We start from the raw sequence: 144,179 nt of genomic DNA, 5'->3' as shown, positions 1-144,179 counted from the left end.
ATAGTAGGAGATGTGCTCCAGGAAAGAGAGAAATGTTCACACAGCTGAAGTATTACTAGGACAAGAAGTAATGCAAGAAGCGCTGTGACTATGTAGTGCAGTAAAATTATGCAGAAGATCCTGTACATGTGAACGTACGCTTACAGTTAAAGGGGTACTCCACCGAAAAACATTGTATCCCCCGCGATCTCTGGCGCGAACGCCGCTCCGTGCCGGATAACTGTCAGCTACAGCCGCCACGCCCCCTCCATTCATGTCTATGGGAGGAGGCATGACGGCTACGTAGTAGCCGTCACGCCCCCTCCCATAGACATGAATGGAGGGGGCGTGATGTCATGAACACAGAAGCTCCAAGCTTCAGTGTTCTGGACGCCGCTGTTGCTGGCCCAGAGATTGCGCGGGCCCCCCCCACCAATCAGACATCTTATCCCCTATGCTTCAGATAGGGGATAAGATGTATTTTGGCAGAGTACCCCTTTAATTGCACAAAGCTGTCAATGGATCTCAGACATACAAATCTGTGCTAAACAGTTTATACATATTTATATTATGTTATACCTTTTTAACTACGTTATCTAGGTCTACGATCATGTGATGCAAGTTTTCCTCAGCCGACATGATATGAGGTTTGGCGCCATTGATGGCTTGCTTCTTGGTGTTATCGATAACGCCCTGCATCCGCTCCAGCTCCTCCCTGAAGCCAAACGGAGAAAGTCATTGACATGCTGCAGGGGGCGCGTTTTGTTTGTCATTTGGACAATTGTTCTTAAAATGGAAATGTACATGCGAAACCCATCATTATATTTACAAACAGTAACCGATAAGGCTGGGTTCACACCACGTTTTTGCCTAGTACGCTGCATAGACGACGATACGCCGTGACGTCAGGTGCGTCGCTGCGCACGGGCGACACTGCGCAGCGGCGTCTATGCTCCGTTACTAGGCCAGAGCCTGCCCGGAGTGGAGAAGATGACCCCCGGAGAAGAAGGACAGCCCGGACCGGTTCACCCTCCACCCGGAATGCCGCCAGACACTACAGGAAGGATGGCCCGGACCACCCTGACAGGTAGAGGGAGAGAAGCGGGTGGTGGCGGCGGCGGCCTATGGCCCCGCATAAGCCACTGCAGTGCATTGATTTAAAGCGCCCGCTTTAAATCAATGATCTGCAGCGGTGTCGCGGGGGGGATAAATAGCCGATAACTTATACCGGAATATCGGTATAAGTTATCTGCTATCGGCCCTAACCTCCACCGATTATTAGTATCGGCCCTAAAAAAACGATATCGGTCGATCCCTAGTTTCAATACGGTTTTTCACCCGGACCAAAAACCGTGGTAGGCTACGGTTTTGGATACGGGAAGAAAACTGACAAAACTGTACAGGTTGCAAAACGGACACAACCTGATGTATCTTTTGGCATACGGTTTTCAAAGGAGAATCAATGCATACGGTTTTCAATACGGTTCCATACGGTTTTCAAATTGAAAGGGTATACGGGGAACTGTAGTGCAAAAACGTGGTGTGAACCCAGCCTAACATAAGCGTGTGGATTTATTTACAAGTTCACGTGTGGAGTAGATCTTATAATTACTGTGTAAGATTTATCTTTCCTTTATAAAAAAAAAAAAAAAAAGACAATTTATCAGGGTACGTTCATAGGTACAGGTTCTGCAGAATATTTTCTGCTGCTAATTGTGCTACCCATTGATCTTAATAGGTAGCAAAATCAACTGCAGAAAATATAGAGCAGTGCTGTACCTGTAAACGTACCCAAAGTCTATTTAGTGTCAAGCTGGAAATGTGTTCACAATATTCTACTGTACAGTGACCCCCCGACCTACGATGGCCCCGACATACCATAATTTCAACATGCGATGGCCTCTCAGAGACCATCGCATGTTGAAGGCAGCATCAACATATGATGCTTTTGTATGTCGGGGCCATCGCATAAACGGCTATCCGGCAGCGCAGACTGCTTCAGCTACCACCGGATAGCCGTTTACGGTGCCCCATGTGGTCCACTGACGATCACTTACCTGTCCTCGGGGCTCCGGCGCGTCCCCTTTGGGATCCCCTGCACTGTCGGCCCTCTCCATCGACGTCATCACGTTGCTGCGCACGCTGTCCCGACATCCAATAGGAGCGGCGTGCGTAGCGACGTGATGGCGGCGACGGAGAGCGAGGATGCCGGGGAAGCAGAGGCCTTGCTGGAGCGTCGGGGACACCTCGGGGACGCGGCGACAGCGATGGAAGGCAACATCCCGGGTAGCGGTGACGGTCCGGAGCGGCGGGGACAGGTGAGTATAACTTCCTCTAACAGTGGTCTTCAACCTGCGGACCTCCAGATGTTGCAAAACTACAACTCCGGGCGTGCTGGGTGTTGTAGTTTTGCAACATCTGGAGGTCCGCAGGTTGCAGACCACTATCCTATACTTTACATTGCACGGATCCCTCAACATGCGATGGTTTCAACAAACGATGGTCCGTTTGGAACGGATTACCATCGTATGTTGAGGGACCACTGTATTTTAAGATAAAAGCAGCAGCCAGGGTGGCCCAAAGCAATAAGGATTACACTGAACAGACGGATACGAACTTTGCTTTGAGTAGAGCATCAGCTGCCTCATCCACAGCTTTGCTGCGCACCTTCAAGGCATCCTCCAAATCCCGCCACTGCAAGGACTTCTGTTCAGCGGCGATCTAGGGAGGTAGAAGAAAGCTGTGATCACCAGTATGGAACAAACCAACAGCTCAAAACCCATAGAGCTTTATATGATTTGGGGGGGGGGGGGGGGGTTCTTATTTTGGGGCCCCAACAAGCTTTGCTGACAATCTACTCACCTGGCTGTCATCCATGGCTTCACGCAGCTTCTGGGCATGAAAGTTGACAGCTTGTACAGCAGACTCCTGCGAGGTGATGGCCTGGAGTGTGACGCGGGCAGTGCTGCTTAGTGCCTCCTCTAGTAAAGCGGATATAGCTGAGGAAAGAAGACGACGGCTTATAGCTATAATATAAACTGAGCCGATATAGCTAGTAAATAATATGTACATTACAGATACAATGAAAAGCAATGCCCCACATCTACAGCCATATGAGGCAGTGCTGTACAGCTTATGACAGGACGAGTTATATATGACAGCATCTATGGACCAAGCTGCCTAGGGTGGAGGGGCATTTAGTGCCACTAGTGTAGTATTTCTGTCAAACTAATATATTCTCATTTCTAGGAGAAATAATAATATTACAGAATTATATCCTGTTTTTTAAATGAATCCCGAAATGAATAGGAATTAAACTGTCTGCAACTCAATAAAAAAATAAAAATCATGTCTATGGCTAAGTTCACATTGCTATTGCTCCATCCAGTTCTAGGTCTGTTTTTTTTTTTGTTTTTTTTTTTTGCACCGAACGGCCCCAAAATGGGTCAGAGCACAACTGACATCTGGGTACCCCCGGATCCCACTGACTTGAATTGTCAAGGATCCGGTAGTTCACCAAAGGGGAAAAAAAAAACAAAAAACTCCCATTGTTTTGACAGACTTGTCGACGGAGCTCCATATAGGACGGCCCGATTGCAATGTGTGAACTAGCCCAAAGGTGTTACCAAAGTTGCAGCGCAGGTCCAGCCCAAAAACTAAAAAAAATAAATAAATAAATAAAAAAAATAAAAAACAGAACAAACAATGTATAAATTTGCAGCAACTAATTGTGACCTACATTCAATCTTTTGCTGCTCTTCTTTGTCCTGTTGTTTGAGACGCGCGGCCACCTCCTCGGGAGGACGCTCCTTAAGGTGGTGAGGTTCCTCGTGCTGACACTCCTTACAGTGTTCAGCTTCTATAAAGGGAGACACAAGAAGGCACGGTTAGATACGTTTATACCATAATTAATGGACTGAAGCAAATATCAGCGTGAAGCGAGCGCTTCTATTCCGGGAGCACAGTCTACAGCTTGGCATTCCTCATCCAATTCATATCTCTCTATTGTCCTATGGTTACATTTACATCTCACAGTTTTAAGATTGGGAGCCCTGTGAAAAGTGCACAAGTAAGTAAATAAGACTATATCAAACTGGGGCTCACCCTTTTCATGTGCCTTATAGGCATCTTACAAGTTGTCTCCATAGTACAGATTTGGCTTAGGTGCCGGAGATAGCCGAACTGCTCTCCTATGGAGGCACTTTGTGCGGTTGTCGGGAAGCACAGCACCCGAGGAGAGCCGGGGTTCTGTACAGGAGATCTTAAACTTATCCCCTATGCTTTGGATGGGGATCAGTTTATTCCCCCATCTCCTTTAATACTGTACAAAGCCAGTATCTTGAAGAAACAATTCTTTCACCAGTTGGGTTATGTCTGGGACTACAACTCATCCCCATTAAAGCTAAGTGGGATGGAGCTGCAATACCGCTCAGAACCAGTGCACAGGGGTGGTGCTGTTTTTGGCTGAAAAATTTTCCCACTTCTGATCAAGCCATTTAAAAGGGTTACTCCACTGGAAAACATTTTCTTTTAAATCAACTGGTGTTAGAAAGTTAAACAGATTTGCAAATTACATTTATTAAAAAATCCAAATCCTTCCAGTACTTATCAGCTGCTGTATAATACACATGAAGTTTTTTTTTCCTTTCTGGCTGACCACAATTGCTCTCAGCTGACACCTCTGTCCGTGTCAGGAACTGTCCAGAGCAGGAGCAAATCCCCATAGCAAACCTCTCCTGCTCTGGACAGTTCCTGACGTGGACAGAGGTGTCAGCAGAGAGCACTGTGGTCAGCCAGAAAGGAAATTCAAAAAGAAAAGAACTTCCTGAGTATTATACAGCAGCTGATAAGTACAGGTAGGATTGGGATTTTTTAATAGAACTAATTTGCAAATCTGTTAACTTTCTGGCACCAGTTGATTTAAAAGAAAATGTTTTCCAGTGGAGTACCCCTTTAACCTACGGAGATACTGTTCATAGAACTAACTGTGGAGGAACAAAACAGGGTAAAGCGGGATGACAAAACTGCTGCAATCATTACAATGCCGCAAAACCCAAGTTTCAGATTTTGTGATGTTCCTACATGGATTACTGTGTAGATATTATATATTTACCTGAACTTGCTGGGTGTTTCGGCTTCTGCTCCCCTGTCTCGGATATCTTGGGAACAACTTCTTCATGCACCACTGATGCTGGAACTGAAAGTGCATCCCCGGTGGCAGAAATGATTTGCGCTACATGTGTTGAAGCTACAAAAAAAAAAAAATAAATAAATAAATAAATACAATAGTTTATAAAAATAAAATAGTTTATGATAAAAAAAATGGAATAAAAAAATCATATTAATTATTGTAACAATAAAAAAGTATATATTTTATTCATTATTATTTTTTAATAATAATAAATTAAATGTAAATATATATAATCAGAAGAAAGAAATGTCCGGCACTCAGGTGTTCGCAGGTAAAAACTTGGTATGGCTTTATTCACATCGACCAACACAGGACAGGATCTGATGCGTTTCGCACTGAAGAGTGCTTAATCGTAGATCTACTAATCTAATCGTGATCTACGATTAAGCACTCTTCAGTGCGAAATGCGTCAGATCCAGTCCTGTGTTGGTCGTTGTGAATAAAGCCATACCAAGTTTTTACCAGCAAACACCGGAGTGCCGGACATTTCTTTCTTCTGATCTTGGTTGAACCGGGAGTGGTACCGATGTCCGTGGCACAAGGAGCGCAGTGGTGAGCAGCTCTACCTTGCTCGCATATATTATATATAAATTTAAAAAAATTATAATATATATATATATATATTATATATTATATATATTATATATATATATATATTATATATAAATTAAATATTGTATATATATATATATATATATATATATATATATATATATATATATATATATATATATATATATATATATATATATATATATATACCGTATATACTCGAGTATAAGCCGAGACCCCTAATTTCAACCCAAAATCCCAGGAAAAGTTATTGACTCGAGTATAAGCCTAGGGTGGGAAATACCTCATCCCCCCCCTGTCATCATCCAGACCCGTCATTAACATCCTCATCATCATCCCCTTGTCATCATCCCACACATCCCCCCTTCATCATCCCCTTATCATCCCACACATCCCCCCTTCATCATCCCCTTGTCATCATCCCACACATCCCCCCTTCATCATCCCCTTGTCATCATCCCACACATCCCCCCTTCATCATCCCCTTATCATCCCGCACATCCCCCCTTCATCATCCCCTTATCATCCCACACATCCCCCCTTCATCATCCCCTTGTAATCATCCCACAACCCCCCCCCCTTCATCATCCCCACCCCCCTTCATCATCCCCACACCCCCCCCTTCATCATCCTCTTCTCATCATTCGCCCTCAGTGGTCTTCAACCTGCGGACCTCCAGAGGTTTCAAAACTACAACTCCCAGCAAGCCCGGGCAGCCATCGGCTGTCCGGGCTTGCTGGGAGTTGTAGTTTTGAAACCTCCGGAGGTCCGCAGGTTGAAGACCACTGCGGCCTTCAACATCATCCAGCCCCCCTCTCACCCCCTTTAGTTCTGAGTACTCACCTCCGCTCGGCGCTGGTCCGGTCCTGCAGGGCTGTCCGGTGAGGAGGTGGTCCGGTGAGGAGGTGGTCCGGGCTGCTATCTTCACCGGGGGCGCCTCTTCTCCGCGCTTCCGGCCCGGAATAGAGGCGTTGCCTTGACAATGACGCAAAAGTACGTTGGCAATGAACGCACCTCTGCGTCGTTGTCACGGCAACGTGACTATTCTGAGGCCGGGCCCGAAGCGCTTAGAAGAGGCCTCCCCGGTGAAGATAGAAGCCCGGACCACCTCCTCACCGGACCACCTCCTCTCCGGACAGTCCTGCAGGACCGGACCAGCGCCGAGCGGAGGTGAGTATTCAGAACTAAAGGGGGTGAGAGGGGGCTGGATGATGTTGAAGGCCGCAGTGGTCTTCAACCTGCGGACCTCCGGAGGTTTCAAAACTACAACTCCCAGCAAGCCCGGACAGCCGATGGCTGCCCGGGCTTGCTGGGAGATGTAGTTTTGAAACCTCTGGAAGTCCGCAGGTTGAAGACCACTGCGGGTGGGGGAGTTCACTCGAGTATAAGCCGAGGGGGGTGTTTTCAGCACGAAAAATCGTGCTGAAAAACTCGGCTTATACTCGAGTATATATACGGTACACCGTATTTATCGGCGTATAACACGCACTTTTTAGGCTAAAATTTTTAGCCTAAAGTCTGTGTGCGTGTTATATGCCGATACACCCCCAGGAAAGGCAGGGGGAGAGAGGCCGTCGCTGCCCACTTCTCTCCCCCTGCCTTTCCTGGGGTCTAGAGCGCTGCTGTCGGCCCTTCTCACCCCCTGGCTATCGGCGCCGCTGCCCGTTCTGTCCCCCTGACTATCGGTGCCGGCGCCAATAGCCAGGGGGAGAGAAGGGGCAGCGGCACCCATTGCCGGAACCGCTGCCCCGTTGCCTCCCCCCATCCCCGGTGGCATAATTACCTGAGTCGGGTCCGCGCTGCTCCAGGCCTCCGGCGTGCGTCCCCGGCGTCGTTGCTATGCGCTGAACGGCGCGGCGCATGACGTCAGTGCGCCGCGCCGTGCATAGCAACGACGCCGGGGACGCACGAGGGAGGCCTGGAGCAGCGCGGACCCGACTCAGGTAATTATGCCACGGGGATGGGGGGAGGCAACGGGGCAGCGGTTCCGGCAATGGGTGCTGCTGCCCCTTCTCTCCCCCTGGCTGTCGGCGCCGCTTCTCTCCCCCTGGCTATAACCAGGGGGTGAGAAGGGCCGACAGCAGCGCTCTAGACCCCAGGAAAGGCAGGGGGAGAGAAGCGGGCAGCGACGGCCTCTCTCCCCCTGCCTTTCCTGGGCGTGTATCGGGGTATACATGCGCACACACGCACCCTCATTTTACCATGGATATTTGGGTAAAAAACATTTTTTACCCAAATATCCTTGGTAAAATGAGGGTGCATGTTATAGGCCGGTGCGTGGTATACCCCGACAAATACGGTGTATATATATATATATATATATATATATATATATAAATAAAAATAAATAAATAAATTATATATAAATATATAAATAAATTATATATAAATATATTAATAAATTATAAAATTATATATAAATATATAAATAAATTATATATAAATATAATCCTGCACACAAACCCCAAACTCACCTTCTACGTTTTCACCAGCTTTAGGTGGCGCTTCACTACTCTCTTTCTTAGGTTGCTTGGACTCCTTCATCACTTCCGATACCGAGGAAATCTTTAAAGGACCGGAGGAAGCCTTCACCTGAGGCATAAATCAGAGCCAATTCAATGACTTGTTTAATTGATCTTATGCAGTGTAGTTCCAGCTAAAATTAACTGGACCACAACAAACTGAATTGACAAGTTGGAATTGTGGCCGGATATGAACTTTGACAGCCTATCCTTAGAACAGACCAGGCTTTCCCAACTAGGGTGTCTCCAGCCGTTGCAAAACTACAACTTCTAGCAGGCCCGGACAGCCGAAGGTTGTCCGGGCCTGCTGGAAGTTGTAGTTTTGCAACAGCTGGAGACACCCTGATTGGAAAAGCCTGGAATAGAGAATCCATGTGCGATTGGTGATGGTTCACAAGCAGAAAGGAGATGTGGATCATTCCCTTCAATCCGAGCACAGCGTCTACATGCTCCGATGCAGAAATTGCTGCTACTGTGTAAAATGGGTGTTGCAAAAATCCAATTTAAATCCTGTTTAAAATGTATTTCTGCAAAAGTTCTGCTGTGTTAACCCATCTATATAGGGCGGCATTATCACATAAATATAGAGGCCAATGGTCGGCACTATCAACTGCAGTGAAGGGGCAGCGATGCTCCAGCGTAGGGCACATAAGTTGGTGTAAGGGTTTCAGATATATTGATGGCTTAACCCTAAAAGAATTTCCTTCCAAGCCAGAGACACTAAGACGCAACCCAACTTACCGGTATCTTTGGCACTGGTAGGTTATATGGTGCAGGTCCTAAGGCTAGCTCGAAAAGTTTATCAGAATAAGGGACAGACTTCTCCACATTTTCGCGGAACTTTGGATTCCAGTTGGCGTAAAGTACGGTGCCCCCGACACCCCCGCCTGCAAAAAGGAGTCCTCCAGCCACGACCTTCCCAGCCGAGGGCCTGAAAGGAAACAAACACACACTTATTGTATATAGGAGCAGCAGGGGCGGACATACGCCTGTGCAGCCGGCTCAGCTGCATATGTGCCCAACGTGTGAGGGGGCCCGCTGCATTCAGTATGGAGCCAAACTTCATGCCTGCCACATCAGCCAAAACAGGTAAGCACAATACATACACAAGAACCTCTATTATTCTGAATTGCTTCTTTTAATTCCTAATAAGAATAGAAAATTAAATAGATAACACAATATTGCAAAGACTTTTTTTTTTTTTTAATTATCCATACATAACGAAAAAGTTTGCGCCGGGAGTATAATCTGTATACACCGTAGAGGTACTGTAGACTATATCCTCCAGTTACTTCAACTCAGAAGGGTGCAGTGAGACAAGTATTTAGCAATGTAATAGAAATGCCACAGGGTTCATGTTACACATAAGGTGAGTGGCTGTCAAGGGCACAGCGGCTCCAGACCGGCACAGTGCTACAGAATAATGGAATCTGTGACTAGATAGAGAGTATATATATATATATATATATATATATATATATATATATATATATATATAGGAAAAACAAATAGGCAGAGCATCATAAAGCACACAACAACATATATCTCAATTAACTGAAGATTTATTAGCTACTCCAGTGAATTGGATTAGAGCAGCAATAGTCTCCAAACTGTGCACCCACAGCTTTTGCAAAACTACAACTCCCAGCATGCCCGGACAGCCGTTGGCTGTCCGGGCATGCTGGGTGTTGTAGTTTTGCAAAAGCTGGAGGTGCCCTGATTGGAATAAACTGCTATAGAGTGTTGATCTATTATAGCATTACATTGACCTGTATGAGCAATCGTGTGACTGCTCATACAAGTCTCATTGGGGGAGGGGCTTTTTTTTATTTATTTATTTATTTTTTTTTTAAAAGGCCTTTCCACGGTTTTATTATTAGCATTACACCTTCCATCGTGAGTCACCCATACATAATCAATGGGGCGATCTTGTTAGTGGGTTTGGTGATTTTAATTTATGTCAGGATAGAGAGGGTTGCGCATTAAAACTTGGATCTTAACAAGTCAGACTTCATGTTCCCATAGGATCAAGATGGGTCCTACGTGTTGCATCTGTTGCAAGTTTTGTCGAATTTTATGGGTGCATAGGTGGCCAATCTTTAGAATAGCAACATAAGTATTATGATCCAAGTACATGTGGAGGGGGAGGGGTACAAGAGGTAATTAGCCTTTATTCTTTATCAGTACTGCCAGAGAAATATTGCCGACACACACAAAAAAATAATAAAAAAATAAAAGAACAGCAATGGTTCTGTATACCACACTAATGGTTATGGCTTTTACAAACCCCTCCCAACACGTTTCCCCACTCTAAGTGGCGTACTCATAGGGAGTGGAGCAGTGCCAGTTCGCTGCAAATACTGATGCAAAATACTGACCAGTTGTAGGAGGAAACCTTAGTACTTGGAGGAAGTCCACACAAACCCATACGAACTCCATGCAAATGTTGTCCAGCAACGCCGTCTATGTGCAAAGTTGGACAGAGCTATAGTATAAAACTTGGCCAGAGACAAGGGGCGGTGCTGTCGGGCATTTCATTCTGTTTCAGAGAGTGGATGACCATGAATAGCGTTTCCCCAATCAGTGTACCTCCAGCTGTTGCAAAACTACAACTTCCAGCATACCCGGACATCCAAAAGCATGCTGGGAGTTGTAGTTTTGCAACAGCTGGAGGCACGCTGTTTGGGAAACACTGACCTAGAATAAGTCAGTGATTAATAATTCCTGTTAAAGGGGTACTCCAGTGGAAATTTTTATTTAAAAATTAAAAAATATATATATATTTAAATCAACTGGTGCCAGAAAGTTAAACAGATTTGTAAATTACTTCTATTAAAAAATCATAATCCTTCTAGTAATTTTTAGCAGCTGTATGCTACAGAGGAAATTCTTTTCTTTTTGAATTTCTTTTTTGTCTTGTCCACAGTGCTCTCTGCTGACACCTGATGCCCGTGTCAGGAACTGTCTAGAGCAGGAGAAAATCCCCATAGCAAACCTATGCTGCTCTGGACAGTTCCTGACACGGACAGAGGTGTCAGCAGAGAGCACTGTGGTCAGACAGAAAATAAATCCAAAAAGAAAAGAAATTTCTAATTTTTTTAATAGAAGTAATTTACAAATCTGTTTAACTTTCTGGCACCAGTTGCTTTAAGAGAAAAAAAGGTTTCCACCGGAGTACCCCTTTAAGTTTAATAATGGCTTCATATGCCATAGACCTAGGACATTGCTAAAGATTGGTCCATGCTGCAAAGTGCCCATATTGCCTTGCAATACATGTATAAATCAGTAACCACCATACCCAGATGATTCTGTGGCGTACGCTCTTGTTGCCCGGATGGGGTTAAGTGACCTCTTCACACACAGGCATTCCTATAAAAGAAAGGATAATGTGTCACAAAACAACCAACCCTGGCTATGTAACAATTATCTATCATTACCTTCTTTTTAGCAGCAGTTTTAGTATAGGATTTGCCTTTGAAGCATCAGTAAATTTTAGAAAAAAGTTACATCTTCTCAGACTACAGAAGCATCCGACACGATTGCTTCCATGTCATCCAAGACGCTGTATGTTTTTAAGTTTTTACTTGGATCACTGCTTTTTGTGAACCACAACTTTTAAATTTTAATTTCTTTATTTATCTATTATAAAGTCTTTTTATACATACACCCTGTTCCACATGATTATGCAAATTCTATTTAAAAGGGTACTCAGCTGCTCAGCGTTTGTCAGCTGTCACGCCCCCTCCCATAGACATGCATTGAGGGGGCGGGGTGTTACGTCATAAGAGGGGTGGGGCTATGGCGTCACAAGCTCCCGTCTCCAGCACTAGGAACAGTTTGTTCCAAACGCTGAGCAGCGGAGTACCCCTTTAAGTGTCGCAAAGATTAAATATTTTGTTTTTCAGTTTAACTCATGGATGGCATTGTGTCTCAGGGCTCTTTTGATCACTGAAAACAATCGCACAGACGGGTTCATGCAGATAAAGGCACATTGAGGAAGATTTCTGCAAGATCCATGCATCGGATCAAGAGGGCAGCTGCTAAAATACCATTACAAAGCAGCAAACAGATATTTGAAGCTGCTGGTGCCTCTGGAGTCCCACGGACATCAAGGTGTAGAGTCCTCCAGAGACTTGCAACTGTGCATGGCCACCACTAACCAATGCTCACAAGCAGAAGCGGCTGCATTGGGCAGAAAAATACATGAAGACTAATTTTCTAAAAGTCCTGTTCACTGATTAGTACTGCACAACACTGGATGGTCTAGATGGATGGAGTAGAGGATGGTTGGTGGACGGTCACCCTGTTCCAACAAGGCTGCGATGTCATCAAGGCAGTGGTGGAGTCATGTTTTGGGCCAGCATCATGGGTAGAGAGCTGGTCGGCCCCTTTAGGGTCCCCGAAGGTGTAAAGATTAATACAAAGAGATACAAGGCAACAAGAGGTGCGCCCCTAGTGAGGGCCGTCTAGGTAGGTAAAACAGGGTGAAGAGAAAGATGGGTCCTTACCCTTAGGTGTTGCGCTTAGAACACAACACCTACAGTAGCGTCTGGAATGAATGGAAGGCCGGACAGCTGCCACGAGGAACTTCCCGGAGTGACGTTAGTCTCACCGGTAACGAAGCATAGGTAGGAATGTGGAAAAGGTGTTCCCCTCAATAATGGCGCTGGTCCATGGATAGATGTATTTGCATTTATTGAAACATAAAAAGCAACGCTTTCAACCCAGGAAAGGGGTCTTCATCAGGCATAAAGGTGTAAAGATGACCTCTGCAAAGTATGTGGAGTTTCTGACTGACCACTTTCTTCCCTGGTGCAGAAGGAAGAACTATGCTTTCCGTAATAAAATCATCTTCATGCAAGACAATGCACCATCTCATGCTGCAAAGAATACCTGTGTATCAATGGCTGCTATGGGGATAAAAGGAGAGAAAGTCACAGTGTGGCCTCCATCCTCCCCTGACCTCAATCCTATTGAGAACCTTTGGAGTAGGGTTGGGCGGTATGACCAAATATGTGTATCACAGTATTTTTTTTTAACTTACGGCGGTTCCACGGTATATAACGGTATTTTCACCCCCCCCCCCCCAATCATGTGACTGGCCAGTGCTGTTCTGCCCCCCCCCCAATTAATGATCAGCCCAGTGGGATACTACTCACAGATGTCACCTTCAAGCACTGCCCTCCTCCTCTTTGTTGGGGGCCGCTGGCGCTGGAACTCACTGTACGCCAGTGGTCTCCAACCTGCGGAGAGTTGCTGGGAGTTGTAGGTTTGCAACAGCTGGAGGTCCGCAGGTTGGAGACCACTGCTGTATGCTGTATCCCTATGCCCGGGCTGCAAAAGATACAGAAAATAAACTTTAAACTCACCTACGTCGGCCACACGCTGGGGACTGGAACGTCGGCCAGCCGGCCAGAGCTCCTTACATTTACAGTGGGCTCAGCCTATCACTGGCCGGGGCAGGACATCGCTCCGGCCGGTGATAGGCTGACGGCTGTCCGGCGTTCCAGTCCCCAGCGTGTGGCCGACGTAGGTGAGTAGGCTCAGTAGTGTGTGTGGCCTCCACGTGCCCGTATGGCCTCCCTACAATGCCTGGGCATGCTCCTGATGAGGTGGAGGATGGTCTCCTGAGGGATGTCCTCCCAGACCTGGACTAAAGCATCTGCCAACCCCTGGACAGTCTGTGGAGCAATGTGGCTTTGGTGGATGGAGAGAGACATGATGTCCCAGATGTGCTCTATCGGATTCAGGTCTGGGGAACAGACGGGCCAGTCCATAGCATCAATGCCTTCCTCTTGCAGGAACTGCTGACACACTCCAGTCAAATGAAGTAAAGCATTGTCTTGCATTAGGAGGAACCCAGGGCCAACGGCACCATCATATGGTCTCACAAGGGGTCTGAGGATCTCATCTCGGTACCTAATGGCAGTCAGGCTACCTCTGGCAAGCACATGGAGGGCTGTGCGGCCCCGCCAAAGAAATGCCACCCCACACCATTACTGACCCACCGCCAGACCGGTCATGCTGGAGGATATTGCAGGCAGCAGAACGTTCTCCATGGCGTCTCCAGACTCTGTTCACATGTGCTCAGTGTGAACCTGCTTTCATCTGTGAAGAGCACAGGGCTCCAGTGGCAAATTTGCCAATCTTGGTGTTCTCTGGCAAATGCCAAACGTCCTGCATGGTGTTGGGCTGTAAGCACAACCCTCACCTATGGACATCGGGCCCTCATACCACCCTCATGGAATCTGTTTCTGACCGTTTGAGAGGACACATGCACATTTGTGGCCTGCTGGAGGTCATTTTGCAGGGCTCTGGCAGTGCTCCTCTTTGCACAAAGGCGGAGGTAGCAGTCCTGCTGCTGGGTTGTTGCCCTCCTACGGCCTCCTCCATGTCTCTTGGTAGCGCCTCCATGCTCTGGACACTACGCTGACAGACACAGCAAACCTTCTTGCCACAGCTCACATTGATGTGCCATCCTGGATGAGCTGCACTACCTGAGCCACTTGTGTGGGTTGTAGACTCAGTCTCATGCTACCACTAAAGTGAAAGCACAGCCAGCATTCAAAAGTGACCAAAACATCAGCCAGGAAGCATAGGAACTGAGAAGTGGTCTGTGGTCACCACCTGCAGAACCACTCCTTTATTGGGGGTGTCTTGCTTATTCCCACCTGTTGTCTGTTCCATTTGCACAGCAGCATGTGAAATTGATTGTCAATCAGTGTTCTTCCTGAGTGGACAGTGTGATTTCACAGAAGTGTCATTGACTTGGAGGTACATTGTGGTGTTTAAGTGTTCCCTTTATTTTTTTGAGCAGTGTATAATGCTTGGCATGCATTATATTTGGTAAAATATTTTTTCTCACTATACACTAAAACTCCCCCCCCCCCCCCCCCCAAGTCTTTGCCACAGGGATGGTGAGGATATGAAGTTATTAAGTCCCCCCTGTCGCCCCATGAGCAGTTCCTTGTGCTATAATTACCAGGTCCTGTCACTCTGGCCTGTATTGACACCCTACTCTGGCGGCTGGGGGGGGCTTTATAACTTCATATCCTTACCATCCTTGGGGTAGGGGATGAGCAGCGGGGAATGAAGTGACATGTCCCCACTGTGCGCTGTGATTGTGCGAGAAGATGCGGAGTGGGGGTCGGGGGAATAAAATGTAAGATTATTCACAGTACCCGTTTAAAAACCCCGCCGGGAGCCCTGAATGGACACTCTGTATCGGCCATTCAGGGCTCCTGGCGGGGTATTTGAAAATAAAAATAAAATACACTATATACATCACTAGGGAGTGGAGCATGCCGCCCACTCCCCTGGTTAATAACTTATGATCGCATCGGGTCTCAGAAGTGAGACCAGGTGCGATCAATCCCTCAGCCCCTGTAGTACTACCTCCAACATGGAACAGACTGTTCCATGATGGGAGTAGTAGTACAATCACTAATGTAGCTTCCCCAGCCACCTGCAGACTCTCGCAGCCAGAGGAACTACTACTCCCATCATGGAAATGAGTTTGTTGCAGGATAGGAGTAGTAGTAGTCCCTCAGCACTGCAGGAGACCCTGATTTCACCTCTTCTGAACATGCTCAAAAGTAATAACGGTTTAAAAAAACGGATATTAAAAACTAGGGATGCACCGAAAGGGAAATTCTGATCCAAAACCGAAAATTTAGGTTGTGCTTGACCGAAAAAGACAATGCATTGCCCTGACCATTTTTTTTCAATATAGTTTTTGTAAAATTGTATCATCAGAATTTTTTAGTTACTGATGTGCTTGAAGATGACGTACGGGGTGGCTGTAGAAAGTACTGGCCGGGCTTGGAGCCACTGCCACTCACTATACATTGACTCCAGGACACACACCACCTGATTGGTTGCTATGGGCAACTACTCCATTTTTCCCTCAGAACGTTCCGATAAATCTCCCACTTATATCTTAAAAGAAAAAAAAAAAAAAAATGTCGACTGCCCGAGTTCCGTCCCACAGCACAGGGGGGGGAGGGGGGGGTTAGAGAGTGTAGTGCCGGTGTGAGGTTGTGCAGTTCTGCACCTCACACTGGACAGCGTATAAAGTGAAAGCCACGCCCCTATTTTGGCCACGCCCACTGAAATTATCCGCAGGAAATTCCCTTAGCCAAAAAGGGAAACGGATGACATTATAGGCTCATCCGTTTGCCATAGATTTCAATGTTAAAGGGGTACTCCGGTGAAAAAATTTTTTTTAAATCAACTGGTGCCAGAAAGTTATACACATTTGTAAATGACTTCTATTAAAAAATCTTTACCCTTCCAGTACTTATTAGCAGCTGTATGCTACAGAGGAAAATTCTTCTCTTTTTGAATTTCTTTTTTGTCGTGTCCAAAGTGCTCTCTGCTGACACCTCTGTCCGTGTCAGGAACTGTCCAGAGCAGCCTAGGTTTGCAATGGGGATTTTCTCCTGCTCTGGACAGTTCCTGATATGGGCATCAGGTGTCAGCAGAGAGCACTGGGGAGAAGACAAAAAATAAATTCAAAAAGGAAAAGAATTGCCTCTGTAGCATACACCTGCTAAAAAGTACTGGAAGGGTAAAGATTTTTTTTAATAGAAGTAATTTACATATCTGTTTAACTTTCTGGCACCAGTTCATTTAAAAAAATAAAAAAAATAAAAAAAAAATTATATTATAATATATATATATATATATATATATATATATATATATATATATACACATACACACACACACACGTTTTCCTCCGGAGAACCCCTTTAAATTTAGAATATCCATTTCTATTCCGTTATTTCTTACGGGGAATAAATACTGCATGAAATATCTTTTTTGCCGTCAGAAATAACAGATTAGGAACCCAATGGCTTGCAAAGGACTGTCAAAAAATCCTATAGACATCAGTGGGATTCATTTACAGCCATTTGCGAGTGGCTTGAATGGATTTGAGAATGGGCATGAATTGACGGTGACAGACCTTAATGTGAATGAGCCCTAACCTCCACCTCAGGCACCAGAGATAAGGAGAGGTTAATGATCTTTCCTGAACTTCAGTTGTCTATGACGTCTTGTTTTGTCCTTTGTATAGTCTGGACAGTGATCCTGACAGGTCAATACATGGAAAAATATTCAATACACTATAAAAAGAAATCCTAAAAGGACAAGTCGATGAAAGCAGCAAATGAATGAAGAGACAGAGGAGAAGCAGGGGGACCACAGGGGGAGCGGCTGAAATAGTCATCTCACTGAGACACTCTGCTTTCCTACAGTGACTAATGTCTTCCCTGCCTGCTGGAGGCATCATGCCTGGTATATCAATGCCAACTCCCCTCCTGTATGAGACACTCTGCTTTCCTACAGTGACTAATGTCTGCCCTGCCTGCTGGAGGCATCATGCCTGGTATATCAATGCCAACTCCCCTCCTGTATGTATCTAAGGACAGGGGAAAGTAACCAGGCAGGGCACATCTCTTCTATGGTGACACACATAACCCTCAGCTCTCAGTACACAACCCACAAATCATGGGCCCACCATGCAGACCAGGCTCATACAAATCATCTAGAGCAGTGTTTCCCAACCAGGGTGCCTCCAGCTGTTGCAAAACTACAACTCCCAGCCTGCCCGGACAGCCGAAGGCTAAGGATAAGTGTCAGATGGCCGGGGTCTGACCACTGTGACGCGACCCCCCGCAATCTCCTGTACAGTGCTCTGGCTATCCCCGTGCATGGATTGCGCCCCCCCTCCCCTTGCATCTTTATGGCAGAGACGGAGATACTCCAGTACAGCGATCCTGTATGTCTGGCGTCCCATAGAGACGCAAAGAGGGGACAACTAGTCCGTGCACATGGAGAGCAGTGCAGGATATTGTGGGGGGTCCCAGCAGCTGGACCCCTGCTATCAGAAACCTTTCCAGTATCCTGTGGATAGGTTTTCCTAAACCGAGTACCCCTTTAAAGTGAATGGGACAGAGCTGCAGCACTACACACAACCTGATTAAAAAATAAAATAAAATTCTAATCCTGGCCAGGCCTTTTAACCCCTTAAGGACCCAGCCAATTTTCACTGTAGGACCCGGACATTTTTTGCACATCTGACCACTGTCACTTTAAGCATTAATAACTCTGAGACGCTTTTACCTTTCATTCTGATTCTGGGAATGTTTTTTCGTGACATATTCTACTTTATCTTAGTGGTAAAATTTTGTCTATACTTGCATGATTTCTTGGTGAAAAATTCCAAAATTTGATGGAAAAAAGTTTAAAATTTCTTTTTTTTTTTTCTTTTCTTTTTTAACTTTCAAGCTCTCTGCTTATAAGAAAAATGAATATTCCAAATAAATTATATATTGATTCACATATAAACATTGGGGGAAATTTATCAAAGGATTTAGACTGGTTTTTCCTGTCTAAATTTGTCGCACAGAAAGTCTCAGTCTAAATATGTGCGACTTTTCTGCGACTTTTGCTGTAGAAGATTTTTAGAACATGATGCATGCAAGTCTATTTTAGACGGAAATGCATTGGAAAATGCATTGGTGCTGAATTTATCAAGTGCGACTTTTGTGCGACAAGTCGCATCTGCCCGAAATAGGCTGAAATGTCAGACCATGTTGGAGCAGGTCTAAATGCAGTTTAAGCTGTAGACCCTGAAGTCTGAGCACAGAATTTATCAAGGGCTGTGAGACCTTTGATAAATTAGGAGCACAATAGACAGGAGACGACCACATACGCTGGTCTATAAGCATACCCAGAATAGACTAGATTAGGAAATGTCCCCCAATATGTCTACTTTATGTTGGCATCAAAGTTGACATGTTTTTACTTTTGGAAGAGATCAGAGGGCTTCAAAATACAGCAGCAATTCTCCAATTTTTCGCAAAGTTTTCAAAATCGAAATTTTTCAGGGACCAGTTCTGTTTTGAAGTGGAATTGAAGGGCCTTCATATTAGAAATGCCCCACAAATGACCCCATTATAAAACTGCACCCCTCAACGTATTCAAAATGACATTCAAAAGGTTTGTTAACCCTTTAAGTATTTCACAGGAATAGCAGCAAATTGAAGGAGAAAATTCAAAATCTTCATTTTTTTTTTTTTTACACTCACATGTTCTTGTAGACCCAATTTTAGAATTTTTACAATGGGTAAAAGGAGACAAATCTTTCTGAAATGTGTAACCCAATTTCTCTAGAGTAAGGAAATACCTCATATGTGTATGTCAAGTGCACTGCGGGCGCACTACAATGCTCAGAAGAGAAAGAGCGGCATTGAGCTTTTGGAAAGAGAATTTGTTTGGAATGGAAGTCAGGGGCCATGTGAGTTTACAAAGCCTCCATAGTGCCAGAACAATGGACCCCCCCCCCCACATGTGACCCCATTTTGGAAACTACACTTCTCACAATTTAATAAGGAGTGCAGTGAGTATGTACACCCCACTGGCGTTTGACAGATCTTTGGAACAATAGGCTGTGCAAATAAAAAATTACATTTTTCATTTTCACGGACCACTGTTCCAAAATTCTGTCAGACCCCTGTGGGGCGTAAATGCTCACTGTACCCCTTATTACATTACGTGAGGGGTGTAGTTTCCACAATGGGGTCACATGTGGGGGGGGGGGGGTCCATTGTTCTGGCACTATGGAGGCTTTGTAAACACACATAGCCTTCAAGCAGGTCCGGGCGCCGGCCAGGTGAATTTGTCCGGTCCTTAGCCCGCCTTCGGGCAAGCAGGGCCGGACCTGACAAGTGTGGCGGCGCTCTGCAGTCTGTATGGAGCGGGCTGCCGACTTCTGCCCGCTCCATACGCTGCAGCCCCCGGCTGTAAAAACCTGTGTCCTCCGAAGCAGAGCAGGGCAGATGAGAAGCTGTGTACAGTATTTGTCTTCTCTCCCCTGCTCTGCAGACGTGCGGGGGGAGATGAGGGGGCGTGGCTTCCTGCTCCCCATGCAGACCTTCATCCTCTGCCTTCGCTCCCCCAGCTCTAGCTTTGGAGAGCTGAGGGGAGGAGGCACGTCTGCACGGGGAGATGCATGCGGCGCTCTGGGTGTATGGAGCGGGCTAGGGATTCCTGCCTGCTCCATACTCTGCAGCCCCCGGCTGTTCTCAGTAGCCGGGGGCCGCCGCTAATAGCCAGCATGCGGCGATCGCCGCGGCTGGCTATTAACCCTTTAGATCTCCGCTGTCAAAGCTGACAGTGGCATCTAAAGGGACATGTGAATGCTCCCTGGTGGGCTAGTGGGGTGGATCGCCCCGACCCCCCCTCCCCGCAGCGCGATCGCGGGGGGGGAGATCCACTATAGAGGTAGCCGGAGGACTTACCTCTGTTCCCTGCTGTCCCGCTCTGTCATTGATAGACTGGACCAGGCTCTATCAATGGATCACAGAGCTCACAGATTAATAGAGTTCAAGAGAATCTATTCATCTGTCTGAGGAATCTAATGATTCCTCATATAAATGTGATAAAGTGTTAAAAAAAAATTAAAAGTTTTAATAAAAGTTTGAAAGACACACATTAACCCAGTGGTCTTCAAACTGTGGCCCTCCAGATGTTACAAAACTACAATTCCCAGCATGCCAGGAGAGCCGTTGGCTGTCCGGGCATGCTGGGAGTTGTAGTTTTGCAACATCTGGAGGGCCACAGTTTGAAGACCGCTGCATTAACCCCTTCCATGTTAAAAGTTCAAATCATCCCCTTTTCCTATATAAAAACACGTAAACATAATAAAAAACATATTTGGTATCGCTTCGTGCGTAATTGTACAACCTATTAAAATATAACATTATGTATCCCGTACGGTAAATGTAAAAAAATACCAAACCACAGATTTGCAATTTTTATAATATCCCAGAAAAAAAAGTTAAAAAGCGATTAAAAAGTCAGATCAATACTGAAATGGTACCGATACAAAAAACTGATTATGGCACAAAAAATGAGCCCTCATACAGCCTGGTATGGGGAAAAAAAATAAAGCTACAGGGGTTAAAAATGGCAATTAAAAAAATTAGAAAAAGTCCAGAATTAGTAAAACATGACGTAAACGATACAAATCTGGTATCGCTGTAATCAGGCGCCTAAAGTATAAAACTAACATGTTACCTCAACCATAAGGTAAATGGCGCAGAAAAGAAAACCACCAAATCTGCTAAATTATCTTTTACTATTTCAATTTCACTTCCCTTAAAATATATATATATATATATATATATATATATATATATATATATATATATTTTTTTTTGTGTGTAAGGGGGTGTATAAGTAGAGTTTTTCCCTTTATAATGTGTTAGTGTAGTGTAGTGTTTTTAGGGTACATTCACACTGATGGGTTTACAGTGAGTTTCCGCTGCGGCGATAAAATTTGCCGCAGCTCAAACTTCAAGCAGGAAACTTACTGTAAACCCACCGTGTGAATGTACCCTGTACAAACCTCCAGCTGTTTCAAAACTACAACTCCCAGCATGTACTGACAGACCGTGCAGGCTGGGAGTTGTACTTTTGCAACAGCTGGAGGCACACTGGTTGGAAAACCTTCAGTTAAGTTCTGTTACCTAACTCAGTATTTTCCAACCAGTGTGCCTCCAGCTGTTGCAAAACTACAACTCCCAGCATGTACTGACAGACCGTGCATGCTGGGAGTTGTACTTTTGCAACAGCTGGAGGCACACTGGTTGGAAAACCTTCAGTTAAGTTCTGTTACCTAACTCAGTATTTTCCAACCAGTGTGCCTCCAGCTGTTGCAAAACTACAACTCCCAGCATGTACTGATCGCCAAAGGGCATGCTGTGAAATGTAGTTATGCAACAGCTGGAGGTACGCAACTACAACTCCCAGCATGGCGAGACAGCTGTTTGGGCATGCTGGGATTTGCAATTTTGCAACATCTGGAGGGCTTCACCACTGCACAGTGATCTCCAAACTGTGGCCCTCCAGATGTTGCAAAACTACAAATCCCAGCATGCCCAGACAGCAAACTGCATGATATAGTCCAGCGGTCTCCAAACTGTGGACCTCCAGATGTTACAAATCTCCCAACATGTCCTGGACAGCTATTGAGTTGGAGTTTCACAACATCTGGCGGATCCACAGTTTAGAGGGGAAAAAAATAAAATGGAGGCCGTCCATATATTAAATCAGAATCCTTAACCCCTCTTCAGCCTGATGACTTGTCATGTGATCATATCAGCCAATCACAGCCCGCCGTAGTAGACCATACAGCATGTCATGACTGAAGTACAGGATTGTAAATAGATGGGGTTGGGAACAATGAATATTTATAATGTGTAAAAAAAAAAATTTACGCAAAACTACAACTTCCAGCATGCCTGTGTGGGCATGCTGGAAGTTGTAGTTTTGCAATAGAAACTGGGAGTTGTAGTTTGACAACAGCTGGAGGCACGCTGGTTGGGAAACACTGCACTGCAGGGTGTCTGGAGTAGAGGACACAGCAGTCAGGGGCTGGCACAGGCCCACAGTCCGGAGGTGACACCCACTACAAGGTCACGTCCTCCCGGGGTGACTGGAGCCACACTATAACCCTCAGCAGCCGCTTACAGGACTGGACGGAGACTCAGGGGTGGGCACAACTGTAGAGAGCGCCCCCAGCAGTCACTGTGCGCACTGTCCTGACACTGACATGCTGCATCTGTCCTCAGGACTTACACAGAAGCCAGGGTCTGACCTACCAAAACCGAGCTCACCTATTGGCTAAGCCTCACGTCCATAACAACAAATCGACGTCTGATTGGACAGCGCAGCGCGTATGCCCGCCCTTCTACGTAATACAGTTGAAAGGTCAAAGAAACGTTCAGTGATTGGATGGACGGCGCGATGTGATTGGCTACTGTGAAAGCTGGAATGACAGCCGGTTGGCTAGCGGTAAAAGCATTACGCGGTGCAGTATCAGGCCGGAGCGCCCGGTATAACAACCGGAGGATGACTCAAACACACACGAGTGTCCCGCAGCCCCGAACCCCACCACCCAACGCTATAATCCGCCCCGAATCAATAGCACGCCATGTAAAAGTACTTACCTTCGCGAGCGCCGCCGCACGGGCCTTCCTGCACACCCGAAGCATGTTCCCTGTTGTACCGGGGAAGAATCAGTCCGGTGTCCGGCTCAACACAACATGTCCCGGTACGGGATGAATGAGAGGAGCGACCGCGCAGCCCGAACTGACACCGCCCACGCCTCCTTGTCTAACCACACCCCCTCTAGACTGAAACGTGCATCCTTTTTTTTTTCTCCCCTTTTCTCAACAACTTTATTAAACAGTACAGGGAGACAAACATCACAACCGTGGTTATCACTTTTTTTTTCTATAAATTAAATAACTTTATTAATACTCCATAGAAAATAACAGCATCATGTGGTTTTCCTGTATGTTGAGATAGATTTATCAAGCTGACTTAGGCCATTTTAGGTCCATACTGTGTTTTGCCTCTCGTTAGGGTGCGTTCACACTGAGTAATTCCTCTTGAATTCTCCGCTCCAAATTAATGCACGTCCCCTCTGCCCATTGACTTTAATGTTATTTCTGCTGTCCTGTTCACACTAGCAGAATTCTGACGCTGAATTCCTTTCCACTTGAAGAACATGTTCAGGGTATGCTCACACTACGGATAATACTTCGGCAGTAGGGCCGCGGGGCACTGCGCCATCACCATTGACGGCTATGCAGTGTTCGCGGACTTCCGCGCAAAGAATGAACATGTTCTTTCTTTGCGCGGAACAATTTCAGCGGCGGAATTGTACACCACTGAAATTCCACGGAAGACCCATTCACTCTGATGTTTATGTTCACAGCACGTAATTCCGTTCGTGGCATTCTGCTCACGGAATTCCGCGGGAATTATGTAGTGAGAACATACCCTCATTCTTCAAGCGGAATCCGTGAGCAGAATCCAATAGAAGTCAATGGTAAAAACAAATTCTGCCCGACATTGTTTTCAAGCGGAATTCGAGCGGAATTCAAGCGGAATTAAGAAAAGTAGATTAAATAGCCTCCTCCTTCATTCCTCCTCATTTCCGCATGGAAATTCCGCTTGATGGAGAAGACAACAATTTCCTGACCGAAATTATTCCATGTAAATTCCTCTTGAATTCCTTAGACATATCGGGGGAGATTTATCAAAACCAGTGCAGAGGAAAAGTTTCCCATAGCAACCAATCAGATCGCTTCTTTAATTTTTTAGAGGCCTTGTTAAAAATGAAAGAAGCGATCTGATTGGTTGCTATGTGCAACTTTTCCTCTGGACGGGTTTTGATAAATCTCCCCCATCTGACGGTATCCCGCCAAAAACAGGATGCTGATGTATACTGTTAATTATGGGCAGTGAATACCATTCATTTCAATAGCCCCAACAGAGTCACCTTTCTGGCCGTATGCATTTCTTTAGCGGGCTCAATAGCATGGTCTTCTGCTGAAGACCGTGATTCCGCTGAAAAAAGCGCATGCTGCCCAACATGATTGGGAAGGACACATTCCTACAGAATTTCTGGACAGATTTCGACACTGTGCTAGGACCGCGCTGATATTGTCTTCCCCATTGATGGCAATGTCTGCGGTGCAGAGATCCACCAGAATGTTGAATGAGTTCAATGTCCTGGTGGAATTATTGGAGGGGATTTTCCAGGCACTGGGCAGTGGAATCCTATTGCCAGTAATGGGACTCTGCTGTACAAGAATTTCAAAACGCTTTTCCGCTTTGAAATTCCTTAGTGTGAACCTGGCCTCACAGCTGACCAAAAGCCCACTGGTCACTCTTGCGTTGGACTGTTTTTTATAAGCCGCTCCCGATGAATTTCTGTGCGCTCAACCCCCGCCTGCTCTCCCAACATGTCTGTCCAATCTTGCCCGCATCACAAACATTTTGTCACAGCTTTTTAGAAATAGTACCCCCCATGTCATTTCATTACCCCCTTGTACCATTTCATTACCCTCTTGTGCTATTTCATCACCCCCCTCTTGTGCCATTTCATTGGAACCCTGTGGTATTTCAGAGGTTTGTGGGACTGCGCAGGATTTTGTGGGACCCGCTGTATATTCTGTGACCACCTGCAACAACCTCATTACCGCCTGTAGTTCTTTATTGGGTCCTGCGGAGTCCCAATCCCAATGCAGAGCTGTACTCTGAAGATCCTGTGTGCAGATGGGAAACTTCCAGAAGGTCAACCAACAATGCAGCCGTCACCAATCTTGGCTTTATGGCAGAATGGCCAAAAAATGCCCTCTACTCCCTATAAAAGATACTCGAAAGCCTGCCTGAAAAAAAAAAGTATCAAAGGAGAAACACATATCGCCGTTCTCTGATTAAACCAAGATCGCCGTTTTGGCCTCAATTCTAAGCCTCGTGTCTGGAGGAATCCAGGCACTGCTATCACCTGCCCAATACCATCCCTATAGTAAAGCATGGTGGGGGCAGCATCATGCTGTGTGGGTGTTTTTAAGTGATTGGGACAGGAAGACTGATTAGGGCTGAAGGAAAGCAAAGTATAGAGATATTGTTAATAAAAACCTGGTCTGCACCTCAGACTGTGCTGAAGTTTCACCTTTCAACAAAACAATATAGAGATGAGCGAATTTATAGTAAATTCGATTCGTCACAAACTTCTCGGCTCGGCAGTTGATGACTTATCGTGCATAAATGAGTTCAGCTTTCAGGTGCTCCGGTGGGTTGGAAAAGGTGGATACAGTCCAAGGAAAGAGTCTCCTAGGACTGTATCCACCTTTTCCATCCCACGGGAGCACCTGAAAGCTGAACTCATTTATGCAGGAAAAGTCATCAACTGCCGAGCCGAGAAGTTTGTGACGAATCGAATTTACTGTAAATTCACTCATCTCTAACCCTAAGCACATAGCCGAGACAACAAAGGAGTAGGGTGGCCACCCAGTCGGTATATTCCTGGCACATTTCAGACCCCTTCCTTTGATCCCCCTGTACTTTTTCAAGGCCTAAAGGGTCTGAATACCTATGTCAATGCAATATTTTAGTTTATTATTATTAATAAATTAGCAAGGATTTTTAACATTCTGCTTTCACTTTGTCATTTGGGGAGTTAAAGGAGTAGTCCAGTGGTGACTCAGTGGTGAGCAACTTATCCCCTATCCTAAGGATAGGGGATAAGTTGCAGATCGCGGGGGTCCGACCGCTGGGGCCCCCTGCGATCTCCTGTACGAAGCCCCAACAGCCCACGGGAAGGGGGCGTGTCGACCTCCGCACGAGGCGGCGGCCGACACGCCCCCTCAATACAAGTCTATGGCAGAGCCGAAGCGCTGCCTTCGGCAATCTCCGGCTCTGCCATTGAGATGTATTGAGGGGGCGTGTCGGCCGCCGCTTCGTGCGGGGGTCGACACCCGCTATCTGGGCCGAGAGCCTGGCCCCCGTACAGAGAGATCGCAGGGGGCCCCAGCGGTCGGACCCCCGCGATCTCAAACTTATCCCCTATCCTTAGGATAGGGGATACGTTTTTCACCACTGGACTACCCCTTTAAGGGCAGAATGATGGGAGAAACTTTAATGATTTTTAAACTTTTTTTTATTTTAGCACATGGCCGCAACATAACAAAATGTTAAAAAAGTCAAGGGGTCTGAAAACTTTTCGAGTGCACTGTACATCAGTCCTTGTCTCTAAAGAGACCCACAATCTTATTTACCTAACTTTTTATGTGAATTTTTGTGCCCACAATTTTCTTCTGTTATTTGCTTTATTTGTATCATTTTTGCTATTTCAGTTAAATATTTTAAGGGCTATTTACTCCACTGAAGTGCCCAGACCCTCATGCCCGAGGAGGTCCAAAGGCCCCTCTGCAAAATATGAAACCAAAGGAATTATAAATGCCATGTGGTAGATTGAGGGGACGGAGTTACAGATCGTACGTGACTCTTTACTATGAATTTCAGTGTAGTGCATGGTGTCCTTAAAGTCTTGGCCCACATTATGCTGCATCATCCAGAGATTACAATCACCCACCATTTTTGTCAACCAGTTATTGTCCTGAATACAGTGGTCCCTCAAGTTACAATATTAGTTGGTTCCAGGACGACCATTGTATGTTGAAACCATTGTATGTTGAGACCAGAACTCTATGGAAACCTGGTAATTGGTTCTGAAGCCCCAAAATGTCATCCAAAAATAGGAAAAAGTTAGGATTAAAAATAAATAAGTAGATAACTAATATAGAAAAAGCAAATCCTTACATATAAAAGTAAGAAAGATCTGCTGGGAGCTATAAATTTTAGTATTTCTCAACCAGGGTGCCTCCAGTTGTTGCAAAACTACAACTCCCAGCATGCCCGGACAGCCTTCGGCTGTCCGGGCATGCTGGGAGTTGTAGTTTTGCAACAGCTGGAGGCACTCTCTTTGGGAAACACTGGTCTATGTAGAGGACAGAAGCTTCTTCAGGGTCCTGTACAGAACACGCAATGTCCTAAAAAAAGGAAAATGGAGCCGCCCTCACTTGGTGTCCAAAGGAGCAGCTAACCCTGGTTCAGGTAAAGAGTACAGAACATGTAATACCTCCCTGTACTGTAGGGGGCGCTACCAGACACCAGTCAGTGCATACACTTCAGTAATACAGGTAAAGAGTACAGAACATGTAATACCTCCCTGTACTGTAGGGGGCGCTACCAGACACCAGTCAGTGCATACACTTCAGTAATACAGGTAAAGAGTACAGAACATGCAATACCTCCCTGTACTGTAGGGGGCGCTACCAGACACCAGTCAGTGCATGCACTTTAGGAATACACGGGTTTTACCAATGAAATATCCAATCTGATTGGTCGGTTCTTCCAGCCATTGACACGTTTCGCAGATTCCATAGCATTGTATGTTGAGTCTGGTTTCAAGTTACAATGGTCCAGAAAAGACGATTGTATGTTGAAACTATTGTATGTTGAGGCCATTGTAAGTTGAGGGATCACTGTACTAGGTTGGTGGCGGCTTGGGAGCCTAAATCCTCCTAAAAAGTTTCCCTCAAAGCTTAAAGGGGTAGTCCAGTGGTGAAAAACTTATCCCCTATCCTAAGGATAGGGGATAAGTTTGAGATCGGGGGGGTCCGACCGCTGGGGCCCCCTGCGATCTCTCTGTACGGGGCCCCGGCTCTCCGCCGAGATAGCGGGTGTCGACCCCCGCACGAGGCGGCGGCCGACACGCCCCCTCAATACATCTCTATGGCAGAGCCGGAGATTGCCGAAGGCAGCGCTTCGGCTCTGCCATAGACTTGTATTGAGGGGGCGTGTCGGCCGCCGCCTCGTGCGGAGGTCGACACGCCCCCTTCCCGCGGGCTGTCGGGGCTCCGTACAGGAGATCGCAGGGGGCCACAGCGGTCGGACCCCCCGCGATCTGCAACTTATCCCCTATCCTTAGGATAGGGGATAAGTTGCTCACCACTGAATCACCACTGGACTACTCCTTTAACTGTTGTATTAAGCTTTGCATGTCTTTTATATGTGTCTAGCTTGTATTTTACTCACAAATCTTTCTGTTCTGCTGCTCACTCATTCTGACATCCACTGCTCTGCAAGGGGCATGTCTGAGGAAAGCACAGAGCCCACCCTTCCTCCCTGAGTATGCTGTGCTATGTCTCTTCATCCAATCACTGCAGGCTGCCTCATAACTCCCTCCTCTCCGTTTCCAGACAGGAGTCTGATAGACAGGACAGGAGTGAGCACAGAGAAGTGCTAGTCCTGCCCTTCCTGCCTGTGTTTCAGCGTGGACAAAGTCGATGCTGCAGTCGGTCAGGATTATATTTGTTCTGGATGATATAGGGACCCTTAGCGGTCTTCTTTATAAGTTATGATTTCTATAAAAAAAGAAATACATTTTTTAATGAAGTATATTAGAAAAGTAATGTTTCGCCAAGATGTACAACACATAAAAAAGTTTCTGATTCTGACAGTGCCCATTTGTAATGGCCAGCATACACCCAGATGAGAATTGAATTTTTTTTCCAAAATCCTGTAGTGAATGTTTGAAGTCTTCTTCCCCCAAGACAAAAAGTAAGCAGTGCCTTCAATTTGCAGAAATGGTCCCCCCATAACATATACGCTAAGGCAGTGTTTTTCAACCAGCGTGCCTCCAGCTGTTGCATAACTTCAACTCCCAGCATGCTTGTAGTTTTAGTTTTGTAGTTTTGCAACAGCTGGAGACACCCTGGTTGAGAAACAATGCACTAAAGAGTTCAGGAAAAACTACTTCTATGTTAATGTCATTGAGGAGGGAAGTAATTTGATACAATACTGATAACACTTAGCTGAAGGTAACATTTCATGAGGATAAATCGCTGGATTGCTTGGTATGAATGACATTTGCTTTTATTTCTCTGACCAGTTATATATTATTCAGGTGTTTTTGTTTTTTTTTGCTGAAATTTACTATGTTTTACTACTACATATTTCAGAATATGAAACAGCCATCCATATATTTCCGCAGTGTGGACACATACATCACAACCTATTTACCATTTCTAAAGCTAGAGAATTACAAAAGAAAGAGAAGCGCTCCATAGTGCATTAACCGGGCAAGTGGAATTTCACAGTAGTTTACTGGAAGCGCTTACCCGGTAAGTTGTGCTAGTGTACCAGGCACAACACTGTTGAGAGTTTCCAAAATGCAGCCAGTCCCGCCACCACAAAGGTGTAAGGGTAACAGCAACCTCCAAATACTCCCAAGGGACTTCAATAGGCGCAGAAAGGATGAGGAGTTATAGATGTATAAGCGATATTATTTATTTGCAGAACAACGCGTTTCGACGCCAGGACGGGCATCTTTCTCAAGTTCAACTTGAACTTGAGAAAGACGCCCGTCCTGGCGTTGAAACGCGTTGTTCTGCAAATAAATGATATCGCTTATACATCTATAACTCCTCATCCTTTCTGCGCCTATTGAAGTCCCTTGGGAGTATTTGGAGGTTGCTGTTAAAGCTGGAGAATGAGGCTAAAGTATCATATTTATAAAGAAAAGGAAAGAGCACCACCTGGTGGCCAATCTTATGATTGTCCATAAAGCTGATAGAGATGTTTTTTGTTTGCTTTTTAGAATAGACATGGAATTAGGAATGTATAAGCCACCTATGTTTTCCTGTCCAGTTGCTTTGATGGCATCCAAGCAATACACTGTCAATCACTATAAGGCTATGTTCACACGGCAGAATGTCCGCCTGGAAAATTTTGGAGGCCGAAATCAGAATTTTTGCTAGTGCAGGGAGCAGCAGAATCCCATTGGAAACAACTGCAACACAATTTCCGAGCAGAATTTTTTTTTGTGCAGGATTCTGCTTGGAAATGACGCTGTGTGAATGAGGCCTTAGTATGAAATCCTTTTATAAGCCATTCCATGCATAAGGTACAGTCACCATTGTTTGTACTGCAAACATCCCCTTAATAAAAGAACATGTTATTACATTATGCAAGTTAGGATGAGATTTTATTATAGAAAATGAGAGTAAGATAGATAGATACAGAGATAGCCACAATCTCCATTTGGATTCTAGTGACCATTTTAATGTTCTCATTAAAGGAGTACTCCAGAATAGAAAAATTGTCCACCATACTGCCAGCAGTAAAAAAAATAAAGAGGTACATACCTTCCTTTGCTCCCCCGGGGCCTCCGGTAACCCACTCCGCTCTCCGCCGCGATCCTCTTCCTGGTTGCCAGTGGTCGGCGAGTCATACTGAATCACCGGCCGCAGCAGCTGCCGGGGCCCAAAACATCATACTGCCGCTCAGCCTATCGCCGGCCGAGTCGGGACTTTGCTGCGGCCGATGATTGGCTGACTCGCCGACCACTGGCAACCAGGAAGAGGATCACGGCGGAGGCCGGAGCGGGTTACCGGAGGCACCGGGTGAGCGAAGGAAGGTAGGTACCTCTTTATTTTTTTACTGCCAGCAGTATGGGGGACAATTTTTCTATTCTGGAGTTCTCCTTTAATACACGTGTATTTCCCCCCCACTGAGTAGAGAGAAAGGAATGTGCCTATTGTCACCTGTATATTTACAACATGATATGGAATAGACGGTGGGAACCATATGTGGTTTATTGCAGACAGAATTGGATACATCCCACCACAGTATATTTGGGATAAGACCGGAAGACGGTGAGAAGGTAACATGTTTATTCTAATATAAAGAACATTATTTCTTTAAAAATAAAATATCCCATAAAGACATTAGGGGAGAGTTATCAAAACCTGTGCAAAGGAAAAAGTTGCACAGTTGCCCATAGCAACCAATCACATTGCTTCTTTCATTTTTGAAAAGGCTTCTGGAAAATGAAAGCAGCGATCTGATTGGTTGCTAAGGGCAACTCAGCAACTTTTCCTCTGGGCAGGTTTTAATAAATCTCCCCCATTGTCTTGTGGACATTCAACTATTGTCAGTGACATCGCACATATATTATCTTATATTTATACAGTGACAGCCACTATACCCCCAAATAGAGACAGCCACTATACCCCCCCAAATAGTGACAGCCACTATACCCCCAAATAGAGACAAGCCTCCTCCCAATATTGGGGCAGCCTTATTGTTCCCTAATACTATGACAGCTACCGAGCCCCTGAATACAAGTGAAAGCCATAATGCCCAATGCAGAGACAGCAACACTGTCCAGATACAGACACAGCCATATTATCCTAAAATACATTGACATCCACAATGCCCTTCAGGTGCCTTGGTAGAAACCAACCTGGCTTTATTAAACATATATTTTTACAAGGTAGAGGCTCTTCTAGTGATATTGCTAGTACTGTCTGTACTAAAAGCAGTCCAAATCATTGGAAAGGCCACCAACCTGGCAACGCTGCAATGAGGAATTTATTATTACTGCAGCACCTCCACTGGACTAATTAGGTATTACACATTCTGGGTCTTCAGGAGAAAAAGGCGCATTTTGTAGGCACTCTTTACTTTGTCTAATAAATGAGGGTCCAGCACTAAGAGATTCCCCTTCCATTCATGTCTATGGGAGGGGGCGTGACAGCCGTCACGCCCCCTCCCATAGACATGAATGGAGGGGGCGTGGCGTGACGTCACGTCCCCAGTCGCAGAAACCTGGAGGGTTTGAAACTGGAGATTCAGCACCCGCATATAATGCGGGTGCTGCAGGGAGATCACGGGGGTCTCAGCCCCCCACGATCAGACATCTTATCCCCTATCCTTTGGATAGGGGATCAAATGTTTTTGCCTGGAATACCCCTTTAAAAAAGCTCAAGAGCATATTTTCCCCCATCTCATTCACAGACTTTGGACCGGAGCCCAAACACAGGAAGTGCAGCCTGGAGTGCTGAGCGGGGGGGGGGGGGGGGGTGTCCAACCAACAGCATATGGCAGTTAAGTGTGAGAGGAGCTATGATTGGATGAGGCTGGACACCCCCCCCCCCTCAGAACTCCAGGCTGCACTTTCAGTGTTTGGACTTCGGTCCAAAGTCTGTGTATAAGAGGGGGGGGGGGAATGTGCTCTTGAGTCTTTTTAAACACAGATAAAACATAGAAAACTTCATTTTTTTAAACCAAGTATATTAGAAATATTTTTTAATTACCATAAGGAGTGCAATAGCACATTTCTTTTTTTAATGAGATTGACCCTTTAAGATTTATTCTTTGAATAATAACTCCCACACATGTACGTCATGAGTTGAGCATTTTTATTTATTTTAAAGTACGGCTCTTTAAAAATAAAATAATAATAAAAAAATAAAAAAAGTAAAATAAAAATGAACATGCAGCACATACAATGCAATAATACACCCAAAATATACATTAACATATGGAAATGAAAGTTCCTCTGGCCTGCCAGATACATTACACTAATTACAAGATGCATTTAGATTTTTCCTTAAATGTGAAATTGACAGATGCCAGATAGATCTGGGCACTATAATCTGTGAAAAATCTAGATTTTTATTATATATATTGTGAGATCATAGCTAAATCTAAAATTGTGATACAAGGCGTTAAAGGGGTTGTACAGGGTTACAAAAACATTGGTGTAGGGTTTGTTTTTTGTTTTCTTCAAAAACAGTGCCATACCTGTCCACAGTTTGTGTGTGGTATTGCAGCTCCACCCTATTTACTTTAATAAAGCTGAGCCGCAATACCAGACACAGCCAACGGACAGGAGTGGTGCTGTTTCTGAAATAAAGTAGTCATGTGTTTCTAATTCTGAACAACCCTTTTCCTAATTTTACTCCAGTGAACTAACCTAAAGTGTTATCAGTGCAGCGTCATTGTCAGGAATCAAACACTTGGTGCGGATCTCAGCCAAAGTAACACGTGTATTTGGCTATTACAGTAGACAACACAGTGACACAGGATTACGCTACAGTAAAAGAACGAGGCACTCTGTGACGGGTGATAGAAATAGACACGTATGGGTACTCTGATTGACTTTATTAAAGGAGAACCCAGGTGAAAGTTAACTTATCCCCTATCCACAAGAGGCCCCCGGCTCTCTCAGTGAGGAGCGTGTGTTGCCTATCGGTAGACAGCATGTGCTCCATTCATTTCTATGAGAGCCCCGATAATACCCGAGTGCTGTAGTCTGGCCTTTTCCGGCGCTCCCATAGAAATGAATGCGGCGCTCTTCACTAAGTGCCGGGTCCTGTCCAGAGATTGCAGGGGTCCCAGCGGTGGGGCACCCCGCAAATCTCCTATGCCGTGGATAGGGGATAAGTTGATATTCACCGGAGATCTCTAGAAGCGCCAGCTGAGATGGTAAATGATGTGACTGCTGGGTCATCATAGTGCCAACCAGTGATGGACACATCGATTCCATCCATTGACAGTGCTAGAACATAGAAAAATGGATTACAAGTATTATTAGGTGTCTACTTTGAGGCTGTGTTCACATGTAGTGGCTAATTAGCAGTACCACAACTAAGCACCGAGTGCGTTTTTGCCGAGTTTTACCACAAATGACCGAAATTGCGGTAAGAATGACACTTTACTTGCTGAAAAAATGGTTCATTTGCAGCAAAAATGCAGGTGGTTATTAGTTGTGGTAATAAGTGTGAACACAGCCTGAGTGAAAACCCTGAATATGCTCCTGGGGCCAATCCAGATGAACAGGAGTGTGAAACATATTGCTCGCTATATAAGGGCAGGTTCACACGGGGCGCATCCGCAGCGTATTTTACACTGCGGATGCGCTGACGGCAGCGAGAAATCCGCAACTAAGAGCAAACATGCAAAGCTACCCAGCCGCAGGCGGGAGCTCATTCTGCGGTCTCTCTCTGACTGCCATCGCCACATCCGCGGCATGAAACACGTTCCGGATGGGGCTCATGTGACCTTGTGTTAACAGTTGTACATACAATATGAGCAAAACATGGAGGGGTAGTTTTTTTTTCTTTGTACCACATGTTGTGTGTTTTATTGCAGCCATGTTTTTCTAATCTTTTACAACCCCTTTACATAGGGTTGTTAGGCTGATTGTCCCAGATGTATCAAACTGTGTGAAAGAAAAAAAAGAGTGATTTTTCCACAGCAACCAATCACAGCTCAGCTAACGAGCTCTGGTAAAGTGAAAGCTGAGCTGTGATTGGTCGCTGAGGAAAAATCCCTCCACTTTTTCTCTCACAGTTTGATAAATCTCCCCAATTATCCCTAATAGAGATGAGCGAACTTACAGTAAATTCGATTCGTCACAAACTTCTCGGCTCGGAAGTTGATGACTTATCCTGCGTAAATTAGTTTAGCCTTCAGGGGCTCCGGTGGGCTGGAAAAGGTGGATACAGTCCTAGGAAAGAGTCTCCTAGGACTGTATCCACCTTTTCCAGCCCACCGGAGCACCTGAAAGCTGAACTAATTTATGCAGGAAAAGTCATCAACTGCCGAGCCGAGAAGTTTGTGACGAATCGAATTTACTGTAAATTCACTAATCTCTAATCCCTAACAACCAGTCAGTCTTCGATCACTCCAGCTTCATTTCAATTGTCACTGAACTCAAGGGCAGATAATTGTACTTTTCTCCGTCTCAGTAATTGGATTTTTTTTTAAACAAAATTCTGATGGAGGACCCCATTGTTTTTGTTTTTTCAAGCCAGTTGCCTCATGTCAAACACTGAGATTATGTATGCATTTTCTATATGATTATATTTTTGTATTATGACAATAAGACAGTGAGGCACAGTAGACCCCTATTTCAATCAGATTGCAGTTCTCATATAACCACAAGGCTAATAAAAATGAAGGCAGTGGTGACTAAATCAGCTGCTATGAGCCGCTCAGGCCTGGTTCTCACTACTGATTTCTAAGGCTATGTTCACACGGCGTAAATTTTGACATGTTAATTCTTTTTGTGGATGCTGGAATCCAAATTTCCGCAGCAGTTGTTTCCGCCGTGGAAATTCCACCACGTGCATAATGCAACAGAATCCCATTGAAAACAACTGATTCCGCACGGAAATTCAGCCGTCTAAACAAGGCCTAATGCTGAATCCCAGAGGAATGTCCACAAGGAACTCTGCACAGATTCCGTCTTGCAGCACACTCCCATTGACTACAATAAGTTTTCCTTGGCTGTGTGCAAGTTCCACGATGGAATTTACAACGAAGATTTGAGTTCCAGCAGAAGATTGAACATGTTCAATCTTCTTCCAGAATCTGTCATTAGTCAATGGGACTTCAGCAATTTTTTCCATGACAAGTTTTTTGGAAAATAAGCACAGATGCAATGGAACAGAAAAGGCCAACGACTGTCCGGGCATGCTGGGAATTGTAGTTTTGCAACCCCTGGAGGGCCACAGTTTGGAGACCACTGACGTAGAGGCGGCAAACAATATATCTCATAGCTCCCTGTACCCCGAGAAAACAATTGAGGCAAGAATTTGACCGGTTGCTATTGCTAGCCCAGGTGGACCGTCCCTACTAATCTGCTCTGCACAACACAAGAGGTTAACTCTGTACTGAACAGTCTGAAATGAATCTACTGTTTTCTGAATAAACAAGTCTATCGGAAAAGCCTGGTGAGTGTGCTTGTTTTACTATCTACTGTCCTAACAGCAGCACCTCCCGGCTCAGAGACCCCAACACACTCCGATCTATATGAGACACACATGGTCATAGCAAGCGGTGCCGAGATGGTCATCCTCTACTGTATTTGCTATGGCTAACCTGTAAACAAGCCTTGTCGTGAAATGGGTCCCCCATTTATTTTTAGATATTTTAAGATCAGTTTAATATACAACAGTCTTTGATTTCCCACCTCAGTAGAAACTACAACCCCCAGCATGCTCTGGCAACCATAGCTTGGGTTTTGCACTCCCACAAGAGGCTGCACACCTCTTTTCTAGTGCCTCCGCCTTAATGGACAGATTTGGGTAGTTTCTGATTTATTTATTTTTGGTGACAGTAAGAATAGATGGCTTCAGAATTTTTTTTAGATTTTTGAAAAATGAAGAATTTTTTTCTTTTTGTCTTTTTTTTCATAAATAATAATAAAATAAATATTATATACAACATGTATTTACACATAGTAAGGGGGCATTCACACTACGTTTTGATCTGGCTGGGAGATGGGAAAACCGTGAGCTCCCGTATCCCAGCAGGACCCGGCACCCATCTCATTCATTTGAATGAGCCTACCGGAGTCAGATTTTTGCCCCGTATCCGGTTTTCTACTGGACCTAAAATCATGGTATACTACGGTTTTAGGTCCGGTCACAAAACCAGATATGGGGCAAAGATGAGCCGACCGGAGTCACTATCTGACACGAGCTGGCTCATTAAAGTGAATGAGAAGCTGTGCAGGTCTGGCTGGGATACAGGGGCGCCCGGTTTTGAAAATTCCCAGTCGGACCCGGCAGCCATAGGGTGCAAATGTAGTGTGAGTGCAGCCTAATTAGAGATCCATTGTATTGCTGTCACAAGGGATATTATGGCCATTAGAATACTCAGTACAGTCTTGATCTTTGTGAGGAAAGGGGGTGTGGTCTTCTGTGTAATGGGTGTGGCATCATGTGAATTGGGTGTGTCTAAATAAGTATAGTTCAGGACCTAGGACTACGTTATAGAGAGGGCACATCGAGCATCTATCCAGGGTTTACATCACCCTAGGCACCTAGTCGGTCCCTGACGGTACCTTTGATCCCTACTTAGGGTCCCGTTACGCAGGTCATAAAGTCTCTCCCTGCAGGGTCCACAAGTGATCACCGGTAATCGGCAGGTTTGTGTAAGGACAGGACAAGTCCTGATGGTAACTACTCTTTTTCCCGATTAAGATCTTCAAGAGAGACACCCCCCCCCCCCATCTTGAATTTCAAAATCAGGTATTTCTTTACTATGGGTTTACTAAACTGCACAACCCCTTTAAGCCTAATGGAGACTAAGGCTCAGCTGTCTCCATGACTCCTCTAGACTTTAATGCTATATGTAATAGGTGATCAGGTTGAGTTAAGGGCGCACAGGTGGCACATGGGCTCAGTGCATGCTAGGAAAAATCTTCTAAGGGTAGGGTCACACGGGAGCGCATCTGCATCATATTTGATGCTGTGGATGCGCTGCCGGTAGTCACAGTGCTATGGCAGAGCGAGCTCCCTGATGCTGCCGTAGCTCTCTGTGTCTACTCGTGATTGCAGATTTCTCACTGCCAGTCACCAGCTGACTCAAAGAGCTATGGCACCAACAGGGAGCTCGTTCTGCCATAGCTCTGTGAGATCCGGATATGCTCTGTGTGATGCGGATGCGCTCCCGTGTAATCCTACCCTTAAAAAGGAAGGCTTGTTAGACAAAAGCCTATGCCAATGAACACTACGGAATTTATGAGATTTCGAGGGTGGCCGGCACCGACTGAATCAGTGGGCGCTAGGATGGCGCAGACATTACCGGTTCCTATAGCCAGCAATGCATTTTTCTCGGTATTCCGCTGAAAGTATGAACATGTGCATTCTTCTGGTGGATGAATTTCAGCAGCAGAATGCCACTTAAATTCCGTAGTGTGTACTGTGCAGCGGAATCCCATTGACAGCAATGATATTTCAAAGTGGAAGTCCGCTGGGAATTTCCAAAATGTGCATGGGTCCTAGGACTTTCAGAACCATCACTAAACGTTACTGGGACATATGAATTTATTACCCAGACACTCCAACTTAACTTCTTAATGGTCTGTTCACACGTACAGTATTCTGCGCAGATTTGATGCGCAGGATTTTCTGCTGCAGATTTCAATGTAAACTAAATCACTGGACACAGCTTCAAATCCTGCGCATCAAATCTGCACAGAATACTGTACATGTAAATAACCTAAGGGTTTTTTTCAGGGCAGAATTTATTGATGAACTATCCTCAGGATAAGTCATCAAAATCAGATCGGTGGGGTGCCAACACTACTGCCGATCAACTGTTTGCCAGAGCTGCGGCACCGCCATACACGGTAAAACACAGCAGGAAAAATACAGCTCCCAACATTGTGTAGTGGCCGTTCTGGGTTACTACAACTTTGCTCCCATTCACTTCAATGGGAGCTAAGGTGCAGTACCCCAGCTTGGCCACTACACTAGGTGCAGAGCTGTTTGCTTCCTGGTTTGTTTCGCTGTGTATGGTGACACCTCACCAATCTGCAATTGACAACCTATCGAGAAGATAGGACAGCAATGCATTTTGCCAAGAAAATTCCTTTAAAACAAATAGATGTGTTAGCACTTTGTCTGTTGCGTGGGAGATCCTTCAACACCATTTCTAAATCACTGTGTAATTGAAAGACATCTTTTAAATGTTATATATTTTACAAATCATTAACTTTTATATGACCACTTATATTAACTTTATATTCTCAACCCCTGCCCCTATTTGTCCCTCCAAACTATCCAGTAACTTCACTGGGTCAGAATGTTTAATATGCTATATGTGATAAACACTTGACTCTATAGGCCTTTTATATGGGCCAATTATTGGGCAAAGGAGCACCCCTAGTAACGCTCGTTCCCAATAACATACTCAGATAATCTTTGTGCGGCCATATTAATTATCGCTATTGTTCGCACATCACCCGGTGTAAACAGGTAATGTGCTGCCAAGAGTGATGAATTTAATAGACGGCACAATTGATCAATGCTTGTAAAGGCTCTGTAGACGAGCGCCGATCACAGAGATTAGCGATTGTTTTTGTGCGACCGCCGGCCTAGGTAAAAGGTTCAGAAAAGTGGACAGATCACTGATCCCTTTTCCTAAAAACAAAAACCACACCACTCTTGGGCTGTGACTGGTAGTGCTACTAATTCTTTAAAAGAAGTTATTCAGGAATATCATAAACAGAGCTTATTTCTTCAAAAAGCAGCACCACACTTTTCTCTAGGTTGTGTGTGGTATTGCATCTCTGTTCCATTAAAGTAAATAGAGCCAAGTTGTAATACCACACGCAACTTGAGGACAGGTGTGATGCTGTTTTGGAAAGAAATTACCTCTGTTTTTTTTATTTATTCTTGGATAATCCCTTTAATGTGGAAGAGCTGCAATACTAGTCACCGCCAGTGAACAAGAGTGGAGATGTTTCTGGGAACTAAAAGCAGATCTCCTTTTCCATACTTACACAGTAGGATAACTTACTACTATAAGGAATGCGTTGACAGCTGTTCATCCCATATGTGTATTCGTTTTGGCTAGTCCAGTAGGGTAAATATAGCCGGTATTGCCTAAAGATCACAGTTGAAGCAGAAACATAGAAAGACAATCATAATTTATACAAACAGAAAAGAAAAACATGTAGCAGGTACAGAGAGAAATTAAATTTCCAACACACATGGCTATTCAATGTCATTCGTGAACCAATACTTAAGATGGTCGTCAGGTGAGGATATGGAAGTGGATGGTCACTGTTACTACTCAGGACTATGGCGGCTTCCACAGGCTTAGGGGACTGCAAGCAGGACTCGCAGTCAATCGTAATGTCTTTATGTGTTCTTGGAGCAGATTCAAGGCAGCTGCGTACTGAAAGCTGAACACTGACAGATATATAATGAGGGAAGTGAAGAATTCTGGGAAAAGTCACAGCTGATTTTATTTTATTTTGTTTTTATTTGTTTTCGGGACTTTAGTGCCACCTTGTCACGTGGTATGAATTGCTCTTTTAAGGCAGTAAAGAGACATTCTGTGGTTCTTGATGTTGGCTGCATTCATGCAGTTTCCGTGTTAGAGGCAGAAGTACTTTTCTTCCTGAATCGAGGCTTATGGACTCTGGGCGGAGGCTGAAGAACAAGAAGAAGATAAGGGAGTTACTAATATAACAATAAATATTCAAAATGTATATAATATCTATCTACTATGCATCTATCTAGCTATCTATCCATTTCATATCTATCTATCTCATATCTATCTATCTATCTCATATCTACCTATCTATCTATCTATCTATCTCATATCTATCTATCTATCTATCTATCTTTCTCATATCTATCTTTCTCATATCTATCTATCTCATATCTATCTATCTCATATCTATCTATCTATCTATCTATCTATCTATCTCATATCTATCTATCTCATATCTATCTATCTATCTAATACATATCAATATCTAACTAGCTATCTGTCTAGTGTCTCTCTCTCTCTCTGACCCCCTGACCTACGATGGCCCCAACATATGATAATTTCAACATACGATGCTTTTGTATGTCAGGGCCATCGCATAAGCGGCTATCCGGCAGCGCAGACTGCTTCAGCTGCTGCCGGATAGCCGTTTACGGTGCCCCGTGTGGTCCGCTGACGATCACTCACCTGTCCTCGGGGCTCCGGCGCGTCCTCTTCGGGATCCCCTGCATCGACGGCGCTCTCCATCGTCGTCATCACGTCGCTGCGCACGCCGTCCCGTCATCCAATAGGAGCGGCGTGCGTAGCGACGTGATGGCGGCAACGGAGCGCGCAGATGCCGGGGAAGCAGAGGCCTTGCCGGAGCGTCGGGGACACCTTGAGGATGCGGCGACAGTGATGGACGGTGACAGCGGTGACGAGCGGTGATGGTCCGGAGCGGCGGGGACAGGTGAGTACAACTTCCTCTAACAGTGGTCTTCAACCTGCGGACCTCCAGATGTTGCAAAACTACAACACCCAGCATGCCCGGACAGCCGTTGGCTGTCCGGGCATGCTGGGTGTTGTAGTTTTGCAACATCTGGAGGTCCGCAGGTTGTAGACCACTGTCCTATACTTTACATTGCACGGATCCCTCAACATGCGATGGTTTCAACAAACGATGGTCCGTTTGGAACGGATTACCATCGTATGTTGAGGGACCACTGTATATATATATATATATATATATATATATATATATATATATGTATAAAATCATGACTGTATTCTTTTATATGGCATAAAGATGGGAACCATCCTCCTGGGACAACCATTATTTGTATGTTCAGTGGATACTGAGCTGAACAATAGGTTGTCTGAATCTACAAATACCAGAATTGAAATACAGATTAAAGGGGTATTCCATGGAAAAACTTTTTTTTATATATCAACTGGCTCCAGAAAGTTAAACAGATTTGTAAATTACTTCTATTAAAAAATCTTAATCCTTTCAATAATTAAAAGGATTAAGTTGAGTTGTTGTTTTCTGTCTGGCAACAGTGTGCAGTTCCCGAGACAAGCAGAGATGTCAGCAGAGAGCAGAGTAGAAGAGGTTTGCTATGGGGATTTGCATCTAAACTGGGAGGTTCCCGAGACACGTGTCATCAGAGAGCACTTAGACAGAAAAAAAACAGCTCAATTTCAGCAGCTCATAAGTACTGAAAGGATTAAGATTTTTTAATAGAAGTAATTTACAAATCTGTTTAACTTTCTGGAGCCAGTTGATATATATATAAAAAAAGTGTTTTCCTGGATAACCCCTTTAAGCAGTCAGGCTGCTTGCTGATGATTCCACTTTACAATTTTTATTGTACACAGTATATAGTAAAAACAAGTGAAAGCAGTAATAAAGAAAAATTACAAGGAGACTACATTTCATATTCGTTGTTTATAAGAACAATGTAAGAAAACCCCAAACTATACCTATAACTACCCCCTTCTCATGTATGCCTCTGCACACAATTTTTAGCACTCGTGCTCGGGTTCTCTCTGTATTTTGTTGGCATAATGTCATGTAAACATTTAGATTGGTCGGGGTGTTAGTGTTGAGACCCCCATCATATAGGAGAACAAAAGGTGCAGATGTAAATTCATATACATGCTTCCCACCTATAAATGACATTGTAAGCAGGGCCAACTCCAGGTGTATGTGGCCATTGGGCGAAAGAATCATAAATGGGCCCCCAGTGTAACCTACCTTTAGCTTGTCATGTACAGAGATTGTTTATTCATGTTGTCATAGGCTCTCCAAGCCTCGTGGGCCAAAACATCTGCTATTCTACTGGACCTGGAGTGTCCATACATTACATGGTTAGCCATTTGTGTTACGTTATACGCCGGCCGTGAGCGCGTGGTCCCGTTACCTGCTACTGCCGGCGGGGCTGGGACTCGCATTGCGTGACGTGTCCGCATGCGAGCCCCAGTCCGTCACTCACCTGGTGCTTCTCCTGCCCCCCGCCTCTCTGCTCCGGGGCGCGTGCCCTGTCCCCTAGGGTGCGCATGCGCCAGAGCTATAAGATTTAAAGGGCCAGTGCACTCATTAGTGTAATTCACCTGTGGCTTATTGATAAATTCCTCGACCCTACTCACTTCCCTGCCGGATCTTTGTTACCTTGAGCCTGAGAGAAAGCATAGCTGTTATTGCCTTGCCGTGTATCTTACCCTTACTCTGTGACCTTCTCCTTTGCCGTCTGCCTACTGACCTATTGCTACATACCTGACAACGCTTCTGTGCCGCCTGCCCTGACCTTCTGCTATCCTGACTACGAGCTGCCTTATCCCTTCTGTGCCCCCTTTGTGGTCGAGCCGTGCCAGGGGTAGCGACCTGGGTGCCGCCTGCCCGGGAAGTCCATCCCGCTTTGCGGCGGGCTCTGGTGAAAACCAGTGGCATCTTAGACTCCACTCCCTGGTACGGTCCGAGTCATCTGCCACACAGGTCCAGCAAATCCACATCCACCAGTGTTCCTATCTTCAGAAATGTGAGTGTTACAATTTGTTTATATTGCTTGACATAGATTAAATCTGTAGTGAGTAATCTTCTATAAAGGGCTTGTCTTTGTTAGACAATTGCTTTAAGAAGCAACATAAGGCATGACTATAAAAATAACATATGAAGGGGAAGAGTAAAGAAATAACAGGGGGCATATTTAAAAGCGCAACTCCGGACCAGCGGCAGGGTATGTGTTTAAATCCCTGATAACTTTGTGACTTGAGACTAAAGAGATCGGGCAAATACGTATCCTGATCACTTTAGTCTTGGGCTACAAAGTTGCTGGGAGACATGGAATTCTGCCAGCGGACCAACATCGGAGTTGCGCTTTAAATGCCTGAATCCATGTCTGGTGACCGGGTGACCAAAGACACGTGCCCATAGGTTCCAAAATGTCCGACAATGGTAGAAAATTCTTCTATTCAATTACAGTACAAAGAGCAGGTCTGGATACAAATTGTGCAGAATATTGAGACAGATTTGCCTTTTCTATTGGATGTATATACAGTGATCCCTCAACCTACAATGGCCTCAACATACAATAGTTTCAACATCCAATGGTCTTTTCTGGACCATTGTAACTTATAACCAGACTCAACATACAATGCTACAGACAGTCCAGATCTGTGAAATGTGTCAATGGCCGGAAGATCGGACCAATCAGAATGGACATATCACTGGTAAAACACCTGTATTACTGAAGTGTATGCACTGACTGGTGTCTGGTAGCGCCCCCTACAGTACAGAGAGGTATTACATGTTCTGTACTATTTACCTGTGCCAGGGTTACCTGCTCATTTTGGACACCAGGTGAGGGCGGCTCCATGTTACTTTTTTTTAGGACATTGCATGTACTGTACAGGACCCTGAAGAAGCTCCTGTCCTCTACATAGACCGTGATTACCGCTCCCAGCAGATCTTTATTACTTTTATATGTAAGGATTTGCTTTATCTGTATTAGTTATCTACTTACTTTTCTTTAATCCTCACTTTTTCCTATTTGTGGATGACATTTTGGTGGCTTCAGAACCAATTACCAGGTTTCCACAGAGTTATGGTCTCAGCATACAATGGTTTCAACATACAATGGTCGTCCTGGAACCGATTAATATTGTAACTTGAGGGACCACTGTACATTGTAGCCAAACCTTCCCCTTGTTGCCAGGGATAATATCATTGTTAGTGCTTATTTCCACTTGAATAAAAGCGAATTGATGTCCTCTAGACTTTGGAACATATCAAGTGGCTGGGAGAGGATTATGAATCTGCTGTGTTGCCGGGATGAAGGCTTTACAGTGTTACATGGCAACAGACTTCGCACACCAATTCCCAGGAAAAAATCTATGAATCCCTGAGAGGTTTGTGAAGAAGCAAGATATGTTTGTGAATATAAAATACCGCTACATCCTCAAATCCCAGTCCCCAAACAAAGCTGCTTCTATTTCAGTGTACAGCTTTTACAAATAATGTTTACAACCCAAATTGCTAAAGGGGTACTCCGCTGCTCAGTGTTTGGAACAAACTTCCGAACGCTGGAGCCGGGAGCTTGTGATGTCATAGCCCCGCCCCTCATGACATCACGTCCCACCCCCTCAATGCATAGACTTGCATTGAGGGGGGCGGGACGTGACGGCATGAGGGGGCTCCCGGCGCCGGCTCCAGCATTCGGAACAGTTTGTTCCAAACGCTGAGCAGCGGAGTACCCCTTTAAAGGGGTATTCCGCCCCTAGACATCTTATCCCCTATCCAAAGGATAGGGGATAAGATGTCAGATCGCTGGGGTCCCCGAGGATCACCACTGCGGCACCGCGCTCTCATTACTGCGCAGAGCGAGATCGCTCTGCACGTAATGACGGGCAATACAGGGGCCGGAGAATCGTTACGTCATGGCTCCGCCCCTCGTGATGTCACGGCCCGCCCCCGTCAATACAAGTCTATGGGAGGGGGCGTGGCGGTCGTCACGCCCCCTGCCATAGACTTGCATTAAGGGGACGGGCCGTAATGTCATGAGGGGCGGAGCCATGACGTTACGCTGCTCCGGCCCCTGTATCGCCCGTCATTACGCACAGAGCGAACTCGCTCTGTGCAGTAATGATAGCGCCTGGCCGCAGCGCGGATGCCAGGGGTCTCCAGCAGCGGGACCGCGGCGATCTGACATCTTATCCCCTATCCTTTGGATAGGGGATAAGATGCCAGGGGCGGAGTACCCCTTTAATGCAACCAAAAGTATGTGAACCCCTGCAATTAGCTTACTTCTGCCACACTATTTGATTAAAAAAAGCACTTGGCACCTTCCATATGTATCTATTTGCTCAGCATCTCATGCCCTACAACATGGCACTGGTAGATCCGACTGTTCAACGTGATAGGATCTCTTTAGTGTAAGGTCACACATGCCTTATTTTGCTGCATATTTGCTGCTGCGTATTTTCCAACTCATTGAAGTCAATAGGTAGCAAAATCAGCTGCGTATTTTGCTACCCATTGACTTCAGTGGGTAGAAAATATGTGGCAGCAAATATGCAGCAAAATACGGCACATGGGTCCCTACCCTTAAAATGTATTCTTTCAATATATTTGGTTGAGTTAGTTATTATTATTAGTGTGATGTTTATATTGCTAAGTGCATTAGGCAGTCTGATTGTTGACCATCCTATGATTATTCTATCAGCTGGGTGAATCCTTTTTGCCTCTTAGGCTAGGTTCAGACTACGGAATCTCTGGGCAGAAAATTTCCGCCCGGAGATTCCGAGTGCGGCCACTGCAGTCTCCAACAGACTGCAATGTGTTCCGCGCGGATTTCCACCTGAAGAAAGAGCAACCCCATTCTTCAGGCGGAAATTTCCAAGCGGATTTTCCATTCACAAATTCCGCTTCACAAATTCCGGAGTGTGAATTTGGGAACGGAAACCCATTTACTGCACTATACATTTTAGCAAGCAGAATTTCCGCCTGCAATTCCTCATGGAAATTCCGTAGTCTGAATCTAGCCTTAGGGTGCATTCACATGGCCGTCTGTCCCCGTTTTGTTATCCCCGTTTCGGTTCCGTTCTTGCAGGCTGTAAACTGATTAAAAACTGTTTAAAAAAAAAAAAACATTCATGTCAATGGGATTTTTTTACATTCCGTTTACATCCGTTTGTACCCGTCCGCACTCATTTTCGTTTTTTTTTTTTGACAGCAGAAAAAACGGCACATGCAGTATTTTTTCTTCCGTCAAAAAAACTGAAGAAAAAACGGATACAGTAAATTTAACATTGAAGTCTATGGAAAACGGATGAGCCTTTAATGTCATCCATTTGCATCCGTTTTTTCAATCCCTTTTTTGATCCGTTTTTACTTCTGAGCACGCTCAGAACAAAAAAAAAATTTTGGGGGATAATTAACTGAATAATATCGGATCGAAACATAGCATCCGTTTGCATCCGTTATTGTCCGTTTTTTTTTAAAGTCTGTTTTTATTTTTGATGGGAGAAGAACGAGATGGGTCTAGACGGCCGTGTGAACGCAGCCTAACAATAATGGATTGGTCATTGAAACATTCAGCTATTTTACACTAGATGTCACCTCCTCCCTGCCTTGTGATGGACTCATTTATTTTGGAAATTTCTACTCTTTCCCACTCTTTTTCCTTACTAAGTGTCCGTCAGACCACACAGAAACTACTGTTTTCTTATGAAGTTAATATAATCATTTAGAGATAAATTCTGGTGGAATAACTATTAAAAAAGAGTCTGTGCATCATTGTACAGGGTGGAAAAATAGCAATCAAATCAAGCAAATGGCCTGGAGCCTTCTCCACTTTGGGGGCCTAGTAGACTCAGGTCTGATACTATAATGGGCCCTATAGATCCACCAGAAGACCATCCCATTTGGGGCTATTTCTTATAGGATGTGCACTTGTTCAGTATAGATAGATGGTAAGCCTTCAGAATTTCCTTAGTATAATATATTAGCAACACCTAATACCTAGATGACTCAAGAGTTAAAGGGGTTATCCAGGAATTTTTTTTTTTGATATATCAACTGGCTCCAGAAAGTTAAACAGATTTGTAAATTACTTCTATTAAAGCAATCTTAATCCTTTCAGTACTTCTGAGCTTCTGAAGTTAAGGTTGTTCTTTTCTGTCTAAGTGCTCTCTGATGACACCTGTCTCGGGAACCGCCCAGTTTAGAAGAGGTTTGCTACGGGGATTTGCTTCTAAACTGGGCGGTTCCCGAGTGTCATCAGAGAGAACTTAGACAGAAAAGAACAACCTTAACTGCAGAAGCTCATAAGTACTGAAAGGATTAAGATTTTTTAATAGAAGTCATTTACAAATCTGTTTACCTTTCTGGAGCCAGTTGAGAGATATATATATATATATATATATATATATATATATATATATATATATATATATATATGTAGAATCAAGTAGAAGCGGCACACCAGTTTACCCGTGAAAGCGTGGGTTTATTCACACATCTGTGCAGAAAAGCTACGTTTCGGCTCGACAATAGAGCCTTTCTCAAGCATATCAAACATTATACAAGCATGTGTATATATAGGCCCTCCAATTAGATACACAAATGAGGGGGGTGTGCCCAAACCAAAATCAAAACAAACTAGAAAAGTACTCCAATAGACCATCATCGGTCTCATATACATGTGTTATAAATACAGCGGTATACAGTCATATATAGTGCTTACATATTGTTCATATAATACAGTGGTTCAATAGTGTACCGTGCATATAAATATTAATAAATTCATCTGAGGTCCGGTTCAAGAGGCGGCGTTCACCTGTTGACAGCAGCATAGATGTCCAATCAGGGTCAACTTCCGTTGAGAACAGTGTGTTTGTACACAAAGTCAGTGCGCAGGTGCCGTTTCGTTACTTCCGGTCGTCGCCGGAAGTCGTCACCAGTTGCCGGGTAAGATGTCCAAATCTCCACAGTGCATGTGTCAGTATTCTGTGCGCACGCGCACATCAACAATTATAGTACGGGCGCCATGTTGAGTATTGGCAAGTTTTAAGGGCAAGGTAAAGTACTGAAGATGACCATACTAACCTATAAATAAGGGCAAGAACCATTTTAAATAATTGTGTCATATATTCAGCTCATAAGGTATAACACCCTACATTGTATATGGTTTGCGGCCATGGCTCATTTTGAAGGGGTCTGTCCTATGGACAGAAACCAGTGGTGTCGGCAGCCTATTCTGACCGATTACATATCAGGTCCAAAGCCTGTTCTCAAGGAACTATCTTTGTGTTCTGGTCCCACAACTAGGACTCCTTCACTGTATGGTTCCATATATACTTCGGCAGAGCTGCTCACTGGGATATGCATAACCCCCATAATGCGCTCCCTAATACAATGCAATAAAATAAATATCTCAAGCCCTTTTTCTAAACTAGGTCATCCCCAATACTATGTCCAAGATCCCATAAAGCTGCAATCACACAATGATGTGGGATGTTTGACATCCTAAATTACCCTATATATTTCAGCAGAATCCTTGTGATGGTCACAGGTGTAACGCCAGCTCATCTCCGGACCCAGATGGTGAGTATCTAGAAACATAGAGAGGCATAGTGTAAGTGACAAATATAAAGAAATCGTAAAAAAAGTTACAGCACCATTACTACGGAGTAGCTAACAGAACCTATAAAAATAGGGGAACATCGCTGGCTCTGCAATTTCAAAGTTCCTAAAGAATCACGGAGACGTAGAAATTCCTAATTAAAGGCACGAACAGGAAAATCTATATTGAGGCCGTTTGGATGTAGTGAATTTAATTTGTCAATCCACATCACCTCTTTTTGCTTAAGAATTCTCTGTCTATTCCCTCCTCTTTTAGGCATGGGGACATGTTCAATAATAGTGAATCTAAGTTGATTCACATTGTGACCAACGTCTAGGAAGTGTCTTGGGATGGGTAATTCCGTTTTTTTAGTCCTGATGGAAGATTTGTGATTGTTGAGTCTAGTTTTGCACGAATTGCTGGTTTCCCCTACATAGATTAAATTGCAAGGGCAAATGATCACATAAATCACATAATCTGTCTTACATGTAACATGATGCCTAATGTTGTATTTATGTTTAGTTTGAGGATGGGTGAAACAATCACCCTTGATCATCAGACTACAGTTTTCACAACTGAGACAGGGATAACATCCAGGTCTCAGTTGTGTGGCCAAATCCTGTTTGACTGGAAAGATATCTGATTTCACAACCTTGTCTCTCAAACTGACTGATCGTCTATATGAGAGCAAAGGAGGAGTCTGAAGTTCTGGTACATTTGTGTACGAGTGTGATATCACTGACCAATGTTTATGGATAATCTGTGCCACCTCTTTGCTATATCCATTATAGGTGGAGATGAAGGGTATCCTATTTTGGTGTTTAATCCTGGGTGTTGTCTGTAGTAGTGTGGACCTATTTAATCCTCTAGCTTTCTCTTGTTGTTCCCTAATAAGTTTTTTAGGGTACCCTCTAGACATGAACTTATCTTCCATGTCACCTAATCTTTGTTCAAGCTGTGTTGGGTCATCCACTATTCTTTTGACTCTTAAAAACTGACTGTATGGCAAGGAGCGGACCATCCTTTTCGGATGTAGGCTACTATAATGTAGTAAGTTGTTTCTGTCCGTATCCTTCACATACAAGTCAGTTTTGAGTCTCCTTCCTGCTATGTAAACCCAGGTATCTAAGAACTGTATGCCTACCTTGGAATACACCATAGTAAATTTGATGTCCTGATCAATACAGTTAAGGAAATTGAAAAACTCACCCAACTGTGTTTCATTGCCACTCCAAATGGCAAAGATGTCATCTATGTATCTTCATTTTGGGACTCGTGGAAATCATTTTGACTTGTAATTACTTCTTATGTGACGACCGGTTCTATATCCAATTAAAAGGGACGGCCATGGGGTCTAACATGGCCCCCACCTATGCCAACATGGTTATGGCAGAGTTGGAGGAGATGTCGGTCTATGTATCCCACCACTTCAGCCTTGTGCTGAAGTGGTGGAGATACATAGATGACATCTTTGCCATTTGGAGTGGCAATGAAACACAGTTGGGTGAGTTTTTCAATTTCCTTAACTGTATTGATCAGGACATCAAATTTACTATGGTGTATTCCAAGGTAGGCATACAGTTCTTAGATACCTGGGTTTACATAGCAGGAAGGAGACTCAAAACTGACTTGTATGTGAAGGATACGGACAGAAACAACTTACTACATTATAGTAGCCTACATCCGAAAAGGATGGTCCGCTCCTTGCCATACAGTCAGTTTTTAAGAGTCAAAAGAATAGTGGATGACCCAACACAGCTTGAACAAAGATTAGGTGACATGGAAGATAAGTTCATGTCTAGAGGGTACCCTAAAAAACTTATTAGGGAACAACAAGAGAAAGCTAGAGGATTAAATAGGTCCACACTACTACAGACAACACCCAGGATTAAACACCAAAATAGGATACCCTTCATCTCCACCTATAATGGATATAGCAAAGAGGTGGCACAGATTATCCATAAACATTGGTCAGTGATATCACACTCGTACACAAATGTACCAGAACTTCAGACTCCTCCTTTGCTCTCATATAGACGATCAGTCAGTTTGAGAGACAAGGTTGTGAAATCAGATATCTTTCCAGTCAAACAGGATTTGGCCACACAACTGAGACCTGGATGTTATCCCTGTCTCAGTTGTGAAAACTGTAGTCTGATGATCAAGGGTGATTGTTTCACCCATCCTCAAACTAAACATAAATACAACATTAGGCATCATGTTACATGTAAGACAGATTATGTGATTTATGTGATCATTTGCCCTTGCAATTTAATCTATGTAGGGGAAACCAGCAATTCGTGCAAAACTAGACTCAACAATCACAAATCTTCCATCAGGACTAAAAAAACGGAATTACCCATCCCAAGACACTTCCTAGACGTTGGTCACAATGTGAATCAACTTAGATTCACTATTATTGAACATGTCCCCATGCCTAAAAGAGACAGAGAATTCTTAAGCAAAAAGAGGTGATGTGGATTGACAAATTAAATTCACTACATCCAAACGGCCTCAATATAGATTTTCCTGTTCGTGCCTTTAATTAGGAATTTCTACGTCTCCGTGATTCTTTAGGAACTTTGAAATTGCAGAGCCAGCGATGTTCCCCTATTTTTATAGGTTCTGTTAGCTACTCCGTAGTAATGGTGCTGTAACTTTTTTTACGATTTCTTTATATTTGTCACTTACACTATGCCTCTCTATGTTTCTAGATACTCACCATCTGGGTCCGGAGATGAGCTGGCGTTACACCTGTGACCATCACAAGGATTCTGCTGAAATATATAGGGTAATTTAGGATGTCAAACATCCCACATCATTGTGTGATTGCAGCTTTATGGGATCTTGGACATAGTATTGGGGATGACCTAGTTTAGAAAAAGGGCTTGAGATATTTATTTTATTGCATTGTATTAGGGAGCGCATTATGGGGGTTATGCATATCCCAGTGAGCAGCTCTGCCGAAGTATATATGGAACCATACAGTGAAGGAGTCCTAGTTGTGGGACCAGAACACAAAGATAGTTCCTTGAGAACAGGCTTTGGACCTGATATGTAATCGGTCAGAATAGGCTGCCGACACCACTGGTTTCTGTCCATAGGACAGACCCCTTCAAAATGAGCCATGGCCGCAAACCATATACAATGTAGGGTGTTATACCTTATGAGCTGAATATATGACACAATTATTTAAAATGGTTCTTGCCCTTATTTATAGGTTAGTATGGTCATCTTCAGTACTTTACCTTGCCCTTAAAACTTGCCAATACTCAACATGGCGCCCGTACTATAATTGTTGATGTGCGCGTGCGCACAGAATACTGACACATGCACTGTGGAGATTTGGACATCTTACCCGGCAACTGGTGACGACTTCCGGCGACGACCGGAAGTAACGAAACGGCACCTGCGCACTGACTTTGTGTACAAACACACTGTTCTCAACGGAAGTTGACCCTGATTGGACATCTATGCTGCTGTCAACAGGTGAACGCCGCCTCTTGAACCGGACCTCAGATGAATTTATTAATATTTATATGCACGGTACACTATTGAACCACTGTATTATATGAACAATATGTAAGCACTATATATGACTGTATACCGCTGTATTTATAACACATGTATATGAGACCGATGATGGTCTATTGGAGTACTTTTCTAGTTTGTTTTGATTTTGGTTTGGGCACACCCCCCTCATTTGTGTATCTAATTGGAGGGCCTATATATACACATGCTTGTATAATGTTTGATATGCTTGAGAAAGGCTCTATTGTCGAGCCGAAACGTAGCTTTTCTGCACAGATGTGTGAATAAACCCACGCTTTCACGGGTAAACTGGTGTGCCGCTTCTACTTGATTCTACATATCACTTGGGAATTGGTCGGTTCCTGAAGCTTGGCACCCGGGCGGATCTGGAATCCTGGTGCACGGTGCTCCCCTTGACCCATTATTTCTATATATATATATATATATAAGTTTTTTCCTGTAATACCCCTTTAAGCCAAGACAAGGAGACTCCAGCTCGATTACAGATCCAATAGCCGTCTTTATTCGCATAGAGCTACACGAATCACAGGTACAAGGCAGGATGTGACGCGTCACATCCTGCCTTGTACCTGTGATTCGTGTAGCTCTATGCGAATAAAGATGGCTATTGGATCTGTAATCGAGCTGGAGTCTCCTTGTTTTAGCTATTTTAAAAGGTACAGTCTGCACCCTCTCCGTGCTCGGAATCGTTGGCTTTGGGGGTGAGCTGATTCTTTCTTCTTTTGCTATAATGTTATTTTATTTGTCCAGATTTCTTACGGGTATCAGAGCTTTTTTTCTCTAAACCCTCTGCATCCATTCACACAGCAATTCAGTCGAAAATTCTCCATAGAGGAAGCTCACTACAAAGATATTTATGTAGCATCCATTGAAGTCGACAATAATCCAGTATGCAGTGAGTTCACCCTAGTGGTGACAGAATAGGGTCTCCTAAACGGCAAGGAGGGTCTGCGTGTTTTAGGACCACCCCACCTTTAAACATTCTTATGCAATCCAACTTTATTTAGATTAAAATCATACAATCCAATATAGACTTAGAGTAGCCTAAAGCTGCAGTAACCAACATTGATGACAGATGCATTGCAGTGCCTATAAATGTAGCAATGGCGGCATCCACATTCAATCACAACCTGCAGCAAGGCCGTAAGGAATATTTGCATTTGCAGCCATTTTCTCCAATTTTCTATGATCGCTGTATTTTATATTCACATGAACTATTAGTCAGGTGCCTCAGGTTAATTTTGTAATGGAATCCAGATTGTCACCGAAACCACAGATTCGGTATACAGGATCTTAATACACAAATGGAGCAAAATGAATAAGAGAACTTTATACGACCGATTGATAATGATGCACATTGGACATTGAGTTGACCGGCCTTTGACCAGAGTTGGGGCCCCTCTGCAGCCCCCTGATTTACTACAAGGCTGATGTCTCTGAGGACTTTGCTGAACTGCCACCTTGCCTGATAACTTGTACAGAAGAGTAGAAGTTGTCAGATAATGAGCCCTTTTCAAGATAGAACTAGAGGTTAATGTCTAGATGATTTACTAGCTAAGACAAAGCTTAAGTCTTAGAAATTGTGGCCTCAATGGGGTTTATTTACTAATGTGAATAAATATCACAAACATTCCCGTAATACCATAGAGATCCCACGCAAGTAAGCACTTGAATCCAGAAGAACAAAAACCGCGAATACAGATCAATTACTTTATTAAAGTATAATCAGTTAACAACTACAACAGTGAAGGCCAAAGGGCCTATGCAACAACATATACATCCAATGACACAGAATTAAAACTGGACGCACAAAGATAAGAGACTGCACAAAAAGGGCACTACCTCAAAGAAGAAACCCCCAAAAAATAGGGAACAAATGACCGGTATAGGGATCACTCAAATGAGTTAAAGCCAACCATAGATAAGGCATGAATTAAGCATGTTCATATTACCTAGTGGTATGAAAGTGCAAATGAGGATTGCCACTGCCCAACGATTGCCACCAGTAGGCTTCTTCACGCCCCAGAAGAAGCCTACTGGTGGCGAAACGTTGGGCAGTGACAATCCTCATTTGCACTTTCATACCACTAGGTAATATGAACATGCTTAATTCATGCCTTATCTATGGTTGGCTTTAACTCATTTGAGTGATCCCTATACCGGTCATTTGTTCCCTATTTTTTTGGGTTCCTTCTTTGAGGTAGTGCCCTTTTTGTGCAGTCTCTTATCTTTGTGCGTCCAGTTTTAATTCTGTGTCATTGGATGTATATGTTGTTGCATAGGCCCTTTGGCCTTCACTGTTGTAGTTTTTAACTGATTATACCTTAATAAAGTAATTGATCATTTACTAATGTGATCCTGACTCTTTTTTGTTGGGTTTTGCGGCCAAATTGTGTCGCACGTCCCTTGCGACACAATTTGCGAGCAAAAAAACCCAGAACCCTCCATTTTACAAGAAAAACCCGAAAAGGGGTCGTGGCCATGGGATAAAGTGGGCGTGGTCCCGACAAAAGGGGCATGGCCCCGACAGTTTTGAAAAATCCCAACATATTTACTAAGGTTTCCACAGAAAATGTGGTGGATTTGAGCTGAGGAAAACCCGACAGATCAGAACAGTTGTAAAAAAAAAAGCAAAACGTAGGGAAAAGTGCAAAATGTAGGGAAACCTTAGTAAATACCTTGGGAAAATACCTGTCGGAAATCAAAACCCACAAAGAAACTTACACTCTACTCTTAGTAGATAAACCCCAATGTGCGCAAAGTTTTAGAGGCAAAGAGAGTCTTAACACTGAGAAAAAGTGGAATTAATAATTTTGCCTAGAGTTACACTAGAAAAAGTATTGCCATATCCAGACACAAAAACAGCCCAGTAAGTAGGTCAATACATAATTGATGTATCCTGTAAACAGTACAGCTGGTATCAGTATGTCTTCATGCAGGAGCTGTACACTAAAGGCTATGGAGACGTTTCAATGCTTTTTTCTTATTCTTGCTTTTTACTTACGGTACAAAAACATTTTCTCCATAGGTCTTTATTAAAAACATATCGTAGTTTTTCTTTCTACAGCCTCCTGCCATATCGCGTTCTCTGTCAGGTTGCTTCTCAGGGACTCAATTTCTTTATCAGTCTTCTAAACTCCCTTTTTCATAAACTTCTTTTCTAAGCTGATTTATGACCAGATCAATGATCAAGTGTCATGTGGTCATGAATCAGCTTTAAAATGCCTTCAAGAGAGAAGGAAAGTCTGATAACAAATCCATCAGAGAATAGCTTCTCTGACGCACTATGCTTAGAATGGGACAACAGCAGGGGGCTGTAGTAGCAGAAGAGAGCACAATTTTTAGTAAAAACCTATAAAGAAATTTTTTTTTATTTTTTTACCATAATAAGTATAAAGCAAGAATAAAAAAAATAAAAAAATGATTTCAAAGGTGTTCCATGAATGGGAGTGAATCTAATCCTGTGAGATCAGGACAGCCTTACCTAAAGATAAGGAAGGCTTTATGACCTCACAGGATGGGATACAACTAGAGATGAGTGAATTTACAGTAAATTCGATTCGCCACCAACTTCTCGGCTCGGCAGTTGTTGACTTTTCCTGCGTAAATTAGTTCAGCTTTCCGGTGCTCCGGTGGGCTGGAAAAGGTGGATACATTCCTAGGAAAGAGTCTCCTAGGACTGTATCCACCTTTTCCAGCCCACCGGAGCACCGGAAAGCTGAACTAATTTATGCAGGAAAAGTCATCAACTGCCGAGCCGAGAAGTTCGTGATGAATCGAATTTACTGTAAGTTCGCTCATCTCTAGATACAACCCTTTCCTAGGCTCTAGATATAATACTCCTGCATAGAGCTGTAGATAGTGTTTTCCAACATAAACAATATATAAATCCATAGGTACAGTATATGATGACATGCATTTTTCCCCTTGTTTTCATATACAGATTGAGTTTTCTGAGGCAATGCTGCAGTTTTCTTTATATAACCAGGTCAGGAATGACGCTTTAACCAACACATGCTAAAAAAAAAAAACCTTCACCCCCTGGTAATTCCAGAGATAACAAATAGGAGACCCCCTTTAAATGTTCAGATAATATAGGCAGCATCACCTTGGGCATTGGTTTTCATGAATGTCTTAATGACATGGAGGTGACATAGATATTACAGCAATAATTCCTCAGACAAAGCCATGCAAGAAAAAAACACATTAGGGTTGGATTACTGCTGAAATATTTATTAACATTATTACTGTAATGGGTATATTTGATCTATTAAGCAACTAACAAACATCAATTTGTGATTTTAAGACTATAAACCCTCTGAATGTTTTTTGAGGGTTGTAATGTTGCACAGCCCAGATAATTTTAATATATATATATATATATATATATATATATATATATATACACACACACACACACACACACACACACACACACACACACACACACACCGTATATACTCGAGTATAAGCCGAGTTTTTTAGCACGATTTTTTGTGCTGAAAACGCCCCCCTCGGCTTATACTCGAGTGAACTCTCCACCTGTCAATCCCAGTGGTCTTCAACCTGCGGACCTCCAGATGTTGCAAAACTACAACTCCCAGCATGCCCGGACAGCCATCGGCTGTCCGGGCATGCTGGGAGTTGTAGTTTTGCAACATCTGGAGGTCTGCAGGTTTAAGACCACTGATGAAGGGATTGACAGGCAGTGATGATGTAGGGGGAGGGGATGATGACGGGGGTCTGGATGATGACATGGGGGGGGGATGATGTATTTCCCACCCTAGGCTTATAGTCGAGTCAATACATTTTCCTGTTTTTTTGGGGTGAAATTTGGGGCCTCGGCTTATATTCGGGTCGGCTTATACTCGAGTATATACGGTACATTGTTGCTCGTAATACCTATACCTCCGATAGTGTTAAAAGGGAACTCCGGTGGAAACAAGTAGAAAACAAATGTTTTTAAATCCACTGGTGCCTGAAAGTTAAACAGATTTGTAAATTACTTCTATTAAAAAAACTTAATCCTTCCAGTACTTATTAGCTGCTGTATAAAACAAAGAAATTTGCACATTTATTTTCTGTCTGACAACAGTGCTCTCTTGCTGACACCCCTGTCCGTGTCAGGAACTGTCCAGATTAGAATCATATCCCCATAGAAAACCTATCCTGCTCTGGACAGTTCCTGACATGGACAGAGGTGTCAGCAGAGAGCACTGTGGTCAGACAGAAAAGAACTTCACACATTTCTCTGTAGTATACAGCAGCTGATAAGTACTAGAAGGGTTAAGATTTTTAAATAGAAGTGATTTACAAATCTTTTTAACCTACTTGCATCAGTTGATTTTAAACATTTTTTTTAACCGGATTTCCCCTTTAAGGTAGCCATGCACTCAACTGTTTGTCCAAAGGCTTGTACGATCATAGCTATTCCTCCGGTCAACCCACTCCATGCTTGGTTTGGCCAAGGGTACATATCTTCTCAATGGGGAGAGGGGGGGGGGGGGGGGTAAGATGCTGCCAGGCACTAATAGCAACACTAATATCTTTCTTGAGAACAAAAGGATTGGGTGTTATGAATTTCAGTCGGCATACTCCCATATACATAAGACAACCAAAATCAGAGCATTCAGACAATTTTTCTCAAATTAAATTAATCTATGCCAGATTATTTTTGTAATTTTTATTGTCTGCAGGACTTTTATATCTTTTCAGATGTTTCTTTGTAGTGCTGTGTGTGTGTGTGTGTTTTTGGGGGGGGGGGGGGTTTGTCTTCTTTTTGGGTGGTTGCATATTCCTCTATAATAAAAAAAAAATCAACACATATATATGAACCGTTAAAGGCTACAAAAAGGTTGATAAAATTAAAGAAAACGGCAATCCTGGAAACCCTAAAGTCACATAAGTCATCTCATCTCCCCGGTCTGTCACTTCCGATAATTAGAAATAGCAGGTGTCATACTCACATTAACCAGCAGTGTTATGGTTAATGGAGTCTTACTGCGCCTTTTTTAAGCTTGTTCTGCTCCTGGTGTCTTCTGGTCTTTTCACAGCAGCAGGTTTCGATGGAGTTTGAGTGACCTTCTGTTCGGTCTCTCCTGTGTCTGAGAACATCAACCAAAGGAAAGAGAGGGAGAGAGGGGTGGAGAGGGTACAGGAGTTGATCTTTATCGCAATTCTAGGTCTTTACAACAAAGACACATACATGAAAATGGATGTAATGAGCTTGGACAAGCTTACAATTGGCACATACTGGTTGATCACAAGATTTCTGGAGGCAAAAGTGTCTCTTCTACTCAGTTTTATACAATATGTAGTAAGCGAAACAAAATCCAGGAACTGTTCATGCAGCCTCTTGACCGCTATGACGTCCTTATTTCTTAGGTGTATAGACAAGGGTTGTCATCAAAAGACAGAACCACCGCTGAACCAAAGTATATATTACTATGTTACTTGGCAGATTATAGAGGCAACAGAGGACAAGAGAAACGTACTTTACAACATATCAATACGAACACTAAACACTTGTTATTGGGACTCCCAAAATCAGTCCTTTTTGCTTGGCTTGAAAGGTTTTCCTACTGGAGTAACCATTACATGATGGTCATTGAAATCCGAGGGTATATTACATGTGGTTTTCAAGAACATGAGCTTCTCAGTCCAATGTTTCCATTCTGGCTGAAAAAGAGTTGCCCCCATCATGAAATGCCACTTTAATTGATATGACATTTTTGAACACTGTGGAAGGGGTTGACCAAAGACAACAAGCTCTTGAAAAACCAACTTTGTCATGCATGTTCCCATGCCTAAATACTAGGGATGTAAGAAAAAATCGATTATCGCGATTTTTTGTTCCGCGATACTGAATCGATTTTAAAATTCTGAGAATCGATTTTTTTTTATAAATTATTATAATTAACATTTACTGTATTTCACTCACTGAGTCACAGTCCTATTTGTCTGTCTTATTTTTTTTATAACACTTAAACTCCTGACCACTAGTTGGCAGTGTACCTGTTATCAGCTCTGTCCCACTCGCAGGCCGCTACCGCGAGACTACAGACTCAGAACAAACAGGAAGGAGAACGTACGCACTCACAGGACAACTCTCGCGGGATCTTGTTCTTTCTCAGCTAGAATAAGTTTTCCGAAGCTTTTAATAGGGAATATCGCGATATATCGTGATATATCGCCAACATGACATTATCGCAATATATTGCGATATATCGAATCGCCACCCTGGTATTGCGATTCGAATCAAATCGCCAAATTATTGGCGATTCACACCCCTACTAAATACTGAGATGAGCCGCCATGTCCTAAGGCTGTGCTGGTCCACATCTATCAATGAATGGGACTACCAACATACGGCTTCACCAGAAACAGAATGCATCCAAACAAGAGTCAATTGAAATAAGTCAAGTATAGAGATAGTAGGAATTAAGTAAAGAAATACCACAGCACTGGAGGTCCACTACATGGTGTCCACTAAAAAAACAAAAAACAAAAAAAACATGTTTTTGATAGTATTGAAGTTAATTCAAATTGCTCTTATCTTGTACGGACTATGTATGGACACGATAGAATGTTTTTATACAAGTTTTCTAATAGAGGAAGAAGTAAAAATTGTCCAATAATACAGCAACAATGTGGAAGTTCCTAATTTGCTGTGAAGCTAAATGTATCGTGGTATAGGATAATTCCTTTAGAGAATACCGTCCCCCACAGAGAGACCACATGACGGCAGATACAATGTGCCATGTGTATGAGGCCTAATTTATGGACTGAGGTACTTATGGAAGTTATAGGTTTAGTGTTTTCACATAAGTTTATTATATATAGTGTAAATGAGTTTCTTTAGCCTCGTGTGACACCCATAGGTTTCTATTCAAGGGCTTTCAGCTAAGATGCAAAACGCAACATAACAATTTAAACTCAGTGGTCTGTCTGGCCATCCATTAAACAAAGGAACGTATCATTAAATGGGCACTGTCATGAACTTTTTTTTTAAATATTTTGTAGTACTTATGTACTACAACATATTTCTAATATTCTTCAATACATTTTTTTTGTGGTCAAAATATTGTATTTTGAAATCCGGCCACTAGGGGTCTCCCTCCTAGTGGCCGGCTGCAGCCTGCTGTGACGTCACAGCTGAATTCGGACCAATCCATGCCGGGCGCACACCCCGGCATATACGCGCGGTAGTGCGCACTGAATCTCAGTGCTGCGCTGCTGCTGCCTCAGGATGCATGTGTCCTGTACTTTGTTGTTTCATCACTACAACTCCCAGAATGCCCTGATGTCACGACAAGCTGGGAGTTGTAGTGGTGAAACAGCTGGAGGTGCACTGTTTAGGAAAACAATCATGGCATGTATAGATAAAATAAGGGTGTATAGATGAGCTAAGGGCAGAAGTCGGCCCCAGCAGGCATCAGTGACATCGCACCTGCTGGGAAGTCTGCCTGGTAAATGAGCTCACTAACAGGTAGCCATTTCTAACATAGTAAAAAAAAAAAAAATAAAGGCAGGGAGGGGGTTAGGGATAGATGGGCAATAGGCAGGGACAGAAATAAAAAGGATGGGGGCAGCTACTCTTTAAGTAGTCCACTTGAACGGGCAAAGCAGGATGTACCTGCAGCCTTATCCATCATATGTAGAATTGCTGTTTTTCTGGTGAGGAACAGATATAAAGTTTTTATGTCACAGATCCGAAATATGGCACCAATAGAATTTTGTATGTCCATGGTGTATCTGCAGGCGCCTCCCATGTTCAGAGAGAGAAGAAAATGAAACTATGAAAGAAAACTATGGACATGTTCAATCACATGACGTATTATGGCGGTATTCTAGAGAGTACAGTGCCACATCAAGCAAAAAATCCTTATGTGCATGACCCCTAAGGTAAAGTATGCATAAGGTGGAAAATGTTATTGTGGATTTCATCGCAAATCCACACCAATTCTGCAATATAATATACAGCACATTTTGCAGTGGATTATGCTGCACATTTACCATATATTTCACTGTATACACCAAATGCATAAAATCTGAAAATGTGGAACTCCCCCGCATGTTCTTTTTAGGTAGAATTTCTCTTTTACCCTATACAAATATTGTTCTGTAAATTATAATTCTGTCACTTCTGAAAGGGCTTGTAAATGGTATCAGAGGAGATATCAGAACTAGGGTTGTGCTTACTGGATGTGTGAACCCAGATTTAAAACTTTTTGCAAGTCCCAAAATAGACCTGTAAGATTCCATAAATCTCAATTCTCCCACTTAAATTAAGGGGTATCTCTCATCAAATAAACTTTTGATATATTTTCGATTAATGAATGTTGAATAACTTTCCAATAGCATGTTAATGAAAAATATGCTTCTTTCTATTGTATTTTTCCCGATCAGTCCTGTCAGCAAGCATTTCTGACTCATGCTGGAGTCCTAAACACTCAGAGCTGCCAGCCTGCTTTGTTCACAGCCAAACAGGCTGTGAACAAAGCAGGCTGGCAGCTCTGAGTGTTCTCCTTTGTGAACAAAGCAGACTGGCAGCTCGTAGTGTTTAGGACTCCAGCATGAGTCTGAAATGCTTGCTGACAGGACTGGTAGGGAGACCCCTAGTGGTCATTTCTTCAAAGTGGAAAATTAAATAGAAAGAAGCATATTTTTTTAATAACATGCAATTTGTAAAGTTATTCTGCATACATTAATCTATAATATATCAAAAGTTTTTTTGATGAGAGGTACCCTTAAAAGAGAAATTCCTACATCATATAAAAAGAAAAAGATACTGCAGTAGCAAATGACATTGCTAACTTGTCTTCCCCAGTTCTGAAACCATAAAAAATGTGTTTTGTGGGTTTGTAATTTTCTTTCTACCATGTCAGATATCACTCCTTCCTGGTGGAGCAGTTGCTCAGTACTGTATATCCCAGAATGCATTGCTTTCCCTTAGCTCCTTATCACAGCCCACCTACTCTGCCTACTCCCCAACCATAGTTTCCTGCCCAGAGCTGCAGCAAAACAATCCATAACACAACACCTGCTGCATTCAATCCCTGCCTGCTCCTCTGTCTGAGGCATTTTCAGAGCAAGGCAGGACTTCATTCTCTTTAAATGTCAAAATAAAGATACATATGTATATCTATTTATGACAGTGAAATGGTGAATTTGACTGTTGGGGCTGGTCAGAGATGATGCCATCACTCAAGGGGAGTGGCTAGAGCTTAGAGACAAGATCCATGCCACGCCTCCTGAGACAGCAAAGGATGATGCGTTGTCTTGGGAGGAGCCTGGGAGCTGGAAACAACACCACACTGAAAATGAAAGGACTACACAACTTCCAGTGATGTGGTAGTCATAAAAAAAAAAAAAGTGAAAATACTATATTACAAAATTCTTGGAGTAATAGTTTTCATTAAATCAATTAATTGATACTGGAAAACCCCTTTTACCGGCAATAATGGACCATGGTGCCCAAGAAGAACAATACACTTAAGTAAAAATATTATAAATATAACATTGTAAAAGTAATTTGATCTAGTCCTCATGGGACTGCAGTTGTTTTCTCAGTATCCCTGATTCATATTTTGCTCCAGAGGTGCATTGGTATATCATGAGACAGCTGGCAAAAAATGACAGGGGGCAAATGTCTCTTGAATAGTGTTGCCACCATATTATCCTCCAATACGATAGCATCAGTATTGAAGGATAATATAGGCAGATACGGTTTAATTGATGCAGATGTTTGGATTGAAACCTATAGTCCCTAGTGCCAATGGATACCAGTAAAAATCACTTCTATAACATGATGAATATTGTAATTTTGCATCACTTGGAGAACCATGGGTTAAATATCGCTGCTACAGAACTTCAGCTGTCAACCCCTGTATTTAAGGTAAGTAAAAAGTAGTTGACCAATGGTTCATGTGAATATCTTCTTAGCTCCATGCATAATACTGCTGCAGTAAAACAGGACATAACCCTTGTAGGCACCATGCACTGCTCCTTAACTGTACATCACCTAGTCCTTCTGATAACACAGGGGCTCATGACATCAGTGGTCTCCTCTCTTTATCCCCTGATCAATTTAACAAAAAGCAAATGAAATAACGTTAAGATGGTCGTTCTCTCTACTGATGGACTTATAAGAGTCAATTTATAACACAGAAACACAAAAGTAGAGACATTGCACATTCTTCAGCAGCCACCAATCTGTGGACCATGCTTAGCCTTGCTATGTAAGTGACAACCCCATTCACAATCACACCTGTTCAGTCAAAAGAGCTGACAAAAATACCCAAGGAAGCAGAGCACACACTGTCAAAAGGAACCCTGGGTAAATGATGAAAGGGTGGGGTCGAAGACTAAGGACATATTCCAACCACATTGTGAAATATTACTCATATGTCCAATATCTATCTGTCTTGTACATGCACAACTGGCTGGTTGAGTTGCACTTTACATGTGTATCCTTAATATCCAGACCAAGAGAGTGTTAAAGGGGTACTCCAGCCCTAAGACATCTTATCCCCTATACAAAGGATAGGGGATAAGATGTCTGACCGCAGGGGTCCCGCCGCTGGGGACCCCCGCAACCTTGCATTTGGCACCAACCTCTTTGAGCTGCACGCCGCGCTGCCAGCTCACAAACTGCCGGGTGCTGACCACTGGGTCGGAGTATTGTGATGTCACCCTCCGCTATGCAAGTCTATGGGAGGGGGCGTGACGGCCGCCACGCCCCCTCCCATAGACTTGCATAGTCGTGATGTCACGATACTCCGGCCCCGTGGTCGTCACCCGGTGGGCGCCAAATGCAAGGTTGCGGGCGTCCCCAGCGGTGGGACCCCCGTGGTCAGACATCTTATCCCCTATCCTTAGGATAGGGGATAAGATGTCTTAGGGCTGCAGTACCCCTTTAAAAAATATAGGTGGGGTGTGTAAAGCCATGCTCTCTGCCTTATAAAAATTACTAGTTACAGTAATTATTATGGAAACATGATATTAAAAGGGGGACTCATCCTTTAGATCTCCCAGACTAAGATGATTTTTTAATAAGTCATTTGCTTGGTGCACTTAAAGGATAGCATTTTTCCTTGATTTCTTTAGGTATGTAAATAAGCTTTACCATGACCAACCTTATGATGGGAACACTTTTCCACTTATTCATATTAGAACGGGTGGTTAAGCAGCTATGGCCCCCACCCATTTACCACTTAAGCATCTTCTAGCTGTCTATGGCTTAGATTTCAAAGATACAGATAACACAGAGAAACCTGAAAACCCGAGCATCCACATCCCATACCTCAACAGGTCGGTTCTTCTTCCGTGGTGGTTTGTGTATAGGGGCTTGCTCCAGTATAACTATTCCACCATCATCTTCTTCATCTGAAATAATTTCCTGTATCTCATAGGATGTGTTACTGGTCGTCTCACACTGCTCCACCTCAACAACTATGTCCACATCAAACTACACATTAAATAAACATGAAGATTGTCAAAAGGCAACAAACTAGACAACAAGCGGGTTATCGATTATCTAATGTTAGTCAATGCACCATCAGGTCAACAAACCCCTCAAGAAAATTAGTAGAAGCCACAAGAAGGGGCAGTTACTTTGAAAGCAAGGGTTATAACATGGGGTCTTGTATCTCCGGCACTCCATAAGGATACATGGTGGGGCGTATTGGACACTGCTTCGTGCCTCGGTCGACAGTAATCTATGCACAGAGCGAAGGTCGCTCCATGTATAATGAAAGCCAGGGTGCCGGGCAGGAGATCGCTAGGGTCACAGCAGTCGGACCCCCCTCCTATCCGACACTTATCCCCTATCCTGTGGATAGGGGATAAGATGATCTGTACCAGAGTTCCCCTTTAAACGGGTACACCACCGAAAAACATCTTATCCCGTATCCAAAGGATAGGGGATAAGATGTCTAATCATGGGGATCCCGCCAAATATATATATATATATATATATATATATATATATATATCTATCTTAAACAAGGATAAGTTAGCCAGCACTACTGGGGTCAGTAGTGCTGGCTAACTTATCCTTGTTTGTGTTATACATACGGGGGAGTGGCTACTTCCATGTTGGCTCCTGCACCCCCACCTCTAGTAGGTGTATATAAGGTGCTTGGACATCTCAGACCTTGCAATGCCTGTTGAACTGATTACACAGAGGCATATTCACAGTGTAGGGTCTGTCCCAATGAGGTCACTTTACCATGGTGGGATGGTCCAAACTATTTGGCCGCCAAATTGTGAGCTAAGTACCTCACTTTTTTAATTATTTTCATTTTTTGCACTATAGCTGTATAGCAGTTCATGTTTTATCTGTATCTTTGTGCTAGCAGTGTGCTTCTGTATTCTTCTGTTGCTGTATATTTAGCCTAGCAGCGTGCACCTGTACGCCAGGTCCATATAGTAGTTTGGGGTCAGTAGTGCTGGCTAACTTATCCTTGTTTGTGTTATACATACGGGGGAGTGGCTACCTCCATGTTGGCTCCTGCACCCCACCCACCTCCAGTAGGCGTATATAAGGTGCTTGGACGTCTCAGACCTTGCAATGCCTGTTGAACTGATTGCACAGAGGCATATTCACAGTGTAGGGTCCGTTCCAATGAGGTCACCTTACCATGGTGGGATGGTCCAAACTATTTGGCCGCCAAATTGTGAGCTATGTACCTCCATTTTAATTTATTTTTTATTTTTTGCACTATAGCTGTATAGCAGTTCATGTTTTTTCTGTATCTTTGTGCTAGCAGTGTGCTGCTGTATTCTACTGTTGCTATATATATATATATATATATTTGTTAATATTTTTTAAAATGTAACAACAAGATTACACAATAAATGTATTTATATCTAAGGACTGGATAGAACTTAAGCACAGTCCAAGCCTTAATGATGTCAGATACTTAGTCACCATCATTGGTAGAGATGGGAATTGTCAAGTGAACCTTTTCCAAATATTAGTCTAACATTCCAGGCAGGAGATAATTATTCTTTTTTATAAGTAGATTGATGCCAGGGGAAGTAACAGCCAGTTAGTGGGAACCACACCAGAACACCATTAAAGGAATCCTACCATTATTCAAGCAATATTCAGGTAATTACTTCCTGTAACTAGTATGGAAATCAGAATACTACAAATCATATACAGTCATGGCCGTAAATGTTGGCACCCCTGAAATTTTTTCTAGCAAATGAAGTATTTCTCACAGAAAAGGATTGCTGTAACACATATTTAGCTATACACATGTTTATTCCCTTTGTGTGTATTGGAACTAAACCAAAAAAGGGAGGGAAAAAAGCAAATTGGACATAATGTCACCACAAACTCCAAAAAAGGGCTGGACAAAATTATTGGCATCCTTTCAAAATTGTGGAAAATTAAGATTGTTTCAAGCATGTGATGCTCCTTTAAACCCTCCTGGGGCAGGTAACTATCAAAAATCACAAGATTACAAGTCCATCTCCAGAGATCTAGATTTACCTTTGTCCACAGTGCCCAACATTATCAAGAAGTTTGCAACCCATGGCACTGTAACTCATCTCCCTGGCCATGGACGGATGAGAAAAATTTATGAAAAGTGTCAACGCAGGATAGTCCGGATGGTGGATAAGCAGCCCCAAACAAATTCCAAAGATAGTCAAGCTGTCCTGCAGGCTCAGAGAGCATCAATGTCAGTGCAAACTACCCGTCGACATTTAAATGAAATGAAATGCTATGGCAGGACACCCAGGAGGACCCCACTGCTGACACAGAGACATAAAAAAGGAAGACTACATTTTGATGAAACTTGAGTAAGCCAAAATCCTTCTGGGAAAACGGCTTGTGAGACCAAGATAGAGCTTTTTGGTAAAGTACATCATTCTACTGTTCACCGAAAATGGAATGAGTCCTACAAAGAAAAGAATACAGCACCTACAGTGAAATATGGAGGAGGTTCAATTATGTTTTGAGGTTGTTTTGCTACCTCTGGCACTGGGGGCCTTGAATGCGTGCAAGGCATCATGAAATCTGAGGATTACCAACGGATTTTGGGTCGCACATTACAGCCCAGTGTTAGAAAGCTGGGTTTGCGTCCGAGATCTTGGGTCTTCCAGCTGGACAATGACCCCAAACATATGTCAAAAAGCACCCAAAATTGGATGGCAACAAAGCGCTGGAGAGTTCTGAAGTGGCAGCAATGAGTCCAGATCTAAATCCCATTGAACACCTGTGGAGAGATCTTAAAATTGCTGTTGGGAAAAGGCGCCTTCCAATAAGAGACCTGGAGCAGTTTTCAAAGAGTGTTCCAACATTCCGGCTGAGAGGTGTAAGAAGCTTATTGATGGTTATAGGAAGCGACTGAGTTCAGTTATTTCTTCCAAAGAGTGTGCAACCAAATATTAAGTTAAGGGTGCCAATAATTTTGTCCAGCCCATTTTTGGAGTTTGGTAACATTATGTCCAATTTTCTTTTTTTCCTCCCTTTTTTGGTTTAGTTCCAATACACACAAAGGGAATAAACATGTGTAAAGCAAAACATGTGTTACTGCAATCCTTTTCTGTGAGAAATACTTCATTTTCTAGAAAAATTTCAGGGGTGGCAACATTTACGGCCATGACTGTATTCAAGCCATTTAGACATGCCCAATTAGGGTATATTAACATCATAAAGTGGGATTCCCAACTTGGGACCCCGCTGTATGCATCCCAGCACAGAGCCAATGGAAAGAGTGGCTACTAGTCTGGTGGCTCACCCTTACCCCTCATCTACATAGGTGGCTAATACTAAATATTTCCTGCAGAGGCCACTGCAGGGAAAATGATGGGTAAAAAGGAGATTTTCCCAATAACAGATCACCGGAGGTTAGAGAAGCAAGAACTATAGTGATCAGCTGATTGTTTGGAGATCTTTATTCTAAGAAGATTAACTCTTTAATTGATCTGCATTAAAAATTAAGTCACTTTGGAAACACTTTGCACTATTTATCTTACACTGATCCAGAATTACGGTCTGTATTATACTCCAGATTATTCTACAGGTTTCGCTGCATTCCTAGATGACTCACGTCACACAATCTGTGGGACCCACAAGTCATTGGGGTAGTCTATGTGGCCTCTCCACACTCTGTTGGCCTTATTTGACAGGTCTTTCCCTAATTCCGAACATGGAAAGATCAGTCAAGGTTTATGGGGAGAAAACGCTGGGGACCTCCCTGATAATTCATTGTTCAGACAGCATAAAAGTGATGACAGATTCCCTTTAAATGGGCACTGTCAAAAAAAAAAACATAATAATAAAAAAAAATGGTCAACAGTTTTGTTTGGTCCAGGTCCAGACCTCAATTACTAGAATGAGCAGGGAGAAGAGCTTGCTAAGTTCCTTCTCCCTAATTTGTCCTCATGGCAGGAGACAGACCTTCATTATATGTCTATATGCCCTTTTCCTGAAGCAAGAAAGGTAGACAGGTCACAGAAGTGTACAACAATATACTTCTTCCAAGTGGGGGTCTCAGCACCCAGACCCCAACTGATAAAAACTGTTGACATGTCTCTAGGACATGTCAGAAAGTTTTTTTTTGTTTAATGATAAAAATTTTAAGTTCTTAGTCTCCATCTGACTCCATCTATGCTGGGAAAAGTTGCTGTTAGATGTTCACCATCCTACAGAAGTGATGTATTTTACTGTATAGGCATCTATAGACATCTATAAAAAACACTGAGGGTCATATGACTCAAAACATGTCCATCGTTTTTACCAGTGGATTAAGTGTGCTACTGGACTGTCTGTACTGTATAATATATTCTACAGGCTCGCCGTGTTCTGTTAGGCTATGTTCACACTTCGGAATTTCAGTGTATAATTCCACTATGGAATTCTGCATTTAGCAGCAGAGTCCCATTGTATTCATGGGATTTTACTGCGCTGTGCACACAGTGGAATTTCCACTCCAGAGGTTTCTGCCACAGAAATTCCAACTTCCATGTCGGCAAAAAGAACGAACCTGTCCATTCTTTCTGCGGACTTTCTGCATAGCTGTCTACGAGATGGCGCAATACCGTGCGGTCAATAACATGCTGCGAAATGTTCGGACAGAGATTTTCCATGCGGACATTCCAAGGTGTGAACATAGCCTAATATGGAGCTTCTCGGCCAGACAATCAAAACGATGGGAGTTTAGCAGAGAAAACAAAAATAGTGCATGGTGATCTGATGGTGTCAGTTGTGCTCCGACGCGTTTTGCGTCCAGTCATCTCAGAAAAAAAAAAGCCGAACATAACCAGAATGGGACTGAGCAATAAGGCAATGTGGACTTAGCTTTAGTAGTACAATATATTTACAAATATATTCAACTTTTAAGGTTCTAACTATTTATATACTGCTAATGATGCCCAAATGTTGGTAGATTCCCTTTAATACACCACAAATAGGTTAAAAGGTTGTAAAGCTGTCATGCAGATCTGTAACACTTACATCAGAGGCCCAGAACATTGGTAGATAGGGGAAAAAAGAAAAATATAAAACACATTAAGTCTGTTCGCTGAATAAAGTCACATGAACAAAGGATGACAATTCTGGAATTTTCTTTTGGTGTATGCTTCCATGCAGATAACAGCACCACAGACACATCAAAAGAAGTGCGCAAAAACCACACTGTGTGAACAGAGCCTGGGTCTGCTCAGTTCATATGCATGCAACCATTCCATATTGCATATATCTACTAATAATTCTTAAATGACAGCATCCTCCCCCAAACGATAGGCAATATTGCAAAATGTCCATTTTAACCACTACATCATTATTCTACTAAGGCCATGTTCACACTACGGAATTCTCGCGGAATTCCACAAGCGGAATTCCGCGATGTGAACTTAACATTAGTGTGAATGGGTGTCCGCGAGACCCGTTCACACTGCAGAATTTCCACGGCGGACAATTCCGCCGCTGAAATTGTTCCGCGCAAGGAAAGAACATGTTCATTCTTTGCGCGGAATCCGCGAGCACTGCATAGCCGTCAATGGTGAGGGCTCAGTGCCCCGCGGCCCTAGCACCGAAGCACCTTCGGCGGCGGCCGTCAGGCGTAATCTCCGCTTGCGGAATTCAGCGAGCGGAGATACCGTAGTGGGAACGCACCCTAAGTCTATTTAAAAAGCTTATCTAATCTGTCCTGGCTCACATTGCGGAAAAGGCGGATGCTCCAACCTCTCCTGGCAGTCCTGCGTTCTCACCAAGTGCCTTACCGCTGGATCTTTCTGTTTGCCCTCCATGCCCGTAGAGATGGATGATCTGCAGTTTTACGTTCTTTTGCTGACCTCCCAGCCTTTTGCTCTACGCTGGATTTGCCTGCTCCACAGATGGTAGACTGGGACTTGACGTAGACGTCTCCTGCCCCTCCCCTCCCTCCTTTCTGGCAGCCTGTCCGGTCCCGTAGGTTCGGGCAGAATCGGAAGTCTCTGCCTTCTGATCCTAGGGGCTATCCACTGGCCCCCCCCCCCCCCCTTGACTTGTAGCGGTGTTTGTATAATGCAGTTTTTTCCTAGGTTGTGGATTTGGAGGCTTTTTTGGACTTTGGTTCTCTTCTGATTTCAGCTGCACTACTTTGTTTTATTGCAATTTTGTATGTTTTTTATGCTCATCATGTTTTGTGCATATTTGATCACCTGTTTTCTTTATGCTTCTGTCCTATTGGCACGGCCTCGAGATGGGATGTCCACTCTTTTGTTGGTTGTTTTCTGGTGACGTTCTCCCATTTCCCCCTCTGATGCTGTGACAATGGACTGGACCTTTTCTGGGTCCTTGTTTTCCTGGTTTTCTCCTATGGTCTTGGCCTCCACATTGGTCAATGGTCTATTTTTTATTAGCTATTTTTGGGCCTTGTATTTTGTTGTCTTTTCCTTTTGTTATGTGTCCTGTCTGTTTATTTGTCTCCCTCTTGTTTCTCTTCTTTTTCTCTAGGTCTCTTCGTCTCCCCTCTCTTTTGGCTGTCTTCCCTACTGTTCCCGAGTGGTGCTCCTGGGTTCCTGGGAGAGTACTAATTGCATTGCCTCTCTTTTCCCTTTCAGGATGGTTAATTGTGTCTCATTAAATGTTAAGGGCCTTAACTCCCCCCCTAAACAGCGCCTTTTGCAGCGGGAGTTGCTTACGCTGCGTGCCGATATTGTTTTCCTTCAGGAGACACATTTTAACCGCTCTGGCTCTTTCCAATTTCTCCATCATCTCTACCCACAGGTTTTTTTTCTGCTACTTCTGATAAGAAAGGGGCCAGTGTTGCTCTCCTAATTTCTAGATCTTGCCCGCTTCAAATCTCCTCTTCCTACATTGATCCCTGGAGCATTATGTGGTTGTGGAGGTGTGATAGGGGGTTCCCCGCTTCTGCTTTGTAATATTTATGCACCCAACTCTTCCCAGATCCAATTTCTACTTAAAGTTCTGGCCGGGCTTCATAAGTACCTCCTCCTGATCTGCCCTCGACTCCTTTTGTTAGGTCCCATGTCCTTCTCTAGGGTTATTGCTGTAGAAAATTTGTGGGGTTATTGCTGTAGAAAATTTTAATTGTTTTCTCCTTTATCACCTATGAGGTCTTTCCTATACCACCCAGGTTTTCCCTATGGTTTGTCTTCAGTATTGGTGAAGGAGTGGGGCTCTTGGGGTCTTTTTTGCTGGGCTAATGTGGTAGATCCCCTCTTTCGCTCTCTCCTGTCCTTTGATTTATTGGTCTTTCACAGGGAGCTCCCCCCTTCTGAATGGTTCCATTACTTGCAGCTTAGGCATTATGGGGGAGATTTATCAAATTCTGTCCAGAGGAAATGTTGCCCAGTTTCCCATAGCAACCAATCATATTGCTTCTTTCATTTTTAACAAGGCCTCTGCAAAATGAAAGAAGTGATTTGATTGGTTGCTAGTGGTGACTTTTCCTCTGCACTGGTTCTGATAAATCTCCCCCTATATCTCTTATATGTCTTCTTTGCTGAATTCTGTGATTGTATCTCAACCCACACGCTTTGAACGGTTATGCCGTAATTGACCTCAGGCGCAGGGACTTCTCTCCAATATCTATTATCTTCTTCTCCCTCCCCCCATCGCTATATGAGCTGGTGGGAGGATGTTTTGAACACTACCGTTTCTATCTCGCAATGGCGAGTTATTTGGGAGCGGGCATCTAGGGCTTCTATCTGCACTGCATATGAGGAGACTCAATATAAAATGCTTATGGGGTGGTACCACACCCCTGAGCTATTGAATAGACTGAATCCTACTATCCCCCCTTAGTGCTGGCGCTGCGATGTGGGACTGGGATGTTTTTCATATCTTCTGGTCCTGCCCTCTTATAGTGGACTATTGGCGTATGGTACAATGCTTGCTTACTGATGTTCTGGGTGTCTCGGTTCCCTTGGACCCCCTTCATTACCTTTTGCATATGTCTTATAGGGCCTTGTCTAAGAGACCGTTCAAGCTTTTCATACATATAGTGTTAGCTGCTAAGACCCTCCTGGCTAACTGCTGGAAGAGGACTATCCCTCCTTCTGAACTTGACTTACTGGCTTGTATATGTGAGATCCGCTCTTTAGAATCTCTTACGGCATCCTTGAACAACTCTATGCCCTTGTTTCTCGCCTTGTGGGAACCTTGGGACCGCTTTTCTGATCACCAACCTCCGTTAACTTCTTTGCTTTTCTCTTGTTCCCCTTCCTTCTTCTCTTTTCCTCTCCTTCCCATTCCTTCCTTGTGGGTTTAGTGGATTGTCTTTTGTGTCGGTCTTGTGGTTTTGTGTGGTTTCCCCCCCCCCTAATTGTATCACCCTACGGGGTGACTTGATTATTTGTGTGTGTTCCACGTTTATGGGCTGCTCTTGCTGAATAGGCTTTGCCTACATTGATATACTGTAGCTTTATTTATGCCCATTTTCCTTGTCTTGATAACCACCTTGGGGTCTTGTGACCCCATATGATGTTATTTGCTGTTCTTTTTTTTCCAGTTTTGTCTTAAATATGAAAATTTCAATAAAAATTACAGTTTAAAAAATAATTAAATAAAAAGCTTATCTATAGGTACTGCTGGTTTATTAGGGACAATATCAGATAAGTGTAATGCTTACTTCTAATTTACCATAACCTGAGAACTGAGATAATATCCTAGTGATGTCCCGTCTAATCATTAGCTTCTTAGGCACCAAGGAAATGGTGAGTGTTTTATTGATGGCTGCCAAGTAACAGCTGCAAGAAGCCATAAAATATGGCACATATGTCTGCAAGACTGAACTCCTACTTCTGGGATCCCCATCTATTGGAAGAGAAGAGGTTCCTCGACCTCCATTCTGCAAGGCAACTACACGCAGGAGGAGACTGAATGCTGTGCTGATGCACCTTGGTTGTTGTAAAAGTGTTGAGAAAAGGACTGTGGTTCATATGAGAATTAAATATGGCATTTAACGAAACTTTATCTCACCCATTCACCCCAAACATATGAACTTTTGGCTAAGCTATTTATATGTTCTGAATGAGGAGAGGGGGGTAAGCTTCTGCCAGACAGCTGTCGTGGTAGTTTATCTACTCAAAAACAAAAGGGCCAGGCAGCTAAAATTCAACATGCCCCATCTTTCTCTTTTACAACATCATCTGTCGGTAGAGAGTCGGAAGGCCTCCATACACATAAGGCATTCCGCTGATGCTGCTGAAATCGACACAATCAACCATCTTTTCACTAATGTGTTCGGGGTCTTTACTTAAGAATTCTGGGAATTTTTAAAAGTCCCCCTCCCTACCACGTAAATTTTGAGGTCTATTTAAAATTTTGCTCCAGACCTTGTCTCTTTACTATAGGTCTTTAGGTGATAAATACCTACTAAAAGGATCAGTGATATAGCTACATAGAAAAACATGAAATAGATGTGAAATCTGGTTAATTACTATGGGCTTCTACTCTACCTTTACTTTGCAAAAATGTTACTAAATCTTCCCCATTCTCTTTAGGTGAATGAGGGACCCATTAACCCCATATTGTAATCCAACTTTGCAAAGGAAACTGGCTACACTCTCTCCTTTGAAGTCTTTAAAGGGGTATTCCAGGAAAAAACTTATATATATATATATATATATCTACTGGCTCCAGAAAGTTAAACAGATTTGTAAATTACTTCTATTAAAAAATCTTAATCCTTTCAATAATTATCAGTTGCTGAAGTTGAGTTGTTCTTTTCTGTCTGGCAACAGTGCTCTCTGCTGACATCTCTGCTTGTCTCGAGAACTGCACAGAGTAGAAGAGGTTTGCTATTTGGATTTGCTTCTAAACTGGGCGGTTCCCGAGACACGTGTCATCAGAGAGCACTTAGATAGAAAAGAACAACTCAACTTCAGAAGCTCATAAGTACTGAAAGGATGAAGAATTTTTTATAGAAGTCATTTACAAATCTGGTTAACTTTCTGGAGCCAGTAGATATATAAAAAAAAGTTTTTTTTCCTGGATAACCCCTTTAAGAGTTATGAAAAAAACAGTAGACATGTCAAGGAATACCCCTTTAAGAAATAATCAGATTCATGGTAATGCTCATACCGGAAGACAATCATCTGGACCACGGCCCAGTACTTAATGTTACTGGCTGACATAAGCCTTGACCAGTGTAATAAGACTTGCTTCAAATTTAATGAGATATCTGTATAGTACATATTTGGGCTTTTCTGTATAATGTATGATTGCCAATTAGACTAGGTTCAGACTACGGAATTTCCGCCTGCAATTCCGCTTTGAAATTGCAGGCGGAAATTCCCGCTTGCTAAAATGCATAGTGTAGTGAATGGGTTTCCGTTCACAAATTCACACTTCGGAATTTGTGAAGCGGAATTTGTGAACGGAAAATCCGCTTGAAAATTTCTGCCTGAAGAATGGCGGCGCTCTTTCTTCAGGCGGAAAAACTCGTGGAACACATTTCAGTCTACTGGAGACTGCAGTGTCCGCGCGGTCCTAGCGCCGACTGATTCAGTCAGCGCTGGCCGCACACGGAATCTCCGGGTGGAAATTTTCTGCCCGGAGATTCTGTAGTCTGAGCCTAGCCTTACAAGTATATATTATTATACTTTTTTTCTTGCAAGAAACTATATTTTAAAAATGGACAGATTAACCTGAAGGAGGACATTGTGATATAGATATTAGCAAACACAAGGTTGGGTTTTATTATGTGTCAGAAACAGGGTCACGCGTGTGCACAGTGTAGTATTGTAGTATTGTACCAAATGGGAATGAGCTGCAACACCAGACATGGCCTGTGAAGAAGAGTGGCTCTGTTTCGTGCAGTTTTTATATGTGTTACCCATAAGATAGCAGTAGAATACTAAACAATCAAATCCAAGACTAGATCTATGTTTTAAAGGGGCTGTGTCCAGTGGGGTACATTGAAGGGGACCCCATAGTAAATTTAGATATATGTCTTCTTTCCTGACATCTGATTCAATAAACCGACCATTGTCAGTGGGCAAAGTAAAAAAACATCAAATACTTTTCTCCTCCACTGTTTATAACAGAAAAAAAAAAAATAATAATAATAAGCATACAGTATATGTATGGAGCTGTATACCAGACAATACACATATAGAAAAGGAAAACAAAACAAAGAAAAAAGGGCAAAAATGGAAAAAAAAATCCTATTATGCAGATAAGCCACAATGCTATATAAGGAGAGGTCACATTGTGGCTGATCTGCATCATAATGGGAATAGGTGCCTAACCTGCCTGTTACGCCGAGCGCTCCGGGTCCCCGCTCCTCCCCGGAGCGCTCGCTACACTCTCCCCACTGCAGCGCTCCGGTCAGTTCCACTGACCCGGGGCGCTGCGATTCCGCTTCCAGCCGGGATGTGATTCGCGATGCGGGTAGCGCCCGCTCGCGATGCGCACCCCGGCTCCCGTACCTGACTCGCTCTCCCTCGGTCCTGTCCCGGCGCGCGCGGCCCCGCTCCCTAGGGCGCGCGCGCGCCGGGTCTTTGCGATTTAAAGGGCCACTGCGCCGCTGATTGGCGCAGTGATTCCAATTAGTGTGTTCACCTGTGCACTTCCCTATATCACCTCACTTCCCCTGCACTCCCTTGCCGGATCTTGTTGCCATTGTGCCAGTGAAAGCGTTTCCTTGTGTGTTCCTAGCCTGTGTTCCAGACCTCCTGCCGTTGCCCCTGACTACGATCCTTGCTGCCTGCCCCGACCTTCTGCTACGTCCGACCTTGCTTCTGTCTACTCCCTTGTACCGCGCCTATCTTCAGCAGCCAGAGAGGTGAGCCGTTGCTAGTGGATACGACCTGGTCACTACCGCCGCAGCAAGACCATCCCGCTTTGCGGCGGGCTCTGGTGAAAACCAGTAGTGGCTTAGAACCGATCCATTAGCACGGTCCACGCCAATCCCTCTCCGGCACAGAGGATCCACTACCTGCCAGCCGGCATCGTGACACTGCCCTTGTATCAGTAACCAGTAAGTTGGCCTTATTTCTGAGACGGGTATCAAGGAGTCATAGGGAGAGTACCTCAAAGCTGCAAGTGGCTACCAGTTGCCTGCCATTACTCTACAGCAACCAGTTGCCCGCCATTACTCTACAGCAACCAGTTGCCCGCCATTACTCTACAGCAACCAGTTGCCTGCCATTACTCTACAGCAACCAGTTGCCCGCCATTACTCTACAGCAACCAGTTGCCCGCCATTACTCTACAGCAACCAGTTGCCCGCCATTACTCTACAGTAACCAGTTGCCCGCCATTACTCTACAGCAACCAGTTGCCTGCCATTACTCTACAGCAACCAGTTGCCCGCCATTACTCTACAGCAACCAGTTGCCCGCCATTACTCTACAGCAACCAGTTGCCCGCCATTACTCTACAGCAACCAGTTGCCCGCCATTGCTCTACAGCAGTGGTCCCAAACCCAGTCCTCAAGGCCCACCAAGATTCCAGGGTTTTTTAGTTGCTCCAATGGAATAGAACAGGGACATTTTCAAATGATATACTGTTGGTGGGCCTTAAAGGGGTACTCCGCTGCTCAGAGTTTGTAACAAATTTCTCCGAATGCTGGAGCCAGCGCCGGGAGCTTGTGATGTCATAGCCCTGCCCCTCATGACATCACGCCCCACCCCCTCAATGCAAGTCTATGGGAGGGGGCGTGACAGCCGTCACGCCCCCTCCCATAGACTTGCATTGAGAGGGCGGGTGTGACGTCATGAGGGGGCGGGGCTATGATGTCACGAGCTCCTGGCACTGGCTTCAGCGTTCGAAACAGTTTGTTACTAACGCAGAGTTCCCGTTTAAAGACTGGGTTGGGGACCTCTGCAAAAACACATAAGCAGAACCCCAAAGATATACAATTTTATGTATCAGTTCTCCAACAAACCTGCATATATGACAAAAACATGAAAAGAAAGAACACACCACAAACAGACACTCGTGTGGACCATGCCCTTAGCAGTACAGATTGGCGCAGTCTGGCAGAGAATGGGGATAACAGTTACTACCAGGCACACACAGCACTCAGGTTATCAGATTGGTATCACATTAGTACCACTCCAGAGAAGCCACATCCGGGGCTGTTAGTGGTGCAGATGCCGGAGTGATCACTTACCTCGTAGGATTTTTCCAGTAGAACAACAGGCACAAACTGCAAAAAGGGCCAATGACATATGTGATCATGTATTCTACAGGTACATTTACATATCCATCCTTTATTATTTTGATGGACCATAGATTACAGATTCTTTATAGCTTAAAGGGGTAGTCCACTGCCCCAGCGTTCGGAACGGTTTGTTCCGAACGTTGGGTGCAGGCTGTTTGGGTTGTGACATCATGGCTACGCCTTCTTGAGACATCACGCCACATCCCCTCAATGCAAGTCTAGGGGAGGGGGCGTGACAGTCGTCACGCCCCCTCCCATAGACTTGCATTGAGGGGGCGTGGCAGTGGCATCACGACCTCCGGAGCCCACACCCAGCATTCAGAACAAAATGTTCCATACGCTGGGACAGTGGAGTACCCCTTTAATAGCAGCTTAAAGGAGTACTTTGGAATATAAAAATGTATTCCCTATCCTAAGGAGAAGTGTCAGATCACGGGGGGGGGGGGGGGGGGGGGGTGGTCCAACCGCTGGGACCCCCTGCGATCTCCCATACCAGGCACCGGCAGTACGCAGGAAGGGGGCGTGTCAAAGTGGTGGCTGACACCCCCCTTCAATACATCTCTATGGGAGGGCCGAAGCGCTGAACTTTTCCAGCCTGACTAACTTGATCAACTTTAACAGAATTGCACATTGACTTCTTAGATGGTCACAGTCGTTTTAACCCCCCCCCTCCCCCCCCATTGCTATCCCTCCATTGCTATATGATTCTTAAAATTTGTGTAAATTACTTCATATACCACAAATGACTCTTCAAACCAGAAAAAAAAACTGTCAAGACAGAACACAGGAAGTGAAGGAGAGGCTTAGCTAGTACTAGGTGAGATCAGTAAGCCTGTCTGCCTTCTCCGGAGGATCCACACTGTCCCTGAAAAGTATATTGGGGCTTCCATCTCAACTTATTCCTTGCTATGCTACCACTGTTTCTTTAATTTCTGCTCCCATAGCAACTACCAAAGCCGGTGTATCAATAACCCCCTTAACATGTCAACTATAGTAGTGAACTGTAAACATTATATGGCGCATTATACATTTTGCCCTCCTGCAAAACCTCTTTTTTCCAGCAGTTTCAAAGTGCTTATTTGTGCACCAAAAATGCAACATTTTTTGAGCCACAAAAAAAAAAAAAAAAGCATTATTATACATTTTTATTTTGTTGGATGTTTGGGTTTTCCCCGGGAAATGTCGGGTTTGGGTTGTGCACAACATAAGCACAAAACCTGGCAAAAAGTACCCCCAAACCTATTGTGTTGTATGCAATCTTATGGACTGTAGCTGTCACTCAATAGTTAAAGAGGTACTCCCCTGGAAAACATTTTTTTTGAATCAACTGGTGATTAAAAAATCTTAATCCTTCCTGTACTTATCAGCTGTTTTATGCTCCACAGGAAGTTCTTTTTTTTTTTTTATTTCCTTTCTGTCTGAGACCACAGTGCTCTGTGCTGACACCTCTGTCCATGTCAGGAACTGTCCAGAGTAGGAGCAAATCCCCATAGAAAACCTCTCCTGCCCTGGACAGTTCCTAAAATGGACAGAGGTGTCAGCAGAGAGCACTGTGGTCTCAGACAGAAAGGAAATTCAAAAAGAAAAGAATTTCCTCTGTAGTATACAGCAGCTGATAAGTACAGGAAGGATTAAGATTTTTTTTATAGAAGTAAATTACAAATCTGACTTGCCACCAGCTGACTTTGATGTCAGACGCCAAGTTCCAGCTCGCCGGCAAAGAGCGGCTGCACACCGTGCAAACACCACGCCGCCCCGGCTGGAACGTATCTGACTGTCCTCCATCTGTCTCGTCAGCGGTGCGGTGAGTGGTACCACAGTGCCAGACATTATATTTCTATTTACAGGTATTTTCAGTGGGGAGTGAACCGGTGTTAGCGACCTTGTGCCATCATTACTCAAATTGCCCAGACAAACTGGATTATATGACACCTATATCGGAGGACTTCCCATTTATCTCTCTAGGATATTTTCTCAGGACATTTGCAAGATTTTTTTTACAGGATCAACTTCACAGGATTCGAACCAACTCAAGACTATTATATATAGGACACTTTCTTTTCTCCTTTTTTACGGGACATGTATTGTATGTACAGGGATATTTCTTTTACAGGTGATACATAAAGATACACATGAAAACCTCTTTATGTTATCTTTAGACACACCATTACTATTAATAAGTGTGTCTATTTATGCAACAACTATGAGTTACAATTGGTATATGAGCAGTACCGTGTTTCTCCCAAAATAAGACCGGGGCTTATATTAATTTTAGTCACAAAATACACACTAGGGCTTATTTTCAGGGTAGAACTTATTTATTTATGGGGGGGGGGGGGGGGGCTGCAGGAGTGTGGAGGATGGGGGGCTGTGGGAAGATGGGGGGCTGTAGCAGTGTGGAGGATGGGGGGCTGTGGGAGGATGGGGGGCTGTAGCAGTGTGGAGGATGGGGGGCTGTAGCAGTGTGGAGGATGGGGGGCTGTGGGAGGATGGGGGGCTGTAGCAGTGTGGAGGATGGGGGGCTGTAGCAGTGTGGAGGATGGGGGGCTGCAGGAGTGTGGAGGATGGGGGGCTGTGGGAGGATGGGGGGCTGTAGCAGTGTGGAGGATGGGGGGCTGTGGGAGTGTGGAGGATGGGGGGCTGCAGGAGTGTGGAGGATGGGGGGGCTGCGGGAGTGTGGAGGATGGGGGGCTGTAGCAGTGTGGAGGATGGGGGGCTGTAGCAGTGTGGAGGATGGGGGGCTGTATCAGTGTGGAGGATGCCGCACCCCCATCTTCCACACTGCTACAGCCCCCCATCCTCCACACTCCCACAGCCCCCCATCCTCCACACTGCTACAGCCCCCCATCCTCCACACTCCCGCAGCCCCCCCATCCTCCACACTCCTGCAGCCCCCCATCCTCCACACTCCCACAGCCCCCCATCCTCCACACTGCTACAGCCCCCCATCCTCCCACAGCCCCCCATCCTTCACACTGCTATACAGCCCCCCATCCTCCCACAGCCCCCCATCCTCCACACTGCTATACAGCCCCCCATCCTCCTTTAATAAGGATACATTAAAAGCTATGTTTTAAGAGCACTTCCCCTGGGCTTTATAATCCCCTTTATGATTTATATATTTGCTCGGAAGAGATCACCTATCTGATACCCACTGTGTTTTTTTTTTTTTTTTTTTACTTATCACAGTATCTGTACAACTTCCTCTGGAGCATAAAGCAGCTGATAAGTCTTGGAAGGGTTAAGATTTTAAAATAGAAGTAATTTACAGATCTGTATAACTGAGTACCTCCTTTGGAGTCACAGGTTAGACACCGTTCTAGGTGCATATACCCTCAGCAAGGAAGAGTTTGCAAGCATGGGATATCAGAGAAGAGACAAATGGTAATAGATGTCAATGATGGGTGCTGAGCCAAAGGCATGCTAGGAGTTGTAGTTTTGCAACAGCTGGAGGCACCTTGGTTTGGAAACACTGCTATAACTTAAGGGTTTTTGTAACTTCTATAAGGACTTAACTTAAACAAAGATTTTTACAAGTTATAGGCTGGAAACATATAGGGTGGCCAGATGTAAGCAGGGAGATAATAGAGAAATATATCACATTATTAACACTATACAGGAATGGCGTGGGATTTTTTTTTTTTTTGTAATTTTTTTCAGCCTTTCATTGCATTTTTAGGCTCAGTTGTAGCTTTTCAAAATCACAGCATGCTTTGGGTATGTCGGTCTATAGAAGAAAAGAAAAATGCCCGAATAAATGCAATCTGTATTTAATATCGGCATATTTCCATATTGACTCTCAGCTAACATTGTTTTTTGAGGATTTTTTTTTCACAGAAATTCCCTGTGTTTCCAGCCTTGTATAAGTTACAAAAGTCATTGTAAAATAGTTTACAAAAAACCCTTATTTTAGCCCTTAAAGGGGTATTCCAGGCAAAAACTTTTCTTTATATATCAACTGGCGCCGGAAAGTTAAACAGATTTGTAAATTACTTCTATTAAAAAATCTTAATCCTTCCAATAGTTATTAGCTTCTGAAGTTGAGTTGTTGTTTTCTGTCTAACTGCTCTCCGATGACTCACGTCCCGGGAGCTGTCCAGCTCCTATGGGGATATTCTCCCATCATGCACAGCTTCCGGGATGTGACATCATCATTGAGCAGTTAGACAGAAAACTTCAGAAGCTAATAACTATTGGAAGGATTAAGATTTTTTAATAGAAGTAATTTACAAATCTGTTTAACTTTCCGGAGCCAGTTGATATATAAAATTTTTTTTTTGCCTGGAATACCTCATTGTTTCCCAACCAGGGTGCCTCCAGCTGTTGCAAAACTACAACTCTCAGCATGTCCAGACAGCCAAAGGTGCTGGGAGTTGTAGTTTTGCAACAGCTGGAGGCCCCCTGGTTGGGAAACACTGATCTAAACAGTCAAATGTGCTGGTATGTGCAATCTCAAGGGTTCTGAGTGTTGGGGTCTGAAAGGTCAGAAGTGACAGGGTTTGGTAGGTGACGAAGGGCACTTGGGGACATATACTATTGAGATGGCAGAGTGTGGACAGAGAGTCTTTAGGGAATCCCATTGACTTTTATAGATGTAAAGGTCTGTCCTAGCATCAGGTTCTCTTTAAATGAACAAAAATGTTATTATTATCATATCCTAATTGCAGCATTCATATGAATTGAAAGAGCGGTGAGAACTCACGATGCCAGAGATATGACAGATACAGAGCATCACTGGAGCGGTAACAATCAGCGCCCTGTCCTCGGGGAGTGTGACATACGTGGACAGTCCATTCACACTGTATACAATGTGACTTTATGCAAAATGAACGCCATTTAAGGAGTTTTATGTCCCAGGGCTTTACACTTTAGGTTACGATTATACCCACTTGTCGCAGATGTGTTGCGGAAATGTATGCTAAAACCCAGTACCATGCACCTAAATGGGGTTGAATGAATAAAAAAATAAAATAAGTCCAGCGCTCTGTAAAGGGTAAAATCCACTCCCCACGGGTGAAAAATGTGCGGAACGTCCACACGAAAAACAGTTGCAGACATTCCGCACATCTGTCACATGAGCGGGCGCTAGGACCACTCGGAAATGTGCCGTCTCATAGACAGCAATGCATTTCCTTGCGGACTCCGCAGGAAGAACGGGCTTGACTATTGTTTCTGTGGATGGCGGAATCAGAATTTCCAAAATTCTGCCGAGTGAACAATGCAGCGGACTCTGCGGCAGCGGAATATCCGTGCTGACATTCCGCACAAGTTCCGTCCGTGTGACCTCGGCCTTATAGACAGCGCACCTTCTGATGTGTTTCGAGTATTAACGCTAATTCATAGACCTGAAATGAATGGGGAAGTTGCAAAAGTTTCCGAAACAAAATAAAGCATATAAATACCCCCTGAGGATTTTTATAGATCCCAACCGTAAAGTTGCCCTCTCGGAAGACTAGATGAGGGTCATCTTTGGTCTTTAGGTTAAAAAAAAAGTGATCAGAAGATCCCATATAACCTTTACAGGCATCTAAAGGGACTATTTCATGATGTTGATGTATTACAGGGGTCCCTCAACATACGATGGTAATCCGTTCCAAATGAACGATCGTTAGTTGAAACCATCGTATGTTGAGGGATCCGTGCAATGTAAAGTATAGGACAGTGGTCTCCAACCTGCGGACCTCCAGATGTTGCAAAACTACAACTCCCAGCATGCCCGGACAACCAACGGTTGTCCGGGCATGCTGGGAATTGTAGTTTTGCAACATCTGGAGGTCCGCAGGTTGAAGACCACTGGCATAGGAGGTTATACTCACCTGTCCCCGCCGCTCACCTGTCCCCGCCACTCACCGCTGCCCGCCGCTCACCGCTGCCCTGGATGTCGCCCTCCATCGCTGTCGCCACGTCCCCGGACCGTCTCTGCTGCGTCTCTTCATCGCCGTCATCACGTCGCTGCGCACACTGCTCCTATTGGATGACGGGACAGCGTGCGCTATGACGTGATGACGACGATGGAGAGCACAGGCAATGCAGGGGATCCCAAAGAGGACGGTCTGGAGGGGCGGGGACAGGTGAGTCACACCCACCGGACCACACGGGGCACCTTAAACGGCTATCCGGCAAGTACATATACAGTAAGTCATATCTTATGTGTTTTGTTTGTTTTAGGTTTTTTTTTTTTGTATGAACTTGTCCTTTAAAACTCTTTTTAAAAACGAATGAACCAGAATTATATCTGCAATGTATCAGATCACCGTAATTAAATGACTGTGTTTGATTTAATAGTACCCCTTTTATCAAACTTCTTTATTGTCACTATGAAATGTCAAAAGTTCTGATCAGAGTACTGGGACCCGCACTGATTGGTAAAGCAAATGAGCAGAGAGGTGCTAGCACTGTGCCCAGGGCTCAAGTCCTGCAGGAACTCATGGGAACGGAGTTCCTGCACTTTTTCCACAGCAGGAACGCAGTTCCCATTAGCATGAGTACTGCAGGACCAGCCCATAAAGGGGTACTCTGCCCCTAGACATCTTATCCCCTATCCAAAGTATAGGGGATAAGATGTCTGATCCTGCTGCTGGGGACCCCCGCGATCTCGGCTGCAGCACCCCAGAGATCCGGTGCACGGAGCGAGCTTCGCTTCGTGCCAGATGACTGGTGATGCGGGGCAGAGACTTGTGACGTCAGAGTAATGCCCCCTCAATACAATTCTATGGAAGGGGGCGTGACGGCCGTGGAAAGTGGAAATCTTGGGTGAGTTCCCACACTTTTTTTTCCCCAGGACTTGACCCCTGACTGTGCCTATATTTTTCCAATTGGCACTGGGTCTTTGAGGTACAAAGTCCCACTCTGTTCGTGGCGCCACATTGACTGATGTCTCAGACCCCCTAAGCTTCCAACAGTAAAACCCTGTGGTTCCAAAATGGGTTCCAGAATGCTTGTTACATAACCGCTGCCCCAATTTCTGCTTCGAGGTAAAAATGCTGTGTATTCGGAGACACTGTACCTTGTGCAACCTCTTTTGTTTATACTGGTACAAACTACTATTTAAAAGACTAAGTTCCCTTATGGAAGAAGGAGAAAGTTCAACCAGCTCACCCCGCCCGGACAGCCAGAGTACGTATTCAGGTGCTGGATGACGCCGGAACAAATGGAAAGCAAGGAGTAGGATCCAGCTCTTAAAAGCAAATAAAACTTCTTTATTCAATAGACATAGTCAGGAATAGAAGGGTTACGCGTTTCAAGCGCAAAGCGCTTGAAACGCGTAACCCTTCTATTCCTGACTATGTCTGTTGAATAAAGAAGTTTTATTTGCATTTAAGAGCTGGATCCTACTCCTTGAATACCATAAGTTCCCTTATGATACCAATTCATCTGTGAACACACAGACTGGACCAGAAAGAAAATGCTAAACACAACCCTACCAGCTACTAATGAAGTTGGCATGCTAACATCGACATGAGTGGTTGGACAGGGCGACATGAGGAACCACAGATAAGACACTGGGTTAAATGAAACAGGTACTGACCTGAGGGTTCACTGCCCTGCGTTGCGCTTCGGGATAACTTGGCCTTGGATGATTTGCTTGTTGTCCTTGCTGTGACTGGAGAGGCGGAGGGGCTATCACCACGAATAGTGGAAAGGTCCTGCATGCTGAAACTCCTTAGTCTTTCTGACAGAGCTCCTTGTCCCTTAGGATAGATAGTAAGATAGACAGGAGTTAGATACAGTAGATGACAGATAGATAGATAGACCAGGGTTTCCCAAGTCCCCCCAAGAGGTCATATTTTCAGGACTTTCTTAGTCTTTCACAGGTGATTGGTAATGGTGGTGATGCCTGATGACCATAACTATATCCCCTGTGATAGTCTAAGGAAATCCTGAAAACATGACCTGGTGGGGGGGACTTGAAGACCGCACTTGGGAGACACTGATATAGACTAGGGATCGACCGATATAATTTTTTTAGGGCCGATACCGATAATCTGTCACCTTTCAGGCCGATAGCCGATAACTTATACCGATATTTCGGTATAAGTTATCGGCTATTTCAACCGCCCCCCCGGCGGGGCAGAAGCTGTTGCAGATCAATGATTTAAAGCGGGTGCTATAAATCAATGAACTACAGCGGCTTTTGCGGTGCCAGAGACCGCCGCCGCTGCCCACCTCTCTCCCCCTGCCTGTCCTGAGTCTAACCACCATAATTGCCCCATCCTGTGCCCACATGCCGCTGCCCCATCGCCTCCCCCCATCCTCTGCCCACATGTCGCCCCCGCTGCCCCATCGCCTCCCCCCATCCTCTGCCCACATGTCGCCCCCGCTGCCCCATCGCCTCCCCCCATCCTCTGCCCACATACCACCGCTGCCCCATCGCCTCCCCCCATCCTCTGCCCACATACCACCGCTGCCCCATCGCCTCCCCCCCCATCCTCTGCCAGCATACCACCGCCGCCGCTGCCCCATCGCCTCCCCCCCATCCTCTGCCCACATACCGCCTCTGCCCCATCGCCTCCCCCCATCCCCGGTGTTATAATTACCTGTTCCCGGGGGTCTGCGATCCTTCTGGCTCCGTCGGCATCCTGCGCTGTCACTGCGCGTACTGAAGGTGACGTCGCTCTTGTTGGCGACGTCACTCGTCATTACGCAGCGCACAGCAACATGGCAGGAGCCAGAAGGATCGTGGACTCCGGGAACAGATGATTATAACACCGGGGATGGGGGGAGGCAATGAGGGGGCAGCGGCGGCGATGGGCGGGGCATTATCTGCATATCGGCAAGGTAATTGCCGATACCGATAATGTCAAAAATCGGCCAAACCAATAATCGGTCGATCCCTAATATAGACGATAGGTAGATTTAGTTTGGATGAGATCTACCCTTTTTTAACCAGGCTTATAACAAAACTTGTCTCAGCTCCAAGAAACATGGCATATAGTCAATTCACATCCATCTCCAACAGCCATAGTCAAAACATGTCAGAAGAAATATAAAATACAGCTGGAATATTTTGAGAGTAGAAACCAAATCATAAGGCCTGAAAGTTTATTTCACTGTTTTGGCAGTAAATGTCTTCTGTGCTGCCAAGACCTGGGTTGATCCTGAATGATGTTATTCTAAGGATCATACACTGCAGCCGGGCAGCTGATATCTGCATTGCTGTTATTTTATAGTCTAACAGCGAAAATCTGCATTCACCGTCACCTAACCAGAGGAGTAACTTCACATTCTTAGGGCCCACGCACGCTACGGAAATTACACAAGGAATTTCCTTGCTAAACTCCAGCCGGGGGATCCCCGTCACCCGGAATGAAGATTAATTTTGTGCGGAATTGCTGCAGAAATGATCCCCTGCAAGTCCCATTGACTAACAAACATTTTACTGTGCATTGGACAGAAGAATCCCATTGAGATCAATGGGGTTCTGCTGCATGTGGATTAATCCGCAGTGTGCATAGGCCCTTAGGCCGGGCTGATGCAACATGTGTCTAATAGCCCAATCAACTATCATGCATCCTTTGTAGTGCCGATATCCTCCAATCTGGCACCAGCGCCCAGATACAACTGCAAGTTCAGCATCCATGAGATATAAAAGGGTTGTCCATTGAAACATTTAACCTATGTGCCCAGACTGGATAAATAAAACAAAAAAAACTTACCTCCCTTGCTCCCTCGTAGCCTCCAGTATCGGCGTCCGGTCTCAGCCACTGCAGCTCCAGATGCCACGTCAAATCGCCCCTCAGCCAAATAATGGCCGCAGCAGTGACCCACCCCAGTCAGTGATTGGTGAGTGGTGTGATGTGACGTGGCCTCTGTAGCTCCGTGTAGTGTTGTGGCAGCTAAGACCTGGAGGGCACGAGGGGGCAAGGGAGGTGAGTTTCAGCTTTTTTGTTTTATTATGCAGTCTGGGCACTTAGGTTAAAGGGGTATTCCAGGAAAAAACTTTTTTATATACAGTGGTGCCTCAACATACGATGGTAATCCGTTCCAAAAGGACCATCGTTTGTTGAAACCATCGCATGTTGAGGGATCCGTGCAATGTAAAGTATAGGACAGTGGTCTACAACCTGCGGACCTCCAGATGTTGCAAAACTACAACACCCGGCATGCTGGGAGTTGTAGTTTTGCAACATCTGGAGGTCCGCAGGTTGAAGACCACTGGTATTTGAGGTTATACTCACCTGTCCCCGCCGCTCCGGACCCGTCACCGCTCGTCACCGCTGCCCTGGATATCGCCGTCCATCGCTGTCTCTGCTTCCCCGGCAACCACGCTCTCCGTCGCCGTCATCACGTCGCTACGCACGCCGCTCCTATTGGATGACGGGACGGCGTTGCGCAGCGACGTGATGACGACGATGGAGAGCGCCGACGATGCAGGGGATCCCGAAGAGGACGCGCCGGAGCCCCGAGGACAGGTAAGAGACATCACCGGAGCTCACGGGGCACCGTAAACGGCTATCCGGCGGGAGCTGAAGCAGTCTGCGCTGCGGGATAGCCGTTTATGCGATGGCCCCGACATAAAAAAGCATCGGATGTTGATGCTGCCTTCAACATGCTATGGCCTCTGAGAGGCCATCGTATCTTGAAATGATCGTATGTCGGGGCCATCGTAGGTCGGGGGGGTCACAGTATATCAACTGGCTCCAGAAAGTTAAACAGATTTGTAAATTACTTCTATTAAAAAATCTTAATCCTTTCAGTACTTATGAGCTTCTGAAGTTAAGGTTGTTCTTTTCTGTCTAAGTGCTCTCTGATGACACCTGTCTCGGGAACTGCCCAGTTTAGAAGAGGTTTGCTATGGGGATTTGCTTCCAAACTGGGCGTTTCCCGAGACAGGTGTCATCAGAGAGCACTTAGACAGAAAAGAACAACCTTAACTTCAGAAGCTCATAAGTACTGAAAGGATTAAGATTTTTTAACAGAAGTAATTTTCAAATCTGTTTCACTTTCTGGAGCCAGTTGATATCTAAAAAAAAATTTTTTCCTGGATAACCCATAAGAATTTTCACTAAACAATTAATTTATTGGGATTTTCTGCTGTTACGTAAATAAAGCTTATTCATTTCATATGGAAAAGATGAAATAATTCCCACTTGTGGCCGTGCAGAAAAGCAGAACATTTTATAGTGCAAGGCCCATAGGTTATATAGTTAGATAAGAGCTACAATTCTGGTCTAAAAGTGTTACAAACATTTGTAAATAAAAAACATTGCACACAGTTTTCACTGCGCCCTTGAGCCCCTCTCAACTGTGTGTGCATCCTCAAGACGCCCATATAGTTGAATACTGCCATGGACTATTTGGACTGTTCTTTCATTTACTTCAGCATAAACTGTTATTACAGTGTTAGTATAGAATTTCCCTTTGATTATGTTCCATTATGCTCAGATTTATGCAATATTTACAATGTAATAACTGCATATGCACTGACTTGCTTCTTGCCTCTGGGTCTCATTACTTCATTCCACCTCTAGTTCATGTGAAGTTCATTTGTGGCCTTATTATGTTTGGTATCTAACACATTCTTCCAGTGATGTATATGATACTTAGTGCTCGTGTAAAGGATGCCTTTGTTTCATTGCATAAAGTCACCTTATAGGGGTACTCAGCCCCTTGACATCTTATCCCTATCGAAAGGATAGGGGATAAGATGTCAGATCGCGGGGGTCCCGCCGCTGGGGACCCCAGGGATCTCTGCTGCAGCACCCACCTGTTGCGGCTTCCGGCAGCGCTGGAGGTTCTCATCCTAACGCCTCACGACCACGGTGACGGGGGATCGTGACGTCACGACTCCTCCCCTGTGTGACGTCAGGCCCCGCCCCCTCAATGCAAGTCTATGGGAATGGGCGTGACGGCTGTCACGCCCCCTCCCATAGACTTGCATTGAGGGGCGGGGCGGGACGTCACACGGGGACCGTCATGATCTCACGTCACCGTGGTCGGGAGCCGAAGCCTCCAGCATTTCCGGAAGCTGCAAAAGGTGGGTGCTGCAGCTGAGATCCCGGGGGTCCCCAGCGGCGGGACCACCGCGATCTGACATCTTATCCCCTATCCTTTGGATAGGGGATAAGATGTCTAGGGACGGAGTACCACTTTAATAATACTGTATACCAGATGGACTCTTTTGGGGACATTTTTCACTGGATACTTATGGTATGTTGGCATCTATGTTATTTTAGAAAAAATGTGACAGGTTTTTATACGGCATTCAATAAAGTCCCCTGTCATGACCTTTTTATTAATTTTGTGCATTCATATGCAACTGAGTGTAACCAATCTGCATATTTCTGCAGCAGTTGTTTCCTAATAAACATAATAGTTTTGTCATCTGCCATTGCAACCAATTCCTCCAATGACATGGAAGTGACTCTGCTGACTCACTCCTAGCCTGCACAGCACAGCCAAAAAGTGAGCTGTACAAATTGTTCCTTGTTATTTTTGCATATAACACAACAAAGTAAAAAAAAAAATAATAATAATAATTTTCCCTAGATCACCACATTTGTAGAGAAAACGTACTATTCCTTTGAACGTTTTATTGTATTTTAACGTTTTAACTTTACTATACATGTAATCATTAATTACCTTAGCAGCAGCTGTGACCGCAGCTGTGGCCGCAACATTGAGACCTCTCTTGCCAAAATGTACCAGGGCATCGTAACTGCGATCTTTCGCTTGGACAAGACACTCGTCAATTTCCTAAAGTGAATGAAAATGCTTTTTATGCCAATAAAATTAAATTATATTCCTATCCTGGAAGGGGGAGTCAGGGCTGCCTGCTACTGCTACTTAGGAGCCCATGTCCTGGATATTACACTGCTACTGCAGGCAGGGTGGTGGCTCTCTGCCTGTGTCTGGGAAGGACAATGGCACTCATTGGAAAAGGGTGGCTGTCAAAGAGGTTCTGCAGCAGCTAACTTTTAATGGGTCACTTAAAGAGGTAGTCCAGTGCTGAAAAACGTATCCCCTATCCTAAGGATAAGGGATAAGTTTCAGAGCTTGGGGGGGGGGTTTGACCGCTGGGGCCCCCCACGATCTCCTGTACGGGGCCCCGGCTCGCTGGCCAGATAGCGGGTGTCGACCATCACATGAAGCAGCGGCCGACACGCCCCCTCAATACATCGCTATGGCAGAGCCGGAGATTACTGAAGGCAGCGTATTGAGGGGGCGTGTCAGCGGTGGTCAACACGCCCCCTTCCCACAGGCTGCCGAAGCCCCGTACAGGAGCTCGCAGGGGGGGGGGGGGGGGGGGGTTAGCTGTCGGATCCCCCTGCGATCTAAAACTTATCCCCTATCCTTAGGATAGGGGATAAGTTTTTCAGCACTGGATATTTCCTTTAAGGTCACGGTCAGCTGATTTACAAAAAAAAACAGTACTTTAATAATAATAATAATTATTATTATTATAATTATCTATCTTGGGTCTGTCTGTCTCTTGTCTGTCTTTTCGCCTATCTATGTATCTATCTATCCCAAATATCCAGTTTTATACTGTACCTTTTCTTTTGAGGATAGAGTGGGGTGCACAAATTTTCTATATAGAAGGCTTGATCCTTTCGTGTAGGGAGACAGTAACCAGGCCACAAAAGCAATTTTTAGCTCGTAGTAAAATGGAAACCTAAGAGATGCAAGAAAACATTTAGTGCCTTCTATATACAGTAAAATACCAACTAGTAAAACATTATGATGAGGCAACAGCTATTGTCTACTCTGTATTACTGCATCTGAAATATATTCTTCAAGAACCTGATGATATTTGTACCGGTGACAGTTTTCTTTACGTATTCTGTACATCATTTTATGCTACCAGATCTAGAACAGGAATTTGTTAGCCAAGCCAGAATCTTCTACAAAAGTAAGGATCACGTATCTGTAGACAGCAGTTATGGGGTTCTTGCCCTGTAATGAAGTGGAGCAAGAACCCCAAAACACACACAATGTAAATTTGTCTGCTCATATTTTAACTTACAAGCAGATTTCCAACACAATGCGGATGCAATTTAAATATCTTGGACACATTTTCCAGGAAAATCGGCGTGTAAATAAAATACCGTATTTTACACAGTGTAAACATAGCTTAAAGGGGTACTCTGGTGGAAAACTTTTTTTTTTAATGAACTGATGCCAGAAAGTTAAACAGATTTGTAAATTACTTATACTTAAAAATCTCAATCCTTTCAGTACGTATAAGCAGCTGTATGCTACAGAGGAAATTCTTTTCTTTTTGAATTTCTTTTTTGTCTTGTCCACCCTGCTCTCTGCTGACACCTCTGTCCGTGTCAGGAACTGTCCAGAGCAGCATAGGTTTGCTATGGGGATTTTCTCCTGCTCTGGACAGTTCCTGATACGGGCATCAGGTGTCAGCAGAGAGCACTTTGGACAAGACAAAAAAAGAAATTCAAATATAAAAGAATTTCCTCTGTAGCATAGAGCTGCTAATAAGTACTGGAAGAGTAAAGATTTTTTAATAGAAGTCATTTACAAATCTGTTTAACTTTCTGACACCAGTTGATCAAAAAAGAAAGAAAAAAGAAAAAAGAAAAAAAAAAGGTTTTCCACCACCAATTTGGTACCCTCCTCAAGGAGAAATGTTACCCCTTTAATCCTTTGCAAAATAATACTTTATTCATTGTATGGTTGTATTATTTGGACACCACATGGAGTGAAGATGGTGTTTTTCAGTCCAGCCAAAAAGCCGCATATGGTCAGAAAATGACCCGACTGGAGTTACTAGCTGACACTAGCTCTTTGTATTGAATGGGGTACAACGCGGGTCCAGCAGGGATACAGGAGCAGACAGTTTTTAAATCCACCTGCTGGATTTGGCAGCCAGAAGCTGAAAACGTGGTGTGAAGGTGCCTTCCTTGGATTTTCATGCTATGAATAATTCACACTCTAAAAAAAAATCCACAAATGATGAACTTACCAGCAAAGGAATAGGTCTGTAAATGTTTCTAATGTCATAAAAAGTGCAAATATGATCCAGTACATCATCCATTTTACCTGGAAATTACAAAAAACAGAGATATCAGATATTGCAATTTGTGCTGTATACAGCAAACACTACATCCCCAACATAAAGGGGTTCAGGGGCTCTGTAACATAACGTGATCAGTGATCATTAGTGTCATGAACACATCATGTATGACAGGGAAGCGCTGATGCTCTAATCTCACCTACAGCCCCTGTCCCTTCCTATTGCATATCCGACTAAGACGGTCCATACACTGTGCTAATGTGCTGGGGCATCAGAGTCCAAACTAATAAACTGACTGTACAAGGTCGGGGTACATGTCAAGAACACGAGGAGTTAACACAATAACCAAACAGGACTAAGGATCTAAGACACAGCAGGAATGCTTAATAGCAACAAACAGAAATATCCAAACAAGATATTGCATACTGACAATCAGTTCAGGAATCAGAGACAATGTAAATAGTAAATATGATTATATGAACATGACTGGATAACAAGATAATAACACTGCTAAACAGGACTTGGATATGCAGGGTGTGAAGGGGTTAACTGATGGTCAGACACCATACAGGTCAGGATAACTAGAACACAATTCACACTGGACAGCTACAAAAAAAACTTCAAAAGCCAAACTCCATAACATAGAGGAATACGGGTCAAGATTCTTAACAGGAATACTAAATATCAAACACTGAACTGAGAACCAGATAGTCTAAACAGACTCCAAGAAAAACTTCAAAAGCCAAACTCCATAACATAGAGGAATACAGGTAAAGATTCTTAACAGGAATACTAAATATCAAACACTGAACTGAGAACCAGATAGTCTAAACAGACTCCAAGAAATACTTCAAAAGCCAAACTCCTAACATGGAGAAATACAGGTCAAGATACTAAACAGGAATACTAAATACTGAACACTGGACTGAGAACAAGAACTATACAGGACTGATAACAGAATAAAATATGAACACGGGCCTAAACAAGGTACACTAAATATATACAAAGCATAACACTAAAACTCTGAGCAAAGTACAAACATAACAAAGCTACAATCTAGACACACGAATACAAGATAAGAAGCCATGACTGAATTTAGAAAATATGTGGACAGACTAAGGTGCTATGAAAAGTGCAATTAGCAGCCAGGAATACCATCAGAGTTGGGGTCTAAATAACCCCACCCGGGAGCCTTTTGGCTGGAAAGACTATCCTGACCAAAGCACACAAAATGCAAAAACTGGTCAGGCAAGAAAATCAGATGTGAATACACACCAACACCGAAAAACATGGAATACAGACATTACAATTAGAAGCAAAGATCCATTCCTGAGTATCAATGGGTCATATCTGCATAACCTGGAGGTTTTAGTATCTCTGAATTATGCAGATGGGTATTCTTATCAGTGACTATGGAGTGCATGCTGTGCCCTAGCCCTGAAGGTTCAGCCATCATTGGGGTTCTCGACTTATTGAGTCTTTTTTTGCACCAGTTATATATACCTATTTAACTTGTGATCTGTACAAAGGGGCCTGAGGAAGTTTGTTTAAGGGGTCTTGTCTGTGGTCTGTTCATAGGAGTCTAATCTGGAGTCTATATTTACTTGTGATGTCTGTTCTAGCACCACAGGTTTTGGTCTGTGGTCTGTATATAGGGGTCTGGTCTAGGGTCTGTATTTATGTGTAAGGTATTGTCTAGGGTTTGTATTTATTTAAGGAATCTAACAAAGTTTGTTTAGGGGGTCTTGTCGTTGATCTGTATATAGCAGTCTAATCTGGAGTCTATATTTACTTATGAGGTCTGATCTAAGGTCTGTATTTATTGAATGAGTCTGAGAAAGTTAGTATAGGGAGTCTTGTACTGGACAGAGGTCTGTATTCACTTATGTGATCTGAGCTGGGGTCTGTATTAACCCCTTAAGGACCAAGGGCGTACAGGTACGCCTTTGCTCCCTGGTACTTAAGGACCAAGGGCGTACCTGTCCGCCCATGGGAATTTCGGTCCCTGCCGCGCCGGGCAGGGACCGGACTGGGGCGACTGCTGATATCTATCAGCAGGCACCCCGCGCAAATGCCCAGGGGGGTCATCAGACGCCCCCCATGTCGTCGATCGCCGCAAATCGCAAGTGAATTTGCGGTGACCCGGAATATAACGGGGATCGCTGTTGTCCAAGACACCCACGATCCCCCTGAAGGCATAGGAGTGAGGTGGCAGGGGTGCCACCCCTCCTATCCCTGCTATTGGTGGTCTAGACGCGACCACCAATAGCAGATCGGGGACGGGGGCTTTACTTTTGGTTTCCCCGTTCTGCCCACCCACAATAGGCGGGGCAGAACGGGGAACCGACAGAGGACCGGCATCGACGTCCACTTACCCCGAGGAGATCGGAGTCCGGCGATGTCGTGCGGCAGGCTCCCTGGATCCGACGGAAGCCGGGAAGCAACATCTGGAGGGTACAGTTTGAGACCACTATACAGTGGTCTCTAAACTGTAACCCTCCAGATGTTACAAAACTACAACTCCCAGCATGCCCAGACAGCTGTTAGGGCATGCAGGGATTTGTAGTTTTGCAACAGTTTGGAGATCACTGCCAGTGATTTCTAACTGTGGCCCTCCAGATGTTGCAAAACTGCAACTCCTAGCATGCCCAAACAGCAGTTTGCTGTCAGGGTATGCTGGGATTTGTAGTTTTGCAACAGCTGGAGGTCCACAGTTTGGAGATCTCTAAATTGTAGCCCTCCAGATGTTGCAAAACTGCAAATCCCTGCATGCCCTAACAGCAAACAGCTGTCTCGGCATGCTGGGAGTTGTAGTTGTGTACCTCCAGCATAACTACATCTCCCAGCATGCCCTTCGGCGATCAGTACATGCTGGGAGTTGTAGTTTTGCAACAGCTGGAGGCACACTGGTTGGTAAATACTGAGTTAGGTAACAGAACCTAACTGAAGGTTTTCCAACCAGTGTGCCTCCAGCTGTTGCAAAAGTACAACTCCCAGCATCCGCGGTCTGTCAGTACATGCTGCATGTTGTAGTTTTGAAACAGCTGGAGGTTTGCCCCCCCCCCCCCCATGTGAAGTTTCCTGCTTCAAGTATGAGCTGCGGCAAATTTTTCACCGCAGCACCTACTCCTAGCGGTAAGCTCACTGTAAACCGCCGCCAGTGTGAATGTACCCTAAAAACACTACACTACACTAACACAAAATAAAGGGTAAAACACAACATATACATCCCCTTACACTGTCCCCCCCCCCCAATAAAAATGAAAAGCGTATTGTACGGCAGTGTTTCCAAAACGGAGCCTCCAGCTGTTGCAAAACAACAACTCCCAGCATTTCCGGACAGCCATTGACTGTCCAGGCATGCTGGGAGTTTATCAACAGCTGGAGGCACCCTGTTTGGGAATCACTGGCGTAGAATACCCCTATGTCCACCCCTATGCAATCCCTAATTTAGTCCTCAAATGCGCATGGCATTCTCTCACTTCGGAGCCCTGTCGTATTTCAAGGAAACAGTTTAGGGCCACATATGGGGTATTTCCGTACTCGGGAGAAATTGCACTACAAATTTTGGGGGGCTTTTTCTCCTTTTACCCCTCATGAAAAAGAAAAGTTGGGGTCTACACCAGCCTGTTAGTGTAAAAAAAAAAATAATTTACACTAACATGCTGGTGTTGCCCCATACTTTTTATTTCCACAAGAGGTAAAAGGAAAAAAAGACCCCCAAAATTTGTAGCGCAATTTCTCCTGAATATGGAAATACCCTACATGTGGGCGTAAAATGCTCTGCGGGCGCACAACAAGGCTCAGGAGTGAGAGCGCACCATGTACATTTGAAGCCTAAATTGGTGATTTGCACAGGGGTGGCTGATTTTACAGCGGTTCTGACATAAACGCAAAAAAATAAATACCCACATGTGACCCCATTTTGGAAACTACACCCCTCATGTAATGTAATGAGGGGTACAGTGAGCATTTATGCCCCACAGGGGTCTGACAGATTTTTGGAACAGTGGACCAGTGGGGTGTAAATGCTCACTGCACCCCTTATTAAATTCTGTGAGGGGTGTAGTTTCCAAAATGGGGTTACATGTGGGGGTCCACTGTTCTGGCACCACGGGGGGCTTTGTAAACGCACATGGCCCCCGACTTCCATTCCAAACAAATTCCCTTTTCAAAAGCTTAATGGCGCTCCTTCTCTTCTGAGCATTGTAGTGCGCCAGCAGAGCCCTTGACGTCCACACATGGGGTATTTCCATACTCAGAAGAGATGGGGTTACAAATTTCGGGGGTAATTTTCTCCTATTACCCCTTAAAAATGTAAAATTTGGGGAAAAACCTGCATTTTAGGGAAAAAAATTATTTTTTCATTTACACATCCGACTTTAACAAAAAGTCGTGAAATACCTGTGGGGTGTTCAGGCTCACTGTACCCCTCGTTACATTCCTTGAGGGGTGTAGTTTCCAAAATAGTATGCCATGTGTTTTTTTTTTTTTGCTGTTCTGGCACCATAGGGGCTTCCTAAATGTGACATGCCCCCAAAAAACCATTTCAGAAAAACTCACTCTCCAAAATCCCATTGTCGCTCCTTCCCTTCTGAGCCCTCTACTGCGCCTCTACTGAACACTTGACATACACATATGAGGTATTTCCATACTCGAGAGAAATTGGGTTACAAATTTTGAGAGGATTTTTTTCCGTTTACCTCTTGTAAAAATTCAAAAACTGGGTCTACTGTGAAACAGCTAAAGGGTTAACACACTTACTGAATGTCATTTTGAATACTTTGGGGGGTGCAGTTTTTATAATGGGGTCATTTGTGGGGTATTTCTAATATGAAGACCCTTTAAATCCACTTCAAACCTGAACTGGTCCATGAAAAATTCCGATGTTGAAAATTTGGTGAAAAATTGGAAAATTGCTGCTGAACTTTGAAGCCCTCTGGTGTCTTCCAAAAATAAAAACACGTCAACTTTATGATGCAAACATAAAGTAGACATATTGTGTATGTCAATAAAAATATTATTTATTTAGAATGTTTATTTTCCTTACAAGCAGAGAGCTTCAAAGTTAGAAAAATGCAAAATGTTAAATTTTTTCATCAAATTTTGGAATTGATGCAAGTATCAATTGATGCAAGTATCGACAAAATGTTACCACTAACATAAAGTAGAATATGTCACGAAAAAACTATCTCGGAATCAGAATGAAAAGTAAAAGCATCCCAGAGTTATTAATGCTTAAAGTGACAGTGGTCAGATGTGCAAAAAACGCTCTGGTCCTACAGTGAAAATTGGCCTGGTCCTTAAGGGGTTAAAGGGGTTATCCAGGAAAAAAAAAATTTTATATTTCAACTGGCTCCAGAAAGATGTGTAAATTACTTCTATTAAAAAATCTTAATCCTTTCAGTAGTTATGAGCTGCTGAAATTGAGTTGTTCTTTTCTGTCTAAGTGCTCTCTGACACCTGTCTCGGGTCCAGAGTAGAAGCAAATCCCCATAGCAAACCTCTTCTACTCTGTGCAGTTCCCGAGACAAGCAGAGATGTCAGCAGAGAGCACTGTTGCCAGACAGAAAAGAACAACTCAACTTCATCAGCTGATAATTATCGGAAGGATTAAGATTTTTAATAGAAGTAATTTACAAATCTGTTTAACTTTCTGGAGCCAGTTGATATAAAAAAAAATTTTTTCCTGGATAACCCCTTTAATTTTAAGGGCTTGCGTTGTATTAGGATATGGGGTCGGTCTGTATTCATCTTAGGGTGTGATATGTGCTATTTGTAATTCAAATGCTGTAGGTTTGGCCATTGTCCAATAAAAATGTGCAAGGCATAGGGCCAAAAATGTAGCATAGCACAGAGAGCTCATCCGTTTCTGAAATCTCCATAAAGACCATTTTCACAAGCTGGGAAGTGCTCCCTGATGACACGTGTCTCGGGAACCGCCCGGTTTAGAAGAGGTTTGCTATGGGGATTTGCTTCTAAACTGGTCGTTTCTCGAGACACGTGTCATCAGAGAGCACTTAGACAGAAAAGAAAAACCTTAACTTCAGAAGCTCATAAGTACTGAAAGGATTAAGATTTTTTAATAGAAGTAATTTACAAATCTGTTTAACTTTCTGGAGCCAGTTGATATATAAAGAAAGTTTTTTACTGGATAACCCCTTTAAGACAGTGCCCAGACCCACAGGAGGTTCTTCTTGTACTATATTGGGACAGTCCAAGCCTGCAAGCATCAGATATGTCTATATTTTCTTGGATATGGCTACCTAGGGGTATTTCCTTTAGATGGGTCTTGGATCTTGCCTCAGGATAGGCCAGTGTATATCCAGCATATCTGGCCGTGTGTATTATAACACATTATGAACTAAAGTGGGAACAGACGGTCTAATTGTTGCTGAATGTTATGGAACATTTATTAGATTTTTTTCCCTAAAGCAAACGTACTTCTCTTTCCTTTGGTCTTTAAATGGATTTTTCCATCTTACATGTGGTTTTCTCTTTTGCTATGTGGGTCATATGCTGGCTTTTCTGCAATTTCAGTAATGTTTAATTAACAGTTTCCATGCCAAGGGCAGAGTCACAAGTTTCTACATAACCCACTGCAGAAATGTTATTTTTTTCTATAGTAGTTCCGCTACTGGGAGACTAAATAGTGGAGTTATCAGTAACTCACATGCATCTGTGCGTTATCTCTCTGCACACATATAAAAGTGGAGGAGCCTGGAGAGACATGATGACACCGACCTATCTTATGTGACACTCAGAGCTGCAGTGGATTCTGCATAAAAACTTAAGGGATACAATACAGGTGTTCATAGCTGCTATGAGGCTCTATGGAAGAGAGGGGCCCAGTACAGCAGTAGGATCAATGGTTTCCCTAGATGATGGTCATAGGAGGAAGAGCAGGCCCACTCCGGGCTCTCACTGACATAGAGGCAGCATTGTGGCACTTAAAGGGTACCCATCAGATCCAACAAAACAATTTTTTTTAAATATATCACTCAGTACCTAATCCTGACCATGTACATCAAATTTTTATGTGTCTAGCACCTTTATTTATTTTTTTATTACACTTTTAATTTAGCTCACTAGTCTGAATTCCTCTCACAGGGAGGGGGCGTGGCCTCACTGTGCAGGTCTCCGCCCCCTCCCTCAGTATGCTGTCTGCTCACATCTCCCCTAGCATTAGCAAAACTACAACTCCCAGCTTGTCCTCACTGACAGTAGCGGGACACAAGATGACAGTGGGAGGATTGTTTGTCCAGCTGTGAGCCCTGCGCTCACAGCTGTCAATCAAGGAAGTGTGTCCATGACATAGGTGATGATGCATGGACACAGCAGGACTAGTATGTGTCCAAGCAGGCAGGGGGGGACAGTTGTTTGACTGGCGTTTTCAGAATTAAATACTGAAAATTTTCTAATGAAAGCAATTGCAAAATCTATTGGTTATCCATGCTTTACAACATGTCAAAGCTTTTTGTATCTGACAGTGCACATTTCAGGTTGTCACTGTCATGGCTGGTAGTTGGGTATATAAGCGAGTAGGTAAAGCAGTGTACACTGCATATCGGCAGCTGTGGGTATTTGGAATCCATGAAAGGACCTGATGTTGTGATTCATCAGCTAAATCACTGGTGCAACCCTGTGAATAACGTATAGATGGAATAACTTATAGGCAGGACCAGGCTGTGGTAGAACCTACCCTGTCAGAGACACAATGTAGGTGGGCTGAAAGCTGACAGGAACTTTGACACAACCAGAATGGTTGGGGTTTTCAGTGGAGATCAAGGTACCCATTCATGGTTTAAAGGGGTTATCCAGGAAAAAAACTTTTTTTTTTATACATCAACTGGCTCCAGAAAGTTAAACAATTTTGTAAATGACTTCTATTAAAAAAAATCTTCATCCTTTCAGTACTTATGAGCTGCTGAAGTTGAGTTGTTCTTTTCTGTCTAAGTGCTCTCTGGTGACACCTGTCTCATGAACTGTCCAGAGTAGAAGCAAATCCCCATAGCAAACCTCTTCTACTCTTCGCAGTTCCCAAGACAGGCAGAGATGTCAGCAGAGAGCACTGTTGCCAGAGAGAAAAGAACAACTCAACTTTTTAATAGAAGTAATTTACAAATCTGTTTAACTTTCTGGAGCCAACTGATATATATATATATATATATATATATATATATAAAATGGTTTTTCCTGGAATACCCCTTTAAGGACAACTTAAAAAGGATGTACTTGCAATTGAGGGGGTGGGGTGTGACATGACGAGGGGGCGGGGCAATGAAGTCGCAAGCTCCCGGCGCCGGCTTTAAAGCGTACCAGTCAATAAAAAAGCACTTTTGACATGTCCTTGTGATGGGGTCTGAATGTTTAGACTCTGAACGATGATGAGAACAAGCAGGGAGAGAAGAGACAGACATTTCTCTCACTGTTCTTTGTCTTTGAGACCTGGATGGCCCTATAGACTTCTATGAGTTAAACCAGGTCATGTGACAGAGAATCGGTAGAGAACGTGCTAAGTGCGCACTTCTCCCGGCTCATTCTGGTGACCAATCAAAACGTTTCCTATGTCTATAAAATATAAAAAAATAATAATATAAAACATATAAAAAAAAAAATTCTCATGACAGTGCACATGTACAACATATATAAAAGAACACTCCAGGCAAAATTTAAAGGGGTTCTCCATTGCCCTGCCTTCCGGAGCTCCGCTCGCAGCGTCCGGAAGTTTATTACTCCGAACACTGTGTGCGGGCTTCCGTGTTTGAGGCCGCCCACTCGTGACGTCACGCCCGCCCCCTCGTGACATCAGGCCCGCCCCCTCGTGACGTCACGCCAGCCCCCTCAACGAAAGTCTATGGGAAGGGAGCGTGACAGCGGTCGCTCCCCCTTCCCATAGACTTTCGTTGAGGGGGCGGGCGTGACGTCACGAGGGGGCGGCCTCGAACACGGAAGCCCACACACAGCGTTCGGAGTAATAAACTTCCGGACGCTGCGAGCGGAGCTCCGGAAGGCAGGGCAGTGGAGAACCCCTTTAAATAGTGCGTAATGTCTAGTGCAGGTCCTAAGGGGCAGAACATGGCACAGGCATCCTCAGTTTGGTATTCTCTAAATCCCTGTGACATGCACTGCCCCCTATGGCCCTCTAACACACATAAAATGGTTCAGATTTACATGGTGATGTTTTAATGAATGATAATCAGATAAAAAGTAAGGTTATTATGGTACCCAACTCTCCCCAATAAGAAGCATTTTATTCATAATACTTACATATTCCTTAATGTCCTTAGATTTCACAGCTTTGTAGGAGTAATATGCGGGGTAGAGAGTGCCAAATATTAGCCTGAAAGAGACAGACACAAACATTTACTACATCTCAGCAATGCTCCAAAATCTCTGATTTGCTCTGTTAACCCCTTGTTCTGTTTATATGTCCTCAGCACATACACCAGACATATCCACAGGCACCTATGCGGCCAGCATTTGCCAAGAGTGCCCTATTCGATTCTACTGTATTAAAAATTGTTACCTGTTAAGCTTTTTTTTATTAAATGCTGTAGTTGTATACAGTAAAAAATTACTGTGTAGTATACATTTATTTATTTTTTTTTTTTTTTACAATGGGAATCAATGGCTTTAGTATGCTACTAAATAACGACAGTGGGGATCAAAAGTTTGGGCACCCCAGGTAAAAATTTGTATTAATGTGCATAAAGAAGCCAAGGAAAGATGGAAAAATCTCCAAAAGGCATCAAATTACAGATTAGACATTCTTATAATATGTCAACTAAAGTTAGATGTCTGCAAAAGTTTGGACACCCTGCAGAGTTAATATCTTGTACTGCCCCCTTTGGCAAGTATCACAGCTTGTAAACGCTTTTTGTAGCCAGCCAAGAGTCTTTCAATTCTTGTTTGAGGTATCTTTGCCCATTCTTCGTTACAAAAGTCTTCCAGTTCTTTGAGATTTCTGGGCTGTCTGTCACGCACTGCTCTTTTAAGGTCTATCCATAGATTTTCAATTATGTTGAGGTCAGGAGATTGAGAAGGCCATGGCCAAACCTTCAGTTTACGCCTCTTGATGTAATCCCCCGTGGATTTCGAGGTGTGTTTAGGATCATTATCCATTTGTAGAAGCCATCCTCTCTTTAACTTCAGCTTTTTCACAGATGGCATCAAGTTAGCATCCAAAATTTGCTGAAATTTTATTGAATCTATTTTTCCTTCTACTCGTGAGATGTTCCCTGTGCCAACGCTACAATACAACCCCAAAGCATGATTAATCCACCCCCATGCTTAACAGTTGGACAGAGGTTCTTTTCATTCAATTCTGTTCCCCTTCTTCTCCAAACGTTGCTCATTGTTTCCAAAATGCATCAGGCTTGTCTATATGTTCATTTGCAAAGTTCAAATGCTGATTTTTGTGGTGAGGACGTACAAGAGGTTTTCTTCTGATGACTCTTCCATAAAGACCATATTTGTACAAGTATCTCTTTATAGTGGAATAGTGTACCACAACTCCAGTGTCTGCCAGATCTTTCTGGAGGGATTGTGCAGTCAAACGTGGGTTTTGAATTGTTTTTCTCACAATCCTGCGAGCTGTTCTGTCTGATATTTTTCTTGGTCTTCCAGATCTTGCTGTTACTTCCACTGTTCCTGATGACTGCCATTTCTTAATTACATTCCGAACAGAGGATATTGACATCTGAAAACATTTTGCTATCTTCTTTATAGCCTTCTCCAGCTTTGTGAGCGTCAACTATTTTCAGTTTCAGATTTCTAGACAACTGCTTAGAAGAACCCATGGTGCTGATTGTTGGGGCAAGGTCAGATGAGTCTGGCCATTTAAAACCTTTGAGATTGACATCATCTGGTCTTCCCAGATGATGATTGAGAACAATCCATGACACTGGCAGGTCTCAGCTTTGCAAAGGGGGAAGGCATGCTATAAATTCTGCAGGGTCCCCAAACTTTTGCAGATGCCATTTTTTTGTTTTCTGTTATTTTGAAAGTGTAAATGATGGAAATAAAATCTAACTTTTATTGACATATTATAAGAACGTCTAATCTGTAATTTGATGCCTTTTGGAGATTTTTCCATCTTTCCTTGGCTTCTTTATGCACATTAATACAAATTTTTACCTGGGGTGCCCAAACTTTTGATCCCCACTGTATACAGGGATTAAATTGAAGGCTCTTATGAGGTAAATGTATAGGAATATGACTGATGCATAATTCTGATATAAACTAAAAACAAGTGTGAACAGAGCCTTATTACTGAACAAACAATAGACATCAGAGCGGCACTGCCATCATATAGACAACCGGTGGTATTAGCTTCTGGATAAAGGATACACAATGCAGGTATTTGGGCAATACTCATCTAACGGTGGTGCTGGGACATCAAACAATGAGAACAATCAGAAATAAATAGCAGGAGATCAAGACAGCAATCCTGCACTCACCACAGTAGAGTCACACAGCTACTCTCATCAGACTCCATCAGACTGGCAGACAAAATAAGTGTGGGGCGCTCAAAGGCGACTGCCGGCGGTTTCACGCACACAGGTAATGTGCTTCTTCCGGCCACAGACCAAATCAGCGTGGGACGCTCGGAGGCAACTGCTGGCGGTTTCACACACACAGGTAATGCGCTTCTTCCGTCCGCAGACAAAATCAGCGCGCGGCGCTCAGAGGCGAAGTGCCTTGAGCCCGGAAGAAGCGCATTACCTGTGTGCGTGAAACCGCCCTACACTGATTTCGTCTGCCAGTCTGCTGGAGGTCCCCTGAGAGAAGCCGTGTGACTCGTACTACTGCGGTGAGTGCAGGATTGCTGTCTTGAACTCCTCCTATTTAGAGCCTTATTACTGACATGTAGCAGCCAGCTATCCAAAAACACTATATTATTTTGTATATTATGTACAAAATGTACATCCACAGTTTATATTTAGTAGACATATTCTACAGGATTATAGTAGTTATATTCTTGTACATAGAGAGCAGTATTATAGTAGTGTATAGCAGAAGCAAGAATCTATTCACAGTAAGAATCCTGGCCAATAGCTGCAGAAGTTGTCCCAACTCCACCACCATAGCCTGGGGGAAGAGACTGAAGTTCCTTCTGATAAGTTGGTCTGAGTCTCACTCAGCCAAGTGTACATTAGATCCACAGCTCCTCTCACACTTTCCCATCCTGATGAGTCCTGTGAGCCTACATATAGCTAATGTCAGGCATACCTCCAACATATTGGCCACATTGTCACTAGTCTTGTCTTGAAGCAAGTTTAACCTGTGCCAAGCCCATTCCTGCTGCAAGGATTTTTCAACTCTTTAACCTTCTCTTTAAGGGGTCCACAAGGATAAAGATGCCCAAGGGCCTTGTTTATGTCTTCATTGGATCTTGTATTTACCTCTGGTTGGACCAGTGCCCACCAGTGTCCAGCCAGTGATTAGCTGAGCACATTGTGATGTTTTGGGCCCCAAAAGTGGGCGAGACTGGGGCCAGAGGATGGGAGAGCCATTCCAGCTGAAACGGGGGAGTGGCGGCCAAAAACTTTAAGCTTATTATTTTTATTCTGGCAGCCGGGGCACATAGGAGAAACTACATTTTTAGCTGGATTACCCATTTAACAGAAGGACATTCACGGTTAATGCCACTTAGCCATGTGACACTCTGGGACTACTACGAGCTGTTCTGTCTCATATTTTTCTTGGTCTTCCAGATCTTGCTGTTACTTCCCTCATGATCTCCCACTAAATCATCTCCATGACCTACCACATATTCTTGTACATAGATAGCAGCTTTATACTGTAAATGCCTTTACCATTACCCAATGCATGGAATTCTATACAAATACATAACATTACGAATCTGTTCCTTTCGTTGGTTCACAATGACATGATAAGTGTCAGGGCCGTCAGGATGATTATATAGTAAGAATGTAATATCTCTAGTTTTCCATTTCCTGTATTTCCTTTTCACTAGTATACAGTGTCTGCCAAGGAAAAAAGGCATTATAAATCATTCACAGAACAAAGAGACTCCCTGAGCCAATGTGATAAGGAAATGCAGACAGATATAACAAAGGGATAACGGAATAAGCAGAACCCGTCAGGTTATTTGGTACCAATATAAACATGTGTTATGATATGAAAGATATATGAAAGATACAACATGGCAAAGCGTCCATATTGAATCAAAATGATTCAATTTAATGAATTTTCACCAAGTCAGGAAGTTTGAGAAAAAACACATAAGACGTAGCGGAATGTGTGAAGTAATCAAAGTGGATTAGACAAGACAATACCCATGATGTTTGACAAGTCTCCAATAAAAGTCCTGGAGAGCAAAACTCAATGGCCCTCATTTACTATTGCAAACCCGACATGTTTTGTCGGGTTGTGCGCCAGATTCTGTCGCACTGCGCCAGAAATTTTGTCTGCGCCAGATTTGCGCCAGAATTGAAAAAACCCAGACTAACTCTCCATTTTGCTAAGAAAACCCGGAAAAGGGGCGTGGCCGCTGGGAAAATGGGGCGTGGTCTCCAAAAAGGGGTGTGTTCCCGACATTTTCACAAAAATCCAACATATTTACTAAGGTTTCCACATAAAATGTGGCGGATTTGACCTGAGGAAAACCCTACAGATCAGAGCATGTGTAAAAAAAGGAAAATGTAGGGAAAGTGGAAAATGTAGGGAAACCTTAGTAAATACCGTGGAAAATAAATTGTAGGGAATTAAAACCCACAAAGAAACCTACACAACACTCTTAATAAATGAGGGCCATTGTCTGTCATTTTTTTACTCCAATGGGGGGTCTGCTCTGTACACCTGGATATAGGCATTGGTGTTTAAAGGGGTACTGCGCTGCTCAGCGTCTGGAAAAAACTGTTCCGAACGCTGGAGACGGCAGCTTGTGACGTCATAGCCCCGCCCCCTCATGACATCACGCCCCGTCTTCTCAATGCAAGTCTATGGGAGCTATGCTCAATTCAAGTCTATGGGAACTCATATATGGGAACATAGTTGGGCCCAGATATGGTGAATGGCATTGTTTGTATATTTTTGGCAATTCATATTGGTCATAATATTTTTAATATTTCTGTTGACCATGATTAATAATTCAATAATTCGATGCTATATTTATCCCCCTCTACAGAATCTTGGCAGGTAATGTATATTTCATGTACAGTGCTCATGTGATGCATATTTTAGCAGAGAAGGGAATAGTCCATGGAGGTCCCACTATAAATGAAGCTTATGTGACCATGTGAAGGCGGAAGATGGGAGTAAAGAGGTAAATGGTGCAATGAACTGATGAACCACAGAGCAATAAACAGCAATGGTGAGACATAGGCCGCAGGTAATACGTGCATGTTTATCCTGGTCATATGATGGACCCTCAGATCATAACTGCTTTTGGGAATCCTGTATCTATACCAGGGAGGTTTTCTATGTTTTATGCCACTTTATATACCGTATGTTCTATACTTCAGGAACTACAATTGCCAATACAAAAGCCAAACTTCTTTACCATTACCACCTAAAATCCCTATAATAGAAAAGTAAGGAGGTTAAGACTGAAAAAGTGGTGGTGTTTCAATAAGTAACCATGATTTCTGAAGTACGTCTTCCTTAGGACATGTATGAGGAAATGTGAAGAATTTCTAATGTCCTGGATTCCCAAGTTTGACCTACAGTCCTTTTGCTTTTACGGTATTACTTTTTTTTCTACAAAGATTTTTTTGGGGGGTGCCAAGATCTTATCTTTGGTTGGATAGCTGTGACTCCTATTCACCAACAAAGTTGCACTGCATTACTTAAAGGGATACTCAGGTGGAAAACAAGTTATCAGAAAGTTAAACAGATCTGTAAATTACTTCTATTTAAAATAATCTTAATCCTTCCAGGACTTATCAGCTGCTGTATGGTCCAGAGGAAGTTGAATAGTTCTTTTCTGTCTGACCACAGTGCTCTCTGCTGACACCTCTGTCTGTGCCAGGAATTGTCCAGAGCAGGAGAGGTTTGCTATGAGGATTAGCTCAAACTCAGGACAGTTCCTGATACGGACAGAGGTGTCAGCAGAGAGCACTGCGGTCAGACAGAAAAGAACTATTCAACTTCCTCTGGACCATACAGCAGCTGATAAGTACTGGAAGGATTAAGATTATTTTAAATAGAAGTAATTTACAGATCTGTTTAACTTTCTGATAATTTGTTTTCCACCTGAGTATAAAATAATTATACTACAAAAGAAGTTGTGTAGTACTTTTCAGTTCTGACCACAGTGCTCTCTGCTGCAACCTCTGTCGGTGTCAGGAACTGTCCAGAGCAGGAGAGGTTTGCTATAGGGAATAGCTCCTACTATGGACAGTTCCTGACACAGACAGAGGTGTCAGCAAAGAGCACTGTGGTCAGACTGGAAAGAACAATACAACTTCCTCTGTAGTATACAACAGCTGATAAGTACTGGAAGGATAAAGATTTTTTAATAGACGTTATTTACAAATCTGTATAACTTTCTAGCAGTTGATTTGAAAAAATAAAAATGTTTTTCACGGGAGTACCCCTTTAAGTCTCTAGGACGGTGGCTAGGTTTGTTTTTCTTCCTAGGCTGCATTATCAGCCATCGACTATAAAGGATGGACCATACACCTTTGGAGAATGCTTAGTAGAGCTGTCAGGAGATAAGATGGCACAGCACCGTAGTAACACTAACACTGCAATAGGCAGGGGCCACTAATAAAACAAAATGCCATATTTCAGTGATATACACCCTCATACCCAGATACTTGTGTTTTGGACCACGTTATATCATATGGAACCCCAAAATGGTGGCCACGGACCTCTACCTGCCCAAATCATAGCTACAGTTTGCAAAAGCAGTCTGTGACATGTTGCAAAGCAAGTCATATATCAGATACATATGTACAGATAATACAAAAAGATAAGACCTAGCTCTCAGTGCTTCTGCTGCCTGACTGTGAGTATGCATCCTATTCTATCATCCCTACACTGTCCTGCTACACCCTTCTTCTTCTCTGTAGATCCCAGTAGCACTAATATGACCACCACACCACTGGGTTGTCCATCTTCATTTACTGTATCACACCCAAGCTACAATATGACACCACTAAATCAATAACATATACAAGGTTGATACCAGAGGTTCATATGGTGCCACACAAATCCATCCACTATCAACTGAGCTGTCAAAAACCCACGACTCATGCTACAATTCTATGCAAAATAATTTTGAAATTTTGTCCCTGCAGCTATTGCCTGTGTGTCTCTATGAGGAGTCCAAATACAAGAAGTGAGGGTGGACAAGCAGGGCTCTGTACACTGAGGACAAGCAGGGCTCTGTACACTGAGGACAAGCAGGGCTCTGTACACTGAGGACAAGCAGGGCTCTAAACACTGAGGACAAGCAGGGCTCTGTGCACTGAGGACAAGCAGGGCTCTGTACAGTGAGGACAAGCAGGGCTCTGTACAGTACACTGAGGACAAGCAGGGCTCTGTACACTGAGGACAAGCAGGGCTCTGTATACTGAGGACAAGAAGGGCTCTGTACACTGAGGGCAAGCAGGGCCCTGTACTGTACACTGAGGACGAGCAGGGCTCTGTGCAGTGAGGACAAGCAGGGCTCTGTACAGTACACTGAGGACAAGCAGGGCTCTGTACACTGAGGACAAGCAGGGCTCTGTATACTGAGGACAAGAAGGGCTCTGTACACTGAGGACAAGCAGGGCCCTGTACTGTACACTGAGGACAAGCTGGGCTCTGTGCACTGAGGACAAGCAGGGCTCTGTACTGTACACTGAGGACAAGCAGGGCTCTGTGTGCTGAGGACAAGCATGGCTCTGTGCACTGAGGACAAGAAGGGCTCTGTACGATGAGGACAAGCAGGGCTCTGAACACTGAGGACAAGCAGGGCTCTGTACTCTGAGGACAAGCGGGGCTCTGTGCAGTGAGGACAAGCAGGGCTCTGTACACTGAGGACAAGCAGGGCTTCTGTATACTGAGGACAAGCAGGGCTCTGTACACTGAGGACAAGCAGGGCTCTGTGCACTGAGGACAAGAAGGGCTCTCTACGCTGAGGACAAGACGAGCTCTGTACACTGAGGACAAGCAGGGCTCTGTACTCTGAGGACATGCAAGGCTCTGTACACTGAGGGCAAGCAGGGCTTCTGTACACTGAGGACAAGCAGGGCTCTGTACACTGAGGACAAGCAGGGCTCTGTGCACTGAGGACAAGAAGGGCTCTGTACGCTGAGGACAAGAAGGGCTCTGTACACTGAGGACAAGCAGGGCTCTGTACACTGAGGACAAGAAGGGCTCTGTACACTGAGGACAAGCAGGGCTCTGTACACTGAGGACAAGCAGGGCTCTGTACACTGAGGACAAGCAGGGCTCTGTACACTGAGGATAAGCGGGGCTCTGTGCACTGAGGACAAGCGGAGCTCTGTGCACTGAGGACAAGCGGGGCTCTGTGCACTGAGAACAAGCAGGGTTCTGTACACAGAGGGCAAGAAGGGCTCTGTACGCTGAGGACAATCAGGGCTCTGTACACTGAGGACAAGCAGGACTCTGTGCACTGAGGCTCTGTACACTGAGGACAATAAGGGCTCTGTACACTGAGGACAAGCAGGGCTCTGTGCACTGAGGACAAGCAGGGCTCTGTACACTGAGGACAAGCAGGGCTCTGTACACTGAGGACAAGCAGGGCTCTGTACACTGAGGACAAGCGGGGCTCTGTGCACTGAGGACAAGCGGGGCTCTGTGCACTGAGGACAAGCAGGGCTCTGTACAGTGAGGACAAGCAGGGCTCTGTACAGTACACTGAGGACAAGAAGGGCTCTGTACACTGAGGACAAGCAGGGCCCTGTACTGTACACTGAGGACAAGCAGGGCTCTGTGCACTGAGGACAAGCAGGGCTCTGTATTGTACACTGAGGACAAGCAGGGCTCTGTGCGCTGAGGACAAGCATGGCTCTGTGCACTGAGGACAAGAAGGGCTCTGTACGCTGAGGACCAGCAGGGCTCTGTACACTGAGGACAAGCAGGGCTCTGTGCACTGAGGACAATAAGGGCTCTGTATGCTGAGGACAAGATGGGCTCTGTACACTGAGGACAATCAGGGCTCTGTACACTGAGGGCAAGCAGGGCTCTGTACACTGAGGACAAGAAGGGCTCTGTACACTGAGGACAAGCAGGGCTCTGTACACTGAGGACAAGCAGGGCTCTGTGCACTGAGGACAAGAAGGGCTCTGTACGCTGAGGACAAGAAGGGCTCTGTACGCTGAGGACAAGACGGGCTCTGTACTCTGAGGACAAGCAGGGCTCTGTACACTGAGGACAAGAAGGGCTCTGTACACTGAGAACAAGCAGGGCTCTGTACATTGAGGACAAGCAGGGCTCTGTACACTGAGGACAAGCAGGGCTCTGTACACTGAGGACAAGCGGGGCTCTGTGCACTGAGGACAAGCGGGGCTCTGTACACTGAGGACAAGCAGGGCTCTGTACACAGAGGACAAGTAGGGCTCTGTACACTGAGAACAAGCAGGGCTCTGTACATTGAGGACAAGCAGGGCTCTGTACACTGAGGACAAGCAGGGCTTTGTACACTGAGGACAAGCGGGGCTCTGTGCACTGAGGACAAGCGGGGCTCTGTACACTGAGGACAAGCAGGGCTCTGTACACAGAGGACAAGTAGGGCTCTGTACGCTGAGGACAATAAGGGCTCTGTACACTGAGGACAAGCAGGGCTCTGTGCACTGAGGACAAGCAGGGCTCTGTACACTGAGGACAAGCAGGGCTCTGTACACTGAGGACAAGCAGGGCTCTGTACACTGAGGACAAGCGGGGCTCTGTGCACTGAGGACAAGCGGGGCTCTGTGCACTGAGGACAAGCGGGGCTCTGTACACTGAGGACAAGCAGGGCTCTGTACACAGAGGACAAGTAGGGCTCTGTACGCTGAGGACAATCAGGGCTCTGTACACTGAGGACAAGCAGGGCTCTGTGCACTGAGGACAAGCAGGGCTCTGTACACTGAGGACAAGCAGGGCTCTGTACACTGAGGACAAGCAGGGCTCTGTACACTGAGGACAAGCAGGGCTCTGTGCACTTAGGACAAGCAGGGCTCTGTGCACTGAGGAAAAGCAGGGCTCTGTACACTGAGGACAAGCAGGGCTCTGTGCACTGAGGACAAGCAGGGCTCTGTACACTGAGGACAAGCAAGGTTCTGTACACTGAGGACAAGTAGGGCTCTGTACACTGAGGACAAGTAGGGCTCTGTGCAGTGAGGCTCTGTGATACGCTCTTGGCTCACACATTAGTAAAATTGACAACCCAGGAGCCTGCACAGAGCCCTGCTTGTCCTGTCCACACTTCCTGTATCTGGACTACTCACAGACAATAGCTGCAGGGACAGCAATTTTTCACCCATAAATATACACATTTTTAACCAATGTATATTACAAATATACATAAAATTGTATTATCTACATTATATGAAAAGTTTTTGTTGATGACAGGTACAGTACACTTTAAGATAGGGGGCTCAATGTCAACATGAGGGAAGCATAGTCCCTCAGATCTACAGTATAGGCCTTAAAGCGCACCTGTCATATCACAGAAAAAAATAATGCATCTATTTGTTACTCACTAGGTTATGCAGATACTTTAAATGTCTTCTTATGTGTCTAGCATCTGTATTTGGTTCACAAATCCCTCTGTTCTGGTGCTCACTCATTCTGGCACCCACTGCTCAAGAAGGGGCATGTCCGAGGCAAACACTGAGATCGCTCTGATGCTCCATGCATTCACTTCCTCCCTGAGTCTGCTGTGCTGGGTCTCTTCATCCAATCACTGCAGGCTGTTCTGTAGCCCCCTCCTCTCTGTTTTCATGCTCCGGTCTAATAGGACTGGAGTGAGCACACGAGAGTGCTAGTCCCTCCCTCACTTACTGTACTTTGTCCCAGCCTGTGCTTCAGCTGGGACAAAGATGATGCTACAGCCAGACAGGATTATGTTCTGAAAGGTATGGGGACCCCTAGTGGTCTTTTTTTTTATAAGCCATGATTTCTATAAAAAGGAGATAACATTTTTTATTAAGTATATTAGAAAGGTAATTTTTTTGCCAAGATGTACAAGATATAAAAGGTTTTTGATTCTGACAGTGCCCAAGATATAATTTTTTTGCCAACATATAACCCGGTACAAACTGAATTTAAGGCAGGCATGGCTAATGTAGCAGAGATCCATAAGCTGGCACATGCCATCCCCAGATAAGAGGTTATCGTCACAGTCAGCGATTAGCCCGACAGCCCCCGCAGTTCATACGAGGCAGCGCTCTGGCACAACAAAGCATCTCGCTTGGAAACGAGATTTTTATATCCATCTCTGAGCACAAAAACACCCAACATCTAAATGCTGCACTGGATCACAACATGCTGACTGTGATACATGGCACCATTTACAAGAATAGGATTAGTCATATACTGGGTGAAATCACGGTGACCTGATTAATAAGCACTTTCCTGAACACTGAGTGACTCTGCTAGTCCCGACATTGGCAATGACTTGGATTACAGTGGAGGTTCGGATGTGATCTCGAAAATAATATGCAAGTCACTAACTACGGGTAGTGATATATTCTGCTGCAATACAGTGGTCCCTCAACTTACATTGGCCTCAACATACAATAGTTTCAACAGACAATGATCTTTTCTGGACCATTGTAACTTGAAACCAGACTCAACATACAATGCTATGGAATCTGTGAAACGTGTCAATGGCTGGAAGAACTAGCCAATCGGAATGGGCATTTCACTGGTAAAATCCCTGTAGTCCTAAAGTGTATGCACTGATTGGCTGTCTGGTAGCGCCCCCTACAGTACAGGGAGGTATTACATGTTCTGTACTACTTTTAACCTGTACCAGGGTTAGCTGCTCCTTTGGACACCAAGTAACGGCGGCTCCATTTTACTTTTTTACGACATTGTGTGTACTGTACAGGACCCTGAAGAAGCTCCTGTCCTCTACATAGACCAGTGTTTCCCAACGAGGGGGCCTCCAGCTGTTGCAAAACTACAACTCCCAGCATGCCCGGACAGCCAAAGGCTGTCCGGGCATGCTGGGAGTTGTAGTTCTGCAACAGCTGGAGGCACCCTGGTTGGAAAACACTGAAACAGACAGTGATATACAGCTCCCAGTAGATCTTTATTACTTTTATATGGAAGGATTTGCTTTATCTACATTAGTTATCTACTTATTTTTCTTTAATCCTCACTTTTTCTAATTTTTGGATGACATTTTGGTGGCTACAGAACCAATTACCAGGTTTCCATAGAGTTCTGGTCTCAACATACAATGGTTTCAACATACAATGGTCGTCCTGGAACCGATTAATATTGTAACTTGAGGGACCACTGTACAGATATACTGTACACATAAGTGTCTTACCTATAGGAGTTGGTACATTAACAAGAACCGGTTTTATTCAAGTTGAAACAAATGTGAAATCTGTCCTGTGATAAACAATATTTGGGGATAATATTTTTAGACATATATTTAAATGGTCACTGTCAGAATCAAAATTGTTTTAAATGTTGTACATCTTGCCTTTAGCCTTTCTAATATACTTCTAATATACATAAAAAAAAATGTATCTCCTTTTCATAGAAATCATGGCTAGGGGTCTTCCACTAGGGGGTCTTCATACCATTCAGAACATAATCCTGTCCGGTTGCAGCATCATCTTTGTCCCAGCTGAAGCAAGGAACAGGAAAGTGAGGGGGGGACTAGCGCTCCCCTGTGCTCATTCCTGCCCTATCAGACTGCAGCATGAAAACAGAGAGGAGGGGGTTACAGGGCAGACTGCAGTGATTGGATGGAGACACCCAGCACAGCACAGCAGACTCAGGGAGAAAGGGTTAGTCAGGGCAGCTCAGTGCTTGCCTCAGGCCTGCCCCTTACTGAGCAGTGGATGTCAGAAGGAGTGAGCAGCAGAACGAAGGGATTTGTGAGCCAAATACAGAAGCTAGACACATAAAAAAGACATGTAAAGAATAAGTATGGCCTAGTGAATAGCATAGATGAGAATTATGTATTTTATCTGACATGACCAGTACATTTTAAAACTTAACAAGGTTCTCCACCTTCTCTACGCAATAGAATGGTCCCATAACAATACGTTGATCACAAAGTGTCTTCATGTTGAGAACCCAAGCAATCAGATGTAATCTCTGTGGAAACCTGGCAGTAAGGGGAACATTTTTGTGCACCGCTACCCAGTGACATATTTACTAATAGGCCAATGGAGACAATGGAGGAGACAGCAGCTTTAAGTCACCTATAACTTTGTCCTGTCCGCACACGATGGTGCTGGTAAAGTAAACACCACCACCGCACCCCCCCTTAAACTAGCCCGCCTTTCCGGTCCTAGGCCAGCAGAAAACCTTAATAATACACCACTGGCGCCACCACAGGGGAAATTAAGCATTGCACAGTGTCCATTTATGTCAGTGGGTTGTTTATTGCAAGACAGGACCAGTCCTCCAGAGAGAAGATCTCCAGACAGACCTTAACCCCTTAAGGACTCAGCCCATTTTGGCCTTAAGGACTCAGACAATTTTATTTTTACGTTTTTGTTTTTTCCTCCTCGCCTTCAAAAAATCATAACTCTTTTATATTTTTCATCCACAGACTAGTATTAGGGCTTGTTTTTTACGCGACCAGTTGTCCGTTGTAATGCCATCACTCACTTTACCATAAAATGTATGGCACAACCAAAAAAAATACTATTTGTGTGGGGAAATTAAAAAGAAAACCGCAATTTTGCTAAGTTTGGAAGGTTTCGTTTTCACACTGTACAATTTACGGTAAAAATGGCATGTGTTCTTTATTCTTAGGATCAATATGATTAAAATGATACCCATGGCTAGATACTTTTCTATTACTGTTGCACTTAAAAAAAATTACAAACTGTTTAACCAAATTAGTACGTTTAAAATCCCCCTATAACTTTTTCATTTTTCCGTATAAGCGGCGGTATGAGGGCTCATTGCTTATATAAAACTTTGAATACATTTTTTTAATTTTTCAAGCTGTTCACCGTACGGGATCATTAACATTTTATTTTAATAGTTCGGATATTTACGCACGCGTCGATAACAAATATGTATATAAAATATTTTTTTTACACTTTTTGGGGGTGAAATAGGGAAAATGGGACAATTTACATTTTTATTGGGGGGGGGGTTAACTTTTTTTTTCCTTTTTCCTTTTATTTTTACACTTTAATTTATAGCAATCATTCGATTGCTAATACTGTTCAGTGCTATGTATAGGACATAGCACTAATCAGTATTATCGGTCATCTTCTCGATCTCAGACCAGAGCAGAAGACCCATGGAAGGTAGCGGAGGCAGGTGAGGGGACCTCCTTCTGCCGTTCTGGATGATCAGATCGCCGCGGCAGCGCTTCGGGAGACCCGATTATCCATTTTAGTGACCACAATGCTGCAGATGCCGTGATCTGTATTGATCACGGAATCTGAGGCGTTAATGGCGGACATTCGCGTGATCACGGATGTCCGCCATTACCAGCGGGTACCTGGCTGCTATCAGCAGCCGGGACCTGCCGCGCATGACCCGAGCATCGCTCCGATGCTTGCAGTTATGTATAGGACGTAAATGTACATCCTGGTGCGTTAAGTACCACCTCACCAGGACGTACATTTACGTCCGGCATCGTTAAGAGGTTAAAGGGGTTTGGAACAAACTGTTCTGAACACTGAAGTCGGCACCGGGAGCTCGTGATGTCATAGCCCCGCCCCCTCATGACATCACACCCCACCCCCTCAATGCAGTTCTATGGGAGGGGGCGTGATGACATCATGAGGGGGCAGGGCTATGACATAACGAGCTCCCGGCTCCAGCGTTTGGAACAGTTTGTTCCAAACGCTGAGCAGCGGAGTACCCCTTTTAAACAGAGGATCCCGGATGCCCATGTGTTTGTTACCGCTATGTCCAGTAACAGGCCATAGCTCTTCCCAGAGGCTATGATTGGTGGCTAGACAATGAAACACTTCCACTCCGGCACATATCCCTCACGACAGCCATGCTGCTTAGGGCCACAGGGCTCCCATCAATGCTATGGCAAAAGATTATATCGGGCCGGTCGGCAGCCTATTGTATACTTTTCTCTAATGTGTATGGAGGCTTTAACATTTGAATAATATTAACAACACAGTCATATTCTCAAAACCCTTCAGATGCTAATATAAAGAGAATGTTCTATGAATATTACTAGATATATGCAGATATGATTATAGCAGCAGTATAATGGTAAAGGAGGACTGTAAGCCTATTAAAAGCCGGATCATATCTCTCAAGCAAAGGCAGAACTCTAAATAAGCATTGAGACAGAAGAACCGATCGTGTCCTGCAATCTGATCCCAGAATGGATACTTGAGTCATTGTGTAAGTGGCTTTGAGAAGTGCACAATACAGATATGATAGCAGTCTACACACTATATATAGGTATAGCACCATTATGTCTATAGTGTAAGCACTGTATTATTACTACACTGTAGTGTAACTATGTGGGTGCTGTATAGTTCTAAAGGAGTATTCCCAGGATTCTCAAGCTTTCTGCATTAAAGGAGTTATCCAGGAAAAAACGTTTTTTTAATATATATCAACTGGCTCCAGAAAGTTAAACAGATTTGCAAATGACTTCTATTAAAAAATCTTAATCCTTTCAGTACTTATGAGCTTCTGAAGTTAAGGTTGTTCTTTTCTGTCTAAGTGCTCTCTGATGACACGTGTCTTGGGAACCGCCCAGTTTAGAAGAGGTTTGCTATGGGAATTTGCTTCTAAACTGGGCGTTTCCCGAGACAGGTGTCATCAGAGAGCACTTAGACGGAAAAGAACAACCTTAACTTCAGAAGTTCATAAGTACTGAAAGGATTAAGATTTTTTAATAGAAATAATTTACAAATCAGTTTAACTTTCTGGAACCAGTTGAAATATAAAAAAAATGTTTTTTCCTGGAATACCCCTTTAACAAGCAGAAATGACACATTTGCTAAATAAAATAAAAAGTTTAAAAAATTTTTAAAATGTTTTAAAAAAAGTGAGAACCCCAAACATGTTTGAAAAATATCATTAAAACCATTTATCTTTTTTTAAGAATTTTTTTACATGTGTTTTAAAACACACAAAAAAGATAGGCCAAAATAAGTAAAACATACTTAATGTTGGTCTCTTATTTAGACATATAATGGCATATGTCACCCATAGTCACATTGTAGTTTACCATTTTAATTTAGTAAGTTGATTGTTTAGGCATACATTAGGGTAATATGGCCCCATGGCTACATTCAGTGCATGCCCTGGAAGTTTTGCTTACTCGTACTTGCTAAGGCTGCATTCACATCTCGGTTTTACATTACGGTGCCGGATCTGGCTGGGGGAGGGGCAAACCGGGCTCTCCCATACCCCAGCCGGACCAGTGCTGAACTCCATTCACTTTAATGAGCCGACCGGAGTCAAACGGTGACTCCGATCGGCTCATTTTTGACCCGTATCCAGTTTTGTGACCGGACCAAAAACCCAGCCGGATCCCGGCGCTGGCAGAACAAACAGGTGCTAGGACCACTTGGAAATGCGTTGTCTCCATAGACGGCAATGTATTTCCGAGCAGATTTTGCAGAAAAAGTTTTGTTTGGAAAATTGCCACTGCAGTTTTTGAGCTAAAGCCAGAAGTGGATTCAAAAGAAACGGAAAATATAAAGGAAGGACTTTTACTTCTCCTTCCTGCTGGATCCACTTCTGACTTTGGCACAAAAACTGCAATGGCAGATATCCAAAAAACACCAGAAAAAAAACCTGTATGAAAACCTAGCCTAAGGCCGATTTCACACAACTATAAAACAGATGTATTTAGGAATCCCTATTATGGCTGTAAGTCCTGCCCGGACCGCAGGTCTAATGACCTGAACTGACAACATCAATGATCAATGTGATTCTTTTAGTTCAGATCTGTGCCAGAAAAAATATGCCTGTATTAGTGCCATTTTGTTGCTACTTTTTTATTCACTTTTTAAGCAAAAAATACAAGTTCATTTAACAGAGAGCAATAAATCTGTCTTGTATAATTCCCCTCAGTTTACAATCTCCTCCTATGCTGAAAGCACCCTTAGGTCATGTTCACACATGTTTTTTTGGCCTTATTTTATGTCTTTAAAAAAGTGGTGTTTTTATAAAAACATGGTATTAAAGATTGGAAATACTGACCAAAAAAACTGTAACTTAATTTTATTTTTTTTACTATTAAGCTATAGTAATTGTATTGCTCTAAATTTCAGGGCCATAAAATTAATAAAATTCAAAAGTAAAAAGAAACAAACAACAAAAATAGCAATTTCAAAGATGTTCTACCGTCCCCAAAAGGGGGCAAAAACGTGTATGTGAACACAGCTTAAAAATCTTTGTTTTCGCCTTAAAAAATGCACAAAAAACTACATCCAAAACAACATGAGCAACAAACTCATCACACACACAAAGCAAAACAAAAGAATCATGTTGCTATCGTGACACCTCACAGATATCTGCACAGTCAGATAGATCATTGCCAAGTTCTCTACTCATGAAAAGGCCGATGTCCTTGTGTAAGAGCGAGAATCCCTGAACAGCTGATAAATTGGTTACTAAACGCAGGGCACAGGAGGTAAAGCCCTTGTAAGAGGAGAAATCTTTAACATTCGTCTAAGGCGAGAGTCTCAACTACGGCAGGATTGAGTTTCCTTTCTGGCAACTGTCCTTAGTGCTCAGTATACATGGAGGAACAGTTCTTATCAAGGAAGAAGCCAACGAAAAATTATTCAAGTGGCTCTAGATATTACAATCTGAAGTAAGTGGAAACACTTGAGGTGACTATATGAAAGTCGTAATAAGTAGCGTCTTGTGGTCTCCAAAACAAGCTGAAGTAGACCTCCTGCTAACAACTGTACAGTATTATGGATCCTTGTGCTATGGATCTATAAGATGGTGCCCAGAGAGTTCTATAGGCCCATACTGTACCTCTAATCCTACATGGAGGAACACTGAGGGGAAAAACTAAATTACTGAACTCCATTATATGCAATAATGTAACAACACTGGCTTATCACTAGACTGCCGGACATGGCTTTACCTATAGCAGTCACCTTTTAAAGTTCTATAAATGGCCCCTAGTACCCTATACTTATAGTAGAGCAGATTATGAAGACTAGCAAACAGGCACAAGGAGGAATTATACAAGCATGTATCCATATTAGAAGTGACAAGAACAAAAGGGAATTAAATAGTTACATAGTTCATAAGGTTGAAAAAAGACCAGAGTCCATCAAGTTCAACCTATATCCATAATGAGTCCCTACTGAGTTGATCCAGAGGAAGGCAAAAATGATGGCATGAATGATGTTTCAAATTGATGAACAGGCAATAGCTAAAAATAGAACAGAAGGCAACAGATACAACACTGGAGGGACCTAAATAACTTGCCATATATTTCCCTCTATCTTCCCCTAAACTTAACTAACAAAAAAACTAAGCCAGCTGCCTCTGTATTGTCCCTTACTAGCCCTAGACTAAACTATGCAAAAGAAACAAGCAGAAGCCACTAAGAAAGCTGAAACCATTGAGTAATACAATAATGTGACTAGGCCACATTTTCAAAACTATGTCCATTGTGTGGGATATAAAAAATAAATCTCTACTTACCTCTAGCACTCCTGCAGGGCCTCCAGTGTCCTGCTCCAGTCCCCCAATATGATTGTCTTCCTGAGCTGCAGCACGAGTTGTTGAGCCCTGGGAGCACTCGGCCCAATGTGTCATACTACTGTTTAGCGAATCACTGACTGAGGCGGGACATTGCAATGGGGAGCGATTCACTAAGCGACAGTATAACACATTTGGCCCAGGGGCTTCCCGGGCTCGACAAATGATGCTGCAGCTCAGGAAGACAATCACACTTATTACAATGGTGTAAGATTCACTCAGAAACACAACCACGTTTTACAGGAATCCAATTTATAAAACCGGCCTGGAACAGAGTCATCAAATCGGTCATTGAGGTCTTCTCTCCACCGCACCAACCTTGATTCATAGATCTCTTCCAGCTTGGGTATAGGGTGGGGTGGGGAGAAGCTACTAAGGGCCAACCTGATGACTTAAAGCCCCATTCCCGGCGATTTTTATAACCATGCTTTCTCTGAGACAATGCAGTATTTCAAAGTGAATCATATACCAATGTATTAAGGGAGCCTCTCCCTGCTTCATGGTGCCCATGATTCGGGCAGCATGAAACTGATGTCATGTTTCTTTTCAGGTACTATTCACATGTACATTGAAGGCTCCATCACTTCTGACAGCAAGAATAGCACATCATATTGGGAGCTGGTATCCATCATACAATGGATTTGGCACTGTGTCATGGCTTCATGTTGGGCCCTGGTATTCATCATACAATGGATTTGGCACTGTGTCATGGCTTCATGTTGGGCCCTGGTATCCATCATACAATGGATTTGGCACTGTGTCATGGCTTCATGTTGGGCCCTGGTATCCATCATACAATGGATTTGGCACTGTGTGATGGCTTCATGTTGGGAACTGGTATCCATCATTCAATGGATTTGGCACTGTGTCATGGCTTCAGGTTGGCCCTGGTATCCATCATACAACGGATTTGGCACTGTGTCATGGCTTCATGTTGAGCACTGGTATTCATCATACAATGGATTTGGCACTGTGTCATGGCTTCATGTTGGGAGCTGGTGTCCATCATACATTGGATTTGGTACTGTGTCATGGCTTCATGTTGGGCACTGGTATCCATCATACAATGGATTTTGCACTGTGTCATGGCTTCATGTTGGGCACTGGTATCCATCATACAATGGATTTGGCACTGTGTCATGGCTTCATGTTGGGCACTGGTATCCATCATACAATGGATTTGGCACTGTTTCATGGCTTCATGTTGGGAGCTGGTGTCCATCATACAACGGATTTGGCACTGTCATGGCTTCATGTTAGGAGATGGTATCCATCATACAACGGATTTGGTCCTCTGTCATGGCTTCATGTTGGGCCCTGGTATCCATCATACAATGGATTTGGCACTGTGTCATGGCTTCATGTTGGGCCCTGGTATCCATCATACAATGGATTTGGCACTGTGTCATGGCTTCATGTTGGGCCCTGGTATCCATCATACAATGGATTTGGCACTGTGTGATGGCTTCATGTTGGGAACTGGTATCCATCTTTCAATGGATTTGGCACTGTGTCATGGCTTCAGGTTGGCCCTGGTATCCATCATACAACGGATTTGGCACTGTGTCATGGCTTCATGTTGGGCCCTGGTATCCATCATACAACGGATTTGGCACTGTGTCATGGCTTCATGTTGAGCACTGGTATTCATCATACAATGGATTTGGCACTGTGTCATGGCTTCATGTTGAGCACAGGTATCCATCATACAATGGATTAAGCACTGTGTCATGGCTTCATGTTGAGCACTGGTATTCATCATACAATGGATTAGGCACTGTGTCATGGCTTCATGTTGAGCACTGGTATCCATCATACAATGGATTTGGCACTGTGTCATGGCTTCATGTTGGGCCCTGGTATCCATCGTTCAATGGATTTGGCACTGTGTCATGGCTTCATGTTGGGCCCTGGTATCCATCATACAATGGATTTGGCACTGTGTCATGGCTTCATGTTGGGCCCTGGTATCCATCATACAATGGATTTGGCACTGTGTCATGGCTTCATTTTGGGCACTGGTATCCATCATACAATGGATTTGGCACTGTTTCATGGCTTCATGTTGGGAGCTGGTGTCCATCATACAACGGATTTGGCACTGTCATGGCTTCATGTTAGGAGATGGTATCCATCATACAACGGATTTGGTCCTCTGTCATGGCTTCATGTTGGGCCCTGGTATCCATCATACAATGGATTTGGCACTGTGTCATGGCTTCATGTTGGGCCCTGGTATCCATCATACAATGGATTTGGCACTGTGTCATGGCTTCATGTTGGGCCCTGGTATCCATCATACAATGGATTTGGCACTGTGTGATGGCTTCATGTTGGGAACTGGTATCCATCATTCAATGGATTTGGCACTGTGTCATGGCTTCAGGTTGGCCCTGGTATCCATCATACAACGGATTTGGCACTGTGTCATGGCTTCATGTTGGGCCCTGGTATCCATCATACAACGGATTTGGCACTGTGTCATGGCTTCATGTTGAGCACTGGTATTCATCATACAATGGATTTGGCACTGTGTCATGGCTTCATGTTGAGCACTGGTATTCATCATACAATGGATTTGGCACTGTGTCATGGATTCATGTTGAGCACAGGTATCCATCATACAATGGATTAGGCACTGTGTCATGGCTTCATGTTGAGCACTGGTATTCATCATACAATGGATTAGGCACTGTGTCATGGCTTCATGTTGGGCCCTGGTATCCATCATACAATGGATTTGGCACTGTGTCATGGCTTCATGTTGGGCCCTGGTATCCATCATACAATGGATTAGGCACTGTGTCATGGCTTCATGTTGGGCCCTGGTATCCATCATACAATGGATTTGGCACTGTGTCATGGCTTCATGTTGGGCCCTGGTATCCATCATACAATGGATTAGGCACTGTGTCATGGCTTCATGTTGGGCCCTGGTATCCATCATACAATGGATTTGGCACTGTGTGATGGCTTCATGTTGGGCCCTGGTATCCATCATACAATGGATTTGGCACTGTGTCATGGCTTCATGTTGGGCCCTGGTATCCATCATACAATGGATTTGGCACTGTGTCATGGCTTCATGTTGGGCCCTGGTATCCATCATACAATGGATTTGGCACTGTGTCATGGCTTCATGTTGGGCCCTGGTATCCATCATACAATGGATTTGGCACTGTGTCATGGCTTCATGTTGGGCCCTGGTATCCATCATACAATGGATTTGGCACTGTGTCATGGCTTCATGTTGGGCCCTGGTATCCATCATACAATGGATTTGGCACTGTGTCATGGCTTCATGTTGGGCCCTGGTATCCATCATACAATGGATTTGGCACTGTGTCATGGCCTCATGTTGGGCCCTGGTATTCATCATACAATGGATTTGGCACTGTGTCATGGCTTCATGTTGGGCCCTGGTATCCATCATACAATGGATTTGGCACTGTGTCATGGCTTCATGTTGGGCCCTGGTATCCATCATACAATGGATTTGGCACTGTGTCATGGCTTCATGTTGGGCCCTGGTATCCATCATACAATGGATTTGGCACTGTGTCATGGCTTCATGTTGGGCCCTGGTATTCATCATACAATGGATTTGGCACTGTGTCATGGCTTCATGTTGGGCCCTGGTATCCATCATACAATGGATTTGGCACTGTGTCATGGCTTCATGTTGGGCCCTGGTATCCATCATACAATGGATTTGGCACTGTGTCATGGCTTCATGTTGGGCCCTGGTATCCATCATACAATGGATTTGGCACTGTGTCATAGCTTTTGCTATAAGGGGGGCAGATATGCAGATAGTCTTACGGAATTCACATTATATCACGTTTTCTACACTACTTAATACTTCTGGTTTCTTGCTACCAGAGATGGGTGCATTGTGGGAGCTCAGATGACAAGCAGAGGGGTAGGACCGGCTCCAGACTTTTTGTTCTTCTGTTGAAGTATTGTAGGATAAGATTTCTTAATTGTGTTTTACACGGACATACAATAATTTGTCTGTAACTGATCAGACTGTGTCTTTCTATAGAGCTAATGAGCTGAAGAAAGATCCTAATGTTCCTTGGCATGTTCTTCTGTCTGTTCCTGTATGGCAGAAGGATGATTGGCAGCAAAGTGCAATGTCATATCAGGACACAGATTCTTTTTCAGGGACACCTGCATCTCTAAATGCAATAAGGATCAAGTTTTAAAAGGATTTATAACGGGAGTGAAAATCAACAATAAGAAATGGTGTACATTATACATTTTTGGGATTTTTATCCAGCATGTCTTAGTTGTTGCAGAAGCTTGTTGTTCCCATGGCAATTGCTGCTGATCAACATGATCCCAAGCAGATTGTTTTGTCTTCTGCTGTGGGGTTTTTCCCCCACCTTTAGGCTTTAGGTTCACACTACAGAATTCCTGTGCGGAAAAATTCCAGCCAGAGATGCAGGAAAATGTATACGTTTAAAATTGTCATCTTCTGACCCCTATAACTTTTTTATTTTACGCGGTAAAATAAAAAAGTTATAGGGGTCAGAAGATGACAATTTTAAACGTATACATTTTCCTGCATCTCTGGCTGGAATTTTTCTATTGATCGGACTTTTTGATCGCTTTTTTTATACATTTTTTCATGATATAAAAAGTGACCAAAAATATGTTATTTTGGACTTTGGAATTTTTTTGGTGTGTACGCCATTGACCGTGCGGTTTAATTAATGATATATTTTTACAGTTCGGACATTTACGCACGCTGCGATACCACATATATTTATATTTATGTACATGTTTTTGTTTTTTTTAAATGGGAAAAGGGGGGTGATTTGGACTTTTATTAGGGTTAACTTTTTTTTTTACACTTTTTTTTGCAGTGTTATAGCTCCCATAGGAGACTATAACACTGCAAACACTGATCTTTTACACTGATCACTGCAAAGCCATAGCTTTGCATTGATCAGTGTTATCGGCGGTCGATTGCTCAAGCCTGCATCTCAGGCTTGAAGCAATCAATCACCGAATGAACGTGCTGGAGGAAGGTAAGAGGACCTCCGCTCACGTCTTAGCTGATCGGGACACAGCATTTTCACTGGGAAGCTTCCGGGAAGCTTTTACTTTCGTATTAGACGTGGTGTTCAACTTTGGGTTCAACTGAAGGGTTAATAGCGCGACCGCTGCCGCACGCTATTAGCCGCAGGTCCTGGCTTTAGTTACATGCCGGAACCGTCCCGATATGTCACAGGTCACCGCGTGACCCCGTGTTATATCGCAGAAGCCGGCCAAGGATGTAAATATACGTCCTTAGCCGTTAAAGGGTTAAAGAAACACTTTGATTCTGTGGACATTTGTGATATTCCTTCATCAGGTGAAATACCTGCAGTCCCGATTATGTCCTCTAATATGTTCTTTTCAGGAACAAAATGTTTTTGTGATCTCATCACTCTTGACTTTGAGACATGGCGGCACACTTATTCTGTGTCATCCTCTCCGTCTTTCAAAGTCAAGAACCCAGATTTTTATCCTGTCAATTCTAGAAGTCCACACATGGACACTTTTCAAGATCTTGTCATGAAGGAGTTAAAGGGGTTATCCAGGAAAAAACTTTTTTTTATATATCAACTGGCTCCAGAAAGTGAAACAGATTTGTAAATTACTTCTATAAAAAAAATCTTAATCCTTTCAGTACTTATGAGCTTCTGAAGTTAAGGTTGTTCTTTTATGTCTAAATCCTCTCTGATGACATGTGTCTCGGGAAACCCAGTTTAGAAGCAAATCCCCATATCAAACCTCTTCTAAACTGAGCATTTCACGAGACAGGTGTCATCAGAGAGCACTTAGACAGAAAAGAACAACCTTAACTTCAGAAGCTCATAAGTACTGAAAGGATTAAGATTTTTTTAATAGAAGTAATTTACAAATCTGTTTAACTTTCTGGAGCCAGTTGATATATATAAAACTTTTTTTCCTGGATAACCCCTTTAATTGCACTTAAAAGCATTGACGTAGGACATGCAGTTGATAACTAAATCTAAGAGAATAGCTCTTAAGGAATTTAGAGAGAATAGAAATTGGGTTATTCATTTGGCAGATAAGGGAGGGGCAGTGATTTGTATGGATACTGAATTGTACTGTATGTTAAATAAACACATTTTGAGTGATAAAAAACATACACCTCCATTACTTTCAATCCCACAGCCCTTTTTTCCACTAAATTGGAGTCATTATTAAGGGAGGGCCTATCCCGGGGGGTTCTTTCACAGAAAGAATTTGATTACATGTGGGTTTCTAATCCTAGAACTCCTATTTTTCATTCATTACCCAAAATACATAAGGAACCGATTCCCGCCTCCTATGCAACCCATAGTGGTGGGAATCGGTTCCCCTAATGAACCTCTATGTGAGTGGATCGACTCCCTTTTGCAACCTCTTGTCACCACCTGTCCCAGCCATATCAAAGATTCCCAACATTTTCTGTCCATCATGGACAACATTAAAAGGGGTACTCCGGTGAAAACCTTTTTTCTTTTAAATCAACTGGTGGCAGAAAGTTAAACATATTTGTAAATTACTTCTGTTAAAAAATCTTAATCCTTCCTGTACTTATTAGCTGCTGAATACTACAGAGGAAATTCTTTTCTTTTTGGAATGCTCTCTGATGACATCACGAGCACAGTTCTCTCTGCTGACGTTATTATTATAATAACAATAAGTCTTTATTTATTGTTGTCCTTAGTGGGATTTGAACCCAAGTCCTCAGCACTGCAAGGCAGCAGTGCTAACCACTGAGCCACCATGCTGCCCTTAGCATACATCTGCTATTCATGGTTGCTAAAATGGACAGAGATGTCAGCAGAGAGCACTGTGTTCGTGATGTCATCAGTGTTCCAAAAAGAAAATAATTTCCTCTGTAGCATTCAGCAGCTAATAAGTACTGGAAGGATTAAGATTTTTTTAATAGAAGTAATTTACAAATATGTTTAACTTTCTGCCACCGGTTGATTTAAAAGAAAAAAGGTTTTCACCGGAGCAACCCTTTAAATGGGATGCATCATACTCATGGCTTACTATGGACATGAGTCCCTCTACTCCTCTCTTCCACATTTACTGTCTCTCAGAGCAGTCTCTGACATCATACATATTTTTTCTACGTACAGTGAGGATTTGTGCCAGTTTATTTTGGATGCATCATCTTATATTTTGTCTCATATTTTTTTTTCAGTTTTCAGGGCCAATTCAATGGGGGGCTAGGTCCTCCCCCTCGGTGGCTAACATACTTGTCCACTGGTGGAAGCTCCAGTATATTTTTTGCGACATTAATCCCTTTTTCTCCCATATCGTTTGTTATGGGAGATATGTGGATGATGTCATTGTCATTTGGTCGTCATCTGAACGTGAAGCCTCCCTGTTTGTTGATTATGTGAATAATAATCTACACAATTCATTTTTTACATCCACCTGGCACAAATCCTCCACTCCCTTTCTTGACATATTCTTACAAGCTAGACAAGAACGTATCTATACTTCTACATATAGAAAATCCACTGCGGGCAATACTATCCTCCGGGCCGAGTCGTGTCACCCCAAACATACAGTCTTAGGTGTCCCTGTTGGAGAGCTGACTCTCGCCCCGGAGGAATTGCTCGACTGAGGAAGTTGAATCTAATAATATTTTTTGCCGCTTACGGGACGGGGGTTATCAGCCCTGGTGTCTGATCAGAGCCAAACGTAAAGTCCAATCTAAAACTAGAGATAATCTTCTCACCGTTAAGACCACATTTCCCCCATCTGTATCTCAATTTAAACCCACATTTGTGACTACATATAGTCTAGAATTTAATAAAATCAAACAAATTATAAATAAGTTTTTGCCTATTTTATAACAGGATCCAATTTTGGACAAATATCTAAAAAAACGGTGTCAATTTCTCTAGTAGACGGGCTCCAAATCTAGGTAATCTACTATCTCCCAGCGCTTTACCATCTTCATCTGGTTTTTGCCCCGGCCCCTCATGGCTGAATTTGAAAGGATTTTTTAGGTGCGGTTTACCCAGATGCGTTGTGTGTGAATATGCTGTTAAAACGTCTCCCATTGATGTCCCTGAATCAAAGTCCATTCTTATTAAACAGTTTATTAATTGTCAATCTTCCTTTGTTTATAAAATTCATTGCAAAAGCTGCAATGTCTCTTACATCGGCAGCACTAAAAGACCATTAAAAGGGTCCATTCCCACACGGTGTATTTGCTGCGTATTTGCTGCTGCGTATTTTATTTTCTCTGTTGAAGTCAATGGGTAGGAAAATACGCAGCACCAAATACGCAGCAAATACGCAGCAAAATACGCCGTGTGGGAACGTACCCAAAAAGAGGATTCAGGAACATGTGAGAGGAATTAAAGGGGTACTCCGGTGAAAACCTTTTTTCTTTTAAATTAACTGGTGGCAGAAAGTAAAACATATTTGTAAATTACTTCTATTAAAAAATCTTAATCCTTCCTGTACTTATTAGCTGCTGAATACTACAGAGGAAATTATTTTCTTTTTGGAATGCTCTCTGATGACATCACGAGCACAGTTCTCTCTGCTGACGTTATTATGATAATAATAACACTTTATTTATTGTTGTCCTTAGTGGGATTTGAACCCAAGTCCCCAGCTCTGCAAGCCAGCAGTGCTAACCACTGAGCCACCATGCTGCCCTTAGCATACATCTGCTATGCATCTGCTATGCATGGTTGCTAAAATGGACAGAAATGTCAGCAGAGAGCACTGTGCTTGTGATGTCATCAGTGTTCCAAAAAGAAAGGAATTTCCTCTGTAGAATTCAGCAGCTAATAAGTACTGGAAGGATAAACAGAAAGTTAAACAGATTTGTAAATTACTTCTATTAAAAAATCTTAATCCTTTCAGTACTTATGAGCTTCTGAAGTTAAGGTTGTTCTTTTCTGTCTAAGTGCTCTCTGATGACACGTGTCTCGGGAAACGCCCAGTTTAGAAGAGGTTTGCTCTGGGAATTTGCTTCTAAACTGGGCGTTTCCCGAGACACGTGTCATCAGAGAGCACTTAGACAGAAAAGAACAACCTTAACTTCAGAAACTCATAAGTACTGAAAGGATTAAGATTTTTTTAATAGAAGTAATTTACAAATCTGTTTAACTTTCTGGAGCCAGTTGATATATAAAAAAAAGATTTTTCCTGGATAACCCCTTTAAGTACAAGGAATTCAAGAAGTAGTCACTTTACACCTTATACAGCCTAGTTTCCCTCCCTATCAGACTAATTATATGTCAGTCTATAATCTGGTCATGGACTGTTGTGAATTAAAACAGAAACACTGTGGGCGGAAAAAAAAAGTCCTGATCATGTCCTTGGGACACAGGTAAACTATTTGACAAGCACACACAACAATGTGATGTGCACAGACCTGTATGCAGTGCACAATGAGTGATTACGAATCCCTAATCTAGATATATGCCATCATACATAAATACGAAGAAGTCAGCTGACCCAGGACTGATACTTCTTCTGACACATTAAAGGGGTACTCCGGTGGAAAACTTTTTTTTTTTTAAATGAACTGGTGCCAGAAAGTTAAACAGATTTGTAAATTACTTCTATTAAAAAAAAAAAATCTTTATCCTTCCAGTACCTATTAGCAGCTGTATGCTACAGAGGAAATTATTTTCTTTTTGAATTTCTTTTTTTGTCTTGTCCACAGTGCTCTCTGCTGACACCTCTGTCCGTGTCAGGAACTTTCCAGAGTAGCTATAGGTTTGCTTTGAGGATTTTCTCCTGCTCTGGACAGTTCCTGATAGGGGCATCAGGTGTCAGCAGAGAGCACTGTGGACAAGACAAAACAAAAATTCAAAAATAAAAGAATTTCCTCTGTAGCATACAGCTGCTAATAAGTACTGGAAGGATAAATATTTTTTTTAATAGAAGTGATTTACAAATCTGTTTAACTTTCTGGCACCAGATTATTAATAATAAAAAAAAAAATAATAATAATGTTTTCCACCGGAGTACCACCCCATTAAACACAGGGATTTTTTTTCTGTGAGTCAGGCTGGTGATCACATGACCCAGTTACAGTAATGAACTGCACGGATGCAGCCGAGAGATGTATTTTGCATCTGCTTCACACAGTTGATTTCCAATGCATACCATAGTGCAAACATTCTCTAGTTACTAGGGCAGTAGATGGTGTATCACGGGAGCGCCACCCGATGGCACTCGTATTTATGTATGATAGAATACATTGACTGCCATATCATTAGTCTAGTGTCTCCCAACCAGGGTGCCTCCAGCTGTTTCAAAACTATAACTCTCAGCATGCCCGGACAGCCAAAGGCTGTCCGGGCATGCAGGGAGTTATAGTTTTGAAACAGCTGGAGGCACCTTGGTTGGTAAACGCTGCATTATATACGCTGGTTTGATATATGATAGACCATTAAAATACAATTGGCAGGGGTGACGGTCTGGTAACCTTGACCCCCGTCTCATCGCCAATATGGAAGGGTGATCAGGGGGAGAGTAGGACTGAGCTGCTGAATGAGCCACTAAAGAGGAAATGGCGTTTGCTGGAGCCCCATGTTCCGTTCGTTCTGCCGACTGGATGTTTGCTGCACATGGATCAGCAGTACTCAGGAACAGACCAGCCTGACAAGCTTTGGCAGGAGAACAACAATGCCCCAGTCACTTTCCTATCACAGGGCCTAAAAAGGTTTAACCCTAAAGTATCCAATCTGCATCATGTAACAGTCAGCAAACAATGTAATACTGTCATTGTATAACCCATCTGCTCTGAAATACCCATCAGGAATTCTGAGCATATGTCTGGGGCCTGTAGATATAGGAGACTTGAGTATGGTTACATACAGGGGCGTAACTATAGGGGGTACAGAGGTAGCAGTCACAACGGGACCCTGGTGCTTAAATGGACACTGTCATAAAAGGGGTACTCCGGTGAAAACCTTTTTTCTTTTAAATCAACTGGTGGCAGAAAGTTAAACATATTTGTAAATTACTTCTATTAAAAAATCTTAATCCTTCCTGTACTTATTAGCTGCTGAATACTACAGAGGAAATTCTTTTCTTTTTGGAATGCTCTCTGATGACATCACGAGCACAGTTCTCTCTGCTGACGTTATTATAATAATAACAATGCATTTTTTTTTATTGTTGTCCTTAGTGGGATTTGAACCCAAGTCCCCAGCATTGCAAGGCAGCAGTGCTAAGCACTGAGCCACCATGCTGCCCTTAGCATGCTTCTGCTATGCATGATTGCTAAATTGGACAGAGATGTCAGCAGAGAGCACTGTGCTCGTGATGTTATCAGTGTTCCAAAAAGAAAGGAATTTCCTCTGTAGCATTCAGCAGCTAATAAGTACTGGAAGGATTAAGATTTTTTAATAGAAGTCATTTACAAATATGTTTAACTTTCTGCCACCAGTTGATTTAAAAGAAAAAAGGTTTTCATCGGAGTACCCCTTTAACTTTTTTTTAATTTTTTTATATGTTGTAGTACTTATGTACTGCAACATCTCTCTAATATACATAAATATTTTTTTTTGTGTTTAAAATATTGTATTTTCTATTTGAAATAATGCCACTAGGGGTCTCCCTCCTAGTGGCCGGCTGCAGCCTGCTGTGACGTCACTGCTGAATTCGGCCGGATCCCGGCCGGACAATCGGTCCGAATTCAGTCAGCCTGCTTTCGCTCCCTGCCTGTCAGACAGGCGGGAGCGAGCGCTGTGAACGCCGGGGCTGTGCGCATTGGCTCACTGGCGGTGCGCACAGCCATCCCTGCCCCCGGTAGGGATATCTTGCACGGCAGGTCAGCGATGCTCCTATATTCCTCCTCCCTGGGAAGCACATGAACTGCTAAATAGGTAGGAGGAGACCCCGGAGCAGCCTGCCTTGCTATAGGCCACTCATCTATGTACGCTCCCGACAGGAGAGCAGCATAGATGAGGTGAGGGCGGAAGTCGGCACCCAGCAGGCATAGTGACGTGGTGCCTGCCAGGGAAGTCGGCTTCCTGCTCAGCAAGAGTTAGCAACATAAGAGTAGCTGTTTAGAAGGTAGGAAAAAAATGTTTAAAGGCAGGGAGGGGGTTAGGGATAGATTAGCAATAGGTAGGGACAGAAAAAAAATGATATACATGGTGGGAGCTACTCTTTAACCCCTTAAGGACCCGGGCTTTTTCCGTTTTTTCATTTTCAATTTTTCCTCCTTAACTTTAAAAAATCATAACTCTTACAAATTTTCACCTAAAATTATATATAATGGCTTAATTTTTGCGTCACTAATTCTACTTTGTAATGACATTAGTCATTTTACCCAAAAATCTACGGTGAAACGGGAAAAAAAATCAATGTGCGACAAAATTGATGAAAAAACGCTATTTTGTAAGTTTTGGGGGCTTCTGTTTTTACGCAGTACATTTTTTGTCAAAAATGATACCTTATCTTTATTCTGTAGGTCCATACGGTTAAAATGATCCCCTACTTGTATAGGTTTGAATTTGTATCACTTCCGAAAAAAATCATAAATACATGCAGGAAAATTTATACGTTTAAAATGGTAATCTTTTGACCCCTATAACTTTTTTATTTTTCTGTGTTCAGGGCGCTTTGAGGACTCTTTTTTTGCGCCGTCATCTGAAGTTTTTAGCGGTACAATTTTTGTTCTGATCAGACTTTTTGATCACTTTTTATTCACTTTTTTGTGGTATAAAAAGTGATCAAAAATGCGCTATTTTGGACTTTGGAATTTTTTTTGCGCGTACGTCATTGAACGAGCGGTTTAAAAAGTGGTATATTTTTATAATTCGGACATTTCCGCACGCGGCGATACCACATATGTTTATATTTATTATTATTTACATAATGTTTTTTTTATTTTTGGAAATGCCGGGTGATTCAAACTTTTATTAGGGGAAGGGATAATTGAAAGGGTTAATGATTTTTTTACACTTTTTTAATGCAATATTATAGCTCCTATAGGGGGGGCTATAACATTGCATGTACTGATCTTTTACACTGATTGATCCATCTCCATAGGAATGGATCAATCAGGGTTTTCGGCGATTGAATGCTCAAGCCTGGATCTCAGGCTTGAAGCATTCATTCGGCGATCGGACAGTGCAGGAGAAGGTAAGAAGACCTCCTCCTGTGCTACTGCTGTTCGGGATGCCGCGGCGATTATTATACCGCGGCGATCCCGAACAGCTCCCTGAGCTAGCCGGGCACTTTTACTTTCGTTTTTAGCCGCGCGGCTCAGCTTTGAGCGCGCGGCTAAAGGGTTAATAGCGCGCGGCACAGCGATCAGTGCCGCGCGCTATTAGAGGCGGATCCCGGCTTCACTATGACGCCGGGCCCGCCGCGATATGATGCGGGGTCACCGTGTGACCCCGCGTTATATCGCAGGACCGGGACTCATGACGTATGCATACGTCATGGGTCCTTAAGAGGTTAAGGAGGCCCCAAGGCACATCTGCCACATATGAGACCAGTATTATAAATAGGGATGCAAATAGAAAATGTGATCTGCAGTGCCGCTGCCTTTTAAAGATCAAGATGTAGACATTATTTCTGCAATTGATGAAGGGGGAACTTGCCCCCGAAACGCATCTTGCATGTCTGCTTCTCATATTTATTAAACAATAAATGTGAAATTTTATTTTATACCGGGCTGGAACCAATTAGATTTTTAAAAGGCAGGGCCACTGCAGATCCCATTTTCTCTTTGCATCCCTACTCATATCTTTGCCGACCTCAAATAGAGTATTCGGGCCAGATCCTGCAGACTGCAGCCGGAGAGCCATCATCTGACCCCACACGGAGGGGACATATGCTTTTATTAAGACATACCCCAGGTGAGTACAACTTATAACTGAGGGTTGTGTTTGGGAAATACACCCATGGAATTACGTGAGGTGCTGCCCTCTCTTTCTTTCTCTATTCACATTTGTAGCATTATAAATGGCACACGGGGCCCCAGTTGCAGATTTTGCATTGGGGCCCAAAAGCTACAAGTAACACCTCTGGTTACTTACAATACTAAACTGGACCAAATGCAGCAACTTTCCTTGAGGCTAAACAAGAATAAGCTTGCACTTATAAATATGCATCTGGAATACATTAAAGGGGATTGTCTGCTTTAGAAATTTTGTTATAAGGATTCACTTACAATGAAATGATCAAAAAGTTTTCCATTGCTGGAACCCCCAGCTATCGGCTTTATGGTGTATTCACACATATAAAGGGTTAATAGCCGGCTATTAGCGGTGGCCCCCAGCTGCAGGGGTCATGGATTGCAAAGGGGAATAAAATCTTCTTGGGGCGGCAATGTACCGCCCCTGTGAAGATGCAGCGGGACCAATTGTAGGACTTGCCCTGAGTGCCATGTAATGCTAAATCACAGCTGTGGTGGCACTGTAGGCAGATTCATGCTTCTGCTTTCTATACAGATTAAGGGTCTATTCACACTTACAGAACCCTGCACAGATTTGATGCGCAGGATTTAAAGCTGTTTTCAGTCATTTAGTTTACATTAAAATCCTGCGCATCTGCACATAATACTGTAAAGCCGCTGTCTGACAGCGGCACCTAAAGGGAGCTTTAAACCATCCCTGGTGGTCAAGTGGGTTGGATCGCCCCCCAAACCACACCCCCACCCCGCAGCATAATCGCGAGGGGGGGGGGGATCCACTGTGGAGGTAGCTGGAGGGCTTACCTATCTTCCTTCCTGTCCACAGCTCTGCATTTGATAGAGCCTGGCTGGACCAGGCTCTACCATATGATTGCAGATCACACAGATCAATGAAGTTCTATGGAACTTCATTGATCTGTATGAGGAATCTACTGATTCCTCCTAAAAGTTCCCTAAGGGACCAATAAAGTGTAAAAAAAAAAACTTAATAAAGGTTTTAAAAAACATATTAACCCCTTTCATATTAAAAGTTCAAATCACCCCCTTTTCCCATTTACCATATAAAAAAACATGTAAACATAATAAAAATAAACATATTAGGTATCGCCGTGTGCGTAATTGGCCAAACTATTAAAATATAACATTATTAATCCTGTACGGTAAATGGCGACAGCATTTCACTCCTGGACCCAGGCAGCACAATGTCTTGGGCTGGCCCTGATGGCACTTATTGAAATCAATGGGTTACCTTTTAAATGTAATGTTTGTGAAAAGGACTATTAAGGGTGTGGTGCCCTTTTAGGATGTCCCTCCTGGAGGTCTAGGAGAGGTGTATGTGGCCAAGTTCCTCACCTCCCTGCAAGCCCGGGCCACTTAGTTGTTGGCTCCTTGGCTGATACTTGGGAGAACACAGTAGAACCCAAGCGGCACTGCAAACTCCCATTTAGCTAGATACGGCAGATGAGACCCAGGCATACACTGCAGGCTATCAGAATATCACTGGCTATCCCTGGTAGGGATCGACCGATATCGGTTTTTTAGGGCCTATACTGATACCGATAATCGGTGCAGGTTAGGGCCGATAGCCAATAACTTATACCGATATTCCGGTATAAGTTATCGCCTATTTAACCCCCTGCGACATTGCTGCAGATCATTGATTTAAAGCGGGTGCTTTAAATCAATGATCTGCAGTGGCTTTTGCGGGGCCATAGGCCGCCGCCGCCACCTCCACCACCCGCTTCTCTCCCCTACCTGCCAGGGTGCTCCGGGCCATCCATCCATCGTTCCTGTAGTGTCCGGGGGCGTTCCGGGTGGAGGGTGGTCCGGTCCGGGCTGTCCTTCTTCTCCCACGGTCTTCTTCTCCACTCCGGGCAGGCTCCAGCCTAGTACACTGCATAGACGTCGCAGCGCAGTGACGCCCGTGCGCAGCGACGCACCTGACGTCACGGCGTAGCGGCGTCTATGCAGCGTACTAAGCCGGAGCCTGCCCGGAGTGGAGAAGAAGACCGTGGGAGAAGAAGGACAGCCCGGACCGGACCACCCTCCACCCGGAACGCCCCCGGACACTACATGAAGGGAGGATGGCCTGGACCACCCCCATTACGGGTAAGTTTAATTTTTTTATTGACTCGGAGGGTGGGGGAGGGGCCCGACCGGTATAGCGGTATGGGAAAAAATCCATACCGGTATACCGCCTAGCATCACGGTGGGGGGGTGCGACGCGGTGCGGTGGGTCGGAGGTGCGGTGCGGTGGGTCGGAGGTGCGGTGCGGTGGGTCGGAGGTGCGGTGCGGCGGGTCGAGGGGGTGGCGGTCGCAGTGGGGGGCGGTGCGGGGGGCGGGGCATTATCGGCTTATCGGCAAGATAATTGCCGATACCGATAATGCCCAAAATCGTCGTATCGGTATGGTAATATCGACCATACCGATAATCGGTCGATCCCTAATCCCTGGCTGATACTTGGGTGGACCCCCAGGTAGATACAGGGAGCATTGTTGAACCCTTGCAGATGCCTTGCAGACCCAAAAGGAAAGCAAAGGTTTGTGGTGGCTCCTTTGGAGAAGAGCTTGCGGTAGACTTCATCCTTGTGCACTTTTTGTTTGATCAAACTTTATTTGCACCTGAGTTATTGAGCACTGCCTTGAACAAAAAAAATAAAATAAATTGGGTTGCCTTTGTAATGCCCACACACGCTGGGTCATTCAGAGAGAGATAGAGGAAGATGCACTTTCTAGAGATAACTATGGAGACCCTAAACCTCTTCTATTGATTTAGGATTTTCCAAAAGGGTATTTGAAAATGGATTTTCTAAACCACACATCCTCTCTAAGCTTCCACTCTAACCTTCATTAATTTGTGCATGGTCATATGATATGGTGTCGTACCAATGTATAAGAACATGCGCTGAATTATGTTGTATTAAAGGACAACAGAAAAAAACCTTTATTTTGCCATTATGCTCAACCAATTTAATAAGCCTTAAAGGGGTACTCCGCCCCTAGACATCTTATCCCCTATCCAAAGGATAGGGGATAAGATGTCAGATCACCGGGGTCCCGCTGCTGGGGACCCCAGGGATCGCTGCTGCAGCACCCCGCTATCATTACTGCGCAGAGCGAGATCGCTCTGCACGTAATGACGGGCAATACAGGGGCCGGAGCATCGTTACGTCACGGCTCCGTCCCTCGTGGTGTCACGGCCCGCCCCCGTCAATACAAGTCTATGGGAGGGGGCGTGGCGGTCACCACGCCCCCCTGCCATAGACTTGCATTAAGGGGACGGGCTGTGATGTCATGAGGGGCGGAGCCGTGACGTAATGATGCTCCGGCCCCTGTATCGCCCGTCATTACGTGCAGAGCGATCTCTCTCTGTGCAGTAATGATGGCGGGGTGCCGCAGCGGCGATCCCCGGGGTCCCCAGCAGCGGGACCGCGACGATCTAACATCTTATCCCCTATCCTTTGGATAGGGGATAAGATGCCAGGGGCGGAGTACCCCTTTAAAGGAAAATTGTCCCCCATACTGCTGGCAGTAAAAAAATAAATAGATACATACCTTCCTTTGCTCCTCCGGTGCCTCCGGTAAGCGGCTCCGGCCTCCGCTGCAATCCTCTTCCTGGTTGCTGGTGGTCGGCGAGTCATACTGCGCTCAGCCAATCACCAGCCGCAGCGAAGTCCTGACTCGGCCGGCGATAGGCTGAGCAGCAGTGTGACGTTTTCGGCCGCGGTAGCAGGTGCCGGTGTAGTGAAGAATTTTGTGTCTTGAAGCGTTCTCACACTGCCGCTCAGCCTATCGCCGGCCGAGTCAGGACTTTGCTGCGGCCGGTGATTGGCTGAGCGCGGTATGACTCGCCGACCACCGGCAACCAGGAAGAGGATTGCGGCGGAGGCCGGAGCCGGTTACCGGAGGCACCGGGGGAGCGAAGAAAGGTATGTACATCTTTATTTTTTTTACTGCCGGCAGTATGGACGATAATTTTCCTATTCCGGAGTTCTTCCATTGCTTCCCTGATGCTGCTGGAATCGCCCTCCCTTTCTCCGTCTCAGGTCTTCTTCAGGCTTTTGGTGCCCGACATTTCATACAGCGCTAAGCTAATCACCAGCCGCAACGATGTCCAGCCTCGGCCAGTGATAGGCTGAGCGTCAGTGTGATGTTATGGGTCTGGGCCCAGTCTTCTTCCTGGTGCCAAGGCCTGTTACATCACATTGCATCTCAGCAAATCACCAGCCAAGATGGGACATTGCAGCAGGCTGAGCGCAGCATGACGTGTTGGGCACCAGCTGAGAGGCAGAAGGTAAGTTAATGTTCATTATTTTAGTTGCGGCAGCCCAGGCATTAAGGTAAAATATTATATTTTGGAGTTCTCCTTTAATACAGTAATTACAGCAATAACAGATAAATGGACAAAAATGCCTGAATCTGGATCAAAGCTGTTACCCTTTCAAAGAGCACAATTCAACCTGATCTAAGGCGCATTATGTACAGACATAGACAATATTGTATTCAATAGGATTAGATAAAATTAAGTTTTAATAGAATGTTTTAAAGAGATATTGCCAGCTCAGACATTTACAAATGACATAAATGTCTGACAAGTGGGCATTTCAAGCTCTAGGACCCCCACCTATAACAACATGGTGTTTGAATGTAGAGGAGATATGGTAAAAAAAAATGGAAAGCAAGCTTCCTGCAACTTGAATAAACTTGCCGGGGACCATCGCAGTCTCGCGTGGTTCAGGCAGCATGAAAGTGATGACACAAAGAGACAATCATGTGCGGCCAACTATCAGCACCTACACCTGGTTGAAAGGAGGGCAGGAGACCACCATTCTCCTAATAAGTCCAGAGGTAGGTCCCCCAGATGTCTGATGTGTGTAACAAACTAACAGGACTTATGGAAACTGTCATCACTTTTATGCTGCCTGAACCCTCAAGGTTTTCCCAGCCACTTCTCCCTGCCCCACCAGCCTTGACTGACGTCTCCCTGTTTGTGTATTGGGGATCTATCAAGGCTGGCGAGGTGGGGAAAAGCTACCGGGGAACACCTCAATCTCGCTTGGTTCAGGCAGCATGAAAGTGATGACATTTTCTCTTTAAGACATAAGACATCTAGTTTCCTGCATTACTGTAAATGATATAAAACAGCCCGATGTATCCGTCATCCATTATGATATTTCAAATAATTTTTTTTACCCTTTACAATGAGTCCCTCAGGTTTGTGTTTTTAATGGTTAGTTTATAACTATTTCTATTGTCGATAGTAATGGAAACCTCAGGGAATAAAAGTAATGCATATCAGAGCCTTAAAGGGGTTATCCAGAAAAAAACTTTTATATATATATATATATATATATATATATATATATATATCAACTGGCTCCAGAAAGTTAAACAGATTTGTAAATTACTTCTATTAAAAAATCTTAATCCTTTCAATAATTATCAGCTGCTGAAGTTGAGTTGTTTTTTTCTGTCTGCCAACAGTGCTCTCTGCTGACATCTCTGCTTGTCTCGGGAACTGCACTGAGTAGAAGAGGTTTACTATGGGGATTTGCTTCTAAACTGGACAGTTCCCGAGACACGTGTCATCAGAGAGCACTAAGACAGAATAGAACAACTCAACTTCAGCAGCTCATAAGTACTGAAAGGATTACGATTTTTTTATAGAAGTAATTTACAAATCTGTTTAACTTTTTGGACCCAGTATATAAAAAAAATTAAAAAAGGTTTTTCCTGGAATATCTCTTTAAATGTTTGCACACTAAATGTAACCCTATATTAAGCTGCATACAGACAGGCGTTTGCATAACTATCTATCCATTTATTTATTTAATGTGATTATTGTTTCTTTTGATATAAATAGATAAATGACTGCTGTACACAAGACAAAAAAATCCCATACATATCAGCCGGAAGCACAGAGGAAGATGGTGATATGGATATACCTCAAATGAACAAAGAAAGGCTGGGCCTCTGAACCAGAACTCATTCCCCTTAGAACACAATACTCAGAATCCATTGCTTTATTCCTAAATAACAAATATCAAAATAACATATACAATGTATACATACAGGGTGACCCCCCAAATTTCATTTCAGTTCTATGTCCAGCCTTCCTGCTATTACATCATTGCCTTTATAGATTATACTAGGCCAGTGGTCTCCAACCTGCAGACCTCCAGATGATGCAAAACTTAGATAGATAGATAGATAGATAGATATGAGATAGATATGAGATAGATAGATATGAAATAGATAGATAGATAGATAGATATGAGATATATAGATAGATATGAGATAGATAGATATGAGATAGATAGATAGATAGATAGATATGAGATAAATAGATATGAGATAGATAGATAGATATGAGATAGATAGATAGATATGAGATAAATAGATTGATAGATAGATAGATATGAGATAGATAGATATGAGATAGATAGATATTATATAGATAGATATGAGATAGATAGATATGAGATAGATATAGATATGAGATAAATAGATAGGTAGATAGATATGAGATAGATAGATATGAGAGATAGATAGATATGAGATGGATAGATATGAGATAGATCAGTGGTCTCCAACCTGTGGACCTCCAGATGTTGCAAAACTACAACTCCCAGCATGCCCGGCATGCTGGGAGTTGTGGTTTTGCAACATCTGGAGGTCTGCAGGTTGGAGACCACTGAGATAGATAGATAGATAAATAGATAGATATGAGATAGATAGATAGATAGATAGATAGATAGGAGATAGATAGATAGATAGATAGATAGATAGGAGATAGATAGATAGGAGATAGATAGATAGATAGATAGGAGATAGATAGATAGATAGATAGATATGAGATAGATAGGAGATAGATAGATAGATAGATAGATAGAAGATAGATAGATATGAGATAGATAGATAGATATGAGATAGATAGATAGATATGAGATAGATAGATAGATAGATAGATAGATATGAGATAGATAGATAGGAGATAGATAGATAGATAGGAGATAGATAGATATGAGATAGATATGAGATAGATCAGTGGTCTCCAACCTGCGGACCTCCAGATGTTACAACATGTTTTGCAACATCTGGAGGTCCGCACATTGGAGACCACTGCACTAGGCTGTCTGCAGTCTATCCCAAGGCTATTTAATCACCATGAATAATTCATCACCAGTGACCCCCTCTCTCCCACCCAGGAAACCCCACACAGTCTGCACCCATTACACAATCTGCACCCACTGCCATACAATGTCACACACCAGGAACAATAAGGAGATGGCAACAGTCATAACAATAATAATAATAATAATAATAATAATAATAATAATAATAATAATGCAACCTAAAGGACAAATACCTGTCATTTTACTACAGAGCCATCTGCTGGTGTCAAATGTGTTTCCTTCTTGCACATAAATAAAGCGTATTATTCAATAGGATCCTACTAGGATCACAATGACAAAGGAAGGGACGCCATGCAAAAGCAGTATATAGTGACACAGATGATATATACCATTGTGTGTGATATCCTGGGGGGCAGCAGACAACAGCTATATATAGTATGTGACAGATCACCTTGCACTACTGACATGCAGGCTGGGGATGGAGGAGGAGGATTTACTTACACTACAAGCCTTGATATGATCCATGACACCATGGCTGGGGTGCTGATCAGATGGCTCCTGCAGGGTATATATACTGTGTATACTGTCTTACAGCTCAGCCATTAGTGTGTGCACAGCCCTGGCACCAGAATCCAGCTGTGGGCACTGGCTATGGATGTGCAGTCAGGGGGCAGGTCCTCCTCTCCAGTCTACATAGAAAATGCTTACACAGCCCAGGGGGGAAGAGGGTTTAGCAATTTGTAAGCAGCTGCTCAGCTCCTTCAGAGATCATATTCTGGAAGGAGGAGTGAAGGATAGGGGTGGGGAGATGTACAGCATGCTTCATACCCCCCCTCCAACCTGCTACTGCTCAGGAGGCCATGTCCTGGCTATGGAGGCAGGGTGGTGGCTGCCAGCCTTTTGTCTAAGGGGGAGAATGACATCTACTGGAAGGTGGTGGCTTTCAAAAGAGGTTCTGCAGCGGCCGACTGATCATGGGTCACCTAAGGGCATGGGCAGATGATTTGTTAGAAAAAAAACAATGACAAAAAAACAAAAATAAAGCAGTAGTATACAATGCCATGGTCTGTATCTGTATAGAATACATCTACATTCAGGCTATTGTCTACTGAATGTCTATTAATTATCTATCTATTAAATATCTATCTGTGTCATATCTATATATATATTTCTATCTATCGATCCTTCTATCTTCCAAACATCTAGCTCGAATTTATCTCATAGCCATCTATCTACCAAATATCTATATTCCATCTATAATATATATATATATATATATATATATATATATATATATACAGCGTATTTTTCGCCCTATAGGACGCACCGGCACCCAATTTTAAAGGCGCAAAATCTAGAAAAAAAAAAGATTCTGCACCCAACAGTGATCTTCAACCTGCGGACCTCCAGATGTTGTCCCCGCCGCTCCGGACCCGTCACCGCTGCCCTGGATGTCGCTCCATCGCTATCGCCGTGTCCCCGACGCTCCGGACGTCTTCTTCCCCGGGATCCACGCTCTCCATCATCATGTCGCCGTCATCACGTCGCTACGCACGCCTCTCCTATTGGATGATGGGACGATGTGATGATGTCGAAGGAGAGCGCCGGCCATGCAGGGGATCCTGGCACGGAGCAGACACCTAGGAGGCAGGTAAGGTCCCTCCCGGTGTCCTGTAAGCTGTTCGGGACGCCGCGATTTCACCGCGGCGGTCCCGAACAGCCCGACTGAGCAGCCGGGTTAGTGTCACTTTTGCTTCAGAGGCGGCGGTCAGCTTTGATCGCCGCGTCTGAAGGGTTAATACAGGGCATCACCGCGATCGGTGATGTCCTGTATTATCCGCGGGTCCTGGCCGGTACCGACCCGATAGGTGTGTATTCGCCGTATAAGACGCACCAACTTTCCCCCCCCCCCCCCCAGTTTTGGGGAAGAAAAAGTGCGTCTTATACGGTGAAAAATACGATATATATATATATCCAAAATACCAACAGAGCAGCACATCCAAAAGGGTAGATAAATAAAGCGGTGCCAGCGGCGAAATAGCCCGGTCAAGGCAGTCACACATCCAAGGTAGTAATCCGCAGCACTCCAGGAGTAGGTGCAAAAATAAAGTGCTTTATTCCATAATAATACAGAGCAATGTTTCAGCTGCCATGCAGCCTTTCTCAAGCATCCTGCATGGCAGCTGAAACATTGCTCTGTATTAGTATGGAATAAAGCACTTTATTTTTGCACCTACTCCTGGAGTGCT

The 144,179-nt window shown here is 43.9% G+C and overlaps 2 protein-coding genes across 5 annotated transcripts in view; both read right to left on the bottom strand.

Moving 5' to 3' along the window:
* IMMT (inner membrane mitochondrial protein) overlaps positions 1-23,532 on the bottom strand; it is a 48,953-nt gene extending 25,421 nt beyond the window's left edge. For both annotated transcript variants that reach the window (XM_056554366.1, XM_056554367.1), the window contains exons 1-9: positions 23,286-23,532; positions 11,564-11,634; positions 9,007-9,196; positions 8,218-8,335; positions 5,093-5,227; positions 3,719-3,838; positions 2,842-2,978; positions 2,597-2,700; positions 559-694 (exon numbers count right to left, since the gene is read on the bottom strand). In XM_056554366.1, coding sequence (XP_056410341.1) covers positions 559-694; positions 2,597-2,700; positions 2,842-2,978; positions 3,719-3,838; positions 5,093-5,227; positions 8,218-8,335; positions 9,007-9,196; positions 11,564-11,634; positions 23,286-23,330 — 1,056 coding nt within the window. In that variant the 5' untranslated portion in view covers positions 23,331-23,532. The remainder of the gene's footprint in view (positions 1-558; positions 695-2,596; positions 2,701-2,841; positions 2,979-3,718; positions 3,839-5,092; positions 5,228-8,217; positions 8,336-9,006; positions 9,197-11,563; positions 11,635-23,285) is intronic.
* An 11,534-nt stretch (positions 23,533-35,066) lies between these two features.
* REEP1 (receptor accessory protein 1) lies at positions 35,067-142,770 on the bottom strand. Of its 3 annotated transcripts, XM_056554365.1 has the most exons (9): positions 142,432-142,770; positions 102,312-102,384; positions 92,991-93,067; positions 91,562-91,682; positions 90,650-90,763; positions 85,596-85,758; positions 78,017-78,052; positions 64,735-64,883; positions 35,067-40,436 (listed from the first exon to the last, which is right to left on the bottom strand). In XM_056554365.1, exons 1-9 carry the CDS (start codon positions 142,461-142,463, stop codon positions 40,365-40,367), a joined length of 837 nt encoding a protein of 278 aa, XP_056410340.1. In that variant the 5' UTR covers positions 142,464-142,770; the 3' UTR covers positions 35,067-40,364. The 3 variants fall into 3 exon arrangements, with proteins under 3 accessions (XP_056410340.1, XP_056410316.1, XP_056410331.1); XM_056554341.1 differs by lacking the exons at positions 64,735-64,883; positions 78,017-78,052 and adding an exon at positions 58,397-58,534 and having other exon boundaries at positions 142,432-142,750; XM_056554356.1 differs by lacking the exons at positions 64,735-64,883; positions 78,017-78,052 and having other exon boundaries at positions 142,432-142,760.
* Positions 142,771-144,179: the final 1,409 nt, after the last annotated feature.

The sequence above is a fragment of the Hyla sarda genome, chromosome 1 (assembly GCF_029499605.1).
Source record: "Hyla sarda isolate aHylSar1 chromosome 1, aHylSar1.hap1, whole genome shotgun sequence".
Taxonomy (NCBI): domain Eukaryota; kingdom Metazoa; phylum Chordata; class Amphibia; order Anura; family Hylidae; genus Hyla; species Hyla sarda.
This window is presented reverse-complemented; position numbering and strand designations above follow the sequence as displayed.

Bases quoted from the DNA above. Each gene is read 5' to 3' on its own strand.
- REEP1 (XM_056554365.1), bottom strand. From the start codon at position 142,463: ATGGTGTCATGGATCATATCAAGGCTTGTAGT. The intron at 90,764-91,561 runs GTACAGTATAAA...CATTCACTTTAG, and splicing joins CTCTATCCTCAAAAGAAAAG to GAAATTGACGAGTGTCTTGT. The intron at 64,884-78,016 runs GTAAGTGATCAC...ATGTGGACATAG, and splicing joins TACTGGAAAAATCCTACGAG to TTGTTGAGGTGGAGCAGTGT.